This window comes from Danaus plexippus, chromosome 4 (assembly GCF_018135715.1).
Source record: "Danaus plexippus chromosome 4, MEX_DaPlex, whole genome shotgun sequence".
NCBI lineage: Eukaryota > Metazoa > Arthropoda > Insecta > Lepidoptera > Nymphalidae > Danaus > Danaus plexippus.
In genome coordinates this window covers 8,992,994-9,131,010 of record NC_083538.1, presented here as the reverse complement: position 1 = coordinate 9,131,010, position 138,017 = coordinate 8,992,994, and the positions used below count along the sequence as shown (strand labels likewise).

Below are 138,017 nucleotides of genomic sequence, written 5' to 3'. Positions count from 1 at the left end.
TTTTTATTCAATATCACCTGTATTTATTAGGCATAAGGAATTTTGTTTACATTTTACCTCACCCGTAGCTATAATTACACCGGCACACAAAAAAAAAAAAAAAAAGTTGTCTGCGCATTTGACGAGACCCATATTTTTATGTATTTTGACCCGCTGAATCCGAATATGAGGTCCATTTTACCCCTACACGTCCAAAATTTGAGAAAACTTCAAAAAACCGTAAAAAATGACAAAAATCAGCGTTTCTGGTGATATAAATTTTTTTTTTTGTGCTGAACTAAGTATGATTTTCATATTTTTCAATCTTCTCAATACTTACACAAAGTTTATTCAGACCATTAGCAGTTTTAAGTATAGAAAAATCGCACAAAACTCTCAAAAATTGCAAAAAATCTGTTAAAAACACAATACATAGAAAGATTGGGGAAAATGATTTCCCAGAACTCTAAACTTTTCTTCGTTTATATCGAACTCTCTTATCCTCAAATGATCTACGCAGTGGATTCCTCTTGCGTTTTCGACTATCTTCAGGTACATCTCTTTTTAACATCCAGCAAAAATCTGCCATCATGTTAACATTCCAATTCCTTTAGTATCTACTCTCCATTTCACTTATGTCTTGGTGGAATCTTTAAAGACTAGATCGCTTGTGCCTGTGACCAGGGCACCTCCACGTGGTGACGGTGGACAACCGAACTATTCGACAGAGTCCCTGGGTTAACGGCGTGTGTGCCGTCATGGCAGGTACAAGTGATAAGTACTTTACGATGCAGGGATTCGGAACCCCAGTATCGGCGTCTGGTCAGAGTGAGAAAGCAGGCTCGCAGGCGTCGTCATCAAGCGACTGCAGCTCTTCAGTAGTGGGTAACTTGGCTACTGCAGGGTACACTATTACAAGAAGTAATTCGCATCTGTGTGATAAAAGTGCCGATTCGTTTTGTTACATTTGTGGGGAATTCAATTTGGAAAGAAATCGAAGACCATTTTCTGATAAGATAAAAAATTTTTATGAAGAATGTTTTGGTATCCAAATTACTAATTTGGTTTCGGCATGGGTTCCACATACGATTTGTAGTCGATGTAGTGCAATGTTAACCCGTTGGGCAGAAAATAAAAAGCAGGAAAACTTGAAATTCACAATACCAATGGTATGGTCTTCACCAACAAGTTCAAGTTTTTTGAAGTTTTCTCAAATTTTGGACGTGTAGGGGTAAAATGGACCTCATATTCGGATTCAGCGGGTCAAAATACATAAAAATATATGGGTCTCGTCAAATGCTCAGACAACTTTTTTGTTTGTGTGCCGGTGTTATTAATGGTCTTCTTATACTTTTATTTCTTTTTATTAATCTATGTCGGCTCAGACTCCTAGATATTAAGTTAGCATAAGTTTCATTCATCTATCACCCTCATTATCACCCTTTGCACTTGGGAGCTGGAGGATCGCTGTATCAAATCGCAAAAGTCCTCCAGCCCCTCGGGCTCCTCATCAGCTCATCGCTTAGTTTTAGTCGTGTCTCCAAATTTTATCAACATCTTTATGTTCATGTGTCTGTATTATTTTACTATTACCCTGTTTGTTTTATTTACCCTATGTGTACAAAATTTATTTACCCGTAGTCAATATATTTAGTTAAAAAAAAAAAAAAAAAAACCTACCTACCTACCTACCTACCTACCTACCTACCTACCTCTGGTAGGTAGGTAGGTAAGTATACACCACAGAGTGATACTTCTGAGCTAATCACATGCTAGCTTTGAACTAACCACAGGGCCTTGATGTATTCTTAAGAGAACCGTGAGTAAACGTAAGGACGCCTTGTGGAACCGTGAGAAGACACGTATAAACCACAAATCAACCACATATAAACCACAAATCTGGTGAGTGTTACCCCTGAGCTAATCACGTACTACCCTTGAGCTAGCAATAGGCCCTTGTTGTATCCTTAAGAGAACCATGATTTATCGTAGGGATGCCTTGGGAATTCATTAGCAGACTTGTAGTCATTCGATTTGTAGGAATCTACAAGATCCAGTAACATAGCTATAAGTCTATCTTCAATTAAAATATCGTCTTATCGTTAAAAATCATCTTTTCAAAGCGAAAACATAAATTTATCACAAACACTTAGCAAAAAGCATAAATCGTTTATTGCTGATACCTATGTAACATTCGATCGAACTATCAGTCTTTCTCTTCTCAGGTGACCAGAGAATCTTCACCAAGTACGTCACGTACTAAAATAGTTCGGCTACAAGCAAAATTTTGAAAAAAAAAAAAAAAGGAAGACAAATTTTTTTTTTAGTTAGTAATGTAGGATGGTGCAAAGCGCGCACCAACCGTCAGAATGGTCGAATCGGCCCCATTCTTATTATTTGAATAACTAATGATTGGAGGTAGTTGGTTTAAATAAGTTACCCTGCGTTGGTTTAAATAAAGGCGAGAGTATAGATTACGGGGAGTCTCGCTAGAGCCATTGCAGGGTACGAATCTCTTCGAAGTTAGGGATTCGTCCAACAGTCTATGGGGTTAACTTCAAGAGACTGAGATCCTGACGACATTCAAGAATAAAGACATCGGTGACGTCAGTTATGCTGACGACACTCTTTTCAATAAGAACGGTTTGGATATTTTGTAGATAATTTTTAAGATAATTCATTTTGTATATATATATATATATGTAATAAAATATTGTGGCACAGATTGAGCGATATCACGACATATGCAGCGAGCAGTTCGAAAAAGGCGATTTTACATACTCCTTTAAAACTTGTGCAGGCGGAATGTGTCGTGATGGCGATCATAAGCATCTATTGGATGATTTGTACTCTCAAATCGTTGCTTCTCTTAGCGGAACAGCTGAACTTACATATTAGGGCCCTTTAAATAATAATAAAAAATAAAAACAAAAGCGTAATCGGCTGGAATAAACATGTACGTGAGGAATATGAGAATGCACATAGTAAGTTCCATGTTTGGTTGCTTATAAACAAACCAAGGCATGGCCGGACTTGGGACGACATGCGTGAGGGTGGAAAGATATTTAAAAGTAAATTAAAATGGTGTCAAAAACATGAAGACCAAGTTAGAATGGACATTATTGCCTCACACAGGTCGTCTCAGGGGGTTACAGTGAGCCAGGAGGTATTGCCACTATGTTCAGATGTCAATTTCAAGTAACTTCTCCCTTGGGCCCTGCGTCACCAATGAATGACGCTGAGGCCATTACGGCCACAGCTTTGAGTTTTTCTGCGGCTCAGGTAGCGACGACAATTCAGGGGATTTTCTACATAGAGTATTGGCGATGTTTTACTCCTACTGCTTAAAACATTCTTACCTTCCAGCCGATATGGTGGTGGTGATCCCTCTGGTTAAAAATAAAACTGGAGATGTTTCTGATCAGTCTAATTATAGGCCCATATCACTAGCCACGGTACTTGCTAAGGCATTGCACGGTCTGATAGACCAAAACTTGAATAAATATTTGAATATGGATTTGATATTTGGAGTTTGGAGTTCGTTGAAAGAAGTTGTGTTACAAATTCTTTACAATATTTTAAAATAATTGAAAAGTTCTCCAGCCAGAAGTGTTTCTAGTTATCAAAGATTTAAACAGTGTTTTCGTATAAAATACTATTGGTACTAATATATCATTGTGTTTATACTGAAGAAAAGTTAAGGTGTATCGGTGTCAGCGCAGCGCCCCTCACCTCCTCGAGCAAAGAGTACCGCTGCTATTTTTTATTTGGTTGTTCGTATTAAAAAAAAATACACGATGACCCTACAGCGAACGCCACCGAGTACCATATTGATAAGCGGTAGCGAAAGCGCGAGCGGGTCAGTACCCAATTTATCTACATATGATCACAAGGATGCATTCATTAATATAAACTCAAGAAAATGCAAAGAACGCATTGAGATATTTGTTTACCAAAAAGACCAACAAAATTTTCATAGGAACATTATGTCATGGTTAGAAAAATTCGGAAAAACTCAAAACGAAAACTTGATTATGATAAAAGAAGAAATACACACGATAAAAAATTACATAAAAATTATCCAATCTAGTAACGAAAGCCTTATACAACAATTTAATCAAATAAATTTGGAAATAGAAAAAATTTAATTAAGTTATACTGGAACTCAAAATAAGGTTAAAGCTTTGGAAGATCAAATAACTACGAGTATAATCAATAATCAAAAGTGTACATGTTCCTTAACACCAAACTCGCTTCTGCTCGTGAATGAAAACCTAATCCTCGAACTCAAAGATCGTTTCGAACACGAAAAAAAATAACATAGTAGTAGGTATTTCTATGTTAAAATTGTAAAGTTAAAAAAATTATAACAACTATAAAATAGGCGTCAACATGATGTGACTAAAATAATTGATCTAATATCACCACTTTAGGATAAGTGTCCTAAACCAATCAAAACAATGCGCCTGGGAAAATAAATTCCTAATAAGTCGCGACCTATAAAAGTAATTTTAATAATACGGACATCCTAAAATACCTTGTCTCCAACAAGCGCAAATTACCGGATGGCATAAAAATATATCCTGATCAGACACTTATACAAAAACTATGTATGCAATAGTTGAGAGACGAATTGCAAAAACGAACTGCTAATGGCGAGAAACATCTTATTATAAAGTATATTAAAGGTATACCCACTATTATTGCTAATACAACCAATAAAAAAAAACTAACAAGCACAGTAAAACAAAACTATTTATAAACTAACATAATTTAGAAAAATTTATATCGAAATACATAATGAAAAATAAAATCAATAAAATAAAAATACTTAACCCACCTCGAAAGGACTGGATGAATAAAAATATTATTGATTGTATAAATGAGCGCAATAGCCTATGGAAGCAAATTAAAGCCTTACCTGGGAATGAAATCAGACGTAAACAATTTGACACGGAACGAGACAGAGTAGCGAAATTCATTAAAATGCATAAAAGCAAATATTATAATAATCTATTTAATAAGGTTACTAACAACCTAACAAAATGTGGGAAGTGATGAATGGTTTAGCTTTGAATAAGATTAAGGATGGTTTTGCTCCTCCCAAACTGATGTCAGATTCAGGAATGGTTTCCGACGGTAACGAAATATGTGATCTCTTTAATACTTTTTTTCGTCAATTGGCACCGAGCTAGCTTCTAAAATACCGAAGCCATACCATGAAAGTACACAGAACATTTTCATGTCTGAAGATGGTTACACAGATAACATTACATTAACAAACCTCACACGTTGCAGTTCAGACGAAGTCTCTAAAATTATTGATAAACTAGACTGTAATACAAGCACGGGTTTGGATGGAATTAGCAAAAAAGCGATTAAATGTCTTAAAGGTGTTATACTTGTAAGACTTACAACTTGTATAAATGTATGTCTTGCACAAGGAATTTATCCCGATTCACTTAAGATCGCAAAGGTCAGTCCTATATTTAAATCTGGTAGCCGACCCAATCCAAGTAATTATAGACCAATATCTGTTTTGCCAATTATGTCGAAAATATTTGAGCGTATTTTATATAATCGTTTGCAGGGGTACTTAACTGAAAAACAGTTCCTAAGTAAACGACAATATGGGTTCCGTCCAAAGTCGAGTACTCTCTCAGCTGTTGTAGACTTAATTACTAAAATTAAAACTAACATTGATAAAAAGAACATTACATTAAGTATCTTTATTGACTTAAAAAAGGCCTTTGACACAATAAGTCATCAAAAATTTTTATCCAAATTATGTAACATTGGCATGACAGGAACTGCCTTAGCGATGTTTAAGTCATATTTAAAAAATAGACAGCAAGTAGTTAAAATTCATAACTTTTCTAGGGATCCGCTAACATTTCAAATTTAAATACTTTACAAAAAATACAAAGAAGGTTATCAAAACTCTTTATAAATAACCCTATTTGACTCCAACGACACAAATTTATAATGAAACAAAAATATTGAATATATCACAGCTGTACACATGCATCCTAATCAAACAAATTAAATCAGGTTCCATTCAATCAGAGATATAGATTTGTGAGAGATCGCATATTTCGAATTTAAGGAATAAATATAAACTTCATATTAATAATGTAAGAACTAATTATGGTAAAACAATTCTGTTTGAGGGAGTACAGCTGTTCAACAAACTACCAGACGAAATAAAAGTATGTGATAGTATAGGGATGTTTAAAGTCAAACTAAAATATCATTTGATATCCTAGCTATGGTAAATAAAGGAAGCCTTTTATATCATGTTGAAATGTTCATTGTATCTCATTGTAAGTGAATGTTAAATTCTTATGAGAAATAAAGTTCTTTATATCTATATACAATTTGGATTTAGACCTGAACTCTCAACAGAAAATGCAGTTTTGTGTCTAAAATAGAATGTCAAATATTACACGAGCAGTGGAACACCGGTGTATGCCTGCTTTTTGGACCTCTCAAAAGCTTTCGATTTAGTTTCTTACGATTTGTTATGGTCAATAACCTTAGTTACGCAGATGATATGGTTCTGCTGGGTAGTACGGCTGGTTCTATTAGGTGTCTCTTAAAGATGTGTGAGAAATATGCATTAAAACATGGCCATACGTACAATGTCAAAAAAAGTGAGTACATGGTCTTTGGGATCCGTGGAAGGGTAATCGACTATAACCCGGTTTTAAAACTAAATGAGAAACAGTTAAGTCAGGTTAAAGTATTTAAATATTTTGGTCATTACATTTCCGAGGATCTCAGGGACCATGCAGATATTGAACGTGAACGAAAGGCACTTGGAGCCAAATGTAATATGCTTGCCCACAGGTTTGCTCGTTGTAGTAAAGAGGTGAAAATAACTTTGTTTAAGTCGTATTGCCAAACATTTTATACGTGTGCCCTGTGCAACTGTTACAAGAAGAAAGCACTAGACGCACTGAGAGTGCCATATAATAATGGATTCAGAGTTTTGTTGGGACTTGGACGCTTCTGTAGCGCGTCCGCCATGTTCGCTGAGGAGGGTACAGATGACTTCTTTTCTAAAATAAGAAAAAGAACTGCTTCTCTACTTAATAGAATGCGATCAAGCCTCAACAGGATTCTATTCCATTCATCATATCTTCATCACCATCTTTTGCACCTTTGCACTCGAGGAGAACTGTATCCAATCACAAAGCGTCCAGACCCTCCGCATCTCATTTGTTTAAATTAAAAAAAAGAAATCTATCCATATACATCTTTACAATTATAATCTATTATATTTTTTGACACTAAGAGCTGAGGCCGGCGGCGCTTGTATGATGACAAATACAACACATGTGTACACCAAACTATAAAGGGTTCCTAGCCCCGGTATATAAAAGTGTTCATAACATATATATTAAATACTTGATCTCAATGCCGTAATGAATACTTTCAAAAGACTGATTTACATCACTGTTGTCTTTTTCAGTATTTATAGGTGCATTGTGTTTGTTGTGTCTTTAGAATTAAATTAATTTATTGGAAATATGCACACTGGTTATTTTTTAATAAACTCACATAAACAAAACCATTTAGCGCCTGATGATAAACAAGAGTTTAACATGCAAACAAACATTTGGGTACGTTGCTCCGAGATACATCACAGATAAAACAATGATTTCCTCTAAAACGCACATAACAAAAAAGCACAGGACTTCCCCTTTATTTTATCTTACATTAATGACACATAAATGGAGTGCTATCTTTATATAATTATCAATAGAAAATGGCGGACTTCAAAGGTCAAAACACGAAATGAGACATGTGTTTTGAATACTTTTGTGATAACAGTATCAGTTTTAGATATTGAAGCTTTCCATCGTAAAGATAAAATAAATATGTATTTTTTTTCTTTCATTATAGATTTATTACAGAATTAGAATACTCAAAAATTTACGAGCTCCTTAAAAATATTACCCATCCATTATTTTTGTAAACTATGCAATATATTCTTGATAATTATAATTAAATACAATACCAAATATATATTTTATTTAAAAGCGATAGAAAATATTTAATTTTATTACTCAAGATTATGATACATTCTATGCATAAAGATGTATTTCTTACTTGTTTAAAATTCAATAGAATTTTTTCTTTTAATTATATCTATCGGATTTTATTACAAATTCATTGTTTTAAAGACAGGACGCCAGCCTCGGTGACGTCACTAATGTCACTTGTTTCAGTACGTTCCAGATATTTTAAAATGAAACTTCAATTCTTCTAAATGTTCTTGTATTTCTCGAAGGTTCTTCATAATCACATTCTTTATGATCCGCACTCGCTGAACTCTGCAGTTCGCTGTCGTGCGTCCAGACGTCATATTTATACCAGAATTCAAACATAGTTCTATCCTCTTTGATTTCGTTTTACTTTTAACAATAGTAACGACGACCAATAAGTTGTTATAATAATTGATGACAGTTATTTTCAAGTTGCATCCGTCATTGAAGCTGCTTGCGCCGATACGGCCATTCTGGCAGGCGGTGCGTGCTCTGCACCTGCCTGGTGATGTGTTCTCTCTTGCTTAGCTTTCGTTATGTTCTCGTACCCGTTGCAGGTTTCGTAGAGTAGATGGGCCAGGTTCAAGAATTGATGCTTCATCATCCGAAGTCATGCCGATACGGTTATACTGAGGCGTGCTCTGCATTGTTTTCTGTGATAACAGAGAGATACTTATGTAGTCTAGGTACTTCCACAGTAAACCTAGATAACTTTATATTGTTATAGTTATGGTTAACAAATTTGTTGTGGTCGTATGGGTGACGTTGTTTATTACGACTCATCGTGAGACGAAATCATAATATCACGTCCAATTATTTAATCTACTTATGGCTTTGGGGCGTCACACGAACATTCATAACATATGTCATAGGACGTCTCCACCCGTCTACAACATTTTTTTTTTATTATAATATTTTTTTTTTTGTTGTGGTTCGGATCCGCACGCCAAATGCATCTTTTATAGTAATATATCTCAAACTAAGTGTTAGACAATCACATTACTAGCTACGATTTATGGAATGCGTTTGAATGAAGTAATTTGAACAAAATGAAATACGCTCACCGGATAACTATTAGGTAGGCGAACAGTCCACCTCACTGCTTGCTTAGTAATTCTGTGTCGTCCCTCAGATGCTGTGAGACTTTTCGTAGCTGGTCATGAGCTACATTTCGAAGTCATCCACGGTCTAAAATCACTTTACAAGATATTTATCATTCTCAAATATTTCCTGGATTTTGTATGGTTCACAAAATTTTAAATATAGGGATATCCGATTTCTAGGGTTATATTTTTATTATTACAATATCTCCCTTCTGGAATCTTTTAATCGTAGCTCGACCTCTCAAAAACCTAGCTTTGTATCTTCTCTCCGCCTCGACCATCCTGTTTTGAATGTGTTGGTGCATTACTTCGATTTAAACGGACTGATTGTCGAATTGTAATCTATACTGTCAAAGCATAATTGACTTGTTCGTATGTGCAAAACATCGGCAAGGATACTAAATTTTCCACATGTATTCTTATCACGTAATAAATCTGCTCCGGTTAATATATCAGTAGTCGTTTCAAAACCTGGAAGTATAGAAAATTATTTCTACATTAATAACTATTTAACTATTCATTTAAATAGTAAGGTCCGATCTCAATCCACGCAAATAGTTTACGATTTGTTTTCTACACCCAGAGATATCATTTGCAATTGATTCTTGTATAACGCACCACTGCAATCTTGCATTTTATTTAAGAGTACATTTACCAGTTGGTATTAAATTAAAATTCGGCGTGAACTTTTCCCATCGAAAATACGATTCAAACGTATGACCGCGGTTAGCACAAAAGGAACAGAACCTAGCTGTACTCGCAATAGATGTATTTCATCATGATTTTGAAGTCAAGTATGCTTTCGATTGAATAATAGCATCGGTTTTGTAGAGGCACTGCCGTGTGTTAACCAGACATGTTGCAAATATTACTGTGAAGTGTATGTCCATCTTCAATTTTAAATCAAGCAATAGTCTCAGTAGTTTGATATTAAAATCATGCAAGTTCTTATAGATCCAGTGAGTACATGTCTACTCAAGTCTTCCCAGGGCCTCCCTACGTCATCTCATGGTATTCTTAAGGATACAGCAAGGACCTGTAGTTAGATCAAGAGTAACACGTGATCAGTTCAGAGGTACGTTCTCCACATCTGTGGTGTAGACTTGTCTTCTCACGGCTCCACAAGGCATCCCTACGGAGTCTCATGGATCTCTTATGGATACATCAAGGACCCGTGGTTAGCTCAAGGGTAACACGTGATTAGCTCAGAGGTCACGCTCTCCAGATCGGTGGTGTATACTTGTCTTGTCACGGTACCACAAGGCTTCCTTACAGAATCTCATGGTTCTCTTGAGAATACATCATGGACACGAGGTTAGCTCAAAGGATAATAACAAATGTTAGCTATGGTCTCACGTAATGCCTCTTGTGTAGATGTTGCAACTAACCAATCGTCTGCACACTTTCTAGCTCGCTCCTTTAAAAGACTTTAATTCGAATGTCGTAGTTACTGATTTGGTACGTATTTACAGCCGTAAAGATGCGTTTGAATCAATCCCGAACACACACACTATCACCGGGATCAAAAGATGATAAAATTAATATGATCTTGTTAGTAATTTTAATCGTATCCCTTGTCTTTTCTAGTAGCAAACGTTCGGTCACGCTCTGCATTGTTGACATCATTTGCATGAAAGACTGAGGAGCGTTCTTCATTACGCAAGTTCTCCGGATGATTATTTTTTTGAGCTGGATCAGGATTTACAAATACACTAAGACCGGCAGTAACTGATCACAAGAGCGATCCCACTTCTAATATCGGATTTTATTATAAATTCACTAGCTTTTGCCCGCGACTTCGTTCGCGTGGACTTCAGGTTCGTCCCGTCTAGTCTAGTAATAAGTAAGAAATACGGTAACTAAGCACTGCAGAACCCTAATCATAGGCCTATAGGTAGCTACTGCAGTATGCTCCTATAAACTACATTTAACGATCTTTTTCCTTCAGCATAAACATGCAGATTCTTCGCTTTGGAAACACGTGAGCAAGCCACATAGAGCTGACCGTGAGAAAAACATGGCGTGCCCAAATGTAGGCCTGCTACCTTCAAGGTTTGACCCTGCGATTTGTTGATCGTCATTGAAAATGCGACTTTTAATGGGAACTGCAGGCGTTTAAAATTGAATGGCAAGTTGTTGGGTATGATTGGGATGCGCGGTATAAGAACATTGTCTCCCTTGGCTTCTCCAGTTAAAATTGTAGCCTTCACTATATGCCTTCCTAATTCGGTAACTCGCAACCGAGTACCGTTGCATAATCTTGGCGCATCCAGGTTACGCATTAACAAAACGGGTACACCTACCTTTAATTCCAACTTGTGTGATGGCACCCCGGACAACTCTAAAGAGTTTAGGAACTCTACGGGATAACTTGTAGTGTCATCGGATGACATAACTGTGTCAATGGAATTATACACTGATGTTTCGCTGTTTATTTCGGCCAAGATTTTTTTATTTATTTTCGCAACAATCTCATTTTTTGGTGCCAATATGGTTCTTTCACACAACCAATTTTCGTCAAGAATATTTTGTTGCAGATTCGGAAAAACTTGTTCAATAAGTTCGTTTTCTGTCTCCACAGCATGACAAAATTGCTGTGTGAAAAGAACCATACCTTCTTGGTCGGTGTTTAGGTGGCCTTCACCAATTTCTAGCAGTTTTTGAGCATATGCTCCTGATTCGACATCGCTGAATAACTGGACTCGCATGTTAGTGGTAAGATAAAGCTCTTCAACTTTAGACCACAGATATGAGGCTTTTAGACATGCGTTAATTTCATCTGCTGCAGTGCCTCTCTCGATAACAGGTAAAGTCTGTCTAAAATCCCCTGCCAATAACACTACCACACCACCCATCAACTTTCGATTGCTGTGAATATCTTGTAGACAGCGATCAAGCGCCTCAATGGCGCGTTTGTGTGACATAGTGCACTCGTCCCACACGATCAGCATACATTGTTGCAAGAGGGCGCCACGGGCACTGCTCTTACTGATGTTGCACGTTGGGGTTTCTTCGCTCGCCAGATTAAGAGGTAATTTAAAAACCGAATGTGCCGTTCGTCCACCGCTCAGCAATGTTGCAGCGATCCCAGAGGAAGCCACCGCTAATGCAACTTTACGGTCCTTACGAATTTTTGCTAGAAGCAAATTAAGCAAAAATGTTTTACCTGTACCGCCCGGGGCGTCAAGAAAGAAAAGGCCGCCTTTGTCAAGCTCAACTCGTTGTAATATTTTGTTATAAATATTTTTTTGTTCGGGTAGCAGGCGTGGTTCAGTTTCGCTGACCTGAGCGTCTAATAAAGCAATATCGTAGCTTAGCTCTTTGATCAAATCGGTCGACAACTCTCCTCGACGCTCTGGTGTAGGCATACCGAAGTCAGACAATTTCTTACCGGAAATCGTTATTATTTTGTCCTCTATATGTCTCACTGCTTCATTGAAACATAGATCATTGTTGACTTGATCCATCCTTTCAAATCTATGCAAGATATCCTCCGATTATGCAGATTTATACTTATCCCATAGTTGAAGAGGATTGGATAAACCGCAAGTGCATATCAATATTGCAAATAGTTCTCTTATTTGCGAAGGAGAGCGACACAGCACTGCCTCTTCTATTGTAGCATCCCAGTGGTTGTCATCTTCCAACAACCCCAACTTCTCACACGCTTGTCGAAAAGTTTCAAGTTCTTGGCCGTCAACTGTTTTTAGATCCAAAAAGCTAGTGGGGTCCTGTACTACATTCAGCAGCATTCGCAAACAGTAACATTCGAAGTTACTAACATGCACTGTGTAAATGCGCCCAAGAGCATCTCCTGCCTTCACACCTGGCCAGCCGTCGACAGGTGTGCCTTGTAAACGACGTTTCCATTCTTTCGACGACACGTTCCATGTATAGTAGCGGGGTACGTCAACATAAAGTAATGTTTTTGCAAATGCGTCATTTTGGCAAAGCAGGAAAAATGCAGTTAGTGTCGTCTTAGGTGGTGCGGCCATTCTCTCTCTAAAATTGTTTTCAGTGAAGTAAATCCGCTGACCATTAGGCAGATGAACCGCAAGGTGAGTGACTGTTGGGTGTCTTTCATGCAGAGGCAGACCCAAGATCCGCCACGCTGCTTCGTTACTACTAACATATCTACCGGCTCGATACGTTTGCACCTCATCTCTCGGGTCAATATTAACATTCCCTTGCTGTCGAATGTTAAAAATAGCCTGGTCGCTGCCTTTGTTTATATATTTACAAATATATTTTATCGCCTGTACCGTATTGCAGAACTCTACATTTATGTGACAGTTATAAATTTTAGACAGAAGAGGAGAATATGGGACAATCCAGCTATTGTCAACCAATACTTCCTATGTTCCACCTCGGGTTTTTAGAGTTATCGTACGGCCGCCATCTCCTGGTGTTCTACGCCTGTACAAAGGATAGCCTTTGTCGTTAGTTTGAGTATCTTTCAAAAGCGCCCTTGGATACTTTTTGGTGCATTTTCCTTCTTTCATGCATGGTGATGACGGATTTAGTGCACCACAGGGACCGTGAATCATATTTTTGGTTACAGTATCGTAGAGTTTTCGATGACTTTCTGGATTTGGTATCTCCGCACTTATGACTTCATCAATTTGATTGGGGCGTAATTTTTCCGTCAACCACAGCAGTAAGTGCACGTGAGGCAGAACTCTTTTTTGCCACTCGATCGAGTACATGAAACACTTCATATCTCCAAATATTTTACCTTTTGTAAGTAGAGCAACCAATTTTTGTACTTTTATTTTAAATAACCTGGCTGTTAAGTCATGTCTGTCTGTTGCATTTTGACCTGGAATGAGCTCTTTAGTAATTTCTGGCCAAGCGGGATTACATGTCATTGTAATAAACAGATCAGGCCTCCCGTAGTTACGCACGTATGTGAACGCATCCTGCGTGTACTCATGAAGATATCTCGGGCTATTTACAAATGACGATGGGAGTATTACCAATTGACCCAAATTGTTTGGATCTAAATCCGCATCATTCCTGACCGCGTCTTGTAAATGTATATAGTTTTCTGCTCGCAGTTTTGTTTGGTTTAAAGCAATAAACCTTAAGCGCTCACTCTCCACTTTGACATACATGTCCACCAAAAACTGAAGCAAGAGAAGCCTACATCGAAGCAATAAATTAAAATTGTTGCGACGTACCATCATATGATATGCATAAAAGTCTTTGCACGACACTTTTTTGTTCGGTATAGGCTGTTTTGTAACTGGGTTTGTCTGAGGAATATCAAAACTGTACCCCTCTTGTCCTTTCCAAAAAATTATCGGGTACTCGAGAGCATCATAAAATCTATGAGTGTCCGGAACTCTAGTAAGCCGGCCATCGTGCGCCTGAATAACAATGTCCCGAGACGCAGTTTGTTCAGTACTAACTACTACGGCAGCTATTTCGTTTGTGGTCGGGGCATTGAATCGTCTTTCGTGTTCACCACGTGGTACACGATCTGGGTGTATCACGACCTTGTAATTATCGCTAGTCACTCTATCTTTAGCCATTTTAAATTCATGCACTAAAACGTTGTGATCATGTAGAACTTTTTGTATCTTTTGAACTGTGTTTCTTTCCACACCTGGTACGTACTCAGAACGCCTATCAACTTGTGCTTCCTCATCACCCATGAAATAAACTTGCAAAAATTTTGGTTGCGTATTAGCAGCAGGAAGCAAAGAGCCAATTGTGTGGTATATTTGCCCTTGGATTGTAAAAGTCGGGCAAAATCCTGGCATCGACACAATGTTATCAGCTCTAAAAGATGTCATATGGAAGCATGTATTGTATTTTCTTGTTTTTTAAAAAACGGCGAGACTCATCTGTTTCATTTGAAAAAAGTTCTTTAAGAGGTTCAACAGGCTCGTCTATTGAAGGAAGAACTACTTTTCCTCCCGAACAACACATGCCTGCAGCTTCCTCTTTCCATTTAAGAGCACCGCAAAATCTGCATTCTTTATTCATCGCTTCTATTTTTATAAGCTTGTGGCTTTCGTAATCAAAAGTTTCATCGTACTCAAATGCAGCTTTATCGAATACTCCCCACGCGTTTCTTGTAAATATTAATCGTCGCTGTTGTGCCCTTTCAGCAACAGCGCGTCTGCGAGCTTCAGCAGCTTCAACAGTTTCAGTAGCTCTTTGGGACCCTATGTAAGTCGCTTGCTGAAGACGCCGAGCTTGAGACTGTTCGGGTGTCTCAGAAGCCCGTTGAGATGCCAGATATTCAGCGTTCTGTTGACGTCGAGCTTGAGACTGTTCGGGTGTCTCCGCAGCCCGTTGAGATGCTAGATACTCAGCATGCTGTCGACGTCGATCCTGGGACTGTTCGGGTGTCTCAGAAGCCCGTTGAGATGCCAGATATTCAGCGTTCTGTTGACGTCGAGCTTGAGACTGTTCGGGTGTCTCTGCAGCCCGTTGAGATGCTAGATACTCAGCATGCTGTCGACGTCTATCTTGGGACTGCTCTGGTGTCTCAGCAGCTCTTTGAGCTGCCTCACGCTCTGCTTGTTTAAGCCTTCGCAGTTCGGCTTGTGGAAACGTCTCGTTAAGTCTAGCTACTTTCATAGTTCGAGCTTTATTAGAGCTTTGGGAAAGATTAGACTTACGCTTTCGCGGCATAATTCTTAAGTACGTGTTGTTTCTATACTTCCAAAAAATACAGTACGGTAGTTATTGTTATGATTGTACTTTAATGCAATCCTTGCCTATTTAATTAACCTATCTATATAGTAATAGAATTATTAATGAAGTAATTCGTTATATAATTAACCTATTTATATAATTTGTTATAATTAACTGTAAGTAACCTATCTATAGGGTTTTCCAATAAGGGCGCTTGATCTTTGAAATGCAAAAAAAAATACATGTAGGAAAGATATTTGCGAAATTTTTTTTTATTTGGAAGGTCTATCGACCCCATTATGTATGGAATATGACATCATTCAAATGACCGCCACGGCTTCGGTTGGTGGCGCGCACACGAAAGGTCCAATTTTCGATGACTCTGGCGCACAAATCGGGCTGTATTTGATCGATGGCGTGGCGTATGTTGACTTTGAGGGCATCGGTGGTTTGCGGCTTGTTGGCATAGACCTGCGACTTAAGAAAACCCCACAAGAAAAAGTCCAGCGGGGTCAAATCGCACGATCTCGGTGGCCAGTTCACGTCGCCTCCGCGCGAGATGACCATGTCCAGAAATTGCTCGTGCAGAACTTCCATCGTAGCGTGTGCTGTGTGGCACGTAGCGCCGTCCTGTTGAAACCACATGTTGTCCAGATCCATATTCTCGATTTCAGGCCAAAAGAAGTTGGTTATCATCGACCGGTATCGCTCACCATTGACGGTGACGGCCACACCATTATCGTTTTCGAAAAAATACGGACCAATCACGCCTCCGGCCCAAAATCCGCACCAAACAGTCACTTTCTGCGGGTGCATTGCCACTTGGTGAATCTCGTGTGGATTGGTCTCGTCCCAAATACGGCAATTTTGCTTGTTGACATAGCCATTCATCCAAAAATGCGCCTCGTCGCTGAAGATGATTTTTTTGCCAAAATCGGCGTCAACTTCCAACTGCTCTAATGCCCAGTCAGCGAACACACGGCGCTGTCTATGGTCATTAACCTTGAGCTCTTGGGTCAGCTGGATCTTGTACGGGTGCAGGCTCAAGTCACAACGCAAAATTCGCCAAGTTGTCGTCTGCGAAAGGCCGAGTTCCTGTGCGCGACGCGGAATTGACTGCAGCGGGTTTTCGAGGACACTGTCGCGCACAGCGGCGATATTCTCGGCAGATCTCGCGTTACGTTGACGCACGGGAACCGGCTGATTTTTAACTGACCCGGTTGACTCGAATTTGTCCACCAATCGACGGATAGTCGACTCGGCAGGACGATCATCGCGACCGTAAAACGGGCGAAGTGCGCGGAACGTTGCTCGAACTGAAGACCCATTTTCATAAAACAATTTTATGATTTGCACGTGCTGCTCGACACTGTAACCTGCCATGGTGGTTTGGGAGGAGGGAATGAATATAACACACTGCATTTGACAGCTATCACTCAAACAACATGGCCGCAATCAGCTGTCAAAGTTCAAGCGTCCCTATTGGAAAACCCCATATATAGTAATTGAATTATCAATGAAGTAATTCGTAAAAATGAAGTATCTTTTTGTACGTGTAACTCCTAACCAAAAAGAAACCTGGCAATAACTAACCTTAGGCCTATATTACTTAAAGTAGGCGACCATACGTTTTTATCAAATCGCTAGTGCCTTGAAAATTCGCAAAACGGACACAACCGTCAACGACGTCTGCCCTCACGCGTCTGCCCGCGTTCGGGTCGCGCACTCAGCGATCAGCCACTTCTTCCCCACCGCACCTACCCCGCTCCCCCCACGCCCCGTTCGCCTGGCGCCGCTGCCGGTTTTTATCACCGAAACGGTATTTATCGCCGAAATTGCTATGACTCTGCATTTTAAATCTGTGATATCTTCGAAAATATTTATTTAATTTACATGCTGTAAAAAGCTATATTGATCTTTATTAAATGCACAATGTATTTAAGATACTTAATTGGATAAGGATTAATACTGTATTGCTTAAAATCGCTTCGTAAATAAGCCATTATTTCTCGTACAAAGTAAAGGATAAAAAATGGTTATTGTGGGTTATTCCTAAGAGATAAACATATACCATACATAGACCTTATTAAATTGTACAATACTGTAGTAAATTGTTTTGATATATCTTGTAGGATTCAGTCAGCGTTTGCAATGTAAGCGCAAAAAATGTGGTTTTTTTTTACGACCTCACATTAAAAACCTCAAAAATTGTAGCCTATGTGTTATTCTGATGTATAAGCTATATTGTGGTAAAGTTTCATTCAAATCCATTCAGTAGTTTTTACGTGAAAGAGTAACAAACATCCATACATCCATACTTACAAACTTTCGCCTTTATAATAGTAGTAGGATTATTTTAAAGACAGGACGCCAGCCTCGCTGACGTCTCTAATGTCACTTGTTTCAGTAAGTTCCAGATATTTTAAAATGAAACTTCAATTCTGTCCGCCGTCCGCTGTCGTGCGTCCAGACGTCTTATTTATACCAGAATTCAAACATAGTTCTATCCTCTTTGATTTCGTTTTACTTTTAACAATAGTAACGACGACCAATAAGTTGTTATAGTAATTGATGCCAGCCGTGAGTTATTTTCATGTTGCATCCGTCATTGAAGCTGCTTGCGCCGATACATCATATTATGCAAATACGTTATACTGAATCCTAATCACTTTATACTGAATCCTGAAACAACTTCATCAAATATACTACATGAATCATGATGTTATATTTTTGCACAACAGGCAACGTCTTCCACAACATATATATAATCAAATTAAAAAGAGTTGTAACTTGTATATAATTTTTTCACACTATGGAACATATCTCCGACAGTTACAAATTAGTTCAAAAAGCTTTTCTCTTTGCTATGAAATAAGCAATGTTTATAATCTATATGTCATGTGTTCAAGTAACCATATCTCGCACTGGGCGGGCTCTACAGGGGAAGTACTACCCTCGCCAAGAAGAACGGCGTGAAGTTTTCTTTAATGTCTGTGTTTCATTTGATAAGCGAGCCAGCCTATTGCCCTTTCCATTTTCCCACCCTTTCCTGCCTTTTCCCACCCTTTCCTCTCCCTCTCCCGCAATCAAGATTGCTCTACATCCATGGTGCGGCATATCTCTGCTTTTAAGTCCATAGGAAATCTCTGTTAGGAATTAATACAGACACGTTTCGATTGTAAGACGGTATTTTCTTGAATTCTCTCGCCGATATTTAAAAAGCAGCGCCTATAACATATATATATTGGTCTGAAATAATCCGCAACCGGATAGTCATGTAGATGGTAATAATATTACCCTCTCCTTCGTCTCTCGCTTTCATTATTAATGAAGTTAATTTGATCATTTTCGCTGTGAAGTGTTTTGTTAGTGAATTCTTTATTTTTCTATTCAAATCTGTGGACAAGAAATCCTATCGTGTGACAAGCTATTGGTGCCGAATTTGAATGGTCGGAGCTTCGCTTTACTGTACTTATTGGGATTTTTTCGTCGGCTGGCTCTTCTTTGAGTCTAAACCGGGCACGCAGGTTACTTTACATTCAGGAACGTAGTCTTAATTCTGAATAAATATAATAATGTATATTGATACGTAAGAATTCACCAATTAGTCGAAGGCAACCCTATAGACGGTTTGACGAACCCCTTACTTCGAAGAGGTTCGTACCCTGCAACGGCTCGAGCGTGACTCCCCTGTAATCTGTACTCTCGCCTCTATTTATACCAACATTGTTGTGACTACACTAGCACTGGTGGCTACCCAGGTGGTTATGCGGGTGGCACCTAATAATTTCAACTACCCTCAATTATTAGTTATTCAGATAATAGCAATTGCGCCGATATACATATATTATATTTCCATATTACATAACATAATTTTTTTTTACTTTGAGGAGGAGGTTCTTTACACGCCACGTCAAAACCATAAGTGTCGTGTCGTGGTAATTACAGCTATTTCTGTCACTTCATGCTTTGAGCTCTTAGCTTTTCTCTCAGACAAATTTTATGATTTTGGAAATAAAATACAAGGACAAAAAAACAGATTTCTTTTTTTTATATGAAATATAAAAAACTTAACTAACATTAAAATGATTCGAGAAGGGGGTCACAATATTCCTTTACCACGGATAAAGACAGCCATTAGATTTAAGAATTTATGGAATCACCTGGTACGCTACCACAAACTCCAGCCTCTAGTACATAATATCAGGCGGGGGACTCCTTGTAACCAAAATCACGGCCTTGTTGGGATAAGGAGTCACAATATCACCTGTTGCGAATAGTCTGCCATTAAAACAACGAACGGTTTGGTCATTTTCCTGACATGACTTTTCCGTATTCAAAAGTTTCTTGGTAGAAAGATATCCCCTTGTGCAGTGAAGCGCGACCCAACTTTTTCAACTTCTAACGAGTCACGGACTGCCTGGTGGTATACATATTCGCACAGCTCGCTTCTGCACAAATTGATATGCCTCTAAATGAAACTAGTATTATTCGGATTTACTACGCGGATTTTATTATTTAAAAACTACATAATCCCGACGTTTCGGTTACTTTGCAGCAACCGTGATCACGGTCAGACGAGGTGTGAATGTCTGTCAGTTGGCCCTTGTTATTTATCATCTACCGCCATCGATTTCTTAATTTTCTGGCGTACCGCTCTGGATGCCGGCAGAATGCGCTCACGGTGTCTTGAGGTCCTGCGGTGTGGTTTCGGACATGGGATTTTATATTTTTAAGAACGGGGTCCCAGGTGTTTGATAGATTCCAGCCATCTTCTCTATTGAAATTGGGATGTTTTTTAATTTCAATAGCCTCGCGAATTAATCTCGGTATATACTTGTCTTCCCGAGCCAGGATTTGAGATTTATCAAAACGAATGTAGTGGCCTGGTTTGTCCATTGTGTGTTCACACACTGCTGACTTCGACGCGCGCCTGTTTTTGATGTCTGAGATGTGTTCCTTAACCCTTGTACCGATGCTCCTCTTCGTCTGTCCAATGTATGACAAGCCACAGTCACAGTCGAGTTTGTATACACCCGCTTGTTGTAAGAACCACCTGAAGCCACCCACAGTTGAACGACAACCTGCGATACTACCATATGTGAAGGGAGTTACTGACAGAATAGGCAACATCTTGAAGAAGGTTTCCATTAAAACTATTTACAAACCACATAAGAAAGTGAGCCAATTCTTGAGACCAATCAAGAGTAACATTCCTTTATAAAATCCGCGTAGTAAATCCGAATATTACTAGTTTCATTTAAATGAATACTCGCGAAAATCTTAGATCTCATTGATATGCCTCATTGTTGTTTATATTTATATATTATTTTAAGTTATATCTATATTTGCTGGAAAATTGCAAGGGACCTGTAGAAGGAAGGATAACTTGAGGGATTCCCCAACCGCTTGGCGGCCAGATTCCTCCTCCAAATCGTCATATCAATAGCGATGAAACCCAATGATCGCTTGAAGGTTTGTACACCGAGTCGAGTCTTCGCGGAGCCATCTCGCCATCACCAGGAGGAATAAGGCGGAGTAATTAACTTCTTGCCTGCAACATGCTACTATGAAAAAGTGGAACAGAACGGTTCTCTAGTCCAGTCCAGAGACATAATCCTCTTCGGAAACAAAAGTTTCGAACCACTAAAGTCATTAAGTCAAATCCCTGTGTGGTCAAAGATAGCCACACCACCAGGCTATGTTATATCTGCTGTATCCTCCGCCGTGCTACAGTATGGGCACGATGGAAACTTCTTCCTGTCGGCTTGGTGCAGGTACCCGCATCAAGCTTAAACTCAAGAGGCCGAATTTCCTTTCTACTAAAACATAACAGAGATTTCTAATCATTAAATCAGTTCAATGCGCCGTTTTGACTGACTTGTGTTATAAAAGCGCCAATAAAATTACTTTATACTACTGGGTTTGTTGAACAGATCCATATTAAAAATACTTAGTCGTTACAAGTATGAAAGTCGTACTCAATCAAAAATAACTTAAAAAAAAATAATAATTTATTAATTATATTGACTAGGTGGTACTAATAAGTAAAATACAAAAGATTCGATCTGTTTTGCTTTGCTTGTCCCTCTCGAAGCGTCCGTCACATTCCTCGTGAGACCTACATCTTTGTCTCATGTGTATATAAGAACCATCAGAACTATGAGAACTCCTGAAGCGAGACAAATTATCAATCCCATTTTTTTCTGAAATATAAGGAATTTTATATTTAACACCTCATTATAGAACTCTATTTATTTAACGGTATTCACTTAGGAAAATAATCACCTTTTTCGCTTTCTTTCGGCTGATCGTACCCTTGAGCAGTTCCTGGCCTCCACACTCCACATGTTCCGTCGCTTGTGAAGCAAAGTATTCAACGCTATCCAAATGCTCTTGCTATGAAAAAAGAAATGTGATATTTAAATTGTTATTATTTTGTGTTATAATTTGTTAAGTTAAATTAATGTTAAGGTGACGGTACTAGCCAATCAATCGGACCTGGGTGGCGACGAGATGTGCTAGCTGTGTGAACAGGTCCCTCACGGTCTTCAGAGAGGACTCCACTCTCTGTAGCTCATCACGACGCGCCTCCGCCTCGCGCAAGGCCAGGCGAGCTTCCGCCGTCTCCGCCCGTAACTACACAAGACCCACACAAGACCGTTTAATGTGTTATAATTTTAACATAAAAAACAATACAAAACACATCATACATTATCCACGAATAACGAAACGTTATTTGATTCCAAAAGTTGTTCACATTCTTCATCTGTTATTGCGAGGCTTGCTGGAAACGAGAGAAAAGTCAATTAAATAATCACAATCAGTAATGAGATCATAATTCCTAGCATCGATAATTTCTCTGTTGTACGAGTTTCGGTTTATGGAACTCCGTGGCACTGACCGCCGCGTCTCACGCGGAACAATCATTTAACACGTTGAGAGTGAATTTAACACAGCTCTAATACAACTTAAGTAGGTAACTACAGTTCATCGACCCTGCTGGCGCTGTAAGGATTCCAGAGACGAAATACTGACATGAAACTTAACCACCGAGAACTTTCATGTGTAATGGTTATTTATTTAATAATTAATATTGCTCTAATGAAGTAAACCAAAAAAAAAAAAATTTTTTGGAAAAAATTGATTTTTTAAAAATAACAATGATTGTATTTGTAAGACATGCATTAGGTACTAATTTTATCGAACACAATTAATTAATTTCAAAGAGTTTCAAAATAATTTTCAAGGTGCACAGATAACGCTAACCGATGTTGATTTGATCCTTCAGTAAGCTGAGCTGATAGTCTTTCAACAGCTGCAAAGCGTGCGTGTGTCTGTCGAGGGCGTCGGAGGTGAGGCGACGTGTAGCGGCGTACTGCAGTCGCACGATCCTCGCCGCCGCCCCGCGCCATTCCTCCGCCCCTCGGCCAGCCTCACGCTCGCGAGCTTCCAGCTGACGGAGAGCCCCCAGCGCCTTCGTGCCCAGAGCGTTGGATCTGGTGACCAGTGAGTCCAGCTGCTCCTGTAACTCTGGAATGAAAACGGAACATACGTTACGTTGTGACAGAGATATTCCATTTAGAAGTTATTATCAGGAATTGAAAGTGTGAGTCTACCAACGTTTGTCGTTGTGATATGTGGGGTCGGAGTGCAGACGACGGACGAGCCGCGTGTTGCTCTCCAGCTCCTGCACCCAAGCGCGGATCTGTTCCACCTGCAGGTCGAATGGTTTGAAAATAACTACACGTTAAGCTCGGCTTGCACGAGAAGTATATACCTACTTGTCACCTTCTATTTCATTGATACACAATCAGTAGTCTGTCACAACAACGCAGTACGTCGGTTTGAGTTCATTGGATTCAATTTGCTTAATATGTACGACACACAGGTAAAGGCACGACAGGAGATACAAGCTTACTTAATGTTAGTGTACAATAATGTCGACGTCAATATATTAAGAAGCTGTTCTGCGCTATTTTATTCTTCGTCCAGTGTAGGATTGTGTCACATTACATGATAGTGTTGTCAGTTTAGATTAATAAAGATGAATGTCATCGCTCGCGGCCACGTTGAGTCAACAACGAACGAGTGACCAAATAAACATGGAAACTGTATTGATGCTAAACTTGAATCTGCGTTTTATTGATCTGAAACCCCTCGCTCATTTAAATTGTTCAATATTTGGTAATGGAAATATTAGAGATAATAACGACCGACGGGAGCGTTGAAAATTAATTGATTAGTGGGACACCGACAGGGTCAAATGTGACTCATTAATATAATGAAGTTTGAAAACATTCAACATTAGATAAACAACAGCTCTAGTAAGAGTTTTCCTCGCCTACCACAATGTTGTTCCGTTTTTTCAACTCGTAACGCATCGGTTTGCTTAGTACGAGTTTAGGAACCGTTTCTTATTCAGTAGCCTGCGTCAACACAATAATGAGCGAAAATTTATGAATAAAAACTGTAAACGCTCCGTATATAATGTGAGAACGCAAACTTAGAGTAAGCGTACAGATGTTCCTTAGTTGGTTAATATATATTTATAAACGATGTCGAGGTGGCCAGGTAATACGGCATTCAATAGTCTTAAAGTGTAAAATATGTCGTCGTTAAAAATGATTATCTTTGACAGAGATCTCCGATTCTACGAATATTATACGAGAGAGAGAGAGTTATTTAGTGAGAACCTCCTTCAGCAGGCCGTCCAGGTGTGTCTGCGGAGCAGGTAGAGCGGGAGGCTCCACTAGCACCTCGCACTCCTGGCCCTTACTGCTCGCCAACTGGAACATGCAAACACTTATTAACGAAACGCTGGACCAGCTATTTAATTAGTTGAAAACAGCTGTTTTAAGCGGCGGGATGCAATTTAAAGTTTTAGTTAATAGTCATTAATAAAGTGTGTCGAAATTATCTGGTCTGCTCTTGTAAATATTATTATAATACATATTACGATTGTTAAGAGTAAAACAATTTTGTAATTTATCACATTGAGAATAAAGTAATTTTTTTTATATCCATTCACAATAATCATCAAGACTGATGTCGTCAGGTGTCTGTTGTAGGTCGTGAAGGTTTATTTACCCGCCGACACTCACAGTCTTTATGTACACACATGTACATATATCGTTGATAGGAAACAACACACTTGACTTTACAATTACAATAATTTACTAATATTGATCAATATCATGAGTCAGTCATGAACACGCTGGTCGCCATCATTACGGCATCATTCACAAACGAGTCGCTTCCCCACTCGGCTGGCTCTCGTCACCCACCACCCACAGTATGCACTCACCCGCCTGAGCTCGTCGAGACGGTCTTTGCTCCTCATGTCTCGTCCTGGTCAGTCGGAGCCTATGTTTCCTCAGTCGACTCGCCGAGGCTCACAGCGCGGAGGTGTGCTCGCCGCGGTATCTAATCGCACACTGATAACGGCTCTGATATCACCGCCGCATTAAGGTCGAGCCGTCCTCTTCTCATACACCAGATCTTTATCCGCTTTATTCATATAAATATAGGAGAGTGACGTCACAGCTCACCGCGCCGCTTGTTGTGAGCGTGTGTCTCCCCGGTCGTGTTACACAGTCATTCAATATATTTGCTGTTTCGACAAACTTTCATTTATTTATTTGCGTCTGCATTTTTTATGTATCAATGCTCTGTTGGATTACTTTATTTTAAATCTTTTTAGAATTTGTAAGTGATTTCAGTTCAAGTCATATAATAAGGAATATACTTAAGAATCTTCCCCTTGTTATACCTCAGTACAGTGAAGCTCCTCGTCGTGAGTTAACGCTACGTCGCTTCACTGATCGAGTACCGAACAGCGTTGTGGTCGAAAAGAGACTGCTTAAGGAAAAATCATTATTAAATTTTGGACGATCTAAGTAATTAGTGACCTTTTGAAATAAAATTATTTTTGCATCTTTATTAAAAAAATGTCATAGAATGTTGGTTCTGAGTAATCAGACAATTAAAATATAAGATGGAGGTCGTCGTAAGAGCTGATTATAAATCAAGTTACACAACAACATATGCAACAACAAAACGTTGCATTCCATAAACTGTAATTCAGTTTTTAGGACAAAACAATTACGTACATCGCAATAACAAAGTGTAGAAGCTATTCGGATTTCTAATGTTGTTGGTGATTAAGACTTTTTATAGATGGCGTTGATCCTCGACCGGCATCTATGGATTTGTTGTCGTGCTCCTCTTAGTTGCCAACAAAGAATACAGATGGCGCTGGCAATAAATATTCTTACATTTATTTCGATCCGGGACGAATAAGTTTTGCTAACTAAATATAACATAGAAACAAATTATGAGGACAATTAAATAATTATAATTGATTTAATTCCTTTTAGCTATAATTTGGGTGTTCGACTCTATACTGATTTCATAAAATTAATGCCATTTGTAAAAAACTAATTTTCAGGGTATGTATATCCGTGTCTTTTTAAAAAAAAATAAGACTTGGGGAAACATTCTTCATTCCACAATATAATTTCAAATAATTACAAAGCAAATAAACTTACCAACAAGGTACCTTCTGAATATAAAAATACTTTAAGAAGATAAGTTCATTTTAATAGATGTTGTAAATATTTAATTAAAACTTCTGGAAAGTGTAAGTAATACAAATGCTAATACTCAAGGGAATGAAAGGGATTCTGCTTCTGAGTTTTCAATCGACTTATCTTTTGAGTAAAAAAGAAGAATTCCACTTTATTAAAAGGGAATTATAATATTCTTTGGTTAAAACGTAACTGAATGTATAGGTTTATACTGGCCGTGATGCTCTCGCGAATGCTACTTATACGTAAATTAATAAAAAGATAAGTGAGTTATATTGTTATACTTATCCAGTAAAATTTTTTGCCACAAAAGTTAAGAATAACGCTGAAAATACAGCAATTTCTACACACCACCGCCGTTAACTTACAACTCTCCCAGTGAAAGGAATAGTAGGTATCATCGTCTGTGGAACTTATTAACGGGTATTCAGAAGGAGTTTAAATAGAGACGGTGAAGTTTCAGGGGCTCCAATTTAGTATTGGGGATGCTGTGAAACTGAAGCTTGTGAACAATTGAAGGCTTTTCTCTCTCGATTTTTCTTACGATCATAGGTATTAGATAGAAACTTAAAGGGACCTCACTGTTCGCCTCGCTATTTCCGATCCATACTATGACATTCAGCACCGGGGTGCGCTCCGAAGCTCAATATAGTTACTTTCTACTTAGCCAAATATTTGTTCTCTGAATAAAATATGCTTAGCGCCTTTTTGAAAAGTAAACACGGGTCATGTGACACGTCATGTAGCGTGTCCGAAGCCAGATACGGTTTTTAATAAGTAAAACACTAGGGCGAAGGTTACATCCATGTTAAACTATTATTAATGTTTGTAGATCGGTGACTATCGCGAGGAAGACGTGTATCAAAACATCAAGTACCAAGTAGACACTGACATAAAGATGTACACATGTAGGACACTTAAGACGAACACATCTTCTTATACTTCTAAAATAAATTTTGTTTTGAAGAAGCCACATATTAAAATACATCATTAAAATCAATTTCAAACAAAGTGTTACTCTTCCCAATTTTGTCTTAAACGTCATCCCTTTTGTCAAATCATTATATCAGATCACCACTAACGCCCCCAGTCCAATCTGATTCTCCAGTCGTGGTCATTGAACTTGAACTTGAGACTTATTTTCTTAAAATATTTTATTCTAATGTAAAAAAAGTCTTGATGCCAATTTTTTTTAAAATCAGTTTTAAGATAAAGTTATACGTGGATAAGTGATGAAAACATGACTCTTCCTAATAAAGGAAAAAAATGGTGTGATATTAGTATAACCGGCTTTTTACCGGTTTTTTTTTTGTATTACAACCTTTTTCACACAAGCAAAATTTTATAAAGTGATTAAGGAAAATGGAAAATAAAAGTCTATTTCATCTATCATGTTTAATTATAACAGATAGTTTTCTACACATCCACCTTACATACGCGTCATGCGCTAAGTGATATGGGTTCTGTACACGGCGAGGAACGCCTAACATAAATAAAATTCACATTATTACATTATAAACTTATATCTAAAGTGCTAAGCTATCCCCTTACGAGCTAGTCGCGTTGCGCTCAGGTCATGGCTCCGACGAGGCTTCCAGGAGGCCGACCTCAGGAGGTTTCCTTTGATTCAATCGTACAGCGATCATATTCCTAACTGTTTCTTACATATACTTCATCGACAGACACCCTCAGGTCTCAGTTTCAAGTTTATATAGACCAAAATATCCTAACGTCTCATCTCTAAAAATCATGAAGTCGAACTCCCAGAAGGATTTGCCGCGGTCGAAGGTGGGCCACGATTCGTCGCGCAACGTCGCGGAGAACTAAATATTTATATGTACACGCGTGAGTCTGTACAGAGCGGCGTATTTACAGGATATGTGTCGGTCAGTCGCGTGGGGGGCGCGCGAGGAGAGCCAGCGGCTGCAGCGCCGCAGCCTGCAGGGCGGCGTGCGCTGCGGCAGCGGGGTGTGCGTGCGCGTGCTGCAGACCATGTCCGTGGGCGTGTCCGTGAGCATGCGCAGGCAAAGCATGTGCTAGGGGGTGAGACAGGGGCAGCAACGACCCACCGCCACCCGGAGATGACGCTCCGCCCGCCTCGCCTGCGGGTGGATTTATACGCTTCTCCTAAAAGATATATCGAAAATTTTATAATTGTTTTAAATAAGTAAAAACTATTGATGTTCTTTTAAATTTGATTTATAGTCACCTTCTGTCTGCGATTGCAAAACCAAACGCGTACTACTTCCTTCTCCATACAGAGACTGTCGGCTAACGCCGATATTTCCTCGCTGGTCGGTTTCGGGTTGTGGAGAAAAGCCTTCTCGAGTGCTACCCTGACTCCTGATTCTATGGACGTGCGCTTCTTGCGGCGTCTCCCCACAGCCTCAGCCAGGCCGGCGCCTAGAGACGCTCCGCCACCGCTGCCGCTCAGCGAGGAGTCCGCGTCCTCCAACCACTTCTGTAGTAGTGGCTTCAGTTTGCACATGTTCTTGAAACTAAGATTCAACGCTTCGAAGCGCGATATTGTCGTCTGGGAGAAATCATTTCCGTACAATTTGCCCATGGCGAGCCCCACATCGCCCTGAGTGAAACCTAACATCGAACAAATATATGTAAATATTTTAATGAACAAAAGATATTAAAATTTTATAGTTCCACTGTGAATTACCGAGTTTAATTCTTCGTTGTTTGAATGTTTTGGCGAAGTGTTCGAGCTCTTCCAGGTCGGCTGTGTCGTCGGCTGGGTCGAGCGCGCGAGGTTTGTGCGCGTGTGCGTGCAGCGGCGAGTGTCCTGCCTGGGACTGAGCGTGCGCAACTGGCGAGTGCGCATGCAGCGAGTGCGCGTGCGCATGTGCGTGCGCGTGATGCGCATGGGGGGAGCGTGCCCGTCCCGGACCTGGCGTGAGCGGAGTCAAGAAGGCGGCTGCGCCAGGAGGAGAGCCGCGCGGAGACGGAGAACGAGTGTCTGGATCGTGAAAATGAATATCTTCATAATTCAAAAGTGTAATATGATGTGTATTATAATTTTAATAATATTCTCTATGTGTTCAATAATTCCCGCGTGCATGAGAAAATAGCTTCTCTTTTACTCACCAACAGTTGGTGCTCCAGCGTTGGCTCTGGCTTGAAGTTGCTGAAGCTGTTGTGCTGCTGCCTGGGCAACGGCCTGCTGCACCTGAATATAAAGAATTGCCGTTAATTTATTGTTAAAAGAATAGACTTCCTAAAATTATAGTTGTTTATTCAATCATTTTCCTTCTAGTGGTATATTTATACGAGAATCACCACGTATCATTAAATGACTCACTTGCGTATGTAAAAGTAGAGAATGAGCACCATGCTGTGTAAGCAACAAATGTTGCAGTTGGGCTAGAGCATTGCCGGCACCAGCGGCACTCTGAAATAAATAGTAAATTACATTAAAAATTTAAAACAAAAAATATTTAAATGAAATTACTTCTTCGATCTCATTACACAAATATTTTTTGTAAGTCTTGAATTATCTCGTGATGGAGTAACTAAGTCTCATGAAATCCTATTTAATATTCATGAAAAGCTTTGAACTTATAACTTTCTAATAGCTCACAAAATTCTACTAAATTTAATTTGTCACTTAAATGAAGAAGGTTAATAAAATCTGTTCAAGGGCAGAATTTAGAATATCAGACGGATAGACGACGGTGAGTGTCACTCACCGGGGAGAGGTGGTAGTGGTGGTCTCGAAGCAGACTCACCAGCACGGCCGCCGTGGCGGCAGAGGCAGCGGAGGCGGCGGAGGAAGGAGCGTGCGGGGCGCGGGCTCCTCCGCCAGCTGGGACGCTCTCGTCTCCGCTACCCTCGCCCTCGCCCTCGCCTTCCCCGCTCGCGGACCCATCTGCAATAAGTCATTACATGGTATACGTTACTTGAAAGGAAGCAAGTGTAGAGTTGTGAGTAAATAAGTGTAGAGAGAATTCTAAGATACTTCTTCAACATTTCAGACTTCAAACATTTGGCGAGAGTAGTTAAGATTAATTTGCGTGTTATGTGTTTCTACCTTTCGCTACATATTCCTTGCGAGTAAAAAGGGCCAAACGCTTTTTCTTCACTTAACGCTGTAGTTTCTACTCTTTTATATTCGTTTCATTTGTTTCTCATCAGTTATTTTTCCATAAAGAAATGTTTCTGAACAAGGATGAGGTCTAAACTAATAATCTCTTAACCTGATGACGCGACTCACAAGCTTTTCAGTTATCTCTTCTAACGTAATCGCCAAATATTTCCCCGCATGTTCAATTCATTCTCGTCTGACATATTTACCTACCCCTACTAATGGTCAAGGCAGCCATCTTTGCTGCATCAAAACAGATCGCAACAGAAACGAAAATCATAAACCGAATTTTCTTTTAAATGTTCCGTTTTTATAAGAGAAGTACCAAAACGTACAAAATAAAGATTTTCCACGATTCACTTGCTTTAACGGTGATAATGATTTCATCCCACAACAATGTGTTGAGCTCAACTCATCTACAGTATTGATTATAATAAAGTTGGCTTTAATAGAATGTAGCAGACGGATAGACTCGTGCTTGTTGTGATAGCTGCGGAGGTTGCTGCGACGTCACGGGCCGGTGTCAGACATGTGCCTGTGCACGGAACATTATATCCATATTTCAAGTATAATAACAAATTGTCATGGCTCAGTTTAAGGAGCTCAGACTGTATAGTAGGGCTTTCTTCTGACCAGGATTTCTGTCGCACTTTGCTTTCCTCAATCCAAGACAAGACTTGTTATGTATTAGTTATACTTGCTCGGTATTGTTAAAATAATAATATGATGACAAGTGAAATGTAGATAGATTAGTTCATTTGTATTGATCTCTGTCGGTCAGTTTGCTATTTAGCACAATACAGACATGACGAATTTAATATAGTTTCATTGAATACTACAAAACTAAACTTTATATAAAATCCATCAGGACCGACTTACGAAAAAAAAAACATATCAGAAAATATCAACTTATGTATTGCAAAGTCGACTTGAATTACGGATAATTTTTTTAGATCACCTTTTTATGTTTTTGTGTCTTACAGGTATATGTATTCATAATATATGAATCACCTTCACTAATCTTTCAAACATGAGCATTCGGAAACCATATGAAGCAACCAGTTGTGAAGAAACATCTTCTTCTTATATAATTATAAAAAGGAAATCTTTTAGAATATTATCTATATATTTCTAATATTTTTAATCATAAAAGACGTGTTGTAATTTTGTGTAACATGAGTTAGTTATCCAAGGGTCGGTATGGATTCCAAGAAAACTGTTTTAATACAACTTAAAACGGTACATTTTATTAAATACTAGGTTTCAGCCCTTGCTTCGTACGGGCTCTTTACAAAAAATATAAAATAACCTATTTTATTTTGAGAATTATTAAACTTATATTATAATAACTTTCAAATGGTACGCCGGATGTAAATGATTTAAAAACTAATTTTACAGATACTGATGTAGGCTTGAAAACGAAGTAATTGATTTTGATAAGACTTAGTACCGTATTTATGTAAATAGCTTTCCAATAAACGCTTTAGGAATGCCATTTTTTAAAAGTTGTAAAATGGATATAGTATTTTAACCTTAAGAGATAGACATATGCCATCGCGGACTTTTCTGTAGACCTATATAAAATACACAATTCCAACATACATTATTTTGTTATATCTCAAAGGGTTTTGGCAGCGTTTTCGTTAAAAGCTGACAGACGGCTCATTTTTTCTCGACATCTTCAACAAATATCGTTAATGTACACACAAATCAATACAAAACCTTAACAAATTATATATTAAAACCTTTCTCGAGAATCACGCCATCGAGTGGTTAAAACCGCTCGACAACTCGTGCAGTAGTTTTTCTGTTTATTGCGAACAGACAGACAGATAGACGCGGCGGGGTACTTTATTTTATAATATGTATAGACGTAGAAGGAGTTACAGGGTCTAAAAAGTATTTACTTGAAAAGTAAATCCTATAGGCATCATCCCTAATAAAATTTTATGCAGTTCTTTAACACCGCATATGTAACGGATATTGATGGATGACTTAGAGCCATTACCATCAGGTGGACTCGTCCTTCAAAGCAAATAAAAAACACTATGTAAGGGTGTAAGCTCAGAGTTGTAAATCAGACGCAAGTTTAATTTATAGCCATCCCAACAGTTTTCCTCCGAGACTAGTTCGGGTTAAAGAGTTTTCCTTTGCTTCGATATACTCAATTAAAAAATATTGTTTTAGCCATGAAGGTAAACTTGATGAAATCAGCGATAGCTGTGTCATGTTCGTTTATAATGATGAATGATAAAAACACAGTTTTGTATGCGTGACGTTGTCGAGGGAGTAGCGGGGCGAGACGAGCTTGTCACCGGATATTAAATGGTAATGTTGAGAGTCATACATCATCCGTCCGCTGGCATCGCAACAGGAGCCTGCGTGAGGCAGAGCAAGGCTATTATGAAAGTAAACTCCACCAGCAGACTCGTAGTCACTAACAATACGATGTCGGCACGAGCCGCTCGAACTTCACAAATCGATCACTACTGTAATCAAATATCTTATAGCTCTCGTAAGACCCCACACTATTAAGCCGTGGCACCACTTCCTCGGTAACGTCAAAGGGTAAAGCTGCACATTTTTTTCCGTGGCGCGTGCGTCGCGTGCTCGGCACGCTCACTTCTCCCGAGACGTGCCCACAACCCTTCCTACTCGGCGCTCGTCACACACCTTACATACTTTTTCTTACGTGTATTGTTACTTCCGATGCAACAGAACAGTTATTATAATGTTACTATTTTTTGTTTAGTGATTTATGAGGTTCTCCTATTGATGTCGGAACTCGGTTACTTTTAATATGACGTAGTGCATGTTTTCGTCCTCATACAGGAAATGTTCAGAAATAATGTTTTGCAGATAATAAGAACTGTATTACTAATTAATATATTATATAAGCACATACCGTGGCTCGGTGGCGGCGATGGAGATTTAATGAGGTCGCCAGATTCTTCTGAAACAAAATAGACAAAGTTAAATACACCATACTTTAAACATTTTTTAAAGTACGTAATGTTTTTATTTGTTACATATAACATATTACATATATATGTTTGTTTGGCTGAATCTTTAAGGTTTTTTAACATATTATATTAAATATGTTAGGTACGATTGTAATAACGAAACTTGTTTTAAAATATACATGTATATATGACTGTTTATTTTCTACTCTTAGCTGAGAATCAAAGCAGAAATAATACTCGTGGCACTCGTATGCATAACCATACAATAGTACAGTAGTAAACGATATATGTATATTTACAAATATATATGATTAATAATGTCGGAGCAGGATCAGAAGAGACGTGCAAGTTTTGATATCGGGACTTATTAGGTAAGATTGGATTTGAGTCGGTCGGCGTCAGTGCCGACGCAGCGGTGTAACGAGATTAGCTCATTAAACTAATTAATCGGATAACCGCGAAGCACCATCAGTACCGGCGCTAGCTGACCGCAGGCTAAGCTCCAGGACACACGACCGGCACTTTGATAGGCCGTGTTGACGGAGGATTAGCCCCGAGCGAGACATTCAGGACGGAGAGAAGAAGAGAGAACAGAACAAATTCGCGGGAGCTACCTGCGGATCATCCGACAAATAAAACGTAGCGGATTGAAAGGATTTGTGTCGACGCACAAGCGACCGGAGTCGCGCTAAAAAACACACACCAAAAGATATTAGTACCTTCATGTTTTTTATCTCGTCTATTGAAACGTCAAAGTATTCTTTATTAGCGACAGACACAGAAACGAACTCGTGGGAGTATCAATACGGTTCTAAGATGGCAAAAAGCCTGCAGTTGTCTATTTTTTTTGCATGCTGGAATGAAAAAGCCTTTTCATTATTAAATCCTGCTAAAATTTGTTCAAAATTGTAAAAATAATAATGTGGAAGCGCATTGTGACGTTCTTCTATAGAGTGACTAAATGATCCATATATAGTTTAGGACATGTGAAGATGGTAGAGTCTTTAAGAACAGTCGCTAGGTGACAGTCCCGATGATATACGAAAACATTGAGTGTAATTTCCAGGTTTCATTATATTCAGTGTTATTGTCGAATTCTTGTTTTCCACTTTTTCCCATACTCTGGTCTCGCTTAATAAACATTTTAAGCCCGTCGGGACTTTAAAACTCTTTTGCTTTTCCTAATTTATTTAACATAGTATTTTACAATGGTGTGAAATATTGTACGTACGTTATGGGTAGTGGGTGACAACAATTTAAAAATAAAATTTAATATAAATATATGAAATACATATAACAATCACTACCTCTTAATGTGATCATTATAACAGAGTTTTGGTCTATAAAGAAGGTATTAAAATAAAATATACGTCTGAGGTACAAGATAATTAAGCGATTTGGCTTTTAATGTTGACGACATTGGTGCACGTGAATTTGTATATTAAAAGTTTTCACAAATTCTCCGTTTTTTAAAGAAGAGCTTTGTAATGGGCAGTTAGTGTAATGTTACTTAAAAAAACGTCAGATATCACGCATTATAATATTAGTCTTCCAGGTCTGAAATCTTGTAAGAGCAAATTATGCATCTTCTACAAATAAATAATTACTTTTTTATTATTATTTGGGCTAAAACAATTATAAGCTTATGAGCTATACTAAGATTCACTCCACTTATGAATAATGCGAATGTTAACTTTAAAATACTTATATATTTAAATGCAGATCATCGTTCGAACTGAAAAAGTGTCTTACGCAAATGTCTAAATAATTATAGGAGCGCTAAAAACGTAGTCCAAATATTTTGTAATATAAAGATATGGAGATGTTTACACATGTAGAAGCATGTGTGGTGGAGGCAGTGGTCCGTACTCACGATAGGAGGTGCAGTAGGTCCGGGCGGTGGCGCGCACGCACGCCGACAACACCATCGCGGGTTCGGATCCGTCGGACGCGACTGAGATTACACTCCCGCGGACACGTTCGAGACTCGGACTCGGGACCAGGCTGGGGGCTTCGAGAGACCGGCGCGTCCTCGACGGCTAGCTGCGTGAGACTGCGGTAGCGCTGCCGCACGATTGCTTGAGTTACCCCTCTCCCCCAGGCCTCCTCGCCACCCCCCGGCCCCGCACCCCTCACCCCAATGAATTATAAATTTTAAATTTTTTGCACGAATCCATTTCTTTTTCCGCCCTTAGTGAATTTTTTCCTTCACCTTGCCATTATTTCGATTACCTGAGATGATTTTTTTAGGACTCGATACGCGTTTAAAAGCTGTTTAATTTTTTTGTAAAGGGGAACGAGGCATTCGACTAACCGATGCGCGAATTCCGATATCGGGTTTGATTGAAAAAAGCCCGTTGGAAACGGTTGAACCGACGCGGGTCGCAGCTTCGATGTCTGGTTGTAAACGTCGCTCCACAAGGAGACCTATTAGATCTAAGTATTGTCACGGCAGCCGCTGGCATCAGGGGCTGATGCGATCCTCCCGTGACTGTTATAACAGTCGTCGTTCGGTTATTTCTATATACTGATAGTAGGACTTCTAGGCGCCTGGACTTGCTGACGGACGGGCGGGTCTCTTCTATTCTGATTATTATTACAATATTACTTAATTGTCGGCGATGTCGTGAGGATGTCACTAATACTTATTATTTTAATGCATTTTTTAAGGACCGCCTGTATTTAACCTGTATTTAAGACACTCAATGATAGGGTCCATGAAGTTAAAGTTCAGTCTCCAAATAATAATGGAATATGGCGGTACTTCGGTCAGCTCTTAGAAAACGACACCCCTGAACTGTTTAATGAGAAACCATCTCAAATCGAACATGGAGCAGTGCGGCGAGAGACGGTCCGAAGACCACTTTGTGATGGTAATGCGAGCAAACAAGCTCCGATCAAACGCTGAAAATCATCTTCTCCCCCTGCCCTCCCACCCCTCCCACACCCCCCGGCACCCCTCGTACACACAGAGAGCCTTTGAAGAAATCTCTCATGCATTGCTATCAGAATGCATTTACGTAATGTGTCTGTTTGTTTAGGTTCAAGCTATCGCTACTTTGAATAACATATTCGACCATCGCGGTGTTCGATGACTGTTTCTTAAAAGCTGAACAAACTACTTTTACGTAAAGAATAGGGAATACATTTAATATTATTTCAAACTCGTTCAGTGAACTTCGCCGAAGGGTCCTCGCCCGTAACAATAACATGCAAATGTATCACTCACATTATACATTAAATATAGGTCAGTGAGTTGAAATCTGTTTTATTAGTAATAAAGTTGCCGGTTGTAGGGGAGCGACGCAAGCTGGCTACGGGACTTCTACGAGACCGATACGAGACTGCTACGGAGAACAGAATAACGCACTTTTTGGCCGAGCAAGTGACCTCGTGGAAGGGTTGCCCCGCGACTCATAATTCACTAGTAATGAACACGTCCAATGGAATAGGGGTTTCTGGAGGTGTGAGGGGCCTGTGGGGGGGTGTAAGGGGGTGAGGGAGGTATTGAAAGCACACGTTACAATTGGATCTGTTCACTTTATTAATATGGCGATGCAATATTAACGCATTTTGCAGGAAATGTCAAAAATATACTTTATTAATAGCAGAACACGTGTTGCAGCCGTTACGTGGAAGGGTCGTCACATCAAAACATCATCTTATTTCAATCAATGCCAGCGACTCATAATTTGTTCATTAAAGTACCATTTTACGTATCGAAGAAAAACGTGAAAATATTCTAATTTAAAACAAAAGTTTTTTTAAAATATAAATGTAGATATTTTAGTTTTGTAATTTTTCTAAAGTATTATTTTTTTCTTTATACCTTTGTAAAAGTGGCCTTTTTCGTGTAAAACGTTTTATAAATAATTAACTAATAATAATCAAATCAGTTGCGGCCTTCAAATACTGGTTTTAGAAAGAAATATTTGTTTTATTTTTTATAGAATTGTAGCACGGATGGTCGTTAATACGCATCCTCATCATTATTAAAACAGTTTTCTTTGATTTAAAGTATCTTAAGTTCTCATCGCGGAGAGAGAGTAATCTACATAATCAATGCTTCATAGATCCGATGGCACAAAATAAAAACATAACGAGCGTTCCCCGAAGAGACGACGACACGACCTAACGACACCTATCAGACAAGTAAAGAAAGGTAATTGGAAATTATACAGAAAGATATTATTAGTTATTGAATGTTAAGGGACTGCGAAGAGTCCCAGGCATCTGAAGGCTGGCGTCATGACGCAGAAACCGGTAGCCAGAGGCTGCTGATGATGGACGTTCGTTGTTTTTATTAAGTTATATGGATTGCGAAGTTCTGGACGGATGGAAACATGACGGAGGATACAGAATCGCGATGAGATTCATAGATCGGGTTCATTGTGCTGTGTTCCTTTTGTTAAATTTCATCAGAATGAATCGAGTGCAGGGGAGCGCCGGCAGAATGTTATCGTGCAAATGCAATCGTAATCAATTGCGACCAAATAGGCAATGGGCAGCTATCGATTGTCGTGCCGCGTGCGGGCAGGCGCTGTGCTCGGTGGAGGAGGACAGGAGGACGAGAGGTCGGAGGGAGGCGGCGCTGGGAGAGGGAGCTGCCATGTTGGATTAGTCGGTATTTGCATTTTCAATTCGCCACGAGCGCCGGCAAGGGTTGCGCGTGCGCGTAATCCCGTTAACTAGTCGTCGGCGAGTCAACACGAGCAGGGGAGAGCCCTCACGTCTACAGACCGTTTTAAAATTTTTATTTATTATTATTGTGACGGTTATAAAAAATATAAAATTTAAAAATGGGATTACGAACGACCGACACAGTTTTTAAAACTAGGAGATATGTACTCAATATGACATATGAAAACTTTGAAATATTATTAATTTGGGTTTTATTGAGAATAGGAAAATGGAGGTTGACGTAAAATCTGTAATAATTTATAACTGGCCAAAGTAAATTTATATAAAATGTAGAAAATTAAACAGTTAAGAAAATGAACGAACGGCCGAGAGTGGAAACACGGCGGGTGGTGGAGAAGGCAGGAGGGGGGGGGAGAGGAGGCGAGGAAAAGTACTGATCGATAGCTCGTGCAGCTGCAGTTACAGTAAAGGCAGCCGTAACGCTATTATTAATTAATCAGATGTCCGACGTAATCGAATCATAACAAAGTAGGTATTAGAAAGCACCGCCTGTGAATGTACTATAAATACTTTCACACTGTTATAATAAAGGTTCAGGTGCCCTCGGGAAGGGAGCTGAACAATAAGCCGTATGTAGAACAGCCACTTGTCGTATTTAAATTCAACAAGTGTCATAAAAAACTCCCTCGGGCCCGCGACGTGCACCACTCTATGTAGTTAACCCTTTAAAAAACGAATCAACGTGTGTCAGGTGGGGCCGAGGGGACTCCGCCGCCCGGGATGCTCAATGTAAATTTATGTAAATGCCCCATCTACATACATTTACATAGAACTGACGGCGGACGGGATTGGAGCAGCCGCTGGCGGCGAGAAGGGGTCGGGGGTTGGGGGTCGGAGGAGCGGGGGGTGTCACCGCGAAAGGGTTGTAGTGATTTATAGAGCACGGCTACAGCCGTGACATCGGCGTCTCGCGTCACGGGTTTAATTTAAAAAGCGATGATAAACGAGGTGCGGCTGGGAACGGTCGCACGTGGCGGCCGACCAGCTCAGTGACAACGGCGTCTGAATGAACCATCCCGGCTGACATTAGATCTAGAGAGAGGAGAAGCAATCAGGGCGGTCGTTAAATAAAATATATAGGCAATAAAATTAATTTAAAATTTGATGTGAACCTATTAGGATCCTAAACTTATCGTGGTCGCCGCGCGTTGCGACAAACATGTTTGTTTTTAATTTAAAATCATTCTTTGTATAGTAAACTATTAATTATGTATTCATCTTTTATAAGCTAGTCATCTGTTCCTCCTAAAAGTAAAGCCCATTTTGGACAACTGAAAGGCACGTCACGTCGATAGTTTTAAAAGACTGTACCTGTTCTGTGTGTAGGATATAACAATTCAATAAAATGTTTGCTATGTAAGAGAGTCAGTCGTATTATAATGATACTCGTAGGTTCATATGCTTCGTTCCCACGAAAGTCCATGCGTCGTCCCCGCGGGCTGCCCGGACTCACTAGTCGGAGGTTCGTTATGAATTTATGACGGTCAACAGTCACGGCGAGGCAAACAGTAATATTAGGTAGCAGTCGTCAAACAGAGCAGCGGCAAACAGTGCGATTGTTTGCCTAGAACACACAATGACCTCCCTCTCCCCTTCCCTCTCGCCTCCGCCCTGGGCCAGCCTTTCCGTCCTCGGCGGGAACGGTGACCTCCGACCTTCGTCCCCGGAGAGAGGACGCAAATCAAATTCTTGTAAAGCCACTCAACGGTGAGTGGGCGACTAATTCGACAGAACCCGAAATGACCGAAATAAATTTTGTGATTGAAGAATTTCTTTTTAAGAGATGAATTAAAAAATGTTAAAAATATATAAAATTATTTTTAACACTGGAACGTGAACAGATGCCTGCAGTACGAAGCCCATACGACTGTTATCCGCGACTAAACTGTCACAAAATTGATTATTTATACTACAAATGTTCGTCGCAGCAGTGAGGGATACTAAATAACCAAAATTAAAAATCAGTAAGACATAGTAATAATATATAATGTAACCTACATCATAAGAAGAGGCAGAGATCGGTTATTGGCGGACATTTGAAAGAAATGATTGAGTCTATTCGAATCTTGCTAAGATACATAACAACTGAGTACTACAGTGTGTACACGGAAACGGATATTGACATTGGAGACTTTTAATACTGACAGCTGTATTTAGTATCATTTAATGGATATTGAAGGTACAGCAAATTTTAAAACCCTTTCATTGCCATTGTGATCCAAAAGTGGCCAAAAACGAAATCGAGTTCGGAAACGCGTGCGGTGTTAGCGGGCGGCGAGCGGCAGCTGCGCACGCGCTACACCCCTTCACACATACACACACACACACACACACACACACACACACACACACACACACAAAACACAGCCTCCTATCATTCACAAAAATTGTTGACCTTAATCACAATAATGGAAATTGATAGTGACGACAATTTAGTTAATGATTGTGGAGTGAGACAGCCACCCCCACCACCACGGCCTTCAGCAACACCACCGTGACTGTCCTCATGGACAGTCATGGGCTCGTCCCACGTACTCCTCTATTGATAACAGTAGTCCTGCTTCTCACTACTACTATCAAATGCATATTTCGCATCCCCGAACGTTTAACATTTAAATATTGTATTTTTTCTTAAGCCACATACTTGAACAACGTTTTCATGGGTGAGCCTCCTGTAATGTGTAACTTATATGTTCAAAGTTAATAGTAAAATTGTTTTATTCCAATACTGTTGGTCGGACGCCACGAGGACACCCTCGGGAGCGTGTTGGAAGAGAAGCGGTGACGCGTGTAGCGGACGGGAGAGAGGAACACAGATCAAAGCGGACCCCGAGGTGATGCTGCTCAGTACTGATGATGATGTCGTCAACAGAACATCTACCTTTCCACTGTGATACTTGTAGTTTCACTTACAATTATAGATTTTAACTAAATAAAAACGGTATATGTACCCACTACCTACGTCTCGCAGGAAGTTTGATTCATCGCAGTCGTTGTTGGTACTCAGCGTCCAATATATATTTTATTCATGAAACAAATAATGATTTCACGACTCATCCAAACCGCAATGTTTCTTAACGGTTCACGTTTAAATTAAAATGATTTACATCTTTTAATATTTTTTTTAAATAAAATGTCCTTTCCTTGTTTTTTAAAGTAATGATCGTTTTTGTTGGCGCGTCGCGTCGCGTTGCGCTAACGGCTCACTGATTGCCCACAGTCGAACTCGACCCTACTTTAGACTCCCGACTCAGAAGCGCAATACGAATGCCCTTGAATAAGATCCTTCAATCGCTGCTTTTAGACTTTAGGGACGTAATAGGTCCGAGTAGAATATTATACCATTATAGACTATACATTGAAGTTAATCATTATTGTCGTAAAAGTTTCATACTTACATAGATGTACCTAAGTAAATAAGAATAATAGCCACATATCTGGGGTCACGCCACAACGCGAGTAGTAGTCGGCATTACCGTTAACAACAAACTAAGCTCGTTTTCAGCTCAAAGTATCGCGCTATAATTTTATATTTCTCAAAATCATTATATAGAAGATAATTTCGACTTAGCTCTGAATTAAGCTAAAGCGTAACTCTAACAAGATCACGTTCTAGTCGTCCGTCCGTCCGTCCGTCCGTCCGTGCGGGCGTGTGTGTATCAAGTATTTAATTGTTCCTTTAATAGAGTTGAATATTTCGCTAGAGAAATATTTTGTAAATGAACTATTTATTATAAGTATTTCTCAGAGACAATATAATCATTTGATCCGTTCCGTAGGAAACCGTCTAGTTAAAGCAACACTTGGAGCAGCACCTACTCGTTTCTTTACTATTAACACAGATACACTCACATCAGGTCTCGGAAAGTAAAGTGTACTATTATATCATTGTATCGGTCGATAATGATGAAAGTAATCAGCAACATGTCGAGTTATAAATAATATTATATACAAATGGATCCCATTCTAAACCTGCAATGTAACTTCCATCAATTCAAGGTTATCCTCTTGTATCAGGATCGGTTATAAAATCAGAACAATTCATTTTTTTTTCGTGTAATGTTTACTATTATGTCGGTGTGTGTATATTCGCTCGTGTACTGTGTGCCTGTGTGTGTGCGCACGTGCACATCTCGCGAAGGGTTGCGCGCGCGGATGACAGTTGAGACAATACGCCACCCTTCACCGGGGGTACACGGGGGTACCCGGGGACACGGCGCGGTAGGTTTTTTACATGTTTTATAAACGACTACATACCGGGTTGGAGCAGACTCCGGCGGGGCACGCGGGGAGCAGCGCCCGAGGGGCGGAGCTTCGCCTGCTTTGCATACCGCGCATCACACACAGACACACACACACACACACACAGGAATGTTATTCTATGAATGTCGCTAGTATCTCGTTGTAGGCATGACACGGAGACTCCAACCAGTAAATTAACACTATAATTGTAACTCTACTGAGCAAGCGGCTTTATTTTTGACATTCTGAGGCCGAAGTTCCAGAAACTTAATCGATTTGAAATGTCTCGTTGATCAAATACAAATGATATTGAAATTACATCGTGAAACATGTCAGACGTATCGGAAACACAATCAAAAGGATCCGTCACTGAAGCTGTAGATACATACGTCGTTACCAGACAACGTGACTGTAATGATACCTCTACTTCAATCATTTATTAACATACATAATATATTTTGTAAACAAAGTTTTTATAGAAAAAAAAATAATAATAATGAAGAGGAATGTAATATAACAACGAAGTGCGCAAAGATAAGCATTGACTCGACGTCTCCGAGGTGTTCATGTTAACAGCTACGTTACTTTCCTTTGAGCAGCTCCCAGTGGAGTGTGACGGCGTTTTAATGTTTTTAAAGTGAACGATGATCACGCGTATTACTGCCATCACAGAGACGACACAGTTTTCATAGACATTTATATGGCTCGATGAGAAGGACGTGATTGTTATCATAAATAAATTACTATCACATTTTAACGAATCTTTAACAACCTGCTTTACTCATATTCATAATTAGCTAGTTACGTACATATTTTCATTCTTACAGATTAGAATATATGTGTAGCTGGTTAAAGCTCGGCTAGATTACTTTACGACCTACAATAATGCCGCTAATATAATTTAAATATTCGATGAACATGTTGTATAAGCAACGTATCATTTCTGTACTCGTATTACTCCAGTTTATGTTACAAATGACTGGTTTTTGGAAAGGAATTAGTTTGTTTGTTTATTGAAAATCTGAACACTTCAGAATACATCGAAGGATACGATAAAAATGTGTGTAATCATCAATCATGGCTGGAGGACCTGATGATGTACCATCACTTGCGACATTCACTGGGTCAGTAGAGACGATGCGACTTCTATTGTTTGATAACGACTTGGCGTCGCACGTTTACTTAACAAATGCAGCTGATTTTGGATTTTTTTGTCAAAAAGCCGTTATTTTACACATAAATCTCACCCTTCCAACTTTTCAAATTTCAATATCCCCTTCGAACAATGCATTCATTCGCATCGTGTTTTTTACGATACTACGATTTTTTAAATATATGGGGTAATGCATTTTTTATTGCAGAAATCGCAAGCTTTTAGATGAGAAGCGTTCGTTATTCCTTCCCACGGCCGGGAAATGGGTCAGGCATTGTTATGTTCCGACATTTTTGCGTTAAAAAAGAGATTTCGGCGGAGACGCGGGCTGCGACCTGTCGCCTCCCGCCGCGGCCGCGCTCCCCTGACACACATTTTAGGGTAACAAAAAATCACAAGAATTAAGTCACAGCTTGCGTTACAGTTTTCTCAGGAATTGCAAGTTTTTTCACAAAAAATAAATGTAATGCGGCGTGTAGTACAGGAGGCTGGTGGAAGTTCGGCAAGGGTTGCTTCCAAGACATCTGTAACTGGTTACTTTACTTTATAACAAATAAATTTAGAGGACAAGAAAGGGTCGAGATTCACGAGGGCTGATTTGGAGCGCGGTACGCAATAAAATGATAAGGTAAACAAACGGGGGGGTGGGAGGTTTCGGGAGGGGCGGGAGGGTCGACGGAGATTACCTCCGTTTTAACGCGTGAAAGATTTCAAAGGCGGTCCGGCCACTTCACAAATAATCTATCAACATCTCGTCCGCACTCACCGGAGGGCGCAAATTCGATTCCGACGAAGATTGGAGTGCATATTCAGCTAACGAAGTTAGTCCGATCGACCGAACGCGTTCGTGACAAGAGTGCCTTCCGCTCTCTGCCGTCCACCGTCCGCCTGCCACCTACCACCTACAACTGCCCGACGACCACCGACCGCTGACAGCCACCCGACTGTCCGTTAACAACCGACAGCTACCTGCTTTAAAACTCGAATGAAAACAGCTCGACGAGACACCGCTTCAATGACATCAATGGACATGCACTTTACCTCAATTTACACTCGGACCATGTCGCTCCCTCACTTAATTTCAAAACGAGAGTTATTGAATATACTGAATGATATTAAAATGACTTTACGGGTCTTCAAAACGTTTGTTATAGAGAATCATTTTCTATTGAACTCTGCATTTTAATTAATCAATTTACTGAAATATTAAAATCAATTAAAAAAATAATATGTGGTAATCTACTGTATGGCGGTCATCACGATGTTCATGTTAACATACCCGTGAAATACATCAAACGAGTTTGTTGTTTGATGTTTCGTTTTTATCGTGTGTCATTATTGTTTTTAAAATACTTTAAGTTTAGAAACAAAATCAAACAGGTGATATAAATGGTCCCTATATTCATATTTGTAGACGATGAACTGATCTTTTCTTTTTAGATTAAAGGTGGTACTAACAAAATAACAAAACCATATCGTCTAACGTGCCAAGTTATCTGAATGATTAAAATAATTTCCTAAATCATTGAATATTTAATTTGGTATGAATATCGTATATTTCTGTATATTACTGTGACCCGACCCTGATGAACGATACGCGGCTAACAGTGCGCGCCTCCGTGCGTCGTACCTACTTACTTCCTGACAGACACACACGCACACAGGCACGTCGCATCCGCGATCCGTCCGACAATGAACTGATGCTTTATCATATACTATAATGAGGTTATGAAGAGAAAATATTAAAATATCGCATTTCCCCTCTTTCATATACCTGTAACGGTTCGTGTCGGAAGTACAGATTTCTTTTTGTTAAAAAGCTGTATTATGCTTGAGTATCGTCCTATCTGGTGGTAGGTAGAAGTGAAGTCGTCCATAATGCTCGCTTTATCCTACTAAATGCTTATTCCCTTTAGCCTTGAGAACATTCAAAAGGTAAGTGAAAGGTAGGGAAGTGGAAGGCATTACACTGTTTCTGTTATTTTACTATACGCATAAGGAGGGAGGAAACTTCGCGCTTCGTCCAAATGCCACAAAGATCAACAACAAAAGAATGGAGACCCACTGGTGCTAATCGGCTGGTTAAAAGGAGTCAGAGGAATTAAATTGTGCAGTTCTTTCGCACACCGTCCAGAGGAGTTCATATGAAGTAACGAGAGGTTGACCATTTTACGCCTGTAATCATGACTGACAAGATTCACTTGAACTAACTCGTAGTCACCAGCGAGCCTCTATTCTATGGAGACTAAAGCCGTGAAATGACATTTTGCAGCTCCTGCCAACGTATTAGTAGCACTTTAAATATGAATATCTATGCTTTGTAAAGGCAAAAAAACTGTTCCTGAACTTAAGCTAAATCGTCGTCTATTTGAGGGGATACAGAGTTTACTTATAGGTACTTGAGCTTTAAACTTAATTAAATAAGTCAAGTTATTGCACAATATCTCAACACATTATATCGGTGACGGTGTTCACCATGACTTTGAAGTGAAAAGAGAAATTTGTATTTTTAGATGGCTTTAAATAATACACAATTGTCGTCTCCCCAATGGGAATCTGCCTGAGGTGTGCCTGAATATACTCAATAATTGCTACTCTTACCAAATTTATCAAATCCGGACTGGTCCAAAACTGGAATAATACCAGGTTGAAACTATGAGTTACCATAGACACCAGGTAGTAGCAGTAAACATAAAGTGGTTCAGAAGTCAGACCCCTGAGAAACGTTTGCTTTGACGGCCCTTGCACTATAAGTAGACATTAAAAACTTCTTGCATAACAAGATCAGTCATAAAATTAAAAAATCCACACACTTGCATCCGGGACTACGACATAGTAAGAAAACTTATCAATAAAGCTTTCATAGCACACCCTGCGGAAAGCTTTTAATGCGTCAAGTGAAATGTCAGGAGCTTCACTTCTAACACCGTCCTGAAACTTACGAATTTTCTTTATAATCATTTTTTTCAATATGTTATATTTAAGATAAAACAATTTGAGACTAAACAATACTCCTGTTTTGAGTTTTATAAATGATCTCCCGAACGGCTTCAAAAAGTAGATGTCGACTTTTCAGCGACAGTTATCATGCAGTCGGTGTGTGGACAGCTTGCTGGCGGCGTGCGGGCGGCGTGCGGGCGGCGTGCGGGCGGCGTGCGGGCGGTGTGCAGTCGGCGTGCGCGAGGTGTGCAGCGGACGGAACGATACAGTGACAATGATATTACAATTATAGTTCTCATCGTCGTCCGATCTTATCCGGTGTTAATTGCTATTCGCTCGCGGAGTCTCTGCACACCGACATGCACTTTAATACCAGCGTGTTAAGAATGAGAATGGCGTGGTATGATGACGCGTCTACACTGTCATGCATATTTACATCCGAGTGTGCGTCTGTTTTGTGTGGGCGTCTGTGTGTGTGACTGTCTGTCCGTAATGCTTTCTCCGCAATAAGAACTGTAATCCGGTGGTATCAGTAGATCGCGTGCTAATATCACGAAGTAGGAATAAACCGACGCTACCCGTACGTGCTCTATATCAATATGAAAAGTGTTGTTTGTATTGTAATAAAGCATTCAAAATTAATGTATTTGAAGAACTACAGCCTATTCATTCTAATACATTTTTGTAATAATTATCTAAGCGTTCTTATTCTGCGTCACTGGTGTAGCTTTATCGCTTAAAAAAATTAAGTTATCGAAATGTTATTGTTCCTGTAGATCAGAAAACGAACGATTTTATTAAAGAGGCATGCGATAAATTATAAAGATAGTATATTTATTAAATGCAAACAAAGACATCTAAATAAATACACAAACAGCGGCCGCGCTCTCCGCACAATACGCAGTCTTTGTAGACTGAATGATTCAATATAAAGATATCGACAATCATCAAAAGAAAACTTATTTCATATTACAATAACACAATAGGTTCTTTTGCCGCATCGGTCGTCCGTCGTCTTGGCGTCGTATCGGCATCGTGTCGCTATCCTAACGCTTCCACAAACTTTATGAAGAAGATTTAGTTGACATTATATTGACATGGATCTGGTACTTCTTTTTAGTGTCTAGGTCTCAATAAAATACATGTTAGGGACAAAGAACAACAGTCCAACACTTAAATGAAAGTAATATTTTTCGGATAACTACGCGTATTTTATTATTTTAAAAACTACATTCTCCCGACGCGACGTTTCAGTTACTTAGCAGACACCGTGATCCGGGCAGACGAGATGTGAATTCACCGAAACATCGCGAATACGCGAATTGATCCGAAAAATATTACTTTCATTTAAATTAATACTCGCGAAAGTCTTTGATCTCATGAATAGTCCAACACTGTTTGTAAAATCTTCTTCGAGCAGTACACATCAGCTTGATCTGAATAAAACGGCCACATGATAGTTTATCTGGCCTTAAAATGTTACGTTATTTTTTATAAAATCAGCAATCCTTTACATCTTTCGTATAAAAGCCTTCCATGTTCGCCAAATAACAATAGGTAGTACAAATTAACCGGAACTGTCTTGTTCGTAGTCTTGTCACTCTGTGCTCCCTTAGGACGATAATGATAGTAACGGTGGAGGTGATGTCGAGGGTGAGGCAGCGGGTGCGGGGGAGGGAGACTGTTCTTGTGATCGAATCACGATCGTTAATCGCACGCGCCGTCCGACCGCCGCGCGCGGCCGACGGTATTAATGTAGCGGGGAGCCGGTCACGAGCGCGCCGCCAATGAACAGATATTGAGATTTGAATACTAGATAATTAATATCGCTTTATTAGCGATGGAAATAACGATTTATGAAGTTATTAAACTGTTTGTGAGGCCTCGTCAAACGCACCGCCGAGCGCTGTCATGAGATACGACGACCTCGTCTTTACCTTGGCATCGCCCTCGACAGCTTCACAACTAAAACTATATTTCTGTAAAGTTTTGACAACATTCATTAACCTGCGAATCGTCGAGTACGTTTCGATTCTAACATAACGCTGAATGCTTGCTGGGTGCACTGTGTGCGTGTGCGTGTGCGCGTGTGCGCGTCCGCCGAACTGAGACGTACTGCGTGTTATAATTCTGCCACGTTGAGTGCTCCATACTAATGAACATCACACACTTTGTTTGTCACACACACACACAAACTGTGTGTGTGTATATGTATGTTTGAGTTCTGATACTACACTGATACGGATCTGTCGTGTTCCGGCCAGGCGAGAGGGGAGGAGGTGGAGGTGTGCAGGCGCCACCAGACAACTATACCCTTCAGGTAATTTGCGATAACATCAGCTACGTAGTATTTGAGAACTTTAATGTCAATGATGCGTAGAGATGCTCTTCTCATGCAACGTATAAACATCACATGTTTATGGCACATGGCGTACACGACTTTCATATTCAATGTCATTTCATAATTAGTAATAATTGGCTAGTTTTCATAGAATTTTAAGAATACTCGCATATTGGCATTTGTTACAATAGAATTGAAGCTTTTGATAAATTATTAAATTGACATCAATGGTACCATCCGCATTCAAATGAGATAAGATCATCGAGCCTCAAACGGACGCTGCGAGATATTGAAGAAATGATTCGACTCTTCTGAGAGTTTGGAGCCGCGGCGTCTTTACTCCGTAGTCACTTAGACAAAGAGCGGGTATTAATTTATTATCTTTGTTAATAATCGTTGGACCACCGTTACCGTTATCATTATCATTACAATTTCATTTAGTTTCAGTTGGGATCATGGTCCGTTCCGTCCCGTTTCGTTCCTATCACGGCATTGAATATTTGCCACTGTCATTTTAACGACGGACCAAGGAACATTTTACTGATTTGATAATAAATACTGTATTTTTTGCAACTGCTTCACTTACTAAGGGTTTGTTATTAGAATTGTTTAATTATCTATAATCTCATTTTTTGTCACGATATCTAAAAATTATAAATTTGAAAACAAGTTCATTTAAGGAATGCCGCGTCGAATGTTTTCCTTGCGTTGCGTTTGCCGCGCTCCAGTAAAAGATCATCTAATTAGATCTTATTTAATGAACCACGAATTCTAAATATCAAACCTTGAAAGGATGGACCCCCCTCCCCCTCCTTTGAGGTTCAGTTGTCCAAGCGCCGAAAAGCAGCGAAAGAATTCAAAGATTTAATAAACAGGGTTAGTGTAGTTATGAGAGAAATATTAGAACAAAAAGAACAAAAATTTTGGTAATTCTATAAAGGAATTATAAGTGTTAAAAAACTGGTAAGAATTGTATAGATTTCAATAAGAAACTTGTAGAAATCTGATTTGAATCGTTTCTGCTTCTACCTACTAGTTGATTTCGTTTTCGGCAGCCTCGTTTCAATTAGACTCTATAGTGGAACGTGAACACCGCCTCGTCTAGTCAGACCACAATACATGTTCCAATAAGCTCCGACGTCTTTAATCCACGCGGTGTGATCTTTTGTTTGTTTACCAAGTCACTTCGTTTAATTAGCCTGCATCATGGCGCGGCGCTGTCTGCCTCTAATTATATCGGGTAAAGAGTGAACAAAAACATTACTATCATATAAAATGAGCTCCACACTCCTCAGTGTACTGAGCGGGAGTTTAAACGCGCTGTTCGCGGGAGTTTTTGTGTCCGTGTACGTGTGTGAAAGAGTTGTCTAAATAAACAATGATATACACATCAGTGGCACCTCGGTTGCTTCGGAAGAACGAGTGTCGTAAAGGACGAATGATCCGTGGATTTAACGAACGAGTACTTAGTAGAGCAGACTCGCTTAATGGATTAATGTTTGAAAGATAAAGTTATTGAATAGAGAAACTAGGATTTGACGTTAGAAACAGATTACAATACAATTGTTAAGTAAGCAGGAACTGAAAAAAAGACATCATTAAAGTTAATAATGCAAAATAATAGTGATAATAATAATAACGAAAATTATTTCCATAACGATGTAGACGGTGAGGTGTTGTGATCAATGTCGGTCCACTCCACGTCGTTACTTTTCATGTACATTGGGCAGTACACGTAACTTATAATATGCTTATTAAATTAGTGAAGTAAACTATGTTTTGATGTTTCGAGTATTCTAGTTGGAATTATTTATTTACTTAACATTACACCCATGCTGAAGTATTCTCAAAACCCAAAACATATTTAGACAGGAAGTTGTCAATTTTGACATTTGTAAAGTTGCGTGAACCGAGGTCCGCTTCCTCTGAGTGACCTTAAAGAACGTGTTTGTTTGTTCTCAGGGGAATATAATTTGTTTATGAGAGGTGGTAACAGTATTGCGTGAGTGATTCCTTTTCTAAGTCACGCATGCCATTACACCGGTCCTATGAAACAGTAGCGTGATGCCTCGCACATGTAAATATGATATGCGAGGCGAGCTTTTCGTCGACGTCTCACTTTTAATACGAACAATAACTCAGGAAGACATTAAGCGTGTACTCATTTTCCTTATGAACTCCGTTTCTACCGTTGCTCGCACTCGACCATATACGTGACTCCGATCCTAGGACCCCTGTTACTTAAACGAACATTAAATATTCATTCTCTTCTTGAGACTATAAAGAAAGATTACCGCGAATCATTAATAAAGCGCTGCCAGCGACCTCCCGCAGCCAGCCGCGGGGATCGTTGCATCGTGATTACCACTTAATAAAGATATTAAAGGATATGTTTAAAAATACATTCTGTTAAATTTTAAGTAAACATTACGTGCCTATATAAGAAGTGTATGATGGTTTGGATGTTCTGAAGGGCTGGATTGCTGAGTGACGCCAGTACGAATGTAACATGAAGATTGACAAACCGGCATTGGTTTACCGAGACTGGTGCATGAGGCCCGTGTATGACGCTGCTGGACCGGCGGTTCCCACGGCGGTGTATTAAATCACATGACGGACAAATTGTCGGTGGCGTCGCTCCATCACGCGACAGCTCATGGAGCTTCAAGTAACCGACCGAGGGCTTATTTATATTTACTTCGGCATTGTTTGATGATTAAATTATTGACTTTAAAAACAAATGGCGCCATCTCGACTTAAGGACAGATAACTAAAACATTTTAATTCTTCTATGTTCTTAAAATGATAAACAGGAAAAAGTCATTTATTATCAGCGTTCTATTTAAAATAACTGTTTAGAAAATTTTGTATTTCGGAGGACAAAGTCAAGTCGTGTGTCTAATACCGGAGTGCAGTACAAAAATAACCAATTGATTGGGTTTTTATGGATGGATTGGCAGGACCGCTAGGAATCCGACCGTCGGGGTCCGCGCGGGCCCCGCACCTCTACAGGACCCCAATTTGAAATTTAGATAAGCGGAATAAACGCTCGCCCTCGGAATGCGTTTGCGAGGCGAGGGCCGGGGACCGGTGACTACGGCATACTAGGCTTTAACTGAGAGTATGCTTCAATGTACTAACGTGGCCATTAAAATGTTTGCAGATAAACTAACGAAGTCGGCAGTTTTGTGAAAAAAATTAATTAAACCATAAAAAATAACTATTATTTCTGTTTCTCATACTTTTAATACATTCGTCGATGTCTGATCGACATAAATTGTTAGACTTAGGTAAATGTTTTTGCAAAAATTTCTTTTGCAATTTAACTGTCTGTTGTTGATACAGATCGATATCTCAACGACTGCCTTGCTGATAATCAGCTCACTGAGAAGACAATGTGACGGAGGGGAGGGAGGAAGACGACACAAAGCCGTACACTCCGTAGCCGTACATGAAGCTGATGAAGACACGCTCATTGAATTATAATTGATAACATTTAAATATCCCGCGAGTGTCGCTCGCCACTCGCACTTGTACTGAATTAAATGTTAAGTCTGTCCTGTAACACCTTTTGTCATTGTGTGACTCGGTTAGTTGTCTTGGTATCATATTTTTTATGTGTAATTGTCACTAATAGAATTCCTTGCGGCCAAGTTTTTGAAAAATTACTGTCACTGGATGAAGATTCTTATCGGTATTTTATGTACCAAGAATCTTCAAGAAATTCATTCAAAACGGAATGAGATGAATAATATCCTGGCTACCTTGACCAATAGGACCGATGTACGGCATACAGGATGCCAGCTAGATATGGATCTTTTAGATGATATAGTTTAAACATAGAGGATTCCATCTTGTCTGTTAAATAAAAATAGTTCCTATAGGTGTGTTGGAACTGAAGAGTTAGAAACTTCAGTCCCAATAAGACGTAGGTTTCGTCATTATTTATAACTACAAAAACTTTTGATGTTTTCTATATTACAGATAAAGTTTTCACACTTTTTAAGAATTTCACACAAGAGCTGAAAGAAAGCTGTTTTTATAAATAATGTCACTCACTTTTTAGGCCATTCAATCCTAGGTAGATAATTTAGTACAAAATTTCATACGTCAACTATATCTCAAGGAGATCTAATTGGTAGATCACACCGAGATACCGCTCTCTGGTCACACGCAGATTCTCGAATTAAAAACACTACAAAAGGATTCTAACGTAATAATTCAAGGTTTGCTTCGCTGCCTTCCAAAAGTTGATATAATTCGTAGATAGTCTTTTTGTTAAAATTTTTTGCATACTTCTGTATTAATTTCCTAATTTAAATTTTTGAGATAAATTACCATAATTGTGATGAAATAATAAGCATACTCAAAGATTATCGGGTCAGTGGACGGCGAGTGCACATCTCATTAAAACATTCAAATTAATAGAAAACGGCTCGTCAGGTAGCACTCGTTATAATTAGCTTCATTTAAATTAAACCGAATTAATTCACACAATCTAATTTTGTTTAAGAAAGCTTCCCATGTATTAAATCAATAGTTATTATGAAGCAGCTATATATACACTTCCCCCTCCCTGCTTTCCTTGGCTTTTTATTTAGGTTTTACTTTTTCACAATAAACGATTAACAGTGACAGTCAACAATTACTAAGAGGGAATTGGACAAACGCAAGGAAATTCATTTAATGTTAAAATGGTTTGGAAATAGCCTTTTAAATTACGTATATTAATGATCTGTATTTGTGTTTGTTTATTTATGCAGATTTACTCCCTGTGCATATTGTGATAAACCATCCCAGGATAAGTCAGAAACATTGAATGCGTCATTGTTATAACCAAAGCGTAATAGATGAATAGAAGGTGAATAGAATTTAGTGAGGAGGAAATAGAAAACCAATTTGGAACATGTTAAAACACTCGAGCGATCCTCGCGAGGGTCCGGCTCCCGGCTCCCGCTCCCGCTCCGACTGCCGATATCCTCTTAGCCACTAAACCTTCTTACTATGAATAGCGTATGAATTGTGTTCAATATACTTTTATCGCTTCGTTTGCAGGAAGCTCATCAAACCTATAAAAATCCCCCGTTCACGTTCTTAGTATCGTAAACGTTTCTTTTAGTATAATATGCAAAACTGCTTCAATTAATAAAGAGATACAAATCAGGTATAATGAATGTCAGTATTATCTGACTACATCTGTTCACGTTGTACGGTTAACATTAATTGAGGCACCGCGCATCTACTACTCGAGGAAGATTAAATTTGTAACAATATTTATAATTAAACGTGTAATGTATATGTGTACGTTGATTATAGATGTGGCCGTGCCGATGTGGACGTCTGTTCGTCGACAATTAGTTATTCAAATTAGACTCGTAAATATCGTAAAGCGGCTGTTTTGATACAACAGCGAGTCGTTAATACATTCTGCTCCACTTCTTTGGTTATTATAAACATTATAAATTAAAGCACGCATCTACACATTACAGTCCATTTGGAGAACGAGAAACACTTTACAGAAAAACTCCCGCCTCGAAAAACAACACAACTGGTTCTGTCTCTGTATTTGTGTTCTAGAAAAGCTTCTTCGACATAAACGAAGACTAAGTCCTGAAACACGAATCAGGTCATGCACTGTCGACGCGACAGAGACAAATATTAAACATGTTGATTTCAGAGAAGGCTGTTTGAATGATTAGATTAATTGATATCATAAGAGGAAAGTGGTAACACCTCAGTGTAATGAATGTCGGAGTGAATGAACTGGGAGTCGAGAACATAGAAACAACGACTGGCTCGTAATTAATGTTGTTCTCATTAATTTGGCTGTTTATAAAACATTTGTTACGGGCGAATTTGTTGTAGAAGAATCAAATAAACTTATAGTTACATATGCAGGTCGCCAGTTCTGTCTTTTTGATTAATGAATTGATGAATGAACGCATTACCTAAATTTTCAGCTTTATAGGTCAGCCAAATGAACTATCTTAGGGTTACCGTTGGGTTGGGTTACCACGGTCCATATCACATACGTTGCAGAAAACGCTATCTATTTGGTGAGATTTTAATAAGAAACTCACGCAGATATCTTCATATCAACGTTTGCCGTCTTCTTGCCAGTTGTGAAACCTTCTATGTGATGTTCAAATCCTGGTTACAGTCAATCCAAACATTGTAATACTGAATCATATAAAAAGTATGGAAACAACTCTTCAATATCAAAAAAACAAAGTTATTCTGTATGTGTGCGATGTGACTAACGTTTAGGAATTGTTGAAAAGACTATTGATTAATGTAAAGGTCAATGAACTTATTAAATAACACGTTTTTAACAAGGTCCTCATATCTTTCTATGTACATCTTGGCCGGAGTGCGAACTGTCATTGCTAATGCACGTCGCTTCGTATTGCGTTTCGCTCCTCGGAGCACGGGAAGGGGAAATTGTTTTACGACACGCACTGACACTGACACAGACGGTGTCACAGACATAGGCACAGACACGGACACAGGCACAAGCACAGGGACAGGCACAGGCGACTATCACAACACATTCACAAACATACGATGAAAGATGAACTAATTCACGTCCTCAAAAGAGATTTATTGTACTAAAGTATTGTAATAAACACAACAGGCCTTGCATGTGTTTAGTTTATTATTGAATTGAGGTAAACGTCGTCAGGCTACTTCATAATAATAACACATGACGTTCCAGTAACGGACCATCAAGTTCCGCTCCCCCGGACCGGTCGAACCCTGATGTTCCGGTGACCTTGACCCGGGCGGCCTCTGCGTGTATGTGTGTGTGTCGAGGCGGCAGGTGGTTGCGCACGCGCCTTCAAATATCAACAAAAGTCAGTAACCCTCGCAGCGAGTCAGTATCATCCATCCCGTTAGTCGATACAATATACTCTAACTATTACGAATTTCGGGAAAACTTAAAACATCGGTAAAGTGATTGAGCGGGTGCGCCGCGGTCGGCTGTAAATGTAGCTTTTTCACATTGAATGCAGATTACCGAACGTCATTGGCGAGAGCGTCTCACTGCTTATTCCAATATAGTTCGTGTGTTTCAGAAACCTTCCAAAAAGGTCGGGACTCAAACTTCACAATATGTATTTACGCTATGGAAGCAGGGCTGACACCCGAGACTCGGTTACGATAAGTCTTTACTAAGAGGGGTCCAACGTTTAAAGTGTATTCTGAGAGTAATATACATTTGTGTAAAAAAGAATGTCATATGTTCTGTTGATAAACCTTGTAATAAATTGTAGTATCAGTTTTGGAAGATCGGTGACACGTTCAGGATTACGTGTGAGATGTCGTTCGCGTTATTTAATGGAATACGAGAGCCGCAGCCCTGACGGGCACGTAGCAGTGCGTGGGAGCGGCGATGTTAATGTACCGCACGTATTCTAATATGGCCTCCCACCACCGCTACCATCACCACCACCATCACCATCGAGATCATTGTCATCACTCGCACCCAATCTCCGCTAATCGGACGCCAACTGTAATAATGCAATATGAGATTCAGGTAACGACATTGTAATGTTTCCGAATCGTAACTGGCGTGTATCACCAGTCGGTATTGTGAAAGTCTAACGACGCCTCCGACTGTAATCAATATTCAATAAGCCCAACGCTCGGACGGCAGGCATTATAAAAACTTATTTATGTTAACCGAAACGTGATTACCGATTAGTAATCTGTTGCCACAACATTATTTTGAACAAACTGCGTTTATTACGGAAGATGTTTATGTCGTTTAACAACGAGTTACGTTTTTCCAGTTATCAGTGAGGGAGTACTATCAGGCGGGTGTCGCATTTCTATAAGGTTACGTTTAACAGCATTGTAACAGAGTCGCGACATTTTAATGATGTCGTTCGGTTAGCGGGAGCCTAACGTCCGTCGCAGGTGTCCGTAGTACAACGGGACCGAGAGCGGAGCGTATAAAGGTCACCCCGAGCTTGCATATGTTACCGACGATAACCTTCTGAAATGCTCGCCCCTACTCGTTCGCTCTCGCTCTTCCTAATAAATCGTAAATCCAAAAGTTTGGCCCCTCTTGGACCGTCCCAATCTTATTCCCTACTACGGTGCTGTCCCTAAAACGTATTGCGTGTTAAGAGCGCGTCGGACGCCGGCCGTCGGCCGTCGGCCTTGCCTTGCCGTGTTTACAGTTTTAGACCCTCTCTTCGATATAAAATCATTTACAATCCCTAAACACGGCTGAGAGTGCACAATTGTGACAGTCAGGTTGTAAAACTCTTAAAAGGTTCCAACATAGAAGGAAATCGGTCTTCATTTATAAATGATATAAAGACCCGTTGTATGTTTTGTGAAGTGGATATTGCGCAAATATGTTTTTATTGTTTTAGATTGTTGTGTTTTAAAAATATTTAAAACAGCAAAACAATAAATTAGAAAGTCGCTCCGCTCGCTTCACGTCTCAATTCGAATGTCTTTTTTTATGGATCGCTTTCTCCGACACAAAGCCCGTCGTAATTGCTTTAACACAGCCCTTATTTAAAAAGAGGAGAATCGTAATCTTGACCATGCACAAACAGTGTAACCGTGAAATATTGCTTTAAAACGCATATCTTTAGGAAAATTTTAGCCGAAAGTAATTTTACAACTTTAAAATCTTACAAATAATAATCGATAAGTATTTTTTTCTCCCCAGTGAGATAAATTTAAAAGTATTCCTATTGACCATGAGACCGTGGTGTAGTGGTGACCACTCACTGTAGTCTATGCGTCAGGGAGAGTCGCGCAGTGAACCGTTGGTGATTACAATGGATTTCGGAGGATTCGGATTATCCCGGTAGATCAGCTTATTGCTTTAGATCGCAATCGGTGCGCTTGCGCATCCACTACACGGCACTTACTGAAAGTAACGGCGAATCAACTTACAGGACGAATGATAACACCTCCACCCTTCACGCAACAACTGAAATGTCAACAGGAGCACAAGGGCTGGAGTAACAGAACCTCACGTGATCAACGCAATTAATATGGAGAACAGAAAGGTCAGGTCATACATGAAACGAAGAGAAGGGAGGTGCGAGCGGAACTCACCAGCGGAAACTTTTATAATAAATATTATTACAATGAAATTAAGTTATAAAACACGAATCGAAATATCGCTGATTAAACTTTTTCGATATAATAGTACGTTTTGTAATAGTGGTATTAACACCTCTTAGGAACGATCATGATACCAATAAGGCGATAATAGTAGTTACTTGGCGCGATGCGGTGTGCTCAACCGTGACGGACTCGATAACAACCAGCCAGTCGTCCGGCCAGTCAGCCGACCAGTCAGTCGGCCAGTCAGCCAGCCAACCATCTTAGCAACGATAAATTGATATTTAATATATTTTGTTACCGCACGTCGGAGCAACATTGAATAACTTAGAATTGAATTTTTTGGTTCTGTTTCCTCGCGATGCTTTTAGGATTTTGTGTTAGAAGCGCAAGAAATTAATTAGTCATAATGATAATATTGTTTTTATAACGTCGGAACGACTAATGAGGCCAATTATCTTACATTTTGAAAGAGCAGCGTACCAAGTAATATTATGAAATATGTAAGGTTTGGTAAATAAATTAACAAAAGATTTTGATATAATACCAATTGATGCCCGATCTGCTAAAGGAGCCAGTAGCGAACAATATAATATCGTCTAAATAGATAGGTCGGGAAACGATTACATGACAGATTCTCGGTTTTTGAAATGATAGCAAAAAGTCGGTACAAAAAATTATTTTGGACGTATGCAAATCCTTTGTTGGAGCTGTAGCGGGGTTTCGTCGACCCTAACGTCTAACGTCTAGCACTAGCGCCTACAATCGCGTGTCTCGTGCGATCATCGGCCAACGACCACCGCAATACAAACGCAATTTACAATATGAGTGCGTTCATAAATTTCAATAGAGACTGGCCCAAATGAACCGCGCCTGCGTCTACTAAGGATTCCCAGAAACTGACAATGCGCTGGTGATAGATTGATGGTGAAAAAAAATACCATTCTTTGATGCTTTTAATTATGAAACATATTCTCCAAGGAAAAAATATAATATAAAGAAATATTATTTATTATTATATATATATTTAATCGGTCATTTATGTAGTCATACCTAAAAGCTACAAGGCCCATAGTTTTATTTATTTTAATAGTAAGGACTTCTCGTTTCACGATACACGTTTGTAAGTTTTCATTCACAACCTACGAGTATTAACCACTAGAAGTAAATCAATGTTTTCATTCATCGTTCTAAGAAATCAAATAAATAAATGAAACATCGTCTTAGGATTTCAAAACGAACTATCTTATTTGTTATAAAAGAATCTATCGGCTATCGGGTCCCACCCGGATACTAAACACACATCTCCTAATAAATCTTCTAAAACCTCATTCAACAAACGAAAGCGGACAATAGCTAATGGAAATAGAAAGAAATATGCAAGCCGCGTTGATCGTTCGCTATTTATCGAAGGTAAGTGAAAAAAAGCTGGCAGCTGTGTAGGCGCAGGTAGGCGACGCGGACGCATGCAAATGTGAGCGCTCCCCGTCGGCACCCTTCGACGACCGATACATTGCATACACATATGGCTTACCGTTACCTATTTTACAGAATCGTCAGCAAAAACTGTTACCGGTTCAGAAAGACGGTTAATTAATACACGGCCAACAGAAACATTCCGCTAGAGGCGTTCAGACGTTCAGCTCCACGAGAGATTATCGTGAAACAAATGCTTATAAATGATTCCATCAATTACCGATAGTATTCCTGTGACTTATAACAATAAGGTACGACGATTACCTGTCGGAGGGCTCGCCGTCCGCAAAAACACTCAAATATTCGAGGGAATATCTCGAGCGAACGATCGCTGGCTCAAGAAAAAATCGAACGTCTTGCTAATGTAAAGGAATGAAAATACTATTTTAACTACCTCTCGATGTAAATCTTTGCTTATTTATTACTCATATTTAAGAGAATCAAAAATTATTTTATGTTACTTTCTTTAAAGAAATTTGAAAGAAAAGTTAGAGAAAAAAAGTTGAACGTTGACTACGACCGGATCCACCCAAGGCCTGTACCGTATGAGAGTACACAGAGGGCCTGGAGTCAGTTCTCGTGAGATCATTGACACGCACCCGATGATGCTGAGTCAGCTCGTCCCGTGGTCAGCGTGACTGGACCCGACCAGGCGGAACAAAACAGAATTTCTTAATGTCTAGTTCTCATACCGTTTTGATAATTTAACTTCTTAAACAACACAAACACGAAATCATAATCGTTTCGATCTCTTAAAAAACAAACTTTCCCAACATCATAAAGTCTCGAGTGGTGAGCTTCATTAATGTTTTTGTGTCTGGATGCCTGGCCGTGATAGTCCTTCTCTCTCGTCTCTCGTCTCCCGTATCCAGCCGCCTGGGAAAGCTTTTTGTCGGTCGGTCTCTGCACTCTCTCGAGCCCGAAATGTCCTCACAAATTTAATCGAATTACAAATGCAACCATTTCACACATCCATCGTCTCTAATTTCGATTCGGGAGTGAATCAATTAAAAATAAAAACGAACTAATTTTAATCTAACTTTCATATAGGAAAAAATATGGGTCAGAATGAGGGGATACTTCGACTTGGAACAAACGACTAAAAGACTTTATTAAACAATATGACGTTAAATTTGCTAGCATACAAAAAGTTGACAACAATGTATCGGTAACGTTAGTTTTATCGAATTATTATATAATATTTGTCCAAACGGTGACAGTCATTAAAGTGACGAACAAATCAAACGTTGAGAGCGAACGTCAGCCGTTCACAATGACATAACACTGAGTTCCGTGAAGCACGCGCGCAACAAAAACCACCAAGTAGACCGGCAGCTACCTACCAGCCCCCCTCCCTTCCCCTTCACCCCCCACACGTCTGCTCCTCCTCCTCCTGTGTACACGTTCGACCGCAGAAGTTCGTTCTTTTTTCATCAACCCATTCATCCCATAATTAACGGAAGCAAAAACTTTCCTAGAGAAAAATTTCAAAGACGCAATGTCACCATTTATCGAAGCAAAAAATGTTTATAAATTAGTTTTAATTTGATCATTTGGTCATTTTGTGTGGAGGCAGTGAATCGTCTCGAGGAGACGTGGTCCATCACGGACGGTCGCTCGGATCACTGACATCACACGGACCTCAAGACTGTAAAGCCTGACCTCGATAAGAAGATAACGTTCATGTAAACGATTGTAACTAAAAACAATAATGTATTCCTTTGATAGGTAGAGCCGCGATCGACGTACGAAATGAAAAACACAGGAAGCCGAAGACCAAACGAACGCCTCGAGGATGACTCTAAAAAACCTAATAAGATAATTTAAGTATCGCGGTCGTAATATTCAAATCAGACGCGATCGATTTGTAATAATGAGCTTTGATTACATACCGTTAAGGTCGAGCATCATTTGTGTGTTGAAGAAGCCGCTGACGTCACCGCGCCCCGACACTGCAACACAAGTATTATAACGTAATTAGTGACGGCTTTCATTGTACACACGGAGAATGTTTGACATTCGACTCTCTGTGCGTCTGTGTGTCCGAATGCCTCCTCGACCTACAGGAGGTAAGATGGCTGTATATTAATAAATATTATAAGTAATGCAACTTGCGTACTCTTTATGAAGTGGTACTGTCGGTATTACAAAATGATAACAGGGTCTCATTACAGAAAATAAAATCCGTCGGCAAAGATATTGAGAGAGTTACAACAGAGCCTTATAAACGTATGTAACCTGCAGAGAGACGGGACACGCCAGGGACGGTGACAGTGAAACAACACTAAGGTATTTTGTGGTATATGTACTGCAATATGTAAGTAAAGTGTATGAAAATGTAACCACATGTTACCCGTGTACCTTCGTGTATCAAAATGAAAGAAGATGCAGCGAAAAACAAAATAAACATTCGTTTGCGTTGTTCGTTATATTTCCGAAAACTTTATTCATTGTCCAAGGAACGGTGGCATATATATAATGTTGTGTGTGAACTCATACAGGAATATAATGTCGTTTGAAAACAGAAGCCCTCGCACAAGCCACAGGACACAGTCAATATTGCAGCAGAAAACAAGATTTGTATTTTACAATTTCACAGGTATACTGAGTATAAAAAAATTATGGCCAGCTTACGTTTTCAAGCTTTCAATAACTCATTACTAAAACTTTTCTGAAATGCATTGAATTGAAGTTTTACAGAGACGGACATGTAGGCTTTGTTATAAACATGGAGACAAATATTAAAAATGGTTAAGATATCTATGTCGAGAAGAATGTGTAGTAGCTACTCGTCACATACAACTGCCAACAATATTAATATTGTATATGTTATAATCTAATACCTATTTATTATCATCAGTTAACTATTTATTAAGCTATACTAGAAATAATATTTCTCTAAATTATAATCGAGAATATTCATTTTATGACAGAAGTCATCTTATTGGTGTACCTAACTGTTTAATTATTTATTTATAGTTTTTACTTCACCGTAACATGTAAACGTGTACGGCACAAACCTAACCACTTGTAACGTAAAGAGCGAGGTGTCGGACACCTCTCAGACATTATATTTATATTCGCATCTTGCCTCGATCGCTCGCTACTAACAATATATACTTAAGTACTTACAGTTTTGAATTTTATTAACATTTAGCATTGAACGAAATAGAAAAATCCCCGCGAACATAATACATTCCATTTAAAGAAAACTAAAGGCGAGGGTCACGTGGCCCGATATACCTAATAGAATTGTTGGACCGACATCAAAGGAATAAGTAATCGACATTCGTTGAGAAATTCTCTATCTACCGTAATCGCACCCGAAAGATAGCATCGTATTAAAAGGAAATAAAAGATAGGGAAATAAACGGGGAGTGGGAAGGATCCTGTTTAAAGTGGATAAGGGATGGACATCACTCAGGAGGCCGCAGTAAATTGTACCGCGTGAAATAGTGTGGTGCGTCGACGGCGGCCCGGGGACGCCGCGGACTTTCGGACCCTCAGACCGGCGGCCCTGGGGAACGAAAGGTCCGACAGACCGACATTAATCCTCCGCCAGGTGCTGCGGCGAATGAAAAACGGTAAGTTCGGAAAATAAACGCGCTTCGGAGACGAGATTCATTTAAAAATATGTCGTGATGAGTTGGATGGCGGGGAGCATGGCGGTTAGTATAGTGGGGAGTACGCACGGACGACGGCAGATAAAGAAAATTTGAAACTTGGCATTCGCTCCCCGACACATGTTTTAACATAAGAATTGCAAAAACCTTTTGTTAAATTCATCGGAAAATAACAAAACTTTCGATAAATAAATATGTATGTATTCAAAAGACATCGTCGGTTGCAAATAAATTAATATCGTTTAAGTTATTACCCACTACACACTACATAGTACGTTGTCACACGTTTATTGTGTTTTTTAGGTCTTGAATGCCTTCATCTGTTGTATATTCGTTGATGACATCTTTCTGCATGTCGTTTTAGTATAAGGGTGTTTTTTTAAGAAAAAAAATCGAAGCGAATCCGATAAATATCTTGTCATATCTTAAAATAATATCGAGTAGCTTATAAAGTAACACGAACAATACGAATTATCAGATTCACTAATTATAAGACATTTTCAAAAACTGTTTAATACTCAAACACACACACATACACACAAGCACACAGACAAATACATTATCAACGTTTAAGACGTCTATGTGTGTCTATGAGTATCAGTGCTCGTGTGTGTCTGTGCTCGTGTCGGTTAGGCACGTCGTTGACGGTTCAGCCGCAAATTTCTATAATATTGAGATGCGTTAGAAACCCGCACGCTTCTGATAACAGATAAAAGAAATAGTTAATGTCTGCATGTAGTGTTCACCTAAAAAGGCCGCTATCACAATAAACATCCCGTCTGTATGAATTCGAACAGTCCGTTAGCGCCACACACACACACGCACGAACCCACGCGCGCACACATACAAACAACCAGACACGCACAGGCACGAAGCAGTAAAGTATATAATAATACTATCACTCTTCAATTATTGTGAAAAGAATGAGAGAAATGATTAAGAATGGCGTCAAGAAGCTCCACATACATTTAACATAAGCCACTGCAGCCTGCACCCGTAACAAATCTTCTATACGCTGTGATATGTTTACAGACATTTGACCTTTGACATCTATCGTGTTTAGGAGTTTCATGAATATATAATTTAAACTCTTTAGTTATACCTAGTTTCCTTCATTTAATGATCTAGTGTCGTGAGTTTCTGATCTGATCCGTATCTACCTAACGACATTCAAATAATTTAATAATTCCTACAAGCTTTAAATTGAAATGCTCATATAAAAAAGAAACAAAACTAATTTTATTCAAAACTAGTTCACTGGACCCTCTAGCCTCATTTCTTATTCAAGTGTTGTAAGCTAAATTCTTTTTCATTGAATCATTATATCAGAAGTGCCCTACTCATAATTTTATTATTAGTGCCTCTTCATCACGAGCCCAGCTGACTGACAACAGCTCACTGTCATACATGGCATGATAATATTTTTTTCTATAGATTTTAAAATTATTGGACTCTCTATACTGGTAACGAAATAAAGAGATATCGTCAATATCTATTCTCGTAAGCGTTTTTCATGTAAATTAGTTAATTTTATTTAGTTTCATTCGCATATTCAAGTCAATAGTCAATGTCATCGTCCAAATTCTAGGGAAGGCGTCAGTTCATGAGTTCATAGTAAACACACGAGATAACGAAAACTAAATCTGTTGTCTGTGAGGAGCGGGGTGATTGACCGCGGGTGGTTAATTGTCCTCCCCCCTTCCCTCCATTACTAGTCACCTCCCGGACTCACCCCGCCGGGGGTCACCGGGACCTTCATATTACGTCGCACGTTACAACACTCGCCCTATATACGAAAATCGATAATCACCGAAACAGGAACAAGTTCAACATTAGGATCAACATCACATACAAAAATAACTCGCGCTCCAAATAAAGACCAGCTTCAGTAACTTCCCAATATGACATCCATCGTTAAAAGTGAAGAACCAAAGGAATAAAACCTCGACCTGGACTCCATCAGGTGTTCCGGTGGTGAAGGTGGATTGCCTTTTGTAATCTAACAATGTAATTATTTTTGCGCCGAAATAATGATCTTACAAGTGTATCGGTTCCACCGTAACGACCATCGCCTGGACGTTATAACTAAACAGCTTTAATAAGAAAAAATGTTGTTTCCTGTGTAAATTAATTATTACTCATGTTAGAAATGCTAATCAAATGATCTGTGGTCGCGGGACTTGAAACTTATAATTTTAGAAACAATTAACTTTAACTAACAACCAAATAGAATAAACTTCTCTGTTGTTTTTCCGAACAGTTTTATGAATGTTTTGAGTTGCCATCGCGTATCTCTGACTAACTTCAATAAGTTCAATCCATCGCAAAAATAATCTGAGTAGAAATAAAAACATCCACACGAGATAAACAATATATGTGTGTTTAAACGAAGAGGTCCTACGGAGGTCAATAGAAAAAACTAAACAATTCATAGCTATGATATACCATTCGTGTTCTTCAGTATTTTCAACAAGTATACTAAAAATGGTGGACATCTCCAGTAGGCGGAGGTACCACCCACAACACACAACCCAACACACAACACAGCACACAAAACAACACACAAACAGCGTCCAACAACACCCACATTGCGTTAATCAAGATTACGACACGACAGGACCGATCTAAATATTTAATAAACTCGCACGGACGAGCAACGACGACTAATGTTGCATTATGACATACGACTAGCATATCATGACATGTTTACGACAATTAAAACTATAATTTATCGTTAGGGATTACCAAAAAACAGGATTTAAATATGAATCGTAGTTAATATATGTAATATACATTTTAAATTACGACAATCGACTTACACGACGACAACAGTTACAAGATGTCCGACTGCGTGTAAAAAAAAACATCTTGCAATCTCCCTACTGTGTCATCTCTTGTGTCGTGTGTCGTGTGTCGTGTGTCACGTGTCGCGTGTCGTCGTCCCGTAGGAGGCGATAAGTGAAGCATCCTGACTCCTGACATGCCATTCCCTTCTAAGAATGGAATTATTGTTATCGACAAATGTGTCATTTGAATCATCATATAATATTGTAGACACATACAAGTAAAGGCACCCCTTTAAGGCACTTGAAGTGAGAGAGTAGATGTCGTGAGAAAACTTTAGTATGTACTCGTTGTGTATTTACACCTTAAAACTAAAAAAAATACGCAAAGTTCAGATTTACGTCCAGAGATAAAAAAGGGCAACAATTAGCTTTCTTATCGATGACAAAAAATATATACTAAAGATCGTGAAATAATCGGAAAACATTGATTTATTTTATTAACTGCTCCTGTACTATGAATCCAAATATTATTTTTAAATGAAATCACAAAATCTATCTGTATAAGAACCTATGAAGGTTTGAAAAATAATATAAAGGTTTATTTACCTATTATTTATGGGAAACTTTTAAATAATAAAAGTATAGGATATTCTAATAATAATCTCCTGACAATCTGTGACTGTCATATATTTGAAATAGTTACGGTCCCGTCGAGAAGTGAAAAAGTCTAAGTGTAGAAGGTCCTTGACATTAGCTCACAGAGCACAGATCAAAAGCAACAGACAGCAGACAGCAGTATACGAAACAAACATCTTAAGTTACTGATGTAATCTATAGGGGTTTGACACTTTAATGAGCCGCGACGAATATTATAAGACAGAGAATCATCATTCAAAATGTTTCAAAATATGTCACCAACACGAGAGATAGTTAGAAAGAAGGACGCCCACCCGGGAATTGAACCTAGGACACGGAACACTTACTGGCAAATAGGAAAACAGTGGCACCTGCGGTGACTTACGTTTATACAGACGACAACACGACAATAGAACAGAGACAGGAGAACAATATATCGCTCTGAAGATATCATGTCGTTGAACATAGTGTAAAAAGATAGATCATGATTTAAATAAAAAGTTCATAAGTTAGTGAGAACTGTAATACTAACACATAGTTTTGTTTTAACGGAACGCTATTCTATTTGATGAAGAAAAACATTCTGAAAGCTACTGAATTTAAAATGTCATTAATAAAAATATCTAATAATATTGACGAAACTTTTCACACCTCATGACTGACTGACTTAGATGGGTTTTAGTTTTGTTTGCAGTACTGTGATTTATAACGGAAACGGGGCCGTTTTCATCACCCGAGGCGGAATATGAACCTCACCTAAGCCTCGACACACGTATATACCTCAAGCGACAAGGTCGTGTTCTACCAGAGCTGCTAACTGTTCTCTAGTACGTGAAGGTGTCTCTGATTGTTATAATAATAAAATATAATATATAAAAAGTGTCGCTTTTCATTGTCTCGTTACGGGTCCATTGTTTTCGTGTAATGAGGGGCGAGTGAAGCGCGCTACCATAATTTGTTCACTAGTTTGTTATTTGATTTGTTACTAAGGAATTGATACATTAAAGTCTCATTAAGTTCTCCTACAATTCAAACGCGACGTAATGACCTTATTTAACGACGTCGGTGTCAAATTAAATTGACGCCCACCGAATAGTCGTAGTGGGCTCTCACAATTGTTTATCGTTTGAATCATGATAAAATATAGACTCTGATCATTGTATAAATTAAAAGAGCGGGGAAATTTAATATGTAAAAATGGCAAAGCGTGCCGTTAACTTACAGGAAAATCTAAACTTGACCCCTCTCGTACGTCGCGCGTCGTTTTTAGATACTTTGATCGCGAACTGTCCCCGCGGTATCGGTGTCGCCGTCCTCGGCTCCTCGGGTTGATCCATCACATTCCGACTCGTATTAATAAAGTAAATTGAAAGAGGTCCCCGAGGCCGGCCAAATAAAGAGGCGAAGTCGACACCGAGCTGGTCCGACGAGCGAGGCGGGGCAGGGCCCGGACCCCGCGCTCCTACAAAGGAACCGTTTTGCACATTGCCGAGGGGAACCCTTTCAACCTGCGGCTTACGACTTGTTGACATATCTTTATGTTAACAGAAGGTGAGGGGTCACTGACGAGAATAACATACGAAATAACACTTATTGATAAATTACTGTCCGTCCTTTTTATTAAGAGGATAGAGTTAGAAGATTTATTATGTTTTCATGATGGAGAGGGTCGCACCGGCCACCGGTTCATATCGGCATATATAAAATTCAGTTTATATCGGCCACCCATTATATTTAAAGCATATTCCATTCACAGTAAAATATAAAAAGATGGCACTTTCCCGCATTCCGAAAAACTTAACAGATATAGAAACCGAAAATCGTAAAAAGTGTACAAATAAAATGTTGACTTACTTGTTGGAAGTAGAAGAAAATAAAATAAAACTCAAACTAATATAACAGTCGGATCGTAGGAGAAGGAGGCATTGCAAAATAAAAAAATATTTCTATTAACACCGAACACAACGCACAGGTTAGGCCTCCACCGACAGTTGCGACGACACATAAATAAGTTTCGTCGTCATTTTATAGCGAGTACGGATCGGAAGGGTTCGCTGTATGACAGGATTCGTGTCGCGAGTGTCCCGTGTGTCGCGGGTGTCGGGGGATGGCGCTGGTGAGGTCGCGGGATGCGTCCCCGAGGAGTGTGGACTGACCGTGCGTGCGGGCGCGCGGCGGAGGCCAGGCTGGAGGCTCGCGCAGGCGCATGGAGCAGTCGAGCGGCTGGGGCTGGTCGCGCAGGGCCAGCGCGGGCATGACGCGGCCGGAGCCGCCGGTTGGAGAGCGAGCCGTGTCTCCAGCGCACGCCGAGCGTCAGCCCACCGAGCGCGTCCGTGAGCCACTGCCGCGCGCTGCACGCTTTTTTCCGAGGTTTTTTTTTGGGACGCGCGGGGCGGACCCGCGCAGACCAATGGCGACCGGCGCTGCGCCCCGCGGCCCTCGCCGCCGCCGCCGCCGCCCCCGCACCCGCGCTTATTTACGTGCCGTATATTAAAAGGGTTTTCCGCAGGCTGTTATGGATTTTCCGAGGCTCTTTACATACGGCTCGAGTCCCGCCGCCTCCGACCGCTCTCCCTCCGTCCGTCATCCGCCGAGAGAGGTCTGCTGATGTTTGTCTTTATCAAAACGTAAATTTTGTTCATCAATCGAAACGATAGCATTCGATAATAAGTAGGTTGTCACAGCTACAGTGAGCTTTATGAAATGGGTGATTTATTTCACTTAAGCATTTTAGTAAGGCACGTACCAGATGTATGGATGCGAACTGTTATCAATCCGCTGACAAGAGCGAAATTCTCTGAGTCGGATAGGTACGGGGTCAACGACATTCACGACAGACTAGGAGTAACAGAAGCCTCCTCACACTATTATAATAAATGGCGAAGAAACGCAGGCGATACAAAACATTGAGAAACTGTAAAGACTCCGTCAAATAACAAAAGCCGGTGTGGGGGACTTAAAACGTATTGAGCCGTAATTGGTACATTATCAACTAAAGTTATTTTAATATTATCTAGTAGTCACATCACATTTTATAAAAAAAAATTATAAGAGGAAGGATTTTTTACACAGATGTTAGCATGGTTATATTAACTTAATTTTCGTTTAATTTCAATAATAACTTTAAATGTACAATCCTAAGTTTATGACTTGGAACCTCTGATGTCGTTTAGAACTCGTATTTTCCCGATCCAAGACGCACAATAATTTTAATGTTCATTAATATGAATCCTTATAATTAAGGACTAGTTCTGTCAAATATTGTTAAAAATAACTCAAAGTCCACTCAGTCTTATCTCGACGGTTTCAACCTCTATCACAAATATCGCAACCTTGAGAAGAATAGATCTCGTAAGATAACGTAAAGAGCGGCTTCCAAGATAGGGGTCTGTCAGTAAACAGTCTTCTGTTTCATGATGGTTTCATGGCGGGTGTTATGACCACAGGGGGGAAGCGATCGAAAAAAATATTTATCCATTTGTTGGTCACTCTTATGTAAACTATAACATTTATGTGCAAATGACAGAGGAACTCAGTCACATGACTTGCGAATGCTGTTCAAATAATTAAATGCTTATTATACATTATAGTAAAAATCAAAAACTATATAACCAAAGGTGGTGGAGAAGACTCGGCCACCACTCTGTATAGAAAATGACACAAAGTAATGTTTTAATGAGTATTCACTGACGGTTACACTAACATAATAAATCCATTAATATTTATATAATGACAGTTGATCTAAATTTCATGTTTTAATATAAAATTAAAATGAAGACACCATTAAAATGCTAAGGAGGTGCATGATGAAGTTTAATGTAACCAGATGAAACATGTTTACAATACATGAATGTTCATAACACTCGACCATATTGGCCACGGTCAACAGAAAAAATATGTTTTACTAGTCTAGGATATGGACAGGTAGGTAGTGGTAGGCAGTAGTAGGCTGTAGTAGGCTGTACTGACCTTTGGATTGGTAGGTTACATTATTTAAAAAAATACAAATAATAATTAAAAATAACATGATTAAAAGTCAGTTAAAAACTAGTAATAATGCAACACAATATTGATAAGACCGGTCACCTGCCAACCGCCTACCACCGGAGACTTAACATTAAATTGGAAACATCATATAGAACTAGAACTCTTTGAATTTAAAATATTTATTAGGAGTCTGAAGGATGACACTTCAGAGATGTAAATGTAACTGGAAATAATAATAAGACATAGGTCATTGTGACTGAAGTGTGTAGTCAGTGAGTCAGGGGGTCAGCGCTGTCCGTAGACATTTTTGAAATACAATAGTGACGCGAGCGAGGTGTCACAGCACACTACCAGTACAATAATGTTAGTGAGATCGGGAGACGGTCCTTTCAAAGGGCAGCTAGGCGTATTGTAGTGAATTGCAATGTATTGTTGAGTTCCGAAGCATCGATCATTAAATTCAACGGAACAAAATTTAGTGAAAATCTCAAAAGCATTGTCCTCAAACGTTTGACCTGCGAGCACGCTCCCTCATTGACGACTCTATGACGAGGAATTAAGGGTGACTTTGGCATCTGGAGGAGAGATGGGATGTGGGTCAGGAGCGGGTGACGTCATTGTTCGCGACATCTGCCGCCCCCGCACCTGGGAACCCTCACCCCCTTCACCCGCCCTCACCCCGCACGGCCGGTCGCCGTTCGCCCGCAGCCACCCGGCACGCGACCCCTAACACATGCAGATTTTGGGTACAGTCAAAATCAGTTCAACCAACGCGTCCATGTAATAATAAAAACTCTTTAGAGGTCTCTCGCTCAGCTAAAATATGTTATAAATGAAGTTTCTCGGCCCCGACACATTCTTATCACATATTATGGAGCTTCAAGACCAATCTTAGGCAGACAACGAACTCTCTTGAGGGAGTGTGCATACTGCTTATCATAAATGCAGTCCGCTATGAGTCTGTGCTGTCTCCTGCTGTGCTGATGCATCTGTTTATGCCTTTGTACTCCCCTTCCCTCTCTCCTTCCCTCTCCCGTCTCTAGCTGATCACCATATATCACATCAGCGACCCTATCTATTGCCGATATCTATTAATTTGTCCGTTACTGTCCTCCATGCAGACCTACCCCAGTCACTCTCCGGTAACGGCCCGGTTGTTCCCCAGTTGTTGTTCTGTAAATGTTATCACTAACATCATGTGGGTCATCAGAAACTAATGCGACAAAAGATAATTTGCTGAACATCTCTTATAGGACATCTGGTAAAAACGGTATCTCCCGGTTTTTTTGTGGGTTTCCATTATTGAACACTGTCCGTCATTAACAATATCTGAATCGTCAAATTTCTCTTACGTTGTCCGTAATGTTTTCGATTATATGTAAGTGACGAGTGTCCGTTGAGACGCGATTGTGACTTCATAATAATATTTTACTTACAAATATATCCAATGGAGACATGGAACGTCAAGCGTCGGAGGTCATGATATAAGTGACATTAAATGAATTGTCTGTCTAAACATCATCAACAGCGAGAGACACTCAATTATATTACAATTTAGTAATTTGGTTTCTTGTACAGTTTGGAGTAACATTTTCTAAACGTATTTTGATCTCGTCCACTCATGGAATACAAAACATGTATTTCTTAACGATCTATTATAGTTAATATATACAACAAACGAAACTAAACAGAAACACGAACGTCCAGACAAGGGCACTGAAAACAATCACTCTCAAGGCAATTAAATGTGTACAAAATCTAACATTGCTAATAAAATTTTGAAATAATTAAGGAAGTTTCGAGTCGAGTCAAGTCGAATGATTTATACATTTAGATTATTGTCACAATGACCCGTCAAGGAACAGTCGGCGGACAACAGCAGTCGGCGGACATATGAGGTCATTTGTTATTCATATCATTAAAATGAGAAATAAAAGTGACCACACTTTCTAGTTTCTGTCACAGTATTAAAACTATCACTATCATCATTTTTATATATGATTTTACACAAATACATACAAACATATGTACAGCGGAATACGCCGACAACATTTAAGGTAAGTTTGTAATCATGAAAAGAGATGTCACGAGAAAATCTAAAACAATAACACAGACTTCGATCGCGTCCGTTCACTAAGGCGGGCCTCGAGGTCAGATGTTGACAGGATGTCAATGGACCGATCACGCCGGTCTCACACCTGACAGGGAAAACCAAACGCGAAACTCAGGTGTAACATGTACGGAATACTCATTAACTTCCAACATGCGATCTCCGTTCGATATATTATGAGGTGTATGAGGTGTCCTGCGGCCTTACCTGTGTGCGTCGGAGGCGGCAGACGGTCGACGTGTGTAGTGACCAGCGGCCAGGCGCTGCGGAGGAGACGCTGGAGTCTGGAGGCGGGGTACTGCAGCCACGAGCGACTCTGGCCACGCCGCTGTGGATGACACGAGAACAATGTAGCTTTAGTATAACCATGACTGACTGTTGTGCTATATACTACATTATAAGGCACGTTTTTTTTATTTAAAGTTGATAAACAAAAATTAAAAAAAAAATCGAAAGCCCACAGTTAAAAAAGGATGTTTATAGTTTGTTAATAAACATGTGAGGTGATCTTAAAGGGTGTCACGTGGTGTTAGAGATGACAAAGTCGGCGCGTGTCGAGATGAGTCGGCAAAAAAACGGTAGAAAACACACGCCACCTTGACAGAAAGAAAGATCGAACGATACAAAAAATATACTTAACTCTTTTGTTAGATCGAGCGCTTCTATTGCGGCTTTTTATAACAATTAGCGCCAGCCGACCCTCCGGAACAAATTAACCATTTGATTCTCACGCCGATTATAGCTTACGGTCAAATCATTATTATTTATAGATAGACATGTCACACCTCCCTTTACTATATTTACATTTAATTGCAGCAGTTAAGTAACTTGTAAATAATGTTTATCACAGGTCCCTTCGCTGAAGCACACTGCATCATGTACTTATACTTCATGAGTTGTGTGATAAAGAATAGAGTTTTAAAGAGACTTCATGAAGTACGATCAAAGTACGGTATCTACATGCGTTGATCATCCTCTGTGAGACCCGAGTACGTTCTGGGAGGCCGCGGTGGGGCGAGGCAGATACTTATTAAATAGTCTAAGTGGCACATAGCCTCCCTTTTCCAGTCGGTATAAAGTATAAAGAGTGTAAAATACATAGTAAGTAGGCGTCATTCTTGGGGCAGGCGGCGGGCGACTCCCAGCGCCGCGACGCTACCCGTCTCGCTCCCTAATATATTCACGTTTCCCGAGATACTCATTTTTTATCGCACTCGCGCGTCGCATTAGAATTTCCAGGCGAGAAAATGTGCCTCACACACACGAATGCTCCGATTGGCCGAATTTGAACAAAATATGTCTCTGTACCGTGGAGTGAAGGATTATTTTGGCTGGAGGCTCTCGGAGGACTCGGGCGGCGGGTGGAGGTAGAGCGAGGCGGGCAGGAGTACATTGTAAATTCTAGCGGAACGCGGGTGAAAGGGGCGGGGGTCAGGGGACGCGGGTCAGGGGCCGCGGGCGGTGGTGTTTCTCTGATCCTCTATTGATATTTCCAGTGCACGTTGATCCATAGCACTGACGGACCCGAGAGGTCGCTCGACGCGTCCCAGAGCAAAGCACCGAGAGAGTTTGAATGTTATAATGGCATCGAGTCGAAACAATTACACTTTTAGAGGAAGCTTCCTTTGTTTTATCATTGTTAGTAAACATTTGAAGTCTGAGAAAGCGAAACGAAACATTTATCTTAAAGATTTTTAAGAATTTCAACCAGACATATTAAATATGTCCGAATACAAATAAATATATTCAACTTGCATTTCCTGAGACAATCTATGATATGTACTAATCTTATTACAACTGTTAAAATAAAATTTTATTCATCATTGTTTCAGATAACTTTATTCGTTACACGCAAATAACTCGAGCAGCATAGAAGGAGGTCGTTTAAGTGAAAACAAAGATAGTAAGTAATATTCATACGGCGAGATCACAGACTTCGTTCATAAAAGTGCAGTGAGCGGCAGAATGAGCCTTATCTCAAGGAAGCAGACGGTCCGAGGACGGCCGCAGGGGCGAGAGAAGCGATCTGTGACTTCAAATGCCAACAACAACACGATATTGGTGATGTTAAATAAAGAGAGTTTTATAGAAACGGTTAAAAATATTATAACTCTGTGTGTGTATACAGAGTTGTTCTATTATATTCAATAATACATCAAGACACACGAGGTCGCGGAGTTCCACGTACCGTACAGTACGTACAAGGTCCGAGGCGACCGCAGAAACGTTTTATAATAAAGAGAATAAGTCTTTAAAGCTATCAATGTTTATAATGAAAAGTATTCACGGTTTCGTCGGCAGGTACTGATATTACCGAATAATATAATTATTTGGTTATTTGATGAACACAAAGAATCATGAAGCTCGGTGGAGTCTATTAAAATACAATATGGTAAACTGTGACAAAACCTCCCTCGGCACCACGTCACCACGAGAAGGTTAAGGTCAATGGAAAGGAAAGGGCACGTAACGGGTTCGGAGTCTCCTCACTCCTCGCCACTGAGGGTTCCCTACCCCCCTCCCCCCTGGTAACGTGCTACTACTGCAACCACCACATTAATATAATTCATTAGAATAACCTTTATTTTATCGCTATCATTCTTGAAGCTTCTCATGCGAAGCCGCACTCTCGTGACATGATAATTGAATTAATATAAAATTAAATAAGTAATTTCATCTCTACAAATTTTATTTCAGGACTCGTTTTAAAATAACACATTTTATGTCGATATGATGGAACTAACTGACATGGTTTATGTAAAAAACAATATCCTCGGGGATAATGTTCGATTCAGAATAAGAAATAAATAAGAATTTAAGGAAACTTTAAGTAGCTGTTAGAAACCCGGCGCTTGAAGACTTTATAAATTTAAATGAACTGATATGACATGAACAGTAACAGATGATTGTTTCATACGATGTGGTGATGCGTATAATGATTATAAAGTCGTGTCGTTTCATATCTGCGCCAACTTTTAGAGTCATGTCAGAAGTAAACAAAAACTTACTACTAAAAATAAATAAATTGTGCCAGCATAATGAGACACGGAGATACACTCGACTGTAAATTACAGGCTATTCGTGTATTGCTTTTGAAAAAGTTCAATTATCGTTAGGTTTTATAGTTCTATTAAAAATTAAATCGTAACGCCTTGCTGGTCTCGGCCGGCGTGCGCTATCAGCAAAACTTTACGAGATATATAACTCGGCTCACGGTAATACTCAGATAACGCGGGTACGTGGAGGCTTCACGGTGACCAACTACTCTCTGCTGCCTTCCGATACTTGAAAAATTTTAAATAAAATCTGATAACTGTGTGGGGGGTTTGGTTGACAAAAACTTGGATACGTAGAGAGTCTCATGCGAATAGTAATAACGTACTGGGTCTGACGAAAATTATAAAAATACGGAGGATAATATTCAGAAGTTCATTCTAGAAGTAACTATAAATGCTTATAAGAGAATATTATCTATTCTAAAGACAATCAGAGGAGTTGGGAAAGTAAAATAATATATTGGTTAATATTATATAACTTTACATTATTCAGATCAGTGGTCGGTAGTATTGTCAAGTTTGATTAAAACACAGTCCAGTGAGTATAACGTAGAACTTGTTGAATAATGAGAGACCAACTTTCATGTACGTATGTATGTCAACACTCCTTTGAGTGCTATATAAACTAACACGTTCATAACGTTATTCAAATAGTGTTGTTTATAAAGACTACGACAACAGCTTTTGTATTCGGACAGCACTGCCGTAGAATTATATTAAATTTGTAGTTATTTACAATAATATTATCATTTTTGCAAATTAATAACCGACTCGCCGCCAAGTCTCATGTTTAATGGCCAAACGAATGACGTTAGGTAATTAATTATTAAAATAATTGCATCTCAAATGTGTGTTAACAAGCGAGCACTCGAGATTCTCAGTCGTAAAGCAACTGATGCATAGAGAGAATTATATTATATTACAATAATTAAAGTATCTGAAATGTGAAAAATAAATTCGGAGAATCGTAAACACGACAAAGGCGCCTCGGACCGTCCGTGTGAGGCTCCGGCACTAATCTTAGAACAATAACACATTAATATATAATAATATACATGTACATTATATACACACACCGACTACACACCAACACTGGGTACGGGGAAGCGACACGCTCTTTGGATGACTCTCACGCAGCTTCCCCGAAAACCCACTACTGGTACAATGTTCGGTGACCGATGGGTGTCACATCTGATGAGCATTCATTAACATCTGTTCAGTGAGGATCGGAACTCGACTTTATATTACCTGTTTACTGACTCGACACTCGATTTGCAGAAAAACGCTTAATGTAATATATTTGAGTTCGTCTCTCCGTTTTTATATATTTCCACTTTTGTCAAGGAATTCGAACATTCAGTATTACCTTGTGTCAAAACAATTTTTACTGTAGCAGGAAGACCTTCCCGTTGTAGACTCTTTTATGGAATATGTTAAGTCAATCGTTTAAGCGGCAGTCGCTCGTAGATTAGCGAGGCATCATACATTGAACACGTCGACATATGACCTAACGAGCTCCTCCGCCGTCGTCACTGTTCAAGGTCTTATTAACCGTCGCTTCTTCTCGGAACATATTTTATTTTACTTCAACGTATCACTTCATGTTTATTTATTTGGTCTTTGTCAAATTCTCCTTCGACATCTCGGACGTGGCCCGTCTCGTGCTTTAATAATGAATTAATATGTCATAAGATAATTCGTGGCATTAGTCACCGGAACAGAATCCAGTATATCGATATAATAATGTCGATAATACATATTCACCGTGCGTGTGATACAATGAGGCACACCTTCGGGGAAGGAAGCGACTCTCGGAACAGCGAGCACACCTGCGGGCACATTGCGATGCGCGCTGAGTTACCGGCACGGCTCACACCTTATACAAACACGGCCGTGGATCGATCGTTATCGTCATATTTAATAACTAATGCTGACTCCGACATTCAAGCCACTTGACGCTAATAAACACGAATACGGTCACCACTCAGAGGCGACTGTGGAGACGACACCACTCTAGAGAAATAACATGTCTTTGTTTGTTTGCTGTGTGTTCGCGTGTGTCGCTCCTTGTGGTATTCATTATTTCTATTTCGTTTTAATTTCTCTCAACAGCGGGGTATTAACGACGCCACTTACTATGGTATGATTTAAGAGGTTACTTTCACATTGAATGTTTTGTGCTTTTATTAACTTACGCTAATTTAAACTTAAACCATTATTTTTATGCAGTAGCATTTGTAAACAAACTTATCGCCGACTTCAAAGCGCCGACCTTACTAGAGCGGTCAATAAAAATGGTCGGTCGTTTGAAAACAAATGGGAATAATATGCATATCATGAAGCCTGAGTGTGCGTCCTACAAGCAAAGAACGCGCCGGACACGACGATGCGGACACAGACGGTTCACAACCAGCCGTCTCCATGTAACTTATTGCGTGCTATACCGGGGGTCACCAGGAGTGGTCAGGTGTCGTCAAGACAGCCTCGAGTATATTATGTATATCGCTAACAGCTAATTTAGTAGCGCCAATCTTGAACGTAAGCGAGAGCCGTTCCATTATCGGCAACATCGTATGATCGGACGTTACAATGAATAACAATAACAAGTAATGTGTTCCGGTATCTATCACGGAGATCGTTCGAGGGTCGGAGCGAGCCTCACCGGCCTCACTCGTACTATTATAAACGATAAACCATCAATGAGCTAATGATCGCCTTCTGACATACATATATACATGTAAAACCTCTGCACATCATGGAGGTACGTCCTTTCAAGTTTTTTAAAATCGTCAGCTGGTCCTGTTACGAGGTCTACAAATAAACTGCTGCATTCTCTCTGTGTCTCTCTGTGCAGTACAGTAAGTCCCTGCTCGATGCTCCACGCACTGAATGTGTAATGATATGTTATCTTTATAAATATAAGGTAATGTGTAATGTGCAGCGTGAGCAGTGTGAGGCGTCACGCGCCCTGTCGATGGTCCGTGGTCGATAGCCCGGGTATGGTGTATGGTAATATTTCGCGCTCGTGCTGCTCGCCGTCGCTTTAATTATATAATATCTGGCGATCTGGCGACGATCCCGATCCGATCTTTAGTGTACAGATAAATCAAACAGGACCGTACATTGTTCACTCAACGACACGATATATCTGATCCAATTAATGCAACTATTTTAATATTAATACTTTAATATCAAAACGATCAGATATCGGAGCGATCGGGTGCGTGGACGTCGCGCTGCTTCCTAAGGTTAATTATGATGAGAAATAAATGTTAAACTTGATATAAAAGGCGAGCTTTATATTGGACCACGAGTACCGTGCATGAGGCAGCCTTATTTTTAATGTCGATTGAAATATTCTCAATCTTCAATCGTAGAAAACCTCAGTTGCGGACAACAGGGTGTGTGTCGGGCTCCTGGAATACAGATGACAGGAGCATGTCGCCAAGAACAACGCTCCGGAAAATGAGATGATAACCTTCGCAGCCGAGACACGAGACCGGCTTCACTGATATGCACATACTGCACACGCGATAATACGTTCATAGAGTATTGATGATCAGCTCGACTGACCACTGTCTGGTGACTAGTGCCTCCTGATCTCAGAGCTATATTTTCCTACATTATCAAGTTATTGAGGTCTGTCTGCTGCGAGTCACTCCGCAAATCCCCGCGCTTCGCCGCTACTTAACATATCACGAACACAGCTCGGCTCCTAATGATTGTGCATTAAAGTTTGCACGGATCGTTTGTGTTATGGTAATGGGTGAACAAAAAAACGTGAATCATTCAGTGAACACGATACATTAGACGTTTTAATGAAATAATAATATTTTTAATTGCACCAACATTATAATCGTTAACTTAGGACGTCTTCGATGTGATTACATTTCACTGTCGTTAACTGCTCGCACGACGGACTGTCGCAGTCCCACCGATTACTGGCCAGTTTTAATATTATAATAAACCTTCATAAAGTAAAATGATTCAATTAGTTGATGAGGCCTGTAGTTGAGCTGTCCACCTGCAGTTTATATTCAAATATAGAGTAGACTCTTCGAGGATGTATCACGAGACTACAACAGTTCCTGGGAGAAAGCGACGTTCAATGACATGACGTCACTCAGCTGTCCTAGTCCTCTTTTCCTTTGAGTGAATTAATTTCAGTTCAAATGAGATGCTTAATCACAGTCTCAGTCAAGAACTAAGTCGTGCGACTGAAGATCTAAACTGCTCTTAAACTGAACATCGCTTCTACTTGAACGTCTAACGAACGCATGGAAACAAATTGCATTATTCTAGAGATCTGTTATTGAAAAGCGAGTTGTAATAGATGGAGTGTCATAAATAAAGTCTAGTTTTAATGTTTTAGTGTGTGTTATTTTGTAAGACCAGATTCTGTTCTGAAGCTCCAAGAGGTAAAACTTTCCAGTGTAAGTATTATTAACAATATTTTATTATTTTCAATAGTCGCTGTACTCCTGTATTTATTGTTTAGTTACTAACTAGCTGCAGAGGTAGCCGGCAGGTGGCATGTCCGCAAGCGTGTCGTGCCGTGTGGATCTGACACCGCGGGCGCAGGCTACCACCACAAGACGGATATAAAGACATTACAGAGAGCACACTCACCACTTCCCACCACCAACTACACACCATAACATAATCATAAAACACAAAACACGGACGACGTTTGAAGGTGATACTAGTGTTGTATCTTTATAGTTACAAAAATATTATGTTTTCATACGTGGGTTCCAATTAGTACTCATATATGTGTATCCTTTGTTACTACTTTTATAGCACTTAAACAAATTTTTATAATTTTTATGCATATTTTTTTATCGTTGATAAAAGAAATACATGAATATACATGAACACATTTATCGTTATAAGTTCCTTATATTTTACTTTTTAAGTTCTTAGCTCTGTCCGACCCATTACAGGAGATACTTTACTAAAAAGTACTCTGAATTAATATAAAAAGGATTGATTTGTATATTGTATAGTTCTGTCGGAGCACGTGGCTGGGTCAAGTGGGGTCAAGGGCGAACGAATAAACGGACCCACACCGCACTACAACGACACACACACACACACACACACACACAAACGCCGCCGCAGTCACTAGTAAATTGGCAAAATAATATGCACGATACACATATTAGGATCATTTTATATTACAAAAGTTAGAAAGTTCAATAAAATGTAGTATTTCATATTAAAATTTTACTGATAATTTGGAACTAATTTTATAATGAGAAGTAATATTTACTATATCAATTTTATACACTAATTTGTTCACTATACTCTAAGTGATTACTCAGTAAGCGTCATCTGACGTTCTGCTAGGAGCGTAGCTATCTCTTGTCATTACACGAGAGGAACGGAGTCGGGTGAATGTACATACATATATATGTATGTTAATTGGGATCACGATCCTGCGCCACGGCCCGTCCTCGTCGTCCTAGGCCTCGCGGACACGATGCTCGTCCATCATCATATTATGTAACGGTCTCGGTGACTGTCGGCACTCCATTGTGGTGCCCAGGCGCCGCTGTCGGCGTCTTTTTTAATTCCCGCCGGTTCTCGTGATAATTATAATCGCCTCCATGTTTCGACATCCGTTACTGCAAACTCGGATCGCGTTAATCGATTCTAATTGACTGCCGGAGCTCTGTAGTCACTGCTGTTTATTATAATGAACTCTTCAATCGAATCAAACTAATTCGCAAATACAAAAACTGTACCTGTTGCAAGTATTTTTATTTTCGAAGTCGATATGAAGACGTATAGAAGCATCTATCGTTAATAACCGCTGGATGATCTCGACTTTTACTTCAATGGAGAGTGCCCCGGGATCAGTGACAATAGCGGTTGCTCTACGAGTATATTGTATGTAAATGTGTCGACACCTCGCGCCATTAGCGCTCAGCTCCTTATACGTCACTCGTCGGTACGATACCATCAGTGGAGATGGTGACTCTTCCCATATTAATGGTATCACCACCGCCATCCGCCACCGAAACAATTAAATAACCTACACAAAAACATTCCACAGCTTCGCGACTATCAAAAACAACATCACTTAAGTTAGTATAATAATACGTATTATTAAATAAAGCGGAATAACTGAATACAAATGTTCAGAGAGATCATCCGTCAGGTTTCAGGAATCTAGTAGCAAAACATGTTTACTCACTATCGCCGAGCGCGTCCGGGTCGATGAGCTAATATAAACTGCTGCTATATTAAAATTACTGATCCCTCGTAGAATATTTTAAATTGATAAAAGCATTTATTCGCAGCGTATGAAAACCGTAGTGGCAGCAGCGCACGCGCACTCTCCGTGCCAATTACAGCAGAGGCCATCAGATATCGCTAACAAGACGATGCGTATCAGACGCCGCACCCGCGCACCACCGCCACCACCGCGCTCCATCGCTACCATCGCTACCATCTCCACCACCGCATCGGTCGAACGGAGCTCGCATTCAAATTCCGATAACAAATACTATACACCCCCGCGACATTATTCTGTGAATGCTCGAGACATTAGAGACCCTAAGCCCTAACAGTTAAGTATATTATTGCTTAGCGAGCGAGGTGGTCACTTTGCATGATGAACGCGGTGGCGTGAATTACGCGACGCAGATCGTTATTGTTCAGCAAACAGAGGAACACGACTCCACTCAGAGAAATGAGAGACTTATTACACGGCGACAATCGAAGATGAAACCGCATCGATAAAGTTGTCGAGGATAGGACCATTGTCGAGAAGGTGGAATATTTCACGCAGATGTTGCGATAGAAGGCGATTGTGTTCTTCGAGTGACTGCGAGCAGGAAGGACGATAGAAAGCTATGAATCAAGACGACGACAATGACTAGTCCAGGTTGGACTAACGATGACTCTCTGCGGGCGACACACTACCACGAAACCACGTGTCCACTCACCTCTACTGAACTGTGATATGTAAATATATACATAATAACAATTGTAAAGATGATGATCGTTCCCCACCCGGGCGCGTCCGGGTACTGGCGGCCCAGCGGCGCCTTTGAATAATTCGCAGATGATTCCTCTAGATTTATGGCCCCTAACCATATAGTGGCGGACGAGCAAAGCGGGCTGCCGGCTAGCGACAATTAAATAATTTGCGTACGAAGCCGACGCTTCGCTTTTTTAATAGACTGATTTGTGGGTTTTAGACCCCAGTCTATTAATCGTAATCTTCTATTTGGTAAAACAATTAATTTAAATAAACTTCGACGAGGCAACCTATGATTTTGTAATTATTGTACTACCTTTTTTTTCCTCTTACCCGTCGGTACCAGAGCAGGTAGATTTTCTATACAATTATTATTTAAAAAAAACTTGTATTGTGACTTTATTGCATGGTTAAATTTACTCAAAGTAAAGATAGATTCATATTTTATATTTTTTTTTATATCGTATATCTTTAATATAACGATTAATAATACATTCATGTTATTATGAATATTTATATAACAGTAAAAGTGTTCAAAAAGACCTTTAAGTGTTGTAGCTGACAATAAGTTATATCTGTATCCACAACGATGCCACGTTCCTGGGAGACAATTGTTCGCAGTTTGATTATTATGTAGCGATTGTCTGTTAATAAAACAATTATTTATCTGCTCTCATGATGAGCCATGTGATGGTAATAGTGTTCCATCTCGGCGTGGAGTGTGAAGTGTCTTAGTACAAACAATTGTATAATTGGCTTGGGATTAATTGACGTGAGTTGTTTGTCGGACTCATCACCGTGAGAGACTGCGCTAGACATCAGTCCCTGGAATATCTCGCTTCAAAATATACTTTAAACATTTTCCGTTTGCGTCCAACTAAAATTAATCTTTTAAAGTACAAAATATCTAGATTATGAGAATTCAATAAGAAATGACATCGTGATTGTATCGTTTATGTCGGGTGACGACGTAGTTCCCACCAAATCCACGAGTCAGCTAATGTGGGCCAACTCGTTAAAGGAGCCGCCAACAGCGTAACGCACACTGGAAGACATTCGAGGCATGCGAAGGCGCATTCCTCGCTTCGGGCCGACACGGACAGGCATCGACGCTTATTGGTCACTAAGCTAACAACGCTTATTTGATTGGTAACCTTAATTACCTATTAGATTATATTTTTCTTTAAAATATCACATATTACATATTGCATATTATACATTATAAAAAAAAATAAATGTTTAATTGAATACTGTTGATCTTTATCAAACATTTTCACTTAAAAAAAACTATCAAACTAGATGAAGACTAAATGAAAGATAACAAATCCGCGTTTAAGTCAAGTCATGTTTAAGTAGTGACGAGGCGGTGAAGAAGGCTATAACAAACAAAACATATCGACGAGCCGTTTGTTCGGTTTCCTTAGGCTCTAATTGGTGAAACTGATTCTGATAGGCATTATTTAAGTTCAATAATAAAGATTCATCGTGTATCCACCTGGGCCGCTTCTTAAATAATAATTAGGCGATGCACGTAATGCACCGTCTCGGCGGAGGCAGGTTTGTTGCTGCGGGTCATCGACCGAGAAACGATCACGCTATTATTTAGAAGCAACATCGAGGCTCCCTGTGACGTCACCGAGCTCCGATGTCGATACGAACCGCAACTACAATTAGGATACCTCCACATAGACCATAACCTTGCATCTCCACACCGCCCTACTGTCGCTCGATTGTTGCGACTGTGCCGCACGTCGCTTGCTCGCTGCTTATTCGCCGCGCGCTTGCCAAGCGCTCGACAGACGAGCCTCACAGTAATTCCTCTGTTATCGCAGATGAGTTACGATTAGTAAATTGGCGAGCGCGGGCGAGATCGCTCCTCTAATAAATTTAGTTCGCTTCGAACAGAATAACCCATCTGAACTTTAGGTATTTGACTCTATTCTCTTAATTACTGTAATTTTTTTTTCAATACCAAATAAAATAAAATCTTTGAAATCCGTTTCCAGTAACAACGGTAACAACGGTTAAACATGACCCATAGAAACTATTGGTATTTTAACAGTGTATGATATCTAATAATATGTTTTTTACATATTTTAAGTATGCTGCGTAACAAAAGTGTGAATATCAAGTCCGACAATGCCTCTCAATACTGTCACTATAGATTTTATAAGTCTCTTGTAATAAATAACAATTCGATAGAGTTTTCCGCTCACTCCTTTCAGTGAGTGATCATTATTGTGAACCTAAATTATATAGAAAACTGTTTTGTTCCATGTATACGACTTTAAAAGCTTCAAATTGTAAATTTTTTCTATATAATAACATCATTTCAAATACGGTAACAATTTAGTAATTTTATAAATCACCTTGACCTATGGAAATTTCTTTACTTTTATGTTACTTGATATTCATATAACGATTTTATATGATCTATTTTTTTTATAGAACTTGATATCCGCCATCCCACTCTATGTTAATATCTTCGTATAGTAAGCGCACTGTGTCGGGAAAAGCCTGGCTCCTTCTTTATTTTCATTTAAATTGAAGATCGGGGGAACTTAAGTGCAGACAAATTGTCCTAATCCTTTGTTGTGTCGCTGAGAAAGGAGAAAGTGTAACGTTTCGTTCGTTTGCGAATAAAATATACAAAGAAGGGATGAAAGCTCGCCGTACGTCGAATTTTCTGCTGATGAAAAGAGATGAAGGAATTAAAGCATGCAATTTCTCAACACACCTTTCGAGGTTTCGTTCAAGGTTAACCAGATTATTTATAACGCAATCATGATGACCGATGCAGCTCCGCAGTCCGCACGTTTCTTCATGTAGCTTTAATCCGTGAAGTGAACTTCTACACCTGTCCTTTGCGGAGACGAACAAACTATTCCGTAGTAAAGAATTGGCGTACCCTGATCAGGGCACCAAGTTTACTGGTGGGCGCCCCAGCCTTGGATTCAACGTACCGCCAAAAGTTAACTTTACCTCAATACCCAACCACTGAAAATGTTTAATATTCTAGGGATATACTCAGAAAATTTTTGGCCGTGGTGAATGAAATCCTGTTGGTGATAAAATGACACGCTTATGTTTTGACAGCGTTAAATTTCGCAAGATTTCCATTGTTCGAATCTGCTACTGTCAGAAATGTTATATTAATACGGTCTACACTGTTCTCGCCTCTCAACCCAATCGAATCATGGCTAGACAGGGAGCTGGATTAATACCCCTCTTCGTCAACCCTGACACCTGCATACCCAAAACCACTCAGCAATTGTACCATTATGACCTGTCATTAAGATGGAGCAAAAATAGATTTTGGAGAGAAGACTCCATTCCCAGCGTTAAGCATCATTGACGCACACGCATCAAAAGATCCCAGTTGATTTTTTGTCTAAACCCTTATTGTTGTAATTGTTTGTGAATAGTAATAGTCTTCTAAGTGAGCAGTAAGTTACCGTTTAAAATACGTTCCATAATTTTATAGATTATGGAGGTAATTGTAATCGAATGATGATTAGCACGCTTCGATGGTGAATCTGTCTGGATTAATGGTCAAGTCCACGGTCCAGGAAATTTACTGTATGGTCGTCCATATCAGCACCCAGCTCCCTGTACCAGATGGAAAAGACTTAGAGGCTAGACAAAATTCCACGTATCTCTCTCAACCTCATCAACAAGCTTATATGATGACAGCTGGTCTTGATAGTGGGCATTAAAGTTTCCTAAGAGACCAGGTGTACTGAAAGTTATGGAAGTTTAACCATATCAGCAGCCTCACTGAGATAATCATTTCATGTTTTGGTCAGGTTGTGTGATCAGTAAACACTAACATAGACTGTTTTATACGCATCAGTGTCCACCGGCACCCGGAGCATAAAAGATAAGGGCTGTTCAAGATAACGGAGATGACATACACACACATACACCGGCACATTGAAGATAGATATGCCGCGTCTGTAGAAAACAAAACCTGCATCCCCCTCAAAAAAAGAAAGTGTGACCTTGGTAGTCTCAAGCTGGAAGTAGACTGGCAAAGAATAACAGTGCAGACCTATGTGTTCGTAAAATGCACTTTGAGAGTAATGCGACAGCTGTAAAAACTTTCTGTTTCTTTTGGTTGTTAAAAATATCTTATTCTGTAAAATATTCAATCATCGTGAATGTCCATCACAAGATATAACAGCACTTCGTCCGGTGGTCGCGGAGGCAGCTCCTCGTCAACCGTCACTCGTCAGGGTCCGCGGTGGCAGCCATGTAAATCATTAAGAAATTATTCAAATAGCCGTAAACAATTGTCTTCGCTAATGTCTTTATAATGACCTTCATACAGCACACGCGGCTTCACGCGGCTCAGGGATGACGAACCTCGTGTGAGACATTATATTAGACTATACTTGCTCAGCTATCATGTTAAATATTAAGTCATCATTAATTATTTTACATTTTTCGTCTTATAACCTCCCCGTCTCTCGATACATCTATCCCTATCCCTATCACTCTGAACAGCTCCAGTAGCTGTAACCGAATGTGTCAACCCTGACTCGAGGACTCCCTGTGTGGTCATTATCGATTTCACAGCATGTTGGAGCGTGCGGCCTCACCGCGTGCTCCGTGACATTTCAATCTACCACCGCGCACGGCACTCCTACCACCTATTACCACTACAGCATTTTCACTACACTCCACCATCTCATTATAAATCTAGTTTAATGCACGGTTAATTTAGTGTCCCGATCGGACGGGATAGAAAATACATAAAACGCTTAAAAAATATAATTCAACAAACCGTAGTGTTCAGTCGCTTCTCGTGTGAGCTTCGTCAATTCGCCTTCTATTATTTTAGAGTAGGTAATTTGTACACGATGACACTATCGCTTTATCTAATTGATTGATAATTAATAGTCCTGTCGTATGTCTGCCCGGTGAGTACTCGTACTTGTCTGCTGTAGCTCCGTACCGATTATTAACATCGACGAGGGTCGAGGTCACGCGCCGATATTTACTATTGTTTACTAGTAACTGCTCACTGTCATATAGTACTAGTGTTTTACTATAATATCAGTTAATGTAATTATATCAGTCACAAAATATTAAAAGCGGGGTTCTTATTATTTATGTTAACAAAAGGAATTTTTTGAAATGTCGGTGTGCAGGTTGTATTCTTCTTGGTAATAGTTGGCGAGTAGTAGGTCGTAGGTCGTAGGTGGTAGGTGGTAGGTGGTAGGTGGTAGGTGGTAGGTGTATGCGTACATGGTACGAGGTAAAAGCCGAGTCTCGCACACGTCTGTCGAAGAATGCGTCTCCGGAACTAATGTACGCTCCTCGCTACGTTATTCTCTCTTCACACTTTATTATAAGGGTTTTATTTAATTCCCAGTACGAGTCCCGCGTGAGACAATGCGCAAAAACACGAGGCACATAATAAAATAACATGTTTTTTATAACTATAATATAATAGGATTATTAAAATAGTGAACAAGAAACACGTGTCCAATAGAAAGACTACGTTTAAAACTTGCCTTTATATGAAGAACGTTTTTTAATTCTGGACGTTTTGCTTAGCTATCTCGAGGGTATGTGATGTTGGTTTCTTTGTTTTCATAATTCTTTTACTAGTGTGTTATGTTTTCAGAGCGTGTATTATACGCCATACTTCAAATCATTGAAATTCAAGTCGATATCTGTACACACGAGCGTCTAGGTGTTACTATTGTGTCCTTCCAACCCATCCGTCGTGTTTCGTTGCGACGTATCTTTTATGTGCGATTTGTAGACTACCAACTGACGGATTGTCTTAACATATCTACCTATACATATTATAAAATAAAGTACCCCGCCGCGTCTGTCTGTCTGTCTGTTCGCAATAAACAGAAAAACTACTGCACCAATTGTCGAGCGGTTTTCACCACTCGATAGCGTGATTCTCGAGAAAGGTTTAATATATAATTTGTTAACATATTGTATTGATTTGTGTGTACATTAACGATATTTCTTGAAGATGTCGGGAAAAAATGAGCCGTCTGTCAGCTTTTAACGAAAACGCTGCCAAAACCCTTTGAGATACAAAAAATGTATGGCGGAATTGTGTATTTTATATAGGTCTAAGGAAAAGTCCGGGATTGCATATATCTATCTCTTAAGGATAATATACTACATCCATTTTACAACTTTTAAATATTACCATTCCTAAAGCGTTAATTGGTAAGCTATTTACATAAATACGGTACTAAATCTTATCAAAATAAATTACTTCGTTTTCAAGCTTACATCAGTATCTGTAAATTAGTTTTTAAATCATTTAAATCGGGCGTACCATTTGAAAGTTATCATAATATAAGTTTAATAATTCCCAAAATTAAATAGGTTATTTTATATTTTTTGTGCGAAACAGAAAAAATACAATGATAAGTATATTAAATTATATATTTTACATTTGTATAATAATAATCTTAATCGACTTAAATTGATATCTCCACTATTGAGGCGCCACATTTATCTCATTAAAGTATCTATAAGGTATTATTATTCGTTTAGGTTTGATCGTATCTTAATGTAACATTTAAGTAAACATCGGTTATAAATTAATTAAAACACAATGAGTTGACAGGCTCCGGTGCGGGCGTCGGAGGGGGAGGGGTTATGGGGGTGACGGGGTGAAGGGGTGATGGCTGAGCGGGTCGGGGGTGACGGTGGACAATTAGGTATCGTTTAGGATGTTTATCGAGTTAACAACTCAGGATGAGGACGGTCAGGGCTGGCCGTCAGATCCATCGACGTATGAAACTGCCGACGAGACGCATTTATAAAAACAATAGTTTTATATGGTAACTGTATAATGTATGTATGTATGTATGAGTAGGTATGCATGTTGTCGGTATGTGACACATAAAATTTTATCGTATTTATTATTAACCAATAAAATTCACTTAATATAAAACAATTCCTTTTATTCATTAATATATTTTACATTAACATTAATGATAACGACGGAGAAAACATTATTATCTCGGTGAGTCGTAGACCGTCAGCTCGTCAGGGTGTCTTTAGTATTTGAATGTTACAAAATATTGAAGGTGTAATTGTGGAGGTGTCAGCCCTGGGTGCCCGCATGTCCACTATAAAGGAACGCTGTTTAATATCTATCAATGGGTAAGCGGCACACGCGACTGCACATTTTTTATCAAACTTTAAAGTTAGTTTTGAACCGTATTCGCTTCCCCGTAACGTCCGCCGACTGCGCGCCCGAGCTGTTCCTCGAACCCTTTGAAGTAACTCCGGGGGTCATGAGAGTAGCGGTGTGTTTATACGAGTATAATGTACCCAGTTACAGAGCCACCGAACCGACCAATTTATCCAATCTCGTGATTGATGGAGGCTTTTACGATTTTCCTATCACATGCAGACAAACAGATCATTTTATTTATATCCCTTGTATCAGTTTACAACTGAACCAAACCATGTCCGTGTAGGTTTTTGTTTTAGGTGTAACATTGGTCATCGATTGAGATCCAACCGACCTGGAATCTCTATTGTTCGTTTTATTCCAAATACTGATTCAAAATCACTTGTCTGCGAATCAATCTGCGACTTTGAACGCACTCGCGTAAAAGAAATGTGTTTTCAACAAAAACCAAAGAAATATAGTTGAAGTCATGTATAGGTCAATTAAAGAAGAGGTTTAGAATCTTATAGAAATTTAGCTAAAGTGGTCTTTCTACGGGAGTAAATTAAATAAAACTGTTTTTTTATTTTTATTATTTTTTAACCGTCTTTTGTATGTAGGCGAGATCTTAAGAACTTCTGTTTCTGTGAAATTCATGTGAGAGAATTCAGTTCTCTTAAAAAAAATAAGTTTAAGGTTGAGATGACTAGTTGTGTTTATAAAATATTTTCCTGAAACTTCTTGACTTGACATGTACCCAAAAACCGCCTCCTTCGTCTGTGTGGCAGGAGGTGTTCGTTAGTGTTTCGCTATGAACATATAAATATTGTCTTTTATTTTTCAGTTTATCTTATACTGATGTGGCTCGTAATATGAGAGGACGGACAATGACAAGACATGTCACTCACGGAGCGAGTGAGTGAGTCAATGAGTGAGCCGATAACGAGTGCGAGGACGAGTCGCGGGGCGAGGGGTGCTCGGGGAGGGGCGTGGCCGCGCACGGATTGGACGCCGCATGCAAATGCGCCTCTCGGCCTGCGCCGGCGCAGACTCCGCGCTTACATCGAGATCATTGTTCGTGACAAAAACAGCGGAGTCTCGTTTGTCGGGAACATGAGGATGATCACAAAAAAGGAAACGCGCATAACAAGAAATGACAAAAACTACTGACCAAAGTTTTTATATAGAATAGTGATCCAGAGACGATCGAAGGCTGACGACTGACGAGGACCTGCTCAACCTCACAGTGGAGCGATATACGTTTTTTATAGCACAAAAACTCGCTTCGCGAATACTGAATGTGTCCAAACAAAATACATATAAATATAAAGTAGATGACACCACTCGGGGAGAGCGGTCTATAAAAACAGCATCGGATACTTTCACAACCAATCTTAATATAGTAGGTATATGTATCGTGTCCCGCGCCTCAAACCGTCTCATTAAACATTTCGCGCTATTCGCCTGTTAATCTCTTGTTTGGTAGTTACGTTCATGTCTGAAATCCCAATTAGTGAATGTTTCAACATATTTTACTAGCGCTCGTAGAGAAACGTTCATCTAAATTAGCATTGATTAGCGTTATATTAATTGCGTCCGTTGGAATCGCCCTGTGAGCGGCGTCAGATCGCGGGATCGTGAGGACTCCCCCTCCACCCTGAATTCACCAGAACTCCTGATAAAGAGAGGAGGGGGGGAAGGATGTGGTCCGTCCAAGGCGCCGAGTCAATTGCCAACGAGACCATTACTTTTGAATCGCATTTACATTGAATGCAATGCCCTGACGATCCGATTGTCGGACTCGACGCACAATTAAAACACGACGATAAATTATTATTATCAAATTTATAAACGAGACGTTAGGAGGCGCAGTTAGCAGAGCATCAATACACCGCTAACAGCGTGACGGCCTCCGACGTCCATTAGTGATATGTGCAAAATATGGACGAATAAGTAAAATAAATGTAAAATTAACTAGAATTTTCACGACTTTTTCACGAACGACATGCAATTACGAGTATGTTATATAACACAGTTCAGACATTAATAGACTCTTCAACTTATTTCTTATATCTTATTGTAAAACTAAATATAAAAATGCCAGAAACATCATTCCGCGAAGGCGAGGAGCTCGTATTAATCTACAAAAGAAAAGTAAAACGAACTGCAAGCGATTACAAACAGTTATTATATCTAAGGATTCAGAACCACCCCTAATTCTAGCAAGTCTTCCGAGTGAGTCTTGGCCAGTGGTTGTCGTTGTGGTCGGCGATGACACCATCAGCAGATCAGCAGGTCTGTATCCGAGAGGGTCAGAAAGCATGTTGGTCTATAACGGACCTCATAGAATTCATTTAGTACGCCAGTCCTTGACAAGAATCTCATACACAGACCCAATCAAAGTTCAATCGGAGAGGACGTCTACTCTCTATCAAGTCGACGTCCGGTCAACTGGTCGTTCGTTCGTGTGAAGGAAATTCGTCCAGGTGTATATATAATATACGTACCTACTTCCTGGTTACTTCTCCTTATGGTTGTTTCACATTTTATGCTTTTTATCTTCAAATTCGCCTCTTACATTTCTAATCCCTTTTTTATTTTTCAGTCAACTTTATCGTATTTTAAATTGAAATTTAATAACTTATCGGACAAAATTTTATATACCTATGTATATGAAAACAATAAAAATATGTTTTGGTTGAAAAACTTACTAAAATTTAAATGAAACTAATATATTTTGGATAATTGCTAAAAAGTAACCAAAACGTCGGGATTATATAGTTTTAAAATCATAAAATCTGCGTATTATATCCAAAAATATATTAGTTTCATTTAAATGAATAAAACTCGTGCAAGTCTTAGATCTCTTAACTTACTAAAATGTAACCAAGTGAAATACAAAAAAAACGCTTAATAATATACTATCGCAACCCTTGTCGAGGGTCGACCGTTTACCTAACAATCAGTATTAAGAAATAGAATACCCTCAGAGAGTTATAATTAATAATTGTAATATTGTGAAAATAAGTTATTTTATGGCATTCAAGCCGTACGAAGAGACCGTTCTTCACCACAACTAAACGGTTCCGCACTCGCCTTGACTTACAACACGGGCCGTTCTTTTGATACATTACACTTACTATTTACATAGAGTTTTCATATAAATTAAAATATATTCAGTACTTTAAATTAAGTTCATAGAAATTTAAACCGTTTAAGTAAATAGTCACTGTTTTTCTGGAATACAGTAGTTGTCCATTTAATGTATTAATTATGAGTTTTACAAAGTTATCCGAACAGACACCAGCTGCCAAGCGACTCCATCGAACAGTATACCAAAGCTGTGATAAATAAACAAATAACTTTAATGTCACAGCACTACGTAAGACTACAACACCGCACTTTGCTTAGTACATGAAATGTCTTTCAAAGTAGGAATTTAAGCTCATTCATATGTACATATATTATTGTTTAAGAATAAACACCAATGACATAATATTTCATTTCAATCACTAATGAACACCATCAATCAATAACCACATTAATTTATACTGTAAACAGCTATGTACACATGTTATGCACTTACTATTATAGCTTTTTGTTCTGACATATGACTTATTTTTCTGTAATGTTTCAGAGATCTGTTGTGTAACTAGAACCAATACATCACTTCGTCACTTGGTGTCCTTTGTTACATAGCTTTATAAGCGATTTTAAAATAATAATGTTATAAAAGTATTACAATTGAAATGACTTAAGAATGACAAATTTAACTACGCCTACGAAATTATAACTACGCCTTGTGATTCTTAATTTTAAGCAGTCACAAGTAGTCTTTTTGTGTACAAACTCTATTCTTTTTTCATTAGTAATAAATAAATGGTAATATCTTGCAAAAAAAAATAAAAATTTGAAAATAAATTGTTATAAAGAATTATCAAATTCCGATTGTCTCCTGTGACTCTGCGTGTGTTTTCGCCAGCCCTGCTTCTCTCCTCCCCGCCGACAACTCATTTCAATATTTTATTCTCAGACATTTATGATGTTTTCCAACAGATTTGTTTCATAACTTCATTCCATTTGTTACTTCGTCTCCGTCACTTGCTTGTCATTAATAATTTCTTTATTTTTGTTGCATTTTGTTCCATAAACCAATACGTTCTCGGGTCGTGGCGTTTTTGATATAGCGTCTCGATTGTTTGAAATCAATAAACAGACAAACTAACTAACCACTGTGATCTCCCATCGTAGGTGGTATCCCATATATTTTTTATTTTGCATATCTAATAATCTAATGATGACGTCCCAATAAAAGCAAACTATACCACTAACTCGACTAGACCATTAGGGATTTGGAGGCTCATCGTTCTTCAATATTTTGATACTTTTCTACAAAGCCGACATGTTTCTTATGAAGAAAATAAACTCTCTTAATATTCAAATGTCTGATTCAGTTCCATAACATATCAAATGTATAAGACTTAAAACAATTTTATTATTTCCCACACGCGAAACTCGATCGAGTCGCATAAAAAATATATCAAAGCCATCTCCACAAATTACCAGCGAATAAAAGCTAACGACCGACTCCCTTTAATTAAGCTACACTAGTAATGCGGTAATTAATAGTATCCAATAAGCGAGGGAACGCTTGACGGTGATCTCGACGGACGTGAGATGTGATGCAGCGATGCAGAGCTCATTATGGGCTATCTGGACGCATTAGAACCTTTCCGAGTATCATTCGTATTCAGTTATGCGCTGCTCCAGCGGCAAAAACTAGCTGAGCATTTGAATGAGCCGGTGAGTCCTCGCGTCGCTGCGACGTCGTGTCGTAAACGTTCCGTGACTACCTCGCGTCCACCCCGTGTCCGTTCCGCAACTATCCTACTATAATCCCGGGTCCATCCCGCGTACGTCCCGTGTCCATGCCGCGACCGTCCCACGACTCACCAATTTACAAATAAAACTCGGGGAACGTCCGGCCGCGCAAAAACTGAGCGCACTCCTCTCTGTGCATATGAATGGAGAGTTTTTACCGCTCGGGCATGTAACATGCCACTGAATCACTGCCAGAATAATAAGAAAACTTTTAAATTATTTCTTTTCTTGTGGTTAAAATATATAAACTACGAAAATAATGTAAACATTGTAATAATTTGCAAATCTTAAATAATTAATTACCTTCCGCATTTTATGAAAAAAAGAAGATTTAAAGAATTTTAAAATCTCTATTAACAATCGGAACTAATTTGCATAATATAATATAATATTATAACCATCTTAGGTCTTGGGTTACTTTTAATGAGCTCGAAAGTACATCGTGAAGTCAAACCTAATACATACAGCAGTAATCGAAAGTGGATCTCATTGTTTATTAAATCGAATATCTTGCACACATTATCAACATACAAACATGTGAGGCCGTAAGATAATGGCAGTTAGCGTCTGATTATGTAACGAAGTCGAGATTCCCTGTCTTCAGCTGTTTTTGCTCGGTCCATCGCTAAACAGCCTGCGAGGAAAATTTAACAGATTATCTGAGTCCGGTCGTCCCTTCCTCACGTCGGAGTTGTTATGAGCCTTTGTTATGACTGGAATCGCAAAAAACAAACCTGTTACAAAACATTTCCCGAACTCTGAACGATTCACTCTCGTTATAAAGAAATGTCTTTTAAATTCTTTGTATTTTTGAAACGAAAATTTCAATACGAATTTCATATTGAAAAAGGATCTTCCCAGGATCCGAAGACGTCGTAAGTACCCTCATATAAATTGGGATAAGAACATCTTTTACCAACTTCGGGAAAGGATGCAAGAAAGTTAAGTTTTTGTATCTGTTAGGTTATAAAGATGTCAAAAGCGTGTCCTCGCCCTACGTTACGGAGGCTGCTTACATACATATAAAGTGTTTAATTCGCGAGTTGCAACATTGTGTTTGTGTCATGAAAATATTTTGTGATCACTAGATTTAGAGTGGACAGTTATCTAATACCGAGGACAGTTGTAGATGTATCTCATTACATTCAAGAAAATTACCATTCAGTAAACGAGCCGAGTCAACAGAATATAGAGGAAATTAAGTACATGGTATTAATCTAGTAATAACCCTATTAAGTCTATGAGTTAGATATTTTTACAAACCCTCTTTGTTGAAAAAGAGAGTTTTTTATTTAAGTGCAAATTTAAAAACACCTTCTGAATGTTCCGGTTATATTTTTCTTGTTTTTGTATATGTTTATTAATATTAACAATATTGTAAAGACTTATAATAAATATTTGTCCAATCTTAAAACTGCGATATCTGTCACTGATTAATCTTAAAGTTACTCAAACTAATTAGCGAGTAAGTTAAAAAAATGTCATGGCCTTCTACTGTATATAACGCGTATCGTATGAAACGAATCTCATTCATAATATTGTGAACCGTTCCTAACAGGACGTCATCGTCATGTTATCACAAGCCAAGCTTATCACGAGCCACACAACCATCAAACATGTGTGCAGAGAGTGCCCGGGCCAGCGATGAGTGAAGACTCGTGCGAGTCGAGGTTGTAAACCTGAACCTGGTTCACTCTTTATCAGATGAGAATAATTAGAACAGTGAAATATGAATATCACAACTATATAATATAGATGGCGGTGTAGTGCAACATAAGATCGGCCCGAGATAAGACTGGCTCACTGACAGCCTGCGCACGCTCACACAACATACTAGCCCATTGTATTAGAGATGATACTAACATCGCTGTCAATAAATCTAACATGTCCCCGCAGACACACAGAAAGCAAATCCTCTCCATATACCAATTTATAATGAAAGTACTTTCATTTACCTATAACAAATAACGCCGTCATGCTTTTTATTATATGTAAAGCTGCCCCATACTAACCTGTTACAAATATGACACAAACGCAACCGATGATAACCAGCCCACATTAAAATTAATTCAACATTTTAACGCCGTTTAGTTAAAGGCTAATGAATGAAGTGTGTCGGTAACACTGATAAGCATCGCTGGGAACAAAACCCGAATAAACTTTTATATCCGAGGAAAATATTAATATAGATTGTATATGAAAGTGATAGAGTCTAAATTATTGTAGCAAAATATCTTCTGTTCGAAGCGTGCAGTTCTCTAATTTATTTGAATGTTTAACGTATTTTTAAATGTTACTAAGTACTAACTGATCTTCTACTCGTAAATTTTCCAAAATAAAGATAATAATTTCTGAATCTTTTGTTAAGCTCTGCTTGATATATAATTGGTTATACTTTTGCAAAATGCGTCTGAACCTATTAAATCAATACACGCGAAAAAAAGCTTGAACTAGCTAACTAACTCCGCCGGTGGAAGTACGCATCTCCTATAACAAAAAATATATTTTCTCGTTCACGGCAAACACTAGCATTAATATGAGAGCTGTGTAGTTCTTACACGAACTGTTAACAGACACCTCCGAGGAAGGAAATGTTTTATAAGAAATTATGTATTAGTAACTCCAGGCACTGATTTCCCTTAAACGTTGACAAACTACTTTACAATTTCTGTTTTGATATTCCACATGAAGGAGACACGAACCTGGTTCGTATTGATTCTGTTGTTATTGAATATTATAACTTTAATAAATATATTTTTTTATAATTAATACGACAATTCGGTCACTAGTTGGGGTGTCCGCTGACCCGTCACCGACAGCGCATGTTTGTTTGTTTTTGTGTCCTCTACTTTCACCGTTGTTTGCAATAGACCGTGAAAGGAACGTCCAGTGAGAGTCCCAGGACAGGATCCCAGAAACTATTAAATATACCAATAACGGACCTCGCTGTTAATGCATTTCTTTTAAACTCCTTCAGCAAACAAAAACCGAACGCTAAAGGTCACTCCTGTTATAAATTGCATCTACGCAACTGTAGGTGAAATTTAAGCGTTTAGTAAACATTCTATGTGCTAAGACATTATAAGTTTACACAGAAATAGAACACAATAGTTCTTTATATTCATCTCAAAGAAAACACTTGTTTTGGAACGGATACGTAAAAAATACTAACACCCTTGGTATCGTACAATTCAATTCGATTATTTTAATCGAATCAAAATGACGCTATACGTACATATGTAGAAGGTCGTCAAAAGGATCCACAGCGTCTACTTTATCGAGAAGTCTTTCATCGTCAGTGCGAGGTGTCATTAACGATTAATAAAATGAAAACTCATAAAACAGTCTGGCGATAGTGGCCAGCTCGTCTATGGTCATGATAGAATGTAAAGTATTTCGATTTAGCGCAAAGTAAAAGCAATTTTATCAATACAAAGTTGTAAATTAACGTGTAACTAGCAGCGGATGACGAACGTACCAACAAAAACAGCCGCGCTTCCAATTACAGTAGCTACCAGTTTTTTCATCCACGAGAACTTTCTTCCATCTCCATATTCATAGGAAAGAAAGGGTGAAATTATAGATACATGAATATGCTAACGGCCGCTTGGTAAATGTTAAAGTTGAATAACACCGGGCCTGAGGTCCGAGGCCCTGGGGTCCGGGGGTCCGGGCTCTGGCCGCGCTCGGCTCGCGCTCGCGTGATCGCTACACAGCTGTCAAATTTTTATAATCAAAGTATGATTTTAATTAAACACTATACAGAGTGAATACGGCTTTACTTATTCACTTCAATGTCCGTGAAATGTTACAGTAAAGCCCTCTCTTAAACATTTATGTGCTATGTATATATTTCCACACCTTCTGTTACTCATTTAGTCAATTATTATGTTGTTAATTTATTTCATAAAATTTATAGAAAATTGTCGTTACTGCAATGATTGCCATCAACATCTATGGGACCATGTTTACAATCAGAAATACAATATTTAATGGTTTCTACAGCCGTATGCATCACGTGAGATTCTTCTTAAACAAAAGTTATTTCAAAATTGATAAAAACAATGTCCATGACACTGAAACTGTCAATTTAATTCTTCACAATTTTTTTTATTGTTTTTTACTCATAAACTTTTTCTCACAAATCTGAATCTGAATAAAAAAATCAAGGGCACATTCTTTACATTCAAATTTCTAAAGTGGTTATGTCGGATATTAAGAAGCTAAGAACCTTCTAATTATCATCGCCCTCTCCATGATCTCTGGTGAGGTATTGTGGAGACCCGGGGGGGGGGCGAAGGCAGAAGGTCAAGTAATGATACATTCGCTCGCCGAAGTGAGGAGTGAGGTAATAATGAGTTATGTACGTGATCCAATTATTTGGGCGCGCGCTCATTACGCGCTAAGTGTGAAATATGGCCGTCTTTATTACTACCATCGCTGACTTCTCAGGAGTTCCTCACCCCTTCCCCTCCCCCATCAATTCCCCCTTTCCCCTCAGCCGTCGGCGCTCCAAGAAACCATCCCCCGGCGACCGCTCCGGGGGTCTGCAGCGCTGCAACTGTGCTCTACTAAATCATAATGTAATGTTCAGAGAGCAAACGAATCGTGAGGAACTCGCTGCGTTGTTATAAAGTATGCGAATTGTGAAGTAAAAACCGAGGCCGCGTTATATTAAACACGGACTAGACAAGGCTACTAAAAACATTTTATGTCTCCAAATGATTTACAAAACATATTATGAGGTACCCTCCTATTACGATTGACTATGAACGGGTTGTGAGCTATCAGCCATTAGGATAGTACCGTGAAGCATTCGGCTGTTTCAAAGATGTTCCAGGCCCAGACAACCAGAAAGGTTACATAAACTGTATGTGTGTCTGTCATACTGTTGAAATAAACACGAAAACTTATCACGAGGCGAGCTCCGATATGTCACATGAGAACAGTAACGTTTTATATAAGTGTATGAGTAACTAAGGATGTCATTTTACAAAGCTCATACTATTAAGAAACTGTTAATAAAGGTTTCGAAGGGAACCGAGGCGGCGGTGGGTTCATAAAGTCACTATGTAATACATTGATCGCTCTCATTGTTGGTTGGAGACGATGTTGAAACAAAGCGTTATGCATATGTGATAATAGTATATATAGCGTGGATCGGTGCAGCTCCGGGCTGAGGGAGTGCAGGAGGAGGTGGACCAGGCAGGGGTAAGGGTGCTGCAAGCGACCACTGACAGCGGAGAGGGTGTGGGGGATGGGGGGGGAGGGGCAGCGCTCCTAACGCTATGGCTAGAGTTATTCCATTAATTAAACTATGTCCCGCGACACCCACCTACAGACTCCCGCACACACTGTAACAAAGGAACATTCTTTCCCGCTAATTGAAAAGTTCGAAGAGATTATTACTTTTATTATATATCTACAAATCAACAAATATTATAACCGGTGACAGTTAATGAGGTTACAATATAGAACGATGTTTAATATACAAACACACACTGACAGGGAACACTAACCTAACCTAACCTACATAAATGGGAGAAATAATGTTATTTAAAGTAACTACAAACACTTAGCGTTCCACGTTTTATAAAAATTATGACAACAAATAAGTAATAGACACTATTAACAAAGAACACTTGAAGGTGTGGTAGGTGGTGGTAGTAGGTGGTAGTAGGTGATGCCAGCGAACCTCGTCCCCGAACGGAAAGCCGATTACATAAAGAGTTACGAGAAAGTTGTAAGACCAATATTATTAATTATAACACTCGATCCGGAAGACATATTTCATATTTTTCTCGTTATGGTGTTCTAAAGTCTGGTCTAGACCAAGAGCGGGAGACTACAAGGGATGGCTCGTTGAAATTAATTACAGAAAATATTAAAATTCTAACAAGTTTCGATTTGCGGAGGGAAGTCTTACATTAAGAATGAGAGCCGCTTACATTCAGTATTCTGTGAAGATTCAGTTAAAAACATCAATTGAATATTTAATGAAGCTAACTTCGTTCGATCATTACAATTTTTTTTCAGATTCCGTTAGAATTTGTTATAACTATAGGTGGTTGTACGGCCGTAGTGCGGGCTGTGGCGTGTCGTCGGGGGTGGGGTGTGGGGGTACGTATGGGGTCGCACGCTCTTAGAATAAAACATTATTCATAAATAGGATATTGCGTCAGGTGCCGCGGAGGCTCTCCTCACTCCCGGAACTTCTCCGCCCGACCGCCGCCCGGCCTCCGCCCAGTACGAGCTACCCTCTACGATGCAATTTTAACAAATAGCCCACCTCCAGAAAAGTTTCCGAAAGGCTTTGTGCCACCGAAAAGTTTTATTTGACTATTTGAGTTTTATTACGGTAGCGCTGTCATTATTTAAAAAAAATCCTTTTTATTGGTCTTTGTGTAATCTCAGCTGATTGTGTATGTATTTAGGTGAGAGTGTGTGTGTGTGTGTGTGTGTGTGTGTCACATCACAATATAATCTTTTAGGACGTTGTTAATACTTAGTATATTATTATATTAAATATAATTTAAAAAAAACTAGTTATAGCGTGGACTCGTTGACTTAATATTTATACTCCATTAAAGACTACAAATATTTAAAAATATATATAGTCTCAATAAATCATGAAAATAGTTAAATAGATTTAGATACGTTTTGACTTCTGTCTAAACCTCTGGATTTCAGTCAGTAGGTAAATTCAGTCACTATTTTGTAAGGTAGAAAAATAAATATCAATCCATATGTACATGGCGACCTGGGAGTACTTCTCAACGGCAACCGTCATCGCGTCAGATCTCACTGTGACTTGACCTTCGTTTCTTAGAGTACAAAAGAATATCCTACTGATTTGTTTGAACAATATTTACATTCATTTGATACTCCTACATGAAACGCTTGTAATAAATACATCAATTACCGGTCCGAAGGTTTCTTCATGTTTCAAGTCATTCGACCTCAATACAATGGCTTCGAAACTCCATGTATTCCTTATAAGAGACCATATATAATATTTTTTGTCATCACTAACCAACTCTTATTATTATAAAGACACTATTAGTCGTACGTGACGTGTTCTAATGAGACGAGACACTGAATGTTCACTCTCGGTGTGAGGACGTTTGAAGCGAAACCTTTTCTTTAACATATAGTACTATTGACTTGAGTATTCCTAAACTAATGAAACTTTATAATATTTAATGAGTTTACTTCAGAGGTTTTTGCAGAGTTTTCCCAGAATTTTATATAATATTTTATAACACGCTAGCTTCTTCTAACATCTAGCCATAAGATATTCTGACGACGGCTCGTTGTAGACTTTTGTGACCCTTACCGGTTAACGGGACCTTTGTGACCCTAGGTATTCCTTTGTCACCCTATGAGACTAACCAAATTCACCGAATTCGTCATATTTTCCTCCAAGGAACTACTAGCGACTTGTCGCGACTAATTTCTTTCATGTTTGTTGAACTTTTCATTAAAACATATCTTTAAAATGATGTTGTTGTCACCCGCGAGTAATTAACCTTCCATCCATTGGCCAAGTCAAGCGCGAAATCGCAATGTGAACAAACGGCTATATGACCGTTTGTATCGACAGGGCTCACAGCTGGTGTTCTAATACATGGTTTGGAGCTGGCCACGCCATGGGACCACCGGCTACATTCCGAGCATACAAGGGAATATTACGTACGCAAATTCCGATTTTACATTGTATACCGACTTTATATGGCATATGAAGGGCCACTTGGAATATTTATCAAGTGGTCGTCGCATAATCTCTGCTCGTTTACAGCGATTGACCGCTGATTAATTACAACGCGGAGCCCGAATAAGGACAACTGTGCCGTGGGAACCTGTGCCTGCGCCTGCAACTTCTGACTCGCTGGATCGCCGGAGCGCTCACACGAACGATACGACTCGCGAGACATTCATTGCGACATTCTCAAAGCTTACTTTATTTTTGTGTCACATTTTCCGCAATGTACTTCAGCCAACGATCTAACATGTCGGTCAGAAGGTCACTCGTATCCTGCAAACATAATTATGTAAATAAATAATGCCGATAATATGGCCGTATCAAGAGTTGAATATTATTTCCATCAAATTAGAATAATCATTTAGTAGGTAGACTTTTTGCGCTTTCGTTATCTCGATACATGTTATAAATCGTTACTCTATAAAAGCCAAGGGTTAAGAATGTGTCGCGTGTGCGCTGGCGGAGCGAAAGGTTCTCACTTCATCGCAGCCAGCACTTCATTATAATAATACTTTATTAATTACAGCCAACGGTCCGCGCGGCATTTCATCGCCTTACCGGTGTCGTAAATATAGACAGGTAACGATTGTTGATAAGAAACATTTGAAAAGTAATCTGTGACATGAGAATATTCTTTAAAAGGACACATGTATGATATACAATATGTACGGAGGATGTACCGAGCGGTTCCCATCGACGAAGGCGGCGCCTGTCTTGCGGGCTCAGGGCGACGGCTCACTACTTGTCCGGTTACACTTAAATCACTGCAATTCCTCGACCATAGGGGGTGTACGTGAGTCGAGTGAGCGATCGGAGTGGACGGAGCCGTCCGTCTGTGACTTCTTGTACCAGGTATGATTGACAGGCAGAAAAAAATATGCATTTGGCAAATGTAATGAAGCGGGTAACAGTTAAGAGTGGAATGAGAGCGGTCTAGTAGTAAAAAGTGGCATTCGACGGACGGCAGCCGCTATTAAGTATTTGATTTTATTGGCGCTGCTCTAATATCCATTGAACACGACCCGACTTGCAACAGTCGTTCATTATACGAACGAGAAAATTAATTTTAGTCCACTGATTACATAAATTACAGTTTTTTGCTGTTTCGTTGTGAAACGCTGCAATTCATTGATAATTGAATTGCAAATTTTATTTTTATTAACAGATCTTAATCGGGAGTTTTCGTAGTTTGCTTGCAAAATGCACCTGTAGGCAATGTTGATATAATGATGCGTATTAATTATAAAAATGTTAAAATTATTTAAAAAAATGTTAAAGAAATCTCTTAGAGGTTTTTCTCACTTTGTTTTATCGATGTTCCGTTTTGCAAACAAAATTTGAAATACATAAGTATTTCATTATTTTAAAGAATCATTAAACAAAGTTCCAGTAAATAATAGTAGTATATATATAAGAGAAAACAAATCCAAAAAAAACATAAGCATTGAATAATTGAAAATCTTTATAGAACCTCCGACTAGAACAATTTAATGCGAGAATGAGGAAGTAGCTATGGGACATGAGTATTAATTGTCGTAAGTAAGTAGTTTTTGTTAAGGGCTGTGTTCTTATGTGCCACGATTCAATCAGTTAATCGTAACTCGAGACTCAATGGACAGATAAAAATGTCATTGATGGTCAAACGAGTCCTGGAAGTAAGTAACGTCGCAAACGCTGAGAACCTCGTCATTTACGTTACAACGATCGAGTTCGGGCCACGACGATTCGATCTTCCGTTTCGCGTTTGATGAAAATGTACAAGTGTGTCGGGACTGTCGGTATTCTTTAAAAGACAGGCCTCTATCGTTACCGACAATGCTCTCATAACAATTGTAAGACGCGCATTAAGAAATGTATCAGGATTGAGAGGAACCACGTCAAGAGAACATCTTCGCGTGTCCTAAAACTTAACGTGTCTAAATACACTCCTTAGTCTCCTTTTCAACGATTCACAACCATCTTACAACTAAGTCAAATAACAAATAATGGGTTCAGTAAGTTGGAAATAATAGTGTTGATAAAAGCCTACAGTGGAGTCGGTCGTTATTATGTTTGATTATTGTGTTATAATTATAAGTTTGAAGACGATATCTCATTAATATCTTTATAATATCAAATGCTGTGTAAATTTGTTTATAAGTACAGAAAAAACTCAATCACGTTTACATCATCTCAATATCTACGTTAGAACACGTCGCTCTAACACAGTCGTGTTTTATAATTTAAAGTAATTAGTAAAGTATTTTTGTAATAGTAATGTTATATATTTGTTGTTGTTGTTTTTTTATTATTTTTTTTTACTTTTCTTATTATTCATCTGCATGTCACTTTTTACTTAAAAACAGTTTTTGATTCCCCGACACATCCTAATAAAATGATATGTCACAAACTAAGACAACAAACATTCCTGCATACATAACGCGACCTATTATAATTTTAGAACCGTATAAATGCAATTTGTAAAACAAACAACAATTTGTTTATTATCTCATATTATGAGTCCATCTATCTTAAATTAGGAGTGAGGTCGGAGGATCTTTGAGGGTCACAAATGATTGATGGTGGAAAGTGTTTAGGGTAAAACGCTCTCAGGTTACATGCTGCACACACGCACACAAACACACGCACACAAACAAAATCGGTCAAAAAATTAATTCATTGGTCCGTACTCTTATATTTGAGGTATTTTATCACACAAATAGGAATCGTAAGAATTGTTTCCGGCTATTACAACTCCACATTAGTTTTCTGGTCGAGGTTTTTGTTTCATGACCTTTAGATTTCCTGGATGCGTCAAGCTTCTCCTGGAGATCGTTTGCTTCTATGTTGTAGCCCCGCTGGATGAACTCTGTCAGTTGTATTTACAGTGATCGGACATACTGACCATCCCTGTGAAGACTTTCAATTGAAAAGATTTTATAGGAGCAGCGGCGTCATATCTAATCTTATATACCTGAACGCTCGACAGTGACCTCTGAAAGATGGCAAGAGTTCTCTTGGACAAATGTTATAAGAAGGACGCGAAGCTAAGAATATTAAACACTATGAAAGCTACTTTACAAATCCAGAAAATATATATTATACAAATACAAAAGTCTTTATAGACAAACAAATATCAGAGACGAGCCTATAACGTTCACGGCGCAGTTTATAAAAACGCTTTAAGAACGCCCTGATATGAGAATCCTGTAATATGTCTACATAGAAGAAATATTTTAAAGCGTTAATTGAAAAATCATCAATTTCAGTAAAAAGCTGATTACAAAGACATATTTGAAGGATCAGACAGAGCCAAAACTCGTCGCTTGAAAGAAAAGTGTCAAAGAAACAATCAAGTGAATTCTTATTTTGTTTAATAATCGCTGGGGAAGTGTCGGGAGAGTTAAGACACATGTCTCGACTCCAAATGTAGCCGCGACTTGCCTCGGCGGCGCAAGAAACGCTCCAGGGACGTCTAACACGGACGTTACAGACACAATGGCAAATATTAATATGGAGTTTTTGTGCCCACATGCAAAGCTATGTTCCAATGAACCAATCATCAAGATGGCGCAAGTCCGGATTTGGAGGTCAACATTTACACAGACATCTCTCGAGATTCAGTTCCACAGACAAATCTAATTACATGAAATTTCAATTTAAAAAGCTGATTTTATTGTAACTTTTGTTACAATAAAATCTAATAAAAAAAAAAAAAACAAAATCTTAAAACGTTTTATATCGATTAATTTAAAAATATCCAAATGAAAGATATTTTTAAACGGAAACAAGAAAAAGTGAAAATGTAAACAATGTTCTGTTTCGCGTTCGTTTGAAAAGAGTTATTTGAAATATGAGGCTCGTGATATTTAAATGACCGGCTAGCAGAGCAGCCAGCGGACCGCCCTTTGACGCCCGTCACCGCCGCGCAGTCATCTGCATTCCTGTCAAGCATTCGTTTAACAAAAAAAATTAAGTCATCATTTACATGTCGTTTGCACTTTAACATTATACATGAATATAGATTTGGCAGGAAAGGGGAGGTCGCCTACGACTGTTAAATTTTGTAATGCCAACATATTATAAGATGATAATGTACAGAATGTACACCAAAAACTCAAACTTTAAGAAAGTTAATAATAGCCATGAAGTATCTCATTTCACGCAAACCTTGTCAAATATAAAACTTGACAAAAATGAATAATAATAGCCCTTCAAAGAATCGAGTAGTAACTAATACACAAATTTTAATTCTGAAATGTTAAAATGCATGAATGAAATGTAGTTAGAGAGAACCGGACGAGGACTCACAACTGTACCTAACAGTCGACGGACACAAGTTTTTACAAGACGGCGAGATGCAAACACGTCGGCTGAGATACCGCGGATACATTAATCGAACCTCGGAACTGGACGGAAGTTTTTCAGTTTTGAATAAATAAAATATTTATGAGAGAACGAAAAGTTATGGGGAATTCGGTGACGGACATTCCCGAAGGTGAATACGAGACACAATACATCAAAAATGTTGTTATACATAAAAAGTTTGTCATAACAACCACATAAGGAAATGAAAACGATCGGTAGGGTGGGAATTTATGTAATGATGGCTGTACGACAACAGATTTTTTAAAGATTCATTTAAATAGAAACTTTAGTTTACTGATCTGGTTTGAGCAGCGAGAAGTACAACAGGCCCCGGGCTGGTACGAGTGGTGTGCCATATTTGTCATTCATAACGAACATAAAGTAAAAACAACAAATCCACTAACATAAAGACTTCATCTAATACAGTTCTGTCGAGCGTGCCCATATCACGCTAGGAACATCACGTCCACACTTCCTGCTACTTTAATATATTGTATCTAATGAGAGGAAAATATTCGAGCATCTTCAAAGAGTATCTAAGTTTGCAACGGGCAACGAAGACGCTCCCACGAACCGCCGCAGTACGGAGACAAAAACTGCACCGACTCAAAGTGTGGGAGGAGGTCGGAGGAGGACGGGGGAGAACGGGGGAGGACGGGGGAGGAGGACGGATTGCGCGCGCGTCTGCCGCGTGCATACTGATGCCGCGTAATTGTCGCCAGCAAAAAGTCAACGCATGATAATGGAGGAAATGCCGCGATCTCTGGCTCCCGACTCCCGGACCTCTGGACTGGCTGCGACGGAAAGACGGACAGTATTCATACTGATTTTCATCGTCCTGTTTGCTTTGCTAATTACTGTAATTAGCACGTTTAGAACGGAATTAATATATTCACTTAGTTATGCACCCTTCGAGCGGAGGCGGAGGTGTGACTGACACGTACTCGTGTGTAACGTCCATATATTTTGTAATCAAGTTTTTAGTATATCATGACATTATCGTCACTCAGTTATAATAAATTGACATCGGTGAGCGACGTCAGTTAGCCTCTAAACAGAATAAATGCAATAAATCCTCACGTCGCAGGATAACAGCAACTTCACAGAACACGAAGAAAGTTTACTTTCGGTGAAGTCCGTCAAAAGACAATCATTTAATATTTGAGAGCTGGTTGCCTTCTATAAATGACATAAAAATACTTCCACGGTTACCAGTGTAATGTTAATAAAAGGCTTTTTAATTTGTATAATAAATGTGTGTGTGAGGGATCGCTAAACGCTTTTATTGAAGCATCGGATACGGGTTCGAGTCTTCGTTGAAGGAGGAGGAGGAGGAGGATCCCTCGTGATGAAGGAACTTTTTTGTTATTTTTGTTCATTACATTACTGAGCTGACTTAAATATCACGGGCATTAGAAAAAGCTTCGTGAACATGATCTTATGTACAGTAGATATTTGTGGACACTGAGCGTCCTCAAGCCATTCTCAGTATTAAAACGGAGATTCTTACTAAATATATTAACAAACATTCATTTTTTCCTCGTCCGTGTTTCTCTTTAGCTCTCGCTAAACATTCCTGTATAATATTCTTAGTACGATTCCTATCTTATATAATATAAATTAATTTCAACGCATTGAATTAATTTCTCTCTCATAAACATTCGTTTCGTTAGATCGTGGAGGTTCCGCAAATAATATTTGTGAACGTTACGAAATTTAGCACTGTAACGTGCAAAGGTCGCCGTACTGTAATAATTTCCGTATCACGAGGCGGTAAGGTCGAAATCGGCTCGCTCGAACGGTTCGTGTAAGATGGTGGAGACGGGAAGCAGCGCATCTTCTCACGCGGCGCTGAAGTATTGTAATTGCGTGCGGCGCGAGCGAGCGCTATAAAGGAGGCATGCAGTTTGAATATAGAGAGAATGAGGCTGGGAGGGGCGGGGAGAGTCGGGGAGCGTTGATGTATGTAGATGACTGAAATGCACTTATATTATATTACATATCAAAGACTGTCATATATACATCACAGCGGAGTACAGCGGTACCTGTCCTCGGACACTCTCCTATGAACCAAAGCATATCTCACATTGATTAATGTTGCACCGCCAGCGACTGTGACTCGAATTTCGTGAATTTATTGTTAATCATGAGTTTGGACACAGGTTTGTCACGCGTCCGACGGAGACTGTTCAGTGACAGTTATTAATAAATGTGTAGAATAAATATACTGTGAGCGATATTTGCGGAACTCAATATCACGAAAGATAATACATCCAGTAGTGTAGCCGGAGGCTGCGCGGGCGCACACCGACCGGCCGCTGATAATCTAGTTAAATTTATTTATTGAGTTCGAGCTGGCCCCACGCCGTTTATTGTAAATTGAACAAAATGACCGCAGAAAGGAGAATATCGAGATGTGTTCTGTACGCGGGAACCCTTCACAATAATATGTTGTAATTTATGTTATGCCCTTATAATTATAATAGCGTCTTCTGGATAATAAATAGAACATTCGGCCGCAGACTGCTGCGAGCCAGTAGCAGGCGACAAAAAAGTAGCTCTGAGGGAAACGCATAAGTTTGTGTCCGTTTAGGAGGTCATTTCGAAATATAAGTTCTTACGAAAGCTAATTAATAATATATTAAATATATATTATAGATGTCCAGTCGGTCTGATTTATCCTCATAACGCATTTAGTACTAAGCCTCGTTAGCTTCCTTCATAGTAATGAGATAAGGTTCCGTACATTATTAAACATTGCATATATTTCTGAGAATACTTGTATTACTAATTCAACGATAATTATATTTGTAATAAAATATTTCAATGAACAAAGAACGGTATATCTGCTGTGGGAACTGTGCTGCGACTCTTTAAAAGGAAACTGGTCGTCGGCGACGCTGATGCTGACGCTCAGTGTGAAGGCAGCGGTACCACCCGCCTCACCACCCACCACCGCTCTCGTGCGTCATATTAAAATGACTTAACGTTCGTCCCATTCCGTTGTCATGTTTTTAATTGCTCTCATTAATATTCATAGAAGGTAAAATTGTACGTTTTAAAATTTTCCGTTCCGAGAAAACAATTCCTTCTCGTTTTCCGCCAACAATCGCACGTATCCCAAAACTTAAGGATTTAATTTCATTAATAAAAAAAAATACAAATATTAATAAAATTTGAGATGACTTTTGCGAAAATTAATTTTCATCCAAAATATATTATGGTTCGAGAGGAGTCGATGCAGAGCGGTGCGAACGTGCGAAACACATCTTAAACGAGACGACACATTACAACACAGACACATGAACAGGTTCCGACAATCACAAAAAATAATATCGGAACATTTAATAAAACTTTATCAGCTAACGAATTATAAGTTCCACTCCACACGACCAGGACTCGACCTGGACATGAGATGTTTTGAAATCGGATAGAGTGTCAAACTTTTAGGTATTTGTAGTTCATGAAACAAGTTACTTTAAAGAATTGAAGAATAAAGACAAGCCAGAAAGTTGGGAGACGACATTGAACTGCTTAAAGAACTGAATATGAAACATAATAAATGCATCATATTCATCTCTATCATCACAGCAGTCGCGAGCTGCATGCGAGCGCGGCCACAAAAACAGCTCACTACTGAGTACAGCGAATACAATGGATACTACACATAACATCGCCTCACTGATAACGAACGTGTTATCAGTCAAATGTATTTATTGATTGTACACTTAACATTATTTTCTCCACTCATTGAATAATCTAAATAATTTTTGTCGTACCTCTCGTATCAGGATGAGGGGGGAGCGGGGGCGCTGGGGCGCGGGGCGCGGGGAGGTCAGAGGGTGGTATGAATAGAGAAAAGAAAAGATAATAAAGAATAAGAAAAAATGACGTGGACCTGCTCACGAGTAAACAAAAATATTCAAAAAAAATACTTTGTGGAAAAAAGTGTTGTTAGACGAGACATTTTATATTTGATGTTTTAGAAATTAATCGGTTTTAAGAGGTACAGAACATGACCATTGAGAAGTCCGTGAATCTTCATCAGGAATGTGTTTCTGCATGTAATGTATTCAATAAATTAAAAGTTTGCAAAACATTAAAAGTTATTGAATTTATTCATCTGTCAAATAATATGGAAATTCAGTAGGAAGCAGGGTTTACATACAAACAATAACTAAACAAATTCTGCTGGTCACATGAAACCACTATGAAACAAATCAAAGATGAATATTAGAACATCGCAAGCACATATATTATGTTAAGAAGTGTCAATATATTATATAAATGTCAGCAGTATGTTTGTCCGCTTACTGCGACTTGAGATCTTTGTTGTTGGTTAAAAATATGTGACGTTAAAAAAAGATGAAGTGTCCCGTCACATTCAATTAATATGAACTGGTAGATAAAGTGTTGCTGACACGATGAGTACTAACTGTATGTTATCGTAATATCTGCACTACAGCCTCGTAACGATATTACACGTGAAGACACCGTTCATCAAGTTCATCATACGCACTCTTCCTTAAGTGACTGGTGTCCACCTGACGGGACTGCGCAGGTAATCAGATATGACAACATTCACCTTCCCATGAGCATACAGCCAGCATATTAACTGAACCTCTCAGTATCACTACTACCGGCCGATACCGACGTAACATAGATGACAATGTCAAAGTTCATCTACTTCTGGTTAAAAACATATTTTTTTGATTGACGTTATCGCTAGATATTCGATTGTTGTAACTATATATTGGTCATCTGTTGTCCGTGCATTGTAAATATAAAAAAATACAGGCTACCTAGAAATAAACACAAACATGTTGCCCAAAACGCAGACTACATGAATTATACTCTTTTATGTCGTTAAGTATTATAATGTTCGAGGAGCAACGCAACGTAACCTGCCGTACAAACTATGAAAAGGCTTCGATAAAACAGGGAATTAGTGTAAAATGTGTCAGAATATAAAAGTTACTTAAAGTCTATTTTATAAACATATGTTACTGCACATTTTTTCAGTGACCAATAACAGAAGATTTTAAACCGTATCTTGGTAGTAGTGAACTCAAACCGAGCATCTCCAGACGAGATAATTATTAGAATGAATTTTGTTTTAATCAAACCCACAAAAGACCGTGCTGAACACTCGGGCCGTAAGTTTATTATACATGAACTTGTTATGTTATATAGTTATAGCTTGCATTTCGTCTCATATAGCAACAATATTTATAAAAAATTAAGTAGAACGAAGTAACGAAACCCAATTCAGATTTTGCACGCGTTGGCTTAAGAGCATATTTTTATGGTAGTTAAAGTAGGGGCACACCCGATATTGTCTCCTCAGTCCATAATTTGTGGACACAACCCTGTATTAGTAAATCACGACTAATATTAAAGCATATTCTGGATCGGCTTCGTAAGACCTGCGCTCGATGTGAAAGCATTGATTAATTGTAATGAACCCGATGGCCGGCGTCCTCTCACCGCGAGACGATCTCTTCTCCGGTATTGATATACATCGAAGTTTATCCGAGGCTCGGAGCGTCGTTCCCTCACGAACGGCCGCACTCTGTCCTCTTTAATAACGATCGTGCAGCCAGAACTCTAATAGAGTAGATATAAAGATAAAGGTAAAGATCAGCAATTGTGTATAGTTTGAGATAATAGAGGCAGCGCAGTCGCGGGTGCAATTATTTTTATCCGGGCGGTGATTTGCGTACGAGCCCACGAGCTCACCACACCGCGTAATAACACGCCTCACTGTCCCCCAAATTATACTCTCATAATAACTATTCAAAATAATATAATGAGATTTGCAAAGTAACGTCCTTCTATATTTAGTTCCTGGACTTTTTTAACGGTGTTTGTCTTTAACGGTAAAAGCATTTTAACTTTCTGATAAATATTTATTCAAATTCCATGTTTGCTTAGCTGTGCTCCTCATTTGGCTTTCGTCACCTTTAGCTATCGAGCGATATAGTGATTATTCATAAAAAGCCAATTTACAGATGGATGATAAATAAGTGCTTTAATAGGTTCGATGGATTGGCTTTTAAAGTCGCATAAATCGAATACTAGTAATTAACAATTCCTTTAAGAAAGACCAGCTTTCACAGGAGGCATATAAACAAACAGAGCTCGCATAAATCCATGAGCATGTAAAGCTGGAGAGGTCGCGGACGAGCTCGACAGGCAATCTTAAGGAGTGACTTACGTGACAACACTATGAGTACAATCCATTTTATATTTACGTATAATAAAAAAAAATATGAATCTCGTACTAAATTTAAGAAATATTAAACAAACCTAAAACACTCTTTTGTAACATTTGCCCCTAACAAACCGCTTGCGATTCGTTTAAACTTTAGAATGTATTTCAACTGAAAGTTATAAGTAACATCGATATCGGCTTGTCGATGGCCATCCCTATCGCATGCGCGAGCGCAACTGATTGGATTTAGTTTAATAACAATAAAGCACCGCCGCGTGCTGGCGCACGTCTCACAACACGAACATTACAAGAGGAGGCTTCCACGTCCGCTCACAGTATTAAGAGCATTACGATACACCTATATAGGTAGAGGTACCTAACTGCCAACTTACAATTCAAATATATGTTCAAGCAGAGAAAAGATTGGTTCAGTTATAAACGAATTTAAGATATAAAATAAATTCATATTTATTTAAGTTTCAAGCAAAAGACCTCTGTTTATTTCAAATCGTAGAATAGTTAATCTCCGTTATCGGTGAAGTGTTCAAAACACAAATTAGTTTCAAGGAATGTATTAAATTTGCAATAAAGTAATAAGGTATATTTTCTTTATATATTTTTAATAATATTGGAGGAACCGAAGGGATAGTATCGGAGTGAACAGTGAAGCGCGGTTCCGCTTCTAGACTCACTAAGTGTCCGTCCATCTGTGTGTGTATAATTAAGGTTTATAACAGTAGATCACACCGTCCCTGAAGCCTTTCTCCGGATCTTCCAACTAAAAACGTTTGGTGAAAGATAATGATGGGACGAGATTGCTCTCTCGCCTCCCTCGAACTATCGCCGAGTGTAGTGTGTAGTATGTAGTCGTGTACCTGATACCTTTGCCGGAGACGAGGACCCGAGCCAACAGATTGTTATTATTACTCGATGGGTAAATGACGGGCTATTGTGTGGAGCTCCTTCTCGTCTTAAATGAACATCCGCTTAGAATTAATTTCATATCTTCGTATAAAATAATTGCTATATAATTAGTCAGTGAATACGAATAGACACTTAGGCTTTTTGTATTGCCTTTCAGTCCCACATAACACACATGTATGAACAGTTTTTACTCTCCGGCAGTATTTTAATCATCGTATTAATAATTCAAAGTTTCTTAGATAATAATCTGTCAGCCAATCAAACGTTAAGAGTCGCGGGACAAAAACTAGTCAGATAAATGTAATCGTAGTATTGAGTAATGAATGGAGGCGAAGAGAGGATCGCTACTCAAAAAACCTACGATTATTAAATATGTAGTTATATATCATGTTTTTAAAAGGTATTTTAATGGATAGTTATTGATAGTGAGAGAGGTTCAGTTGCAGCTAATGATCACTGATATATTTTCTAATGATCACGCCTCTCATTCGTGAATATTAGAAAAGTAATAAAATTAATTTACCACGCCTAGTAAGAAATTATGTAACGTACACATAATAAAAATCTGAAATATTTTTTATTGTCCATAGTATTAGTTCTGAACTTCGTACTTTTTAGATTATATCAGAATTCAGAACGTAGTATTTGGATGCATTCATTTAAAATAAAGGAAAGTTCTAAGAAGAACGAAATCTTATCAACAGAAGCTAATGATGGCATTAGAATTTTGTGGACGGCGTGTGGTAAGACGAGGCGGTCCCTGGTGGTCCAAGACAAAACATGGGCTGAGGGTGGTCGGAGCCTGGCTCGGGGACGGAGACTCGCAAAACATCCGAGTGTTCCCGGTAGAACGAGGCACGCCGGGTGGCCTAACATAGCGACCTCCACGTAGACCGAACAACTATTAGGAGAATGTCGACAATTGATACGAGATCATTGTCAAAGGCAGTTTGCATTTTAACTACGTACAATTGTTTTAAATTATAATTTGCACCTGAATGATGTCAGTTGGTACATCGAAGACAAGCGATACTGAAATATTACATACTTTGAGCTTAAAAACGGAACGAGTAAAAATTATGGATATTTTTGCACACACTAACATAAAGCATGATTATAGTTGCGCTATTGTTATTGTAATCATAAAGATACATACTGGAGCGACGAGAATTAATCGAAATACATACATGGACGTAGAAGACAAAGGTAGTCTTCCAACGACTATTAAAAAAATATTAATAAAGATACAAATCAAAATAATACTTTAGAAGCGTAGGCTGCAATGGAGGGTGAGGGGGAACACACGCAAAAACAAAAATGTCGCCGCGGAGACTCACTGAATTAATATTGGATGCCAGTGCAGTCTCTCACCGTTTATCGACCACCGACCACCGACCACCGACCACCGACCACCGACCACCGACCATCCACCAAAGATCACATGGACTTCGGAACGCAATGAAATAACAATCGAAATGTGGTGTACTGACAAATTGACGAGTTATCATTACTAATATTAGAGTTGAATTTATAAAGATGACCCGCAAGACAAACACGTTCGGAGCCGGAGACAATAATACCTAAAGACTGGCCTTCATAAAACTAAAGTTTTTGGTCGGACAATTAATGAGAGACACAAAACCGGTCGCGGCCACGACCCGTCCTCGCCGGCTGCTGAATGAGCCATTCATGACACGATTCATTCGGAGTTCATTTAGCACTCACGGAGTCGCAGAACCCTCGCGTGCTGACTCCTCGGCGGACATATGCAGAGTCACTCATTATATAAACATATTTAGTAAATGCTGCCTGGATTCTTGGCCGCTCTTGAATGAACGGACGTGCCGAGGGCTTGTTACTTTTTCATGTCAAATAATAACTTATATAATTATCATAACTAAATTCCTATAAACAAATGACGTAGAAAACGTTAAAGAGTGCAAGAAAACAAAGAAACAATAAGCGATACACGTTGAGAAAAAAACTGTTAACAACGTACTATTAATAATTGTATCTGATTGAATTAAACTAGCGTAACGATTGGTGTTTGATAGTCGGCAGACAGTCAGTCAGTGAGCTTCGATACAATTAATTAATAGATTAATAGATTTTGCCACAAAAAATCCAAATAGTTATAAGTTATTATCATTACGATAATTGTAAGTGTTCAAAGACAACTAACATAATTAATATTCATAGATAAATGTTCATTCAAGGCTTTTTTTTACATTTAGATAACGTTAAATATTTAATGTAGACAAGTTCATGTTGTGGGACAGCGTCACTACTCCTTTGCTTAGCCGAGTTCATGAAGTGATCATTTCAATTCCAGTTCTATATCCATATTCCAATATAAAGCACTTCTCCTTGTTGTCCAGAACGCATCAATTTCTTATTCTACTTTATTAAAATCATATGTCTGTATTTTGTGAGAACCGTTTTGCATTCAATACGTTGATATATTTTTTGTCAATCCTAAACTAATTTTGTTTAAGAAAATGTAACTGAACTTGGACTTTTTTCCCCATTATGGGTAGGCTCACAGAAACTTATTGTCACGTAATTATAGTTTGAATTTATATTAAGTAAAGCAATTGAATTAAGTAAATATGTAGGTATAAGAGGTCACCAAATTCACTTCTTAAAGAAAAATAAGATCACAAAGACAAACTATAATTAAGAATGAAACAACGTTTTATGTTGAAATTAAGATTGTCATAGAAAAATAAGTATTTATGTGTTTGAGAAAAATAAAAATTAAGATTGACAATGTTGGCCAAATGTACTTTGAACTGAATCCTATAAGTGATGTTACGAATGAGTTCAAGCTGAAAATTACCCGGTACAGTGTGGACATTTAACGTGACCACCGGTAGAACAGAGCTGAGTTGGAAATTTAAGAGAGCTATATTGAATATTATAATCGATTCGTGGCAATTTCCATACAATAGACACTTCTGGATCCTCTAACTGTAAATAAATGTATAATTCAAGTAGTGAGATATTCCTATGAATAATGATGTCTGCAGGCTGAACTCATCTCAATCACATAAAACATGTGACGCATCATGTCCGACCTCGGAGACTCCTCGGCCGGCTCAGCTCGCCACGAAGCCAATGGGACTCGACTAGGAAGTGTTCGTCGACTAATAGCGAGTGAGGTGCGCGTGCGCCGCCTCTACCACGCCTCCCGTCCCCACCACCGGCCACCACCGGCCACCACCCGCCACCACTCGCACCACCCGCCACCACCACGACCATCTCTAGGACGGGCGCCGGCTCAGGGTGCATTTCCCTATCTCAGATCTCGTGTTATGATCGTGATGAATGTGACTCCCACGTGTTCCCCGTCAAGGAGCTCGTGTCTATACTTGACTGCTAAACGAGAAAGCACAGGCGCCAGCCTCTCCCTACATAGAGCTCGCTGAATACTGATGCGCCGTCGACTTGAACCGATCCTTTAAAGGGCAACTCCGTCCGGGGCTCGTCTGTGCACTTGTTATATATGAGATTTCATATTTCATTATTCATAAACGTCATTAGACACGTCCGTTTAGATTTTACTCGCTCTTATCTGTGGACTGGGTTCCTTTGAATTTCTGATTGACATCGTTCGTTATCACTTCTCTGGTACGTGACGAGCCTCATGCTCCTCGCCCCTCCTCGCCAGGGAGCCGCCGGCGGACCGCATGACGCTTGTTATGGTTCGCTCGACTTCATTACACATTCTGTTTAAGTCAGTCATATGACTCGACTGACGCCGAGAGTATTACAAGTATGTGAACAAGTCACTAATTCAATGCCTCTCACATTATATTATTAATAATAATGTTAGGACCTTCGTGACTGACTCCATACAAGGTGCAAACATTGTCTGTTTATGGTCACGAGCTTTCAATATACAGTACAATTTATTAATTTTTTCATCTAACTTCAAAACAGAATCCATTCGCTGTTAGATATTACCAAATTATAATCAATCTTAAAATTATCAAAGTTTCGGATTTGGGTAATATGATCTTCAATGGACTTAGAACCTTTCCTGGGAATTGAATATCACACAACATGCAAGACGCAATCGGCTAAATGTGACAAAAGTTTGACAAACAAGCAAACGAACTTAGAAGATTGGAATATTCAAGACCAATGTCTGGAAGGACGGCCGACTTATTACAAAATATTGACTGCATTTACATAACATTTAGAATTTTGTTCATTTAAAACTTTGACATGATGTTAAAAAGTTATTACAAAAACGATGAAACAAATTAGGAAAATATATAACGTAACATATTAAAAGGTAACATTAAAAATGTTGAGGAAAATGTGAAGAGATTAATCAATGAAAATGTACAAAATAATGTTTTAAATGTTAAGATCTCGTCTGCAGGCCCCCGCGCCGCCACGCTTCGACTGGCTCGTGCGCACCACACAACACCACACGGACGGACACACCTCGCGTTATCAACGAACATAACTAAGTCACTAAACTTGATAAACATTCACATGTTATTAAATACTTTAAAGTTATACTAGGAAGCACGCCCGACTGCGCCGCTCCTTAATGTAGGAAACAAAACAAATATAAATAAATTTACATAACAACCTATGTTTCAATAGTATTATTAAACACCGCGTTTAGATGACGTCAGGGATGGCAGGTTGATCGTTTACAATAGAGGTATAGTGTGGACACCGACACGCCAGAAATAGTTTCAACAGGGGCACGGAGATTTAAAATAAAAGAAATCGACTTGTATACAGGAAACCCCTCTGGTTTACTTCGGATTGGTTCAGATTTTAATAAAAAAAAAATGGAAATAATTTCACAAATATTTGTACGAAATGTTACAAATTTTCAAAATAGTCTGAAAATGCCAACTTATAATTTAGGACGATTCTTGAACGACAACATTGACACGTCCACAGTCGACAGTTGATGTGACTATGTCACATCTCAGTAAGGCAAGCAGCAACGTACAGCAACGTGCAGCATCATGTACAAAACTACAAGTAAAACTTCAATCTGTTTGCTATAAAGGTGAAAGTGTGAATATGTCAAATATATATAACAGTGATTATACTTGTAACTATAACTATAATTTTAGACAGAAATTGAATTAAAAAAATTAACTACTTTTAATAAATAAGTTTAAAAGAAAATAAAAAATATTTGGCATATTGTAGGTTACGAGATAAAAGTAACGTTAATCCGATGTATCACTCGTTCACGATTAAAGTTTTCCAACATTGAAATGACCCATATCCTACGCTCCGAACGTCTTTGATATCTTAAGCAAATAAAAGTTCGCATATCGCGGAACACGTTTGGAAGTAGGTGTGAGTAACGAGGACTCTACCGACACATTACAATATCTTATATAAACAGTGATAGCGTCAGGTGTCCGTCCATCGCGCTCACGTCACGATGTGTGTCAGAGCCCCACCTGTCCTCGGGAAACATTTCGATATTCTATTCTTATCAATACAACAATTACACGCGACCGTTCTCACTTGAGCTTCATATATACGCACAATCGATCTCAAACGCGACTTTTAAAGTTTGTGTCCTTAGTCCTAGTTGGCTGACCATTCTTTGTAATCCCCGCGTAGCACCGACCGCTTCTAACTAAGCATCGCTCAGCAGACATATTATACTTTTATTTAATAAGAAATTCTTCACTGTACAGTTTCAATGAATCCTGTATTGTATTGGATTTATATTATACAGATAACATATTGTTGATCTCACGAGTATGAGACACGCGACCACGATCATACAAATAGTCCGCATTAAGTTACAAAAATATTTATTTATAAAAATATCTAATATTGAATTATTTTATTACATACGTACGAGTAAAGATCCTTTAGTTCCGGTTTGTATTGAAATAAGAGAGAATCGTTTGTCATGGTAATGAAATCGATAATCTCGTGAAAACTCTCACACAACGCCACATAATATATTGAGTACGAATAAAATTATCGTAAAACCGTATTTCTTCTGTTACTTTACATAACCGAATTGGAATAAACATTATACTTTTAAAAGTGCTTAAAGATATTTTTACCGGAATATATATAAAGTTATGGTTTAATGAGATTCGAGGAAAAAACTAATACGCCCAAACTACGCCTCGGCTGTTATATGATAGGAAAGGAGAAGAGCCGTTCATTGAAGCTTTTTAAAATAACTAAATCTGAGGAATATATGGCTTTTATAATTAGATGGTGCCGCCGGTACGTGTGTTTCTTTCAATACTTATATCAGTAACCAAGTACTTCGATGGACGGCCTAGCATGACCTGTGGATTACATATCAATCTAATAATATATAGGTTATACTAAACCGTCCAACGAAGACGTACGACGTATTCATAAGTCATGGTTGCTGAGAAGTTAAGGTCCCCCTCTCATGCATAAGGGCCGGGGTCGAAACCTGGCAAGCACCAATGTTTATAAGACTATTTAGACACCAGTGTCAGGCTACAAAGGAACACATAGTGCGGGAACCTGGACTTATAATTTCAAATTATACATTTGAAATCGCCAATCCGCATTGAGCAAGCGTGGTGATTAATGCTCTAAGCTTCTCCGTGTGAGAAGAGACCTTTGCTCAGCAGCTAATGAGCTAATTATGATGTATATATTCACTTCACTTTTATCTGCAATATAAACGCATTCCCGGGAACAAGGAGCTCCTCACTGACTCAATAACTGAATCAACTGTTAGTGTGATGTTGCACTCGAACCCGAACGCTTTATATGTGATATGCTAATATTTATTTATTAATAATGGAATTAAACTTTTTCACCTAAAGTCGTCTAAGACGAGCACATTAAAACTCATTTTTTGTTAAATATGAATATATGAAAAAGACAATACACATGGAAGTTCAGGAGTGGTCGGAGGAGTCGGGCGATGGAATCCTCCGATGAGACGACTCCCCGCCATCACGACGACCTCACCTTTCATTATCATTAACATATATGAATAGAAATGTACTGAGTGACGCGCGCTTCAGATACTGATTACATTACTACATAAATATTCAAAACATCCAGGAAAATGACCCACCTCCATGACTTACTCCCGACAACTGGTAGGTGTGGTGTGCTACCGGCACTATCCCCATATCAACGTCTATCATCGTTTTGTAAATAAAAAATCACCTGAATTATATTAAAAATTGCAACTTCCCTCAAACGTAATAAAAAGATTCCTAGAATGAGAAAAAAATAAAATCTATTAAAATCCTCCACCGACCTGACTGAGATCCATATCATAGAGCAGAGGAAACTCCTCGACTGGTAGCACTTTTCACCAGGGCAGGGTGCGAAGCGAGCTGCCGGTGTGTCCGTTATGACTTAAAACTTAACAATTCACTCTTAGAGTTCATATTACAAAGCTCACGACGCACTGGGTAAGAACACTACACGCTCATTGATAACTAATGGCCGAAGCGAATCGTCTGTGTGTCTCTCTGTGTCCTTGTGTGTCTCTCTGTGTCCCTCTGTGTCGGTCCGTGTCCGTGGGAGGGCGGGCTGCGCATACGCACGTCGCGACGCCTACTCGTAGCGCGTTCGTACGAGTAATGCTACGTTATGATGTCACCATATCACGTTAAATAAATAATATTATCTATCGGAGCGATTAAAACAATCATAGTGTATGCACAAATTTAATGTGCCGTTTAATTGTGATTGTTTTATTGCGGTCTATTGGGAGCGCTGAAACATTTGTTTTTTAATTTGCTTATTAATGTTAGTGTAATGACTATCAACAATTTGTGTTTACTGATCGAGTAACAACGGATTATAAATATTTACAGCAGAATAGTCAGTCACTCAAATCGTCTCCAACAAAATAAATATAAATTATATAAAATAGCGAATCCTCATATCAATGTAATATCTCAGAGTTGTTTAATTCGTATGCAGGAGCGTGTAACATGACACCGAAGCATCGATAGTGAATGTTTGGATTTTGATTAGGAAACGTGAAAGTTATCGCCATCAAACATGTACTTGAAGAACGGAACGACACGTCTGTGGGCTGTTATCGAACGCGAATCATTTTCATATGAAGTGCGAGTGTTCGTCCGCTGGCTCCAGTAACCGACGACATTTATTTGTTTGGCGGACATTTGTATACATCATTGTGATTCACTTTAACATTAAAACTCTTTTTAATACATCTCTTTATAATTGTAGGACATCTAGATAGTTATACTTCAAGCTCATGTTAAATGTGATAGACGAGTATGACATATTCAGTAACTTAACTGATCCGTATCATGTGGCTAAAAAAAAATATGCTGTAGTTTCCAAGAACTTTCATTCAGAGACAAGGAACAAAAGACCTGATGACACTCTGCCGTTACTCTAAAATTAAAGGAAGCCGTAACATTAAAAAAATGTTGTCTTGATACTGTTATGATGTTATAATTTTCTATTTCATTGTATTGAAGTAGATTAGGTAGAACTTAAAGTCTACGACTTCCTTATTCCTTAGAAAACTTAAACTTGATACATCTACCACAAGTAAAGTGAAGACGACTGCGGACTGAAAATTATAATATACGTGTGAACGGTTTATTGAAGGTATGAGTGATATATTAATGTTAGGGAACGCTGCCGACTTCCGTTACAGAGAGATGAAACGGTCACTGATTTTGAGGGCGAGTTGCGGCTCGTGCTCGGTGTGACAAGGCAATGAAAGGATTTGTAACAGTACGAAAAGAATACAGACAGACAAGGAAACTATCCTCAGTGGAGTGTCTCGCTGTGGAAAGCAGCAGTCATACCAACTCGTGGTGGTTTTAAACGTATCAGTCCATGTTGTAGAGGTAGGGGAAACTTCTAACGGGAGCATTCTTGAGCATTTCTTTATTTGGTTTATACAAGAGTGCACATTATAGAGTCAAACGTTCGCGGCTCGCTGATATATCAATCTTAGAGGACGAGCGACGTGACAATTCGACCAACCATCATCGAGGAGTTCAAGGTCGATCAAGTAAAATGGAACCGATCGTCTTTTTAAACGAGCCCGCGTCTACAACTTTGAGGCTACCGACCCGAACTACACATATACAATAGAAAACACGTAAAATAATCCTTATGAGCAATTCAGTTGCTTTCAAATCGCATGTGTCGTTTAGTTAAATGTATTACGTTTTATTTATATTAACTTGAATTATATAAAAATATTGCTTTTCCAAGTTCATCACCATCTCGTAATGTCACATAGTGCTGTAATGACACTCGGTAAGGAAACTTCGCCCAGCCAGGAATCCGGTTATATTGAGAAAAACCTTAGAAGAAACTTAGACTGATAAAAAATGTAATATAATATGTAGGTGACGTGAACACATGTGCCTTAAGTCCACTCGCGAAGTACGGACTTATCGCTATATCAGGTAGTGCAAAAAACGTTCAATAATCGTACATAACTTAAGATATGATTTTTAAAAATATAATAAGCAAGTTTTGTAGTCTCTAGTCAATGGAGAAAAGTTGTTTCATTACAAGTATTTGTATATATAAGAAGATTCCTCTAACCTTCCGTACAGCTGTGTCTACGTCCTGCTAGACCCACCTCGTCTAAAATAAACAGTCGATGAAGTGACTACGGTCGCATTAGTCATTATGATTGAAAAAATAAATTGAATTTAGAGGAAACCCAAAGTTTAACGTGACGACAGAGACGTGAAGAATTCCACCTGCATATAAACTAGCAAGCTCTATGCGAGGATTGATTATAAAAATAATTCTTTGCCAAACATATACTCAGTACTAAATAAATACTTAGCATTGACATGTATTATTTTTCGGATTCGTTTGTCAGTCTGTTATATCTTCCCGATAAACCACGAAACTGATTTTTATTAAATATATGTATTAGAAGGAAGCACACGGCGGTTGTTGTTTGCAGTTTACACTTCACAGTAACAAACGGGAACAGTATCTTCCTCTCCTATCTTAATTACAACTGTCTTCCAATGGTCCCGAGATTTTCCACTAAACTGACGATGAGATTTAGTATCAAATATTTTTTTGTATAAATATTTAGTTTAATATCTCGGGATGTTTGGAATAAACGACTTATTTTCCAGTGAGTGTATTGTTAGCTCTTCAATACATTATGGGCGTGTCGTACGTCAAGCCCGCACCTAACACCTATAAACTAGCGAACTATGTACCTACTCCCAAGTCATTTCATGGTATTATTAATAATCGTAAGTTATAAATAAACTACACATTAAAACAATGGAAGCTCCGTCAGATAGTGCGTGTGGAGTGTTGGCCGGCCCTCATCCCTCAGCCCTCATTCCTCAGTGCTCAGGGCTCAGGGCTCAGTGCTCGCCGGCGACCGATAGTCGATGCTAATATTTGCTTACATAACGCTATTGTTCTGTTATTATAGTCTGAGAGTTAGTCTGAACATTCAGTTCCAGCGCCGCTCACTGCCGCTCAATACACGTCGTATTGGAAGTGATTCATCGTCAGACAACCAGAGCATGTCTCCTGTACTATAGATCCTTAAGAATTTTGCTTGTGTCAACAATACAAATGATTTTGTAGTGTTATTGTCTTTGAAGTGTTTTATTTAATATGTTTTGTTTTCCAGTAATATTAAGTATTTGTGGAAAGAACCGTCATTCGTTTCTGTGTCAGCGCATTGTACGAGTCTTTGTAATTTATATTTTAAACGTAACAACAATCTGTCCACATAGTTCAAGACGTTCTTCGTATCTTTTCTAAAGTCGTCTCGTCTGTGTATGTAGCGCGCGGTCAACTCGCCGCTCGTTGTTATATGTATACATTTCATAAAGTTTTGTCTGTTGTTTTCTGTTTGCTCTTCATGTCATCTTAATTAAATTCTTGAAATTTTGTACCACATTACTAAATGAAGTTAAATCAATGAAAAAGATTTTCTTTGCTTTTTAAAATTCTGTTTATTGATTGAATGGTTTATAAGATAAAACAAAACTGACACGAAACATTCACCTGCATATGTTCATGAATACAATCCATATAATAAATTTATATTTTTAAAGTAAATTATGATTTTGATAACATGCCATTAGTACACGTTGACTACTTAAAAATATCATTCAATACAATATAATCCAACATCGTACAGATCACGAGGAGTATACGAGGAACTCAAAACGTAATTTCTTCTGACTTGAAATAAAAACTTTAACATTTAGTATGAAATGTATAATAAGTTGATTAGATCATTAGATAATAATACCTAATTATATATAACCAGACGTTGCAGGTGGTCCTGCCAATATCCTGACTCCTGTTCGTCAACATGTCCTGAAGACGGTCAGGTGTCCTCCTTGAAGACCCTGTAACAGGATATGAGGAGAGGTGGTGAGTGTGAGTGTAGGAACAGTCGTCTCCGCAGAGAAACATACATTGAACAAATGGAAAAACCCTTCTAATTGAAGGACGTTCAAAAAGAAAATCATTGTGATGAGGTCGGACAATTTTAAGATCTTTATTGCAAAAAAATCCCTAATTGATTCATAATTTAGTAAATATATATGTCAATCACACGGTGGTTTATACATACAGTGACATGATCACACGGAACCTTAAGTTTTAATATTCGACACGAGTTTAGCGAGATGACGGGAGTTCATTGAACCAAATACCATCGAAACCCCTACCGAGATTTATAATTTCATATGAAACGAATTCATGAGAATATGAATCCCCAATAACTCCTGTATCAGATCTCAATAAATATACATTTTATAAAAACTGTAGAATCTCTATCAAGTATATTGCAATGTTTACGATTCCGACATTACATGTGTCATAATAAGGCAGCAGGACCCGCGACTCGGCCGATGACAAATTTATTGTAAAGGCAATAAAACACGCTCGTAAAAATATTACCACCCCCCATTTCAACCCTCCCGCTATATGGACGTCTTCTCCCCCCCCCCTGTCCCCCCCCCCCAACACACAGACACCCCTCAGCCACCCGCGAGGATCCCGCGAGAAATAACACAGTTTGTCTTAGCGAGAATCTCCTTCAATCGCGAGGCACATGCAACCAGGAAACAAACATTATGTATATTGAATTGAGATCAGTAACGACGACGACGTCCTCTTGATCATTTTAAACAATTTTTTCCTAGCCGTAACAAACACTGAAGGCTGACAGTTACAACTAATGATAATTTATATGAACTGCGACGCTACCGTCTTCGTCTGTCGCTAGACAAGCCGAGGCTCTATGACCTTATAAAAACATTTAATTTTAGTACAAATTATTAAAACGTCATATCCACAAACGATGCTCCGCTCATCTCTCGGACGTTCTCGGATCTTCAACGGATGTCTCATGTTATCAGCGCCTCCAGTGGGACGACCCGCGACCGTCACATATTCTTTTTTATTAAAACTCAGTACCTCCAACATTACTACTATTGTTGTATTTTTACTATGAACATCTCATATAACTTACTTTTTGATAGCCGAGCCTGTGCCGGAGCTTTCGAGCGTCACTTCACTTCACGATGTCTTCAAGTCTCGCGTAAGTCGCATCATCTGTAATCGCACCAACAAAACTATTCAAATATGAATCCATTACTGTGTCGTTCGTTTGAACTGTTTATAGAAGTTTGTTATTCCCTCAAGGACGACCGACTACGACACTACAGATGGTATGTATATAGTAAGTTTCGTTTATATTATAAATAATAATATCTTAAAACGATAACCTAAACAAAATATTTCCCCTTCGCTGGAACTGTGACTCGTGGACGGCGACTCCCTTCTCTGATGACAAAAACAATAAATAGATACTAAATAAAGCTGATCATGCAAAACGACGCAAAACCAGCGGAGCGTCCCTCCAGAACGACCTCCCGCGACTCTGCAGGGGACGACGAGGAGCCACACTCCTAATACAGATATAATGCAAGAAGCATGTCATGGGCCTTCCAGTAACTGACCCCGCAAATCATGTATGTTGTCGTAATGATAAATATCTCTTCAGTAGCTTATCACGACCGCGAGCGGCCCAAACAAATCATCTGCGACCCTTTGTCGTAATTATAATTTTAATGATGTTTTAATTTGCATATACAATACGTGTTTAATCGACGCTCACACTAATATACGAAGCGAACGGTCGGTGCTGTTATGGTCGTCTTTACGATCCATATTTATGGCTCACTACTCGGACACTTCTCCGTTTTTTACGATATACATAAAAGCTGCCGTGAAAGATTTACGCCAAATATATTCTGGATAATAACGACGGGCACACCCTCGGCCACTCGCCGGTATCATGTTATGGAGCGTGTCTTTTTATGATTCACCGGCTCTTTATGTAGATTAAATTTAAGATATCATTTACGTGGCACACAACACTCGTATGTTCATTAAGAATAATTGTATATAGCGACGCGAGGGTCTGGTTTAAGTCGTATCGAGTTAGTGATTCGTGGGATGATTGAATCGAAGAGATGATCAATTTTTTGATAGTGTCAATCGGTGAAGACAAGTCATTTCTTCTATCAACATTCGATTCGGGAGCCAACAAATTCAATTTGTACACAATGCCGCTGAAGACCGGCGGCCATCGCGAGATGAAACTTGCGCCCAAATGGAAAGCAAACTCCAGCCCAAATAAATATTCGCTCTAGCAACAATCGAGACAGCGACTCACACAATTACGACGGAATGGAAAACCTTAGATAAATAAAATCGGAAGAGCCCGGAGCGGAGCGGGTCGGGAGGGAACGGGGGAGGGGGACAGTTTTATTCTCATGAAAAAAGCGAAGGCAGCAAACGCAAACAGGACGCGAATGTAGCGAATTTCCAAAGTCCATTCGGTTTATTGACACGGAACATGGGCCGTGGGGTCGGCCGCCCGCCCGCCCGGATTCAAATCCCCGCCCGCCACGATTTACAATAAATTTCAAGCGGAGAATATGTTTGCAATATGTCGTAGGGCTGTGGGCTCTCGAGACCAATTACTTTGCCCTTTGGACCGCGCCCCCGCGGCGATGCCCGCAGTCGCTTTCGAGCACAATTTTAAACACTTGCTCAGGAATGTAGTAAGTTGTTTACAACGTAATCAAAAATATTGCAAGGGGAAGGCAGGGGCCGTCCCGCAATGGTTTTATAATGGAATTTTTGAGTAAAGGTCGAAGGAGGCTATGATAACATTTGTATGTGTTGCGGGATGTGTGACTTTATTATTATTAGTCGTTTTATTATAAGTAATGATAGTGAGTCTCATCATGAATTAAACTGAAAATATATATGATTTTATTTCTAGTCGGTGTAGGTGTTTGGAATTTGTAATACAGTTTATTTTTTAAGAAACCTACCCCTGTTTGAACAAAACTCTTTTTGTTACGTAACTTTACTTGTTTTGAACAGTCCTTTATGTGTCTTTACATCTCTGAATCCAGGAATCATTTATAAATATATCCGCTTTTAGAAAAAATTGTTATAAAAATATACAACGATTTAAACCACCGTTGACAAACGCAACGCCTACCGAAAGGTGGCTGAATTATATAATGTCCTTATACCACCCCGAAGAGGTTAGTGAGAGGAAGGGGAGGGGAGGGGGGAAGTTGGTATATCAGAGGCTGGAGGAAGAGGAGAAGGAGGAGGGCCATTCGTCAGCGCTCCACAGAAATGTTTTCATTTTTATTTCATAAATAAAGAGTGGAATCTCGCCGGACATAATGAGCACTACAATATCTACAGTGGAACCTTTTTATAAATAAAATACACAAAGACTGAACTCGACGCTTTAGAAATAAAAACCTTCATGCTTAATATAATACATATAATTCAAACGTCTGTCAAATGACAACATCGACAAAAACAATACAATGTGTGTGTCGATGGCCGGCTAAGCAAAGCGAACTGATAATTGTGATCTCGACTCAGTATTTGGTAGATCGCGGTGAGGAATGTAATATCTTTTTAGGCGGTGACCAAAACAAAGCGGGTGGTAGAGGATGGTAGAGGGTGGTAGCGGGTGGTAGAGGGTGGTAGCGGGCGGAAGTGCCGTCCATCGAGGCTGTCCTACGGAGACTGTACGAGGATTGTATCGAGTTTAATTCGAGCGAGACGGTGCAAGGATTTTTCAATTACCAACTTTGTGCCGCGCTCCGATCTGTGGACACAGACTAATTAAGATAGAGGCGGCTACGAACAATCTTGTTTACTGATATGTCTCAGTAAAATCAAGCCTTTGGGATAAAGATTCGTTTAGTTAAATCCGACTTCCTCTAAAATTATTTTGAATTCAGTTTTGAATAGTAAATGTTTTTTAATAATGCGTATACAAAATCTATTCTTAACTTTGAATATTATTTTTTGTATCGTTATTAGAAGACGTTACACAGAAATCATCTGAAACGAGAACATACATTTACATTTAATATATTTAAGGGTTACATTATAAGTAGTCTGTGCGTCGAGGAATTCTTAATATCAGTGCGCGCTAACTAGGACCGTATAATATTGGCTGCGAGGAATGCAACCCCCTCCCCTCCCCCTGTGTTCTATCGAAGCCTCGTCTTCTTGGAACCCCTGCTGAACCTTCATCTAAGAATAACATCCACATGCCTTGCTAGTAGTTTGAAAGCAAGCAGCGGTCACCGAGCACAGCATTCTCGCCATTAGAATACATTACAGCATCCGCAGTCGACGTGGCGATATCCATAATTATAGCCATTGGAACGCTCCCGTCCGACTACACAAAGTTCCCATTTCTTGAAATCAAACAAACTATAATATCTGATGATGAAGCCTTGGTGTGAGTGTATCATCGTCCGCGTCAGCTCGTAACAGGCGACTCTAAAATGTACCACAATTTATGACGTTATATGAACCACTTTATGGGCCATTTGACACTTTAAACATTTATTTATGAGGCGACAAGTTTTAATGTGAACGCTTTATGAGAACTGTTGAAACGATCATTACAAGGACTTCAATATTTAATAAAACAAGTCTCTACGCCTGTAATATTACTCATATTGATACACAGTATAATGCACGCAGTAAACATGGTGATGCTGGGTGGTATTCATTATGCATGCCGCATGCGATCGATGCACCCTCTCACCCCCTCACCCCTCACCCTCGCACCTTGTACTTCGCACGCTGTACACCCTCGCACACCCTCGCACACGCTCTGAATACGTTAGCCGTATTTGCATAAGCCGATGGGATGCCCTTCATTAGAGGGAGAGGGTAATCGAACCTGCAACCCTGTGTGTGTGAGTTTGTGTGTTCACATCAATAGTGGGACGACGTGTAGAGGGGAGATGCAACGTAATGGTGGACAATATTTGAGTACAGTTCAAAAGTAACAAATTGAAGTTGTAATGGAACAATCGAGAATCTCATAAGTTACAGCAAAACCGAGTCACCGAGTGTGAAAACATCAAAAAAGGCTGGCGTTAATTCAAAAGATAATAATCAATATATTGATACAACGTCCCTAAGAGAAACAGAGAGAAATTTATACAATGTATATAGCAGTAACGACGAGCTCCGCGACTATTCCAATAATTAAAGCTACATTTTTTTTCGCGAACACATTTTTTTAGTATCCTTCAACATTTTCTTTGAACATGGTTTCTGAAATGTTTTGTAGTCATTAAACATATTTATGAACCGTATATATGGATTGAATTAAGAAACATCCAATTAAAAAGTGGCACGGACGGGGGAAAATGTACTAAAATGAAACTAATCAATGCTTCGCAAGTTACATTAAACGTCTCAAGTCGAACGGAGCCGCCTGCGACCCCAGCCACCCTTGTCTCCTCCGACACCCCCCTCCTCCCTCCAGCTCTCTCCATGCTCCGGTTGCCTCCTCAGAGGTAATTAAGCCTCCGCGACACTTCGCTCCTAGTTACCGTAGGTCCAGACACACACACACACACACACACATCAAAAACCAATCAATGCTCATTGTTATACAGGCAGTTATATTCATCTTACAATACATACATATCTGGTCTAGAAGAAAAATACATTTACGATAATGTTTGAAACTGTCTCGCAGATTTAACTCAATAACGTTTGAAAATGAACGTTGATGTTCGTGTAGAGAAGAAATATAAGAGCGACTTCATCACTAGCAATGTTACAAAATATTATTTATAGTATAATTATTAGATTTTTGATTCAGAGTATGAGTCACGAGAAGAATACGAGAAAAATAAAGGATTCAAAATATCTGTATGAATAATTAAATGTAACCTAATCAGCCGGACAGGACGCGGAGAGTTTAAAGGCGTTAATTACAAAGGTTATCACGTACGAAGCTCGTTAAACGATTCAATTTACTCTCGAGGGGTGAAGAGGGATCCGTTCGGGGGCTGTAGGAGAGGGGCGGAATGAGGAGGCCTCAATAATTAGTTGCGCGGATTAGCCTTTGCCGAGAAAATTAAGTTGAAACTGTATGGCTTCCCGTGTCGCTAGAGCAGATGTAATTACGAGAGACTGTTAGTAACGTCGCGATTGAAAAATGTCTATGAGATCAGAGGTGTTCGATAGACGACATCACGACTTACACACTGGTGTAGTCCTAGAGAGTAGGAGGAGTATAGGAGGTGATACAAGTAGTGAGACGAGAATCTGTAAATATTATTCATTAATATGTTTAGTAATCGACCACTATTACTGCCGACATCGAGACATAAATCCAAATCTTTTTAATGTGAATAGTTGCATAGACAATAACGAAATATCTCTGTGAGGGGACTGCAATACGAGAGCCACTCTCACTGATACAATGACTGTCTCGGGCGAGGCCGGGGCGAGGGACCTCGGACCGGGACGGGGACAGGGAGAGGTGCAACCCGTCGCCATGGCAACCGCCCCCGCCTAATCAATTGCAGAAATATGTACGATCCATTACCATCATAACGCGACCCGCGACCCCCCGACGGCGATACGGAGATCGGAACACTCCGGGGGAATAGAATATGCGAAGAGGGCTCAATGATAAAATGGACGTTTTGCAGGAGAACGCTCGGAGACATTACACACACTCGAAAGCGGAAAGCGAAGAAAAGATGAATAGTTGCGGAAATATCGACGAGATGAGTTTTAAACATATAATGAAGTTTATTATAGAACAAGAAAAGAGGCGGCGAGAACAGTCCGCAGAGAGACATCTCACATACATGATGCTGTTTGAAGCAGAACCCTTACCTCCACGGAGCGACACATCTCACAGTGGCTCACGTGGCTCACGTGGCTCACGACCATCTGTCGGTCTCCTCGCTCCGCCGTAGCTGTTAACTGATTTTGTTCTGTGAAAGATTAAGATGTATTATCATTAACAGCTGATATTCTAAAAAGGTACTCAATATGTGTCGGGAAGACTAAGAAACATTCATCAGATCTCGATCAGATAACACACATTTTGATCGAAGCTCGGTCTTATCATATGCATGTGTGTATGTGTGTGTACGGCTGTCAGACGGGTGTTTGTAGTAAAGGTCAACATCTCTGAATCGCTTATATCTTCCTCTTATTATTATAATAACTTAGCTCCCGACATTATCACGTTAGAATTTAACAGTTCTTATATTTATATGTTTTTCAGCAACAGAACTTTTTGGTTTTTAAGTAAGTTAAAACATTTTAAACTTACCTCTAATTTAAATATTTTCGAGATATTTTTACAACTCGATCTGTTTTCTTGTCTCATTTCAGGAATATTCTGAAATAGACCACAGGTTTGTAGTTAGTTTTTATTAATAATAATAATATTTGTGTAACTAAGACCACACGTCCTGCTCCCTGAGTCCTGACACCCTGTCAACACCCTCACCTGTTTCTGAAGCCAGCTATTAACATTGTTTATTGCTCTACTAATTGTTTCTTTAATCTGCACTCAATGCCGCGTGAAAGCAATACTACACAATATTGCTTTTATTCATACAAATTATAGAAATCATAAGTCTCTCTCTTGACCTCCTCACCCCTAAAATCCCCTAAAAAATTCTAAAAGGCTCACACACTCCATTATGCGACTTAAAAATCATATTCAAAATCGTGGTTGGAGCCAAATAAGCGTGTCCGCTATTATATTACCGACCCTCGACGGAATAAATTCCATCGAAGCGCAATAATAATAAAAAAATGTCGAGAGCTTGTCGCGTGCAAAAGACGTGCGGTCACAGGGACCTCACCTCCCCCTCTCCGACAACTCCTCCTCCTCCCCCGCGACCCTCACCACCTTCACTTCCTCCGTACTCCAGCCCCGTCCCCTCTCCTCCTCCCCGCGGCCGAGCGACCCTCCGAGCCTCCCTTGCTAGAATATAATATGCATTATGCGAAATCCGTAACTCTTATGTTGGGTCTAGAGAATACCTCAAACAGATATGACGGCAAAAAATTTCGAACTCTATTGCAGACGACATTGAGTCGATATCGCTCCACCGGCAGGGGGTCGTAAGATGTTTCACATCGGGTTTCCTTGGGGCGGGCGAGGCCTGCAACTCTCAAGATAACGCCGGGTATTAATCATAGTATTATCGGCCGGTGGCGGCGTCTTTGTTATGACACCACGGTATTGCAGTTTTTTCTCTATCTACCCTCGACTTAGCGATAAACGCTTCGAGAGTGAATTTTCCGGGACAGATGTTTTAGTAATCCGGGAGATATCACCGGAGCCGCTCCAATAAAACATTCAATATTATTATGATGCCGTGACGACCCGCGGCGGGGTCGAGCTGCGCTCTTTATTGAGACATAAAATGCAAAACCGACACTCAAACTTTCATACTACATTTATATTTTTTCCCTTCTCAGTGACATCAAATCTACCTCTTACGCGGATAGTATCACCGTTGAAAGAAGAGTAGAATTTCAAATTCATATTTTACCTACATAAGGAAAATATTTTCTCCTATAAGTTTACTTCGTTCCTTTGTATGAACCTATAAAGAGTATATAAACTCTCTCTCCCTCTCTCGGTATTTTGTATAATTGTAAAGAACTCTACACATACCTTACATATAAAGGCTGTGAATCGCCCCGTCATCAGTCATGTCAGTCCTGTATCATTAAGTCACGACATATTTTCAGCTCAAAGATTTGGAACATTTTCCGGTGAATATTACCAAAGGGCTGAGATGACTGGCTCCATTGAAGCTTACATATCGTCGAAGACGGGAGCGGGGACGCAACAATTTGTGTTTGATTAATGGCACGAAGTCGGGCTTCGGAATGGCCGGAAATCTTAGCGCCTCCTGAGACCGTTTCAGGCTATAAAACTTGAACCGTTCGGCTGACTTGGCAGCCACTCCAGCATGAGGAATCAAATGGCAATAACACTAGGAAAATGTACCTGGTATTGTGTTATAAATAAAAAATATGGTCTAACGACGGTAATGAATCATTTAAGTGTTTGAAAGCAAATAAAAGGATTGCAATAAGTTTTGGCAAACATTGATATTGGAGGTGTTGGCATTCCAACAAGTTCTATAGGAAGGCAATAAGAAGCGGTCGTTTGAGGTCATTTATTACCGATAGCCAAGGAACGTTCCGTACTTAGCGACAATAGAAACGGCTGAAACTTCGCAATCCAATCTTGACTCCACACATACACGCAGGTAGTTAACTTCGTCGTTGCTACGTCCTGGTCTTGTATGTGTATGTGTATGTGAGGATCATTTTTCACGTTTCATGAAGCTGCCGGGCGCGGGGCAGTGGATTAAAATACATTTCGCTCGTCGCCAGTGATGGATGGTCGAGGCTCCCCGAGGAAAGGGTTGCCTTCTTCCTCTCGCCCTCTCCCCTCACTCCCACCGCCTCCCACTGCCCCCCCCCCCCCCTACCTCCACACGAACTACCGAACCCTCTCACATCCCCGCTTCTTGTAGAATAAACGAGACGACAATGAAAGTTATGTACGATAGCATTTTATACTGCATGTTTCTGTGAAAGCTAAATTTTATTTCATCTTTATATTTATGAGAATATAAAGTAAATTTTTAGGAAACGATCTAAAAATGTAAAGGGCACTCTTTAAGTTCCCGCCATATTAATGAACAAGCAAAGGGTCTATTTATGAGTTCGTTAATACATGGTTGGTTTGATGATCGAACAAGACGCAAACATTCAACTGACGTATATTAGTATATGACATGAAAATTGATCACAAAAAAACATTTGATCGGGACTAAGTGAGAGTCAACATTACTAAAACTTTCGTAGGCTTGTATTTACCTTGCGTGTGGATTTTGCTAAAAAGCCTGCGTTTGTGAATTGTACGACCATACGTGTGTGTGAGTGTATGTGTGAGTGTGTGTTGTGTGTCATGAGTCGAGTGTGGAAATTCTCTTACTGTAATATATTTTCCTGATAATTTACATTGGGAGATAATGTTTAATCTAAATATGTAATTGTGAATGTTATATTTAAAATCAAATATAAGATTAGGGACACTCGACGTGCTTTGTACGCTGTGTTATTTAAGATAGTACTTTGAATATATGTGTTGTACAAACTTTTTTAAAAGAAAATGTCAACATAATAGTTTTAGTCGTGTGTGCCTCTTCCATACATCGACCCCAGTCTGAGGTCAGTATATATAAACAATGAATGATTTAAGTTATATTAAGTGGCGGGTCGGCAGCTCGGCCGCTTGTTGCAACCCGAGACCTTACATTAGTAAATTGAACAAACAGCAATATTAGTTGGTAACTGTGTGTCGCGTCGGTTCTAGCGGTGTACAGTGGGGACAACGTTCAGTATTGAGGGGTTTTTAATTTAAATTATAATTTAACTTATCTCATAAGAAAAGGGACTTCATAATGTACATAGAAATAGTTTTATAAAATCCATATATTTTTAATTTTTCGACCGTCCATTGATGCTTTTATTTTGATTTTGTCATTTAATACGTGTAGTGTAGACCAACCTTCAGACCGCACCTACGACGCTGTACGTCGATATGCTGGTGTTGATTCTGTCAGACGTCGCGATGATGGAAAACAGGAAATTAGTCTAATAGTGAACACATACAATGACGCGTGTCCCAGCCCTCTCCCTTCGTTGCGCTGTGTTCACAAAGGACCAGGTGTGCGAAGTTAGAATTGCCAATTAATATTACTTTAAAATTTTTGCAAAACACACCAAAAAAACGTCAACAGCCTGGGTCGCGTGCCGTTCACTGAGTAAAAAAACATCTGGAACTTAAAAAAAGGGTTGCTGAAGGGTTGTCCCCCGAATCTCCGATCCCCATTCAACCCTACTTTAGCGCCACGGGTTCATGTCATTCAGAAGACCCTTGAAATGCAAAGCGCCAATAAAAAACGCCAGCTCGTGCATGCGCGGTATGATTTTAAAGTGATTTGAATACATCGTATTTACATATAAAGCGAGCAGATACGCCATTGGCGTGCGACCTCGTCCTGCGCACTGCGGACCTCGCCACCAGCACCTTCACAGGCCTGATAGGGTAATTTCTTATGTACGTCAATGTATTATTTGCATACTGAATAGTGTATGTTGTGGGGATCGTTGGGATGTGACTTAAATAAGAACTTGGAAATATACTAAAGCTGCCATTAATGTAACTTGAAAGAGAATAATTTGTTTACAATTCTAAATAGAATTTTAAACAAATCTCGTTGCAGTCATTATAAAGTTTTTATATATAAAGGAATAAAATGGTTTTTCATTTCATGTACATTTTTTTTCACATAACTCGTATTTTTACAACGGTCCATCATTGACTTAACGTTGATTAATTATAGAATAGGGTTCAAAGGTTCAGTGACCTTTAAAGACTGAACAACTAAATTAGTGAAATACTGATGTGAGTTCAGTTTAATCTTAAATGAACTCCTTTTCCGTTCTTGAATATGTTATTCAATATTATTAATATTAATTTGTATTTAAACTGTTTTATTACGGTTTTGTTTTTAGAATGTATCATTATGTTTCCACTTATATATTCGTAGATCGTTCATTCCGGGATGATATCGTTCGATGTCCACAACACTTTCCACATCAGCGCACCTTATCGAAGTATAGATACTTTATGGGATTGAACCAGCTGTGACTATAGTTTACACTCATTAAACTTGTCATTCGTCTTGTTGTTAATGTGTGGGTTCTGTATACTATATACTGGATATGTTTTGATTGCTTTATTCAAACTCTATTGCAATTTGGAAACCATCGAAAGTTACAGTTGTTAAATAAACGAACCCAGAATGTAGTAATGAGGCGTATAGCGATCGTGGCCGGCGGCTAACACGGCTGGCAGTTGCTTTATTTTAGAAATGGCGAAGGAAAATCTCATTAGGGGAGACTCTCTTTGTAGTACAATCAGAGCGGAGACCGATCTCATTATCGAATTGTTTAAAATAACAAGGGAGAGTCGTTTGTTGGCGTTCCTCTAGTTAGCGATCTCATCAAACTAACTACGTCTCGGGCTCTGCCATGTTTCAACAAAAAATACACCACCCTTAACAAACATAATATTCGTTTCACATTTGTACAAAAAATGCGCTGCGGTCCCAATAAAAACATATCTCATTCCTGGTCAACTTCATAACGACATTTTATAAACAATTCATGACGTCATCACATGCGTTTCATAATGAACCAAATTTCAATGTAATATTAATGTATGTAAGAGACGAGAACCGATTCTTTCATAGACATAAAAACTGACACACGTCGTGACTTGACTCAACGCGAATATATTAACTGATAGGAAAATACTCTAATAATGCTAAAGACTGACATGTCTCTATATATGTTTATAAAATATAAATATATATTATTTTTTTAAATTCAAAGGTCACATCTATAACTCGGACCGCTCTGATCGCTTCTTTATTTGTTCGTATATCTTTCTCTGTTGTAACCATCTAGATGTGTTCCGCTTGTGTTATTCTGTAAGTTCGTACTAGCGATACCTCCTGTATGACTATTAGCGACGTAAACACACTCTGAGTTTACAGAAGGTCCATTTGATAATTGAGGGGCGGAAGACAGGGGACGGACAAAACTTTTATTAGTCATTGTGTAAAATCAAGTCTACCAACAATCAGAATTGAGGTTCTCAGACTTGTCAATGTTTTAATTCTTATAATAAAATTAAAAATCAACCATTAATCTAAAGAGC

General features: G+C 39.2%; 4 protein-coding genes and 1 long non-coding RNA gene across 13 annotated transcripts; 1 reads left to right on the top strand and 4 right to left on the bottom strand.

Annotated features, from left to right (window-relative positions):
- Positions 1 to 11,031: 11,031 nt before the first annotated feature.
- On the bottom strand, positions 11,032 to 12,600 carry LOC133319584 (ATP-dependent DNA helicase pif1-like). Its single transcript, XM_061524727.1, has one exon. It carries the CDS (start codon positions 12,598 to 12,600, stop codon positions 11,032 to 11,034), a length of 1,569 nt encoding a protein of 522 aa, XP_061380711.1.
- A 30-nt stretch (positions 12,601 to 12,630) lies between these two features.
- Positions 12,631 to 15,724, bottom strand: LOC133319582 (uncharacterized). The gene is made up of 3 exons (XM_061524721.1): positions 15,070 to 15,724; positions 13,524 to 14,891; positions 12,631 to 13,355 (listed from the first exon to the last, which is right to left on the bottom strand). The coding sequence occupies exons 1-3, from the start codon at positions 15,722 to 15,724 to the stop codon at positions 12,631 to 12,633; spliced, it is 2,748 nt and encodes a 915-aa protein (XP_061380705.1).
- Positions 15,725 to 21,777: 6,053 nt separating this feature from the next.
- LOC116768504 (syntaxin-1A-like) lies at positions 21,778 to 25,271 on the bottom strand. Its single transcript, XM_032659243.2, has 8 exons — positions 25,089 to 25,271; positions 24,478 to 24,570; positions 23,405 to 23,498; positions 23,051 to 23,314; positions 22,495 to 22,568; positions 22,283 to 22,420; positions 22,070 to 22,180; positions 21,778 to 21,987 (listed from the first exon to the last, which is right to left on the bottom strand). Exons 1-8 carry the CDS (start codon positions 25,122 to 25,124, stop codon positions 21,916 to 21,918), a joined length of 882 nt encoding a protein of 293 aa, XP_032515134.2. The 5' UTR covers positions 25,125 to 25,271; the 3' UTR covers positions 21,778 to 21,915.
- Positions 25,272 to 27,750: 2,479 nt separating this feature from the next.
- Positions 27,751 to 121,375, bottom strand: LOC116768503 (silk gland factor 3-like). Of its 9 annotated transcripts, none has more exons than XM_032659237.2 (10): positions 121,116 to 121,375; positions 72,722 to 72,842; positions 61,265 to 61,324; positions 33,369 to 33,413; positions 30,069 to 30,247; positions 29,681 to 29,770; positions 29,467 to 29,548; positions 29,042 to 29,338; positions 28,580 to 28,965; positions 27,751 to 28,497 (listed from the first exon to the last, which is right to left on the bottom strand). In XM_032659237.2, the coding sequence occupies exons 1-10, from the start codon at positions 121,128 to 121,130 to the stop codon at positions 28,258 to 28,260; spliced, it is 1,515 nt and encodes a 504-aa protein (XP_032515128.1). In that variant the 5' UTR covers positions 121,131 to 121,375; the 3' UTR covers positions 27,751 to 28,257. The 9 variants fall into 9 exon arrangements, with proteins under 9 accessions (XP_032515128.1, XP_032515127.1, XP_032515131.1 ...); XM_032659236.2 differs by having other exon boundaries at positions 33,369 to 33,416; positions 121,116 to 121,374; XM_032659240.2 differs by having other exon boundaries at positions 30,108 to 30,247; positions 33,369 to 33,416; positions 121,116 to 121,372.
- Positions 80,251 to 82,851, top strand: LOC133319876 (uncharacterized). The gene is made up of 2 exons (XR_009753347.1): positions 80,251 to 81,659; positions 81,876 to 82,851. It is a non-coding gene; the product is annotated as an uncharacterized LOC133319876 (long non-coding RNA).
- Positions 121,376 to 138,017: the final 16,642 nt, after the last annotated feature.

Excerpts from the sequence above, each read along its gene's own strand:
- LOC133319584 (XM_061524727.1), bottom strand. The coding sequence starts at position 12,600 with ATGGATCAAGTCAACAATGATCTATGTTTCAATGAAGCAGTGAGACAT.
- LOC133319582 (XM_061524721.1), bottom strand. The coding sequence starts at position 15,724 with ATGAAAGTAGCTAGACTTAACGAGACGTTTCCACAAGCCGAACTGCGA. Across the intron at positions 14,892-15,069 it reads ATGGAAAGAGGAAGCTGCAG|GATTTTGCCCGACTTTTACA; the intron begins GCATGTGTTGTT and ends TGTCGATGCCAG. Across the intron at positions 13,356-13,523 it reads AACACCAGGAGATGGCGGCC|GCAGCGACCAGGCTATTTTT; the intron begins GTACGATAACTC and ends ATATAAACAAAG.
- LOC116768504 (XM_032659243.2), bottom strand. The coding sequence starts at position 25,124 with ATGAGGAGCAAAGACCGTCTCGACGAGCTCAGGCGG. Across the intron at positions 23,315-23,404 it reads CACATATCACAACGACAAAC|AGTTACAGGAGCAGCTGGAC; the intron begins GTTGGTAGACTC and ends TTTTCATTCCAG. Across the intron at positions 22,569-23,050 it reads GAAGGATCAAATCAACATCG|CAAGCCTCGCAATAACAGAT; the intron begins GTTAGCGTTATC and ends TCTCGTTTCCAG.
- LOC116768503 (XM_032659236.2), bottom strand. Across the intron at positions 33,417-61,264 it reads AATGATGCTCGACCTTAACG|AAGAATCTGGCGACCTCATT; the intron begins GTATGTAATCAA and ends ATTTTGTTTCAG. Across the intron at positions 28,966-29,041 it reads ACAACGAAGAATTAAACTCG|GTTTCACTCAGGGCGATGTG; the intron begins GTAATTCACAGT and ends GTTCGATGTTAG.